This window comes from Melozone crissalis, unplaced genomic scaffold, assembly GCF_028551555.1.
Source record: "Melozone crissalis strain CALT ecotype California unplaced genomic scaffold, PUWL_Pcris_2 ptg000079l_1, whole genome shotgun sequence".
Classification (NCBI taxonomy): Eukaryota; Metazoa; Chordata; class Aves; order Passeriformes; family Passerellidae; genus Melozone; species Melozone crissalis.
The window spans coordinates 60318-203592 of record NW_026535856.1 but is presented as its reverse complement, the minus strand read 5'-3'; positions in this window follow the sequence as shown (position 1 = coordinate 203592).

The following is a 143275-nucleotide window of genomic DNA, read 5'->3' as shown; positions in this document are numbered from 1 at the left end:
GGACAGCAGGGCAGTATTCCCAAAAGACAGACAGTCATTGTAGTAACTAGGATTGACCTGGACATCTTTTGTAAATTTGGGAATTTTCTTGGCACTACTACTTCCAGTGTCCTTTGCAAAGACTCTGTTATCTTCAGAAGCACAATTCTCACTTAATTGCTTTACAGGGGGCAGAGTAGGGAGAGCATGGTGGGGGCTTACACTTAAATGTAAACCCATTTTCTCCTCTTTCCCTTTCCTCTTTGTGACCGATATTGAAAATATTCAAAACCCCACTTTTCCCTAATAATATCAGTTCCTTTGTGGTCTGCAGATGAACAGGCTGAGGATTAACAGCTCATTCCCAGGAGCAAAATGATTCAGCAGAACAGGAATGAGCTAAAGACAGATTGGGTATCTTTGATTTCATATTAGCAGAGGCAATACTTGCACAAAGGAGACATTTCTCCTGCCAAGCACTTACTTTCTTCTGAGTTCTTGTCAGAATATCTTCCAGGTCATGGGGGAAAAGAGATTGTTCCAAAAGCATTTTAAATTGTTGATGATTGAGCAACATCTTCACCATCTCCTGTCCATAATGCCTAAGGAAGGAAGGCAGGAAGGAAGGAAAGAAGCAAAACAAAAGTGAACAAACAAAGGAAGAGTGTTAACAGAAGAGGCTGATGCCTTAAACTCATCAGGTGCAATCCTTGCACGAGAAGGCATTACCTACTCACAAAGAGGGAGATTTACCTCACTTGACACTGCACAGTGCTGTCAGCTGAACACAAGAGGCAAGAGGAGAATATGGGGCAACAGAAAAATAGCATTTCACTCTGAAACTGGGAGTGTGCTTCTGTGGCATCAAAGGATCCCAGGGAACAAGCAAAACACATCTGCTTTGTTGTCAGAGCCTATTAGCAGTGTCTTGCTGCCATTGCACAGTAATTTGCCTTTCTTTAACTGGCAGGGAAGCCAGGACAAAACACCTCATGCATCCTCTTGATAATTCTATACTATGGGTATGCACAGGGACAGCTAGTTGCTCTGCTAGTTGCTCTTGGCAGCGATTCATGGGAATTGAATCACCAAAGGAAGGGGATTTTGGTGGTTGGGGTTGATTTTGCTACAAGGAAACCACAGTTTTCTTCAAGAAGAAACGTGGAGCTCACTGAGCCACAGATAACAGCATTCTAGAAATCTGCAGAACAGATTTAGAAAGACTGAATATGTTGGCTAAAGATGCCTGAAATATTTCTAGGATAGTCTGAAGCTAATGAGAAATGGATGTTTGGGATGCTTCAGTGATGAACATTAGCCAACATTTTGGCTTTGTGTTGTGCACCTGAGGCCAAACAAAAGTGTTGGACTGGCTGATCTGAGCTCTTTTGATCTCAGTAAAGAATCCTTCAAGCCACAGCAAAAAGGTGGCAATGCTCCTTTTTGCTGGCCAACCTCAGGTTTCCCAGTACAGCCATTTGCCCAGGCAACCCAGAGCAGTGGTCACAGTGCCAAGGCTGACAGAGCTCAAGAAGAGTTTGGACAATGCTCTCAAGCACATGGAGTGACTCTTGGAGTCACTGCACATGGCCAGGAGATGGACTCGATGACCCTGATGGGCCCCTTCCAACTCAGCATATTCCATGATTCTATGACCCTTATTCACACCGTGAGGTAACTTCATATTCTCTTTAGTTTCCACTCTTGTATGGTTTCACCTTTAGAGCCAGATACAAAGCGGTTTTCCTGTTTTGGGAGGTGAAATGAAGATCATTACCTTGTGTCCTTGTGACAGTCCCGAGCAAGCTTCCCTGCCACGTGTGGCCGCCTCTCAGCCCTGGGGGTGCCTGCGAGCTGGGTGACTCCAATTCTCTCCATCAGGGACAGGAGGAGTTGGGCCGCACACTCGCGCACCGGGGCGGGGCGGCTGCTGGGGAGGAGAGAGCAAACCCTGGGCACAGGGACAAGGAGCAGCAGCAGCGCCGGCCTTGGTCAGAGCTGCTCCCTGCCCTTGCTGGGGGAAGGAGCCTGGGCTCTCCCTGCACCTTCAGACACCTGCAGAAGGTTCTGGCCTCAGGGAAACACAAAGGTAGCATTGTACACAAGGCCTTCCTGCACGGAAGAGGGAGAATTCAGTCTCCCTGCACTGTCGGATACTCAATTTCTTTCACAGTATTTACTCTGAGAGAGATTAAGGAAATAGATGACATATGAATAATTTAGAAATTAAGAACAATTGATGCTGACCCATCAGAGGGCACTCACTTTACAGAGCTGCAGCAGGATTGAGGCTCTTTCCAGCCATTTATCCCCAAATCTGCAGAACTTTGGAAAACAACAAATGCAGGGAAAACACGTTGTGGGCCATGAAGTTGCAGAATATCCAGCAATGCAGCCTGTTTCTTCTGTGAGGCTTGGCAATGGATCCATCTGAATGTTTTACCCTATTGCAAAGCTGAGGAAAGGGTGGCAGGCAGTTTAGCCGGGCTGTCCTGTTCTAGAGAGTGTCTCTTGGGAACTATCAGGCCCAGCACCAACATTTAAGGCAGCATTTGCTCCAACCGTCCCATGGCAGTCAGCCTGTGAAGGTGCCTGTAAAGTGATTCATCATCTCAAGGCTAACATGAAACATCAGTTGGAACAGAAAGTAGAGCTCTGAGGCCAGGACAGTCATACAAGACTCCTTTGGCAGGAGCTGCACCTGCAGTGCAGGCTGTGCCACACCCAGCAGATTGTCCCCCATGTGCTCCACGCCCCAGCAAGGACCCTCCTCATTTCTCAAGTTAATGGCATCATGAGGAGACATGGTTTTCTCAGGGCCTCTCTGGTTAGCACTGTGAAATACCAAACACTACTCACAGCTGCAATTGCAATTGTCCCTCTGCCCACAAAAGCACAAGGCTCTATCCTTGGCCTTTGCAGGCACTTTCCCTTCCCCATCAGTCACCACATCTAGGAAAATCTGACAGACTGGGAGAACTCCAGGAAGCAGCAGGAAGCTGAGTCAGAGGAGCTTTAGTTTGGATATCAGGAAAAAGGGTTTTTCACCCAGAGGGTGGCTGGGCACTGGAACAGGCTCCCCAGGGCAGTGGTCACAGCACCAAGCCTGACAGGGTTGAAGGAGCATTTGGACAACAATCTCAGGCACTTGGTGTGACCCTTGGGCTGTTCTGGGCAAGGCCAGGAGCTGGACTCGATGGTCCTGATGGGCCCATCCAACTCCCCATATTCTACACTTCTGTGATTCTGAGAAGTAATGGGCTGCAGGAGGGCAGAAATAGGTGACAAGAGGAAAGAAGTGAGGTTGGTTGGAGAATCAAGTCACTGAGTTCACAGGAGATGCAGGATACAGGATCCTTCCCTCCCACCATTCCCATTCTCTGTCTCATCCCTTCTCCCTCCCACACACACAAAGGTGAAGAACATCACTAAAAGAAGAAGAACCTACTTGACTCCCATGTCCATGGGAGCAGTCACTGCTCGTGCAGGAGTCGCATTCTCCACCATGATCCCCAGGCTCTGACTGGCTGCTTTCTGAACAAATTCTGGGGAGCTGGACACCATCTGGAGAAGGAGCCGAGCAACCTCATCCACCTCAGAGTCCATGTCCTTCTTCAAGGTCACAAAGAGCTCTCCCAGAGTGACAATGGCAGAGCAGGACACCTTGGAACCGAGGTTGGTCACCTGGGGAAGCCATGAGGGGAAACATAGGAATCACCTTGAAAAGAAAACCAGTTGCCTTCAACAGAAGTCCCAGAAAATGACAACACGTCCTACTGTGTCCAGAGGGACATAAAATTACAGGAAGAGCAGGAGAGCACAAGCACAGAAAGGCACTTACTCTGGCACCAATTTCTGGCCTCAGACCTGCTCACTGCAGGCCTAAAATAAAAATTTTCATTCAGTGTTCTACTTAACGCTTCTAAAATATCCACAGCTTTGATTTTAGGCCCTTTTACTAAAAATTAAATCAAGGGCTGCTTTCAAATCATAAATGCACAGGTGATAAAGATAAAAGAGTCAGGTGCTCCTGTTCAAAAAACCCACACCAGCAGCTGAAGCACTCAGCCAGGAAACAGAAAACACAGGCTCAGGTCTACAGAATAATTTGCAGTGTTGAATTACAGCTTGGGCAGAGACTGGGACTCTGGCAACTAATGTCATTAGTGTCTCATTTTCTGCATTTGCACATTGCATTATAAAGGCTCCACACTCAAAGATGAGTGTCAGATACCCAACCTGCCAGTAGTTACAGCTGCATGTGCCCACAGATCCTACAGATAGCTGACAGACATAAGAAATCTCAGGTCTAAAACCAGAAATGAAGGCAGACCCTGAGCACACATGGAGATGAACAAGCACATACCTACTCTACACACTGTGTATGAAGTATGGGGGACAATTCAGAACAATGTTCTCACCTCGCTGGTAACTGCCAAGCAAACCTCACCAAGTCTACAAAGCAGGAGCTCTGAATGGGACCCAGCCAGGTGTCTGATGGGGAAGAGTCCCTTCTCCTTCAGCTCCCTGAAAGGCAGAAGATTGATTTTTCTCTCCACCAAGGAAGCACCCTCTGAAATGACCAGGCTGGCAGCTCAGTTGAACAATGGGAGGTGCTTTACAAGGAGTGCTTAATGAAATCGTGGAATGCATTGCCCCAGGATGCTGTGGCTGTCAAAAGCATTCACAAACCCAAGAGGCAAAGAGAGGGGTTTCAGAGTGGCCATTTGAGAAGACAGCCTTTCTGAAATCTCTGGCACATGAGGCCCCTCTGTCACTGCTTCCTAGGAGCTGTGCGACCGGGCCATGCTGCTGTTTGTTGTCACCTCCCTGTACCTGTCCCTGAGACACAGTGCCACCGGGCTGTTATTGGGGCATTTTCCTTCTTTGCCAGCCCCAGCAGGCATTCAGCAGGGAGAGTCTGCACTGCCACTCTGGAGCTGAGTTTCCACTCTATGATCTCGGCCTCTCTGTCTCCCCCTGCACTCCCCCTCACACATTCCCCAAAAAAGCAGCAGGATGTCTGCTGGGACCCCCTCAGCCTGCAGGAAGGCCAGGTGGGTCCTGGCCTCTCCTGACCCACAGCACAGCTTTCTTTCATCCCAGCATGGAAATATAAAAACTGTATTATCACATCACACAGAGGGCCAGGAGCTTTTTATTTTGGCTGCAAGTGTCCACAGGGCATTGGGGAAGAGGAGAAAAGGAGTGTTTTGCAGCAAGCAACCTGGCTGCTCAGGCAGGATGGTAGGAAAAGTGTCTGGAAGCTGCTTTTTAGGACTTTGGTTGTTCTGCTGAAGCTTCTGACAGAGCTGATGGGCAGATCCCAGAGCTGTGGAGAGTTCCAGGGAAATTTGTCCTTGGATCTGTCTACGAATGCTCTCCCAGCCATGAACTGCCATCTGTGTCCTGTTCATATGTTACTGCCTTGACTGTTGAGTGTCTGAGGTGCCTCTTGAGGCTGCTATGGACCTCCTTCCCCAAGGAATGGATTGTGATACAACATCCCTTTCTGCTTCTATTTGGGCACTGACAGAGCCTGGACCACTCTGGCTCGAGCTTGGGCTCTGGCCAAGCAAGATAGCAAATGAGAGCAGCTCATGGTCCTCAGCTCTTCCCTGCTGCTGGGACAAACAGACATGCCCATGGGGACAGAACGGAGCTGCCCCATCTGCCAGGGCACTAAGAAGGATGTGAATTTTTCTCTGCCCTGTCACCACCAGTTCTGCCTGGGCTGCACCCTGCAGTGGGCAAAGAGAAATCCAGCATGCCAATTCTGCAGAAGAATGATAGAAGCTGTCAGGTTTTCTGAGTAGGATGAACAGGACTACATACAATGTGCCATCAGCTCCCCTAAACAATTGCTAGAGTCCAGCAGGGAGAGAGCCTGGCCACCTTGCTGAAAACAGCCCCCCAGACCCTGTGATAGCTGCTCCATCTTCCCCACAGGGAACACTGTCCCCAGCTGAGCAGGGGCTGCAGGACCAGAGCCTGTGGATAGCCTCCTGCCCAAGGTGTGGGCCGAATTTTTCAAATAACAATGTCATCTGCTGGACCAAAGGTGGCCCTGGCTGCACCAGAAGCTGGAGGGAATATGCCAGCACCAGAGATGGCTGGTTAAGGAATTCATAGAGCAGCATCCTGCACGCCCTCTGTGCCTATGGTCAAGTTGCCAAAATCTTGGTGCCAGTACTGCAGCTTCTCCTCTGGAGCAGTCTGAATTGCTGCTAGCATAGCCCAGGGTAAAGCAAAAAGGACCTTTGCATAATCTCCACAGATGTTTTATTCAGCCGTGCAGGGAGATGTTCAGGTCCCAGCACCCACACACAGAGGGTCTCACTTTGTCTCCACAGGGGCCCGGGGGCTGACCCTGATCTCGGGGCAGTACAAAGATAAGGGAGGCAATCAGGGAATAGGGAAGGTGTGGCTCAGGAGCATAGGAACAGACACAGGAACAGGGGAAGGAGCCAATGGGGTCTAACAGCTTTTTGAGGGAAGCTTCTTGTGTCTCCTTAGACCAGGGAATTCCCCCCAGGGTCTCCACAATTCCCCATGTTTTATATTATTAGGAAAGCTTCTCTGAAGGATCAACTGAATCAACAAAAAATGACAAAAACAATCAAAAGCACTCATAAGACAATTGTTCAAAATGCAAACAATTCTGAGTTCCCAATGTGCCAACAGATTTCTTGGAGTGTCTTAGATCTGTCAGGAGGGATGCAGGGTTTTCTCAGCACAGTTTATGAGGAAACTGAGTCACACATACTGAACCTCTGGTCCATGGCCTCCTCACTGCCATCGTGCAGCAAGGAGGCCCAGAGGCTGCTGTGCTCTGGTCCTGTCAGGGATGAACACAGCGGCTCTGTGGCCAGTGCCAGCTCCAGCTCCAGCAGCTCACAAGAGGAGACTCCTTCCAGAAGCTCTGCTGGCTCCAGTGTGGCAGACCAACAGAGCCCACTGGAAGCCCCCCTCCATTGCAGCCACCCCCAGCTGCGCCCATCATCACTGCAGAGCAGGAGCTGCCCCAGAGGAGCCGCGGCAGGAGCTCATGGCAGTGGCAGGTCCCTGTGCCCGGGGCAGAGCCACAGAACCTCTGCTCCTGGCTGGGACAGGGGCTGCTCATCCTGGTGTCCCACCGAGAGGAGGGATCCTGGGCCCCAAACTCTGCCCAGCCCTGCAAAAGGCCACCCCGCCAGCAGTGCCAGCAAGGTTCCTGCAGCCATTCAGCCAAATCAGAGGAAACAAATGTCTCTTCAGCTGACACAGTCTCTGCACACAGCTTTCTCCCCCTTCTCCTGGTGCCTTTCCCTGACTCCAGGAAGAGCTGCAGGAAATGCTGTGTGAGCCATGATGATGGAAGAGCTACTGATAAAAACACTGGGGTGATGCTTTCAGAGGAGTCATGAATGGAAGACTGACCAACCTTCCAGCCAATGGTGTGCCAAAAGTTTCCATTCTTTAAATAATAGACTGCAATAAATTAGTAAAAAGAAAGATATGGAAACAAATTAAATCTCCCACAGCTGCTGGCTTTCCTCAGGCTCCATGGTCTATGTATTGCTAGACTTACTTCATTTAGGCAGAATATTAACTGCCCTGACTTGCTGGAGACTGACCACAAGGTCTCATCTGTGGTGAGCAGTCACTAAAATGAGCTCAGCAGAGGCATCTTCAGCTGTCCAAGTGTAGCAGAAATACATATTCTCTGCTTCATGGCTGTGTGGCAGCAGCTGCTGGTGTGGGTTTGTCAGCGTTACTTCATGGATTACTCCTGGGAAGGAATTGTGTGCACAGGCACAGTGTGATGGCTTCGATCTCCTCTAATTACTCCAATCGGATGATGGCCAGAACTTTTAGGCAAAAAGCATCATGACAGAATAATTTACAATATTCTCCAAACTACTCCTGTGGTTTTGATTTTCTTACTGATTAGGTTCAGTGTCTGGCCTCAAGAAATCAGTCCAGAAAGAACAGGCAAACCTCAGCTTGCAAGTAAGAGTGCAAGTCTTTAATCTGCCATTTTTGCAGCATTTATAAACTGCTTTTCAACATATTTGCAAAAAAATCTCTTAGTTCTTGCTATACCTGTCCAGAACCTGACTCTCTCCTTGTTTTATTTTGATTTGAGATCTCAGCATGATTTTTGTCTGGACAGGGAAGTAAGAACCAGCTGCAAATACAGACTACAAGTGTGAATCTGTACTGCAGGAACTGAGCTGTAGCTTGGAATTAAAGACAAGAAGTGATGCCATGGTAAATGTGAATGTTTAGTGCTGGCATAGGAGCCTTCTGCAGTGCTCCACCAACCCATGGTTCACATTGCTACAAACTCTCTTTCTGATGTTACAAAGAGTGTTGAAGAGCTGACTGTAAGTAAACAAAATAGCCAGAGTGTCAATTTTTGTTAATATGGCAAACAATGACTATCTAATAATTCAGAGCTCATAGAAGTGAGTATTCAGATTTCCACTTAGTACGTGCTGGCAGTTTTAATTTGAAATCAACAGGTTTATCCAAATCAAGTTATCCATAGGAATTAATTTGCTCTATGATCTGACTAAAAATGCCTCATTGTCTGATAAGTTTAGTATAAATTTGCAAAGTCAACAGTCCACAGATTTTCATTTCTTGTTTAGTGGCTATTCTGCAGGAAAGCTTTTACAGACAGATCAGTTTGGATGCAATTAAAATGCCAGTACATTTCATCTAGCCATTTTGGTATTAGAACAAAACCATATGACTGCACGGCCTTTAAAAAAATATTTTAAAATCAATTTTCAAATCAAGAGTCTGAGTAGGACTCAGAATAAAAACTCTACCAAGCTTCAACTCCATTGGAAGATTCCCTTGTCACCCTGTGAATCAACTCTACATTCAGAAGATTAAAAGTCCCCATTATGGTGGTTTTAGTATGGTTAGGAATTGGGGAAGGGTCTTCTTCCTTCTCAACTCCATGCTGCAGTGCCTTTGGGATGTGGCCTGCTGGCCGTTGTTTGTGCAGCCCTGGCATTTCTCCATGAGGCAGAAAGTGCAATTGCATTTCCAGCCCAGAGCCCATGAGGAGTGGGGCGTGCAGAGCTGTGCCAGACCCAGGCCAGCAGCTGTGCCGCCAGAGGGTTTTGGTTCCTGCCCAGTGCAGCTGGTGCATCTCTGCCGTGCCTCCCCTTCCAGGTGCCCATGGACAGCAGGTGCAGGGTTCTGCAAGGGGTATGGAACAGGGTGGGGATGTCTGCTGGCAACAGAGTGCAGCGGAGAGCAAACAGTCCAGGATGGTCCTGGAGTGTGTGACAGAGAACTCCTGACACAGCTGGTGACTGAGCCAGTGAGGGAAGGCACTGCTGGCCCTGCTGTTTGTGAGGAGAGAAGGGCTGCTGGGTGACAGGAGGGTTGGAGGCGGCCTTGGGCTCAGGGATCACAAAATGCTGGTGTTTGATTCCCAGAGAAGGAATGAGAGACGTTGGGGAAGTGTTGACCTGCAACAAATTGTGAATTTGTTAAGCTTTATCAGGAAGTGCTTAGTTGTACCTTCCCTCACAGCAGTGGTTAATGTGTGCAAGTGAATGTCTTAGCCTTGAGAATAAAGACAGTGGGCCTACTGAGGAGGTAGCTGCAATGCATTCAAGGAGAAGAAGGCTCTTAACCATGGAAGGAGAATTTGAGGAACGGGATGTTCACCACATGGCCACCAGAGACCCTCAGGAGACCCCTACTCTAAATGTCAGTAATTTTGGGGAAGTGATTTAAACATGTCAAATACTTTGTGAGAATGTTTAGCCTGTGAGTTTGAGCAAAGTAATGAATAAAAGTAATGAAAGTAATGTCTTAGTTCCATGGATACTAACACGTGGGTGTGCATGTTTCAGGGAAGTGATTCCTCATGCACCCAGCACTGAAATAAAGTAAAGCCTCTTTTCTCACACTGAGCTGGCAGTGTGGATCGGGCCCTGCTCGATAACGTACATTTTGGTCATTTCTATTGAAGCATAAAGAATGGTTGAAATGAAATCTTTTCCAGCTGTTTCCCTTTGGTTCACCTGTTTGAGGGTTAAAATTCTGTGCTGCAGGTGTCCTGGATGTGTGCAGAGCAGTGCAGCCCCAGAAACCCTTTGGCTTGCCCACAAGTTGCCATGCCTTGTTGCCAGGTGTGCCCAGCTGTGGCAGGAGAAGGAGCCCGCAGCACAGTGGGCACCGTGCCCTGCCCAGCCGGGGCTCTCTGGCACAGAGCAGCAGCAGCGCCAGCACCGTTCAACCCGCTCCTGCCTTGGCTTCCCCTGGCACACAGAACCCTCTAGAAATCAGCACCGCCAGTGGCATTCCCAGCTTGGAGCAGCTGCTGCTGGCGGGCAGATGCTGCCAGTTCAACTGCTGCCAAAGGGGAAGAGAGGCAGAGATGTACACGCACCAGAGCCCTGGGCATGTCCAATAAAGGTGCAAATATTTGGGGAGATTTGTTAGGAAACATTTGAGCTGTGATACCAACAGTGGTTTCTCTCCTGGTTCTGTGTGTTCTGGACGAGTAATGCAATGGTTGGCTCTGACAATTAAGAAGCAGATGTTATGTGGATGTTCAAATGTGTAGTGATGGTATTGTTATATATCCTCCCATAGTCCTCTTTCCCGTCCCCCTTGTAATAGCCTTGGTAGTCAGGGCATTTGGGGAGGGCTGGCTTGTGACCAGCAGGCAGGGTGTAACAACACCTGACCTCCAGTCAGGATGCAAGAAAGTAATCTCCACCAATGGACAGAAGAGAAAGAGTTGACTGACAAAACTTTTAGAGGGGCTAAGGATATAAAAGGCAGAGCATCCTTTTTGTAGATGAGCACATGGCTGCTAGTCACAGATGCTGCTAATGCTGCAATTTTTCCTTATTAATTCCTTTGTCAAGGGTTACTAAACCTTTAAAATGTTAAAAGTGAGAGTCATTTCTCACATGTGCAATGCTGTGGGCCATTGTCTTGGTCTGGTTTCCTTTGCTTGTGTCCCATCTGAGTGCTCAGCTGGGGTACAGGCTGTAGGTGCTTGGGGCACCCTTGGAGTTCCTCTTGGATCCCTGAACAACAGGGTTTGGCCCATGAGGGGAATTTTTGCTGCTTTGTGACAGAGAAGAACTTCCCGGGCTCTTTTGTGTTTACTTTAGGGAAGGTTGGTTATTGCTTTCCATAACTTCACAGACCAACATGGAGCGTTTGCTTTGTGATGTCAGGGCACGGTTGCCACATTGTCATATTGACATCAGAAGGTTGCCTTGGTGCACGGAAGGTCTGAGTGTCACAGCAGCCCTAGTGCTTGCTCAGATCAGGAGAACTTTCCTGGCTGGGGAATTTGTCAGTGGGTAGCTGCCCACTGACAAGAGCCTTGTTTCTTCTATTATTTACCTAACTTTCAAAAATGATAATGTTTCACCATCTGGCCACAGCAGCTTTTGCTGCTTATGGCATTTCTTTTTCCGTGTATTACGTGACACACTTCACCCGTAAGTAGAGGTTTCCCTTATGCTTAAGTTAGGGTGTAACCTAACCTGGCTTTTGTATGTCTTCCTGCTCTTTCTTGGTGGCTGAGTTTCTGATTTTGAAAGAGAAAGAGCATTAGGATGCCACTGGTTTGATAAAGCTCCTGTCAAGAGGTTCAGCTAAAAAGGGGGTGTCTGTAGCCACAGGGGCAGCATTTGCAGGGGAACCTGCAGGGCTTCCGTTCCCTCCACAGGAGAGTCTGTGGCAGCAGAGTCTGTCATTTCCTCAGTTTGCTGGGTCAAGCAGGAGAACTTCCAAAATGCAGACTGGGAGGCTTTCTCAGAAGGCCTTCTAAAGAGTTTGTAGTTCTCCCCAGAACTCAGGGAAAGCTTCTTTTATTCCAAATTTTGTAATGAAAGAATTTGACTGTCTATTTTGACCCTTGACTGAGTGCTAACAGAGTGATTCCCTTTGCAGTGAAGTGCAAACTCCAAAGCAGTGAGTGTCTGCTCCTGAGCCCTGGAGCTGCTGCTGTGCTGTTGCACAATAGAACTGCCACCGCTCAGGGGGATTTGGGGCAAGCTTTTCTGGATGACTGTTTTCAGCAACTTAATGGAAATTAGTGCATGCAACTTCTTTTTTTAAAAAAAGTACCTGAAAGACAAGAGAACAAAAGCTGCTTTGTGTGCTAGACAGAACAGAACAGAAGCATTGAGTGTTAAAGAACAATTTGAATTTTCTTGATCATGTTTGTATTCATTTACTCCCTGAACATGCCGAAGTGTAGGCACAACCAAGATTATTGTCCTGATCTCTTGCTGGCTGTGTGAAAGAACTATGTCATGTGGAGGGATTTTGATAAAGAAAAATACTCTCTGTTTGAGTTGACTTCTTCTCTTCTGTGGGATTCAGCAGCCCAGGCAGTTTTCTCACACCACTTGTTCATTTTCCCTTGCCCACTACAGGTCACCTGAAGCGTGTATTCAGAGGTGCTGATCCTGAGGTGAGTGAGAAAGGAACATTTCATGTTCCTGGTGCTTAGGAATTGTAGAGCAAGCTGAGAGCTTGGCCTGTGGCAGTAGAGTGTAGAGGGCCAGCTGGGTAGGCTGAAAGAAAATCCATTTCCATATCTGCAGCAGCAACAACAAAGGCATCTCTGGCTATTTCCTAATTTTGCATTTCAGAACTTTCAAGGAATGAAAAGCTCATGTTGCAGAGAGAATGTTGCTTCTTGATAGTAGCCAGGGTGTAATGTCTAATTCAGAACTATTAGCAATTCTGTTGAATTAGTCCATTTAAATTTAGTCACAGTGACTTAGAATCTCATTGTTATCCAAGTTTCTGATTTGTCCTTAGTAGAGCTGGTTGTAGATATAGAGCTGAATAGAATAAAGTGCTGAATAGAAATAAGGTTATAAATCATAGGTAACTTTCTGTCCCTCACACTGCTGTCTGTCCACAGATCACAGAACCAACAGCAGTCTCTCCTCTGGCTCCCTCTGCTCATGGAGAGGAGGCCGAAGAGGAGGCAAATGAGGTGGATGAGTGCCAGCCTCCATTAGTGCTCACACCACGGCCTGAACATTCTGAGCCAGTAAGTGCCAGCTATGTGTGCTGCTGTCTTTAGTGCAGGGCAGAGCTGCAAGTTTCTGACCAGCCAGCACTTTACTGTTGCTGGCTGAGGATGCTGAGTGCTGGAGTCCTGCCAGGACCTAGTGATTGCCCCCAGCCTGTGACAGCTGGTCAATGGGCTTTGGTCTGTCATGTTTAGGCACCAGCTTCTTGGCATTTTGATATGGGCCAGCCTGAAGCACAAAGGCTCCCTGATGCCAGAGCAGGGAGCTTGTCAAAGACACTGTGCTCAGCCTTGTTGGATACACAGGGGACACTGTGGCATTGAAATAAACAGGGCAGGAGACTTTTTCTCCTTTTAATGCTTTTATTAAAAGTGATCAGCTCAGGATTGGGTAGCTCGTACGGGTCTGCAGCTTCCTGTCGTTTCTCTCCAGGCGAGGAGGAGGAGGAGGAGGAGGAGGAGGAGGAGGAGGATATGCGCAGCTTTGTTCACTAGGGGCAGAGCTGGGGGTCTGGTCCTCGTGGGAGCCTTTAGGGCGCGGTGACCCCTTCCGATGTTACTCCTGCCGCCTCTCTTGGCCCACTTCCAGTCGTTGGGACGACTCCCGTGCTCAGGGTGAGAGGGACTACAAAGGTGTTCTGCATCTCTGTAGGCTCAGCACTCCGTTCCTCACTTCCAGGCATCACTCCAATCTCTCAACTCTTAGTTGGCTCGTTGTTTTGGGGTCTTCTTTAGCAAGCTAGAAGCAGTAGCTTCTCATGGCATGCTGGTCCTGGAGTTATTTTGCATATCCCCCCCTCCCCAAGTCTCTTCCCCTCACTGTTTGGGGAGGTCCCCACCCTTCACTGTCTCAGAGAAGGGCCATTAACTCGGCCCAGCCAGGGCTTTTACTGATACAAAAACTATTAACAACGACCCGTAATTACTATAACTCAAGCCGCACCCCAGCAGCAATCATGGTAACCTTTTTCTCACAAAAAAATTGGCAGAATTTTTGTTCATAACAGTCCCCCCTCTTTTGCTTTGATCAAGCTTAAATTTTAAGCTCACATCAACTTACAATTTTTAACTCATGAGCTTTATATTTAATTTTTTTGTATTGCCTATAAATTTCTTGAGCACTTTGGTAATCATGGTTACTTAACCTTGTTACTTTCTTTGGTTTCTTTAGGTTGGTCTGCACGGCAAACACTATTTTAATGAAACAGATAAATAAGCATAGTAAAAAGAGCAATCCTCCAAGTATATGCACAGTGAGAAAAATTACTTTTTCCCATACATGCTTTTTGAAAATCTCCAGGTTCTCCCACCAACAAGTGTAGGAGTCTGTTCTTGATTATTCACACATGCTTATTTTTTTTATTTCATTTGAAATGTTTGTAATAATTGCATTCTTTATTTTTAATACTGCCTGGAGCTTGATGACTTTGTTTAACATAGATATTGGGGTCTGAACTTGGCTTTTACAATTTTGGATTTTCTCCATTTCTATTTCACTTCGCCTGTTTTGTTTAATTTCTCCACAAACATTATATATAGGAACTCCTTAACTTGATCCAGTTTCTTTGGGCAACAAGAAGAAAATTGGTTTTGTCATTCTAGCGGTGCAGCTGCCAGACCAGTCTCCTGACAATTTGGTGTGTGCTGTGGTATCAGAGATCAAACCTAGGGTTTTAGAGCTCCCCTGAAATGTGTTCTAAGAGGGGTTTATCTCTTTTTCAGTACACTCATAACATTCATAAACTTCATGGTGATCACACTTGTCTCTTTTTTCTTTTTATTTCAACAGACTCTAATTTGTTTGGATCTCTTGGGATCCACTGGGTGGCTGAATGCTCCACTGCTAAATACTTGTTACAAACAATTTTTCTTACCATTTTCACCATTTCTTTTCTTTTTACCCCATCTATTGAGCTTGTTTCAGCAGCATCACAACCTGGCTTCCCCTATAGGGCACTCTCCTAGGAGTGGCTGCCTAAAATGGCAATATTGTATGCTATCCAATACACTCTCTTATTTTTCTGATAAAGGACCAACTGGGAGAGGTTAACACAGTTAGGGTTAGAATTGATGTGGACTCTAGACCAGGAGCTCACTTCTTCCTCCTCATAGAGGGGTTAGTAGCACTCACTGCACGGCTCTCCTGGGCTCCCCAGAGCACCACCAGCAATCAGAGCCATCATTACTACCCTTCCCAAGAGTCTGGTATGGGTCCTCTTGCACAGCCTGCCCACCCGGCCTTGCCTCTTGGCGAATTTTACTGAGAAGAAGCTTCCAAGCTCTTTAGAGCCCCTTCCACCCGCTTCTCTGGTTAAACCTCTCTTGGTCCGTCCTTACTAATTTTGGTTTCTCCTAGGGGAGTGCTCTGTAGAGGATTAGCCTGGAGTCTTTAGAACTAAATTGGGGAACTTAACCAGAATTACTTATTTACAGTCTTAAACTTTTTGCCAACATAGTTTACGCAGAACAGTCTTGAAACATTTTAAGCAATGTTACAACTCTGATACCAATTTTCCCACACAGTTCAGTCTTTTTGACTCTTCCTTCTAAGAGTCAACTTTAAATCACAATATACTTAGGTGAATTTGAATCCTTATCCAGTGCCCGGAGGTGAGAATGGTGTGGACTCTGGCCCAATGCCAGAAGGAGAATGGGGTGGAGTCCGGTCCAATGCCGGAGGGAGAATGGGGTGGAGTCCGGTCCAGTGCCAGAATGCCAGAGGGAAAAAAACCTGATGTTGAATCCTGGTCCAATGCCAGGGGGTGAGAGTGATGTGGGTCCAACCTTTTTCTTTTGGTCTGCACAGTCGAATTAGTAATGAAGAGTACCTGAAATGGGCTTTCAAACACAGGCATTAATGGTCTGCAATGTTATGATTCTATCAAAACTCAGTTTCTCTGTTTAATGTTATTGGTTAATTTCTCTTTTTCCATAGCTTGTATGTTTCTCTCATCAATTTCTACATACTCTGTATTTTGCAAGGAGTTGTATTTCTGTTCTATTTTTCTGTGTATTTAATTCACTGGTTTTCTGTTCTATTTTCAAGATCTTATCTATTTATCTCTTGTTTCTCTTTCTTACTTTCACTTACAGCTTAAATCCTACTTTCAACTCCTTACACTTAAATTTTATTTTTTTTCTCTTACACCATTCTTCTACACATTACACTTCTCCCTAAGGAGATGTGGTAAAACTTGTAATGCACAATCTACATTACCTCTATTCTAATTCGTCTATATTCACTCTCTTATTTCTCATTCACTTTCACACATTCCTTCACACCCTCAAGACACAAACTGGATCATTATTGCTAAAAAATCACTGTGGCTCCCCTCACCTTGGGGTTGGCCCACAGGTCTCAGTTACTCTGGGCCTCTTCGAAGGGCCCTGACTCAGGTTGCCTCTGGTGCACATTCACCTGTGAGGCTGTCTGCGTGTCACTCACACTCTTACAGCTACGGCTCCCTCACACATCTGGGGAGCACTAGTCTGGTTTGCAGGTCACTCACACACTTCGGCCACAGCCCTCACCCGCCCAGGGGACACAAGCCTGGCTTGCAGGTCACACACACACTTCCACTGCCCCCTTCCCACCTGCCTGGGAAGTTGAGGCTGACTTTGCTTGTGGCTCACTCTCACACACAGAACAAGACAACAATAAGGTACCTTTTACTTTCACATCACTTATTACAAGTTTAGTATTACTGGCCAGTTTTGGTGCTATTGGATATCCTTTCTACTGAGCTGGTTTTGTCTAACTTCAGATGTTACCTTGTTGAGACAGGACTTATCTGCTCCTGTATCTAGTCAAAAAATTCTAATTCTTCATTTAGGGGTCCCACCGCAAAGTTTACCAAGGGTTGTTCTAGATGTTGCATTGGGTCCCCTAAAGTGTAAAGCCCCTGACCCTCTAATTGTCACCTCTAAGGATCTTCCCTAAATCATCTTGTTCCCTGGCTGTTGCTGCATCGAGACTGAGCTTTCTACAAAACCTCCTGACGTGTCCTGCCTCTCCACAGTAATAGCAATGTCGTTCTCTCAAAGGGACTTGATGTCTCTCCATCCCTCTTGCACCTGACAATATTGGCCTGTCCTTGCCTCCTCCTGGTGGTGGACCCGCCCACCCTGCACTTTCTCTAGCTACAGCAACCATGATCTTAGCCTTGGCCCTTGTTTTTTCTTCCTCCCTCCTTAAATACACCTTCAATGCCTCTCTTAATAACTCATTTATGTCCTTCTCTTGCCAATCTTCCATCTTTTCCAATTTTCTCCTTATTTCAGGCCAAGATTTGGTAACAAATTGAACTTTTAGTAGCATTTGACCTTCTAGGGTGTCTGGGTCTATTCTAGAGTACAACTGGAAGTTCCGCTTTAGGCGGTTAAGCCAGGCAGCAGGAGCTTCATCCCTCTCTTGTGTACCCTCAAATGCCAATTGGGTGTTAGTTCCTTTGGGGACTGACTCTTTAATCCCCCGTGTTATCAAAGATCTATATTCCTTTATGGCCTTCCTCCCCTCCCCCTGGTTAGGGTTCCAGCTGGGATCCGTTAGTGGCAATTTCTGTTCACCTGTTGGCACCTGGGGTCCTGGACTGTTATCTTTCTCCCATATTCTTATGCCAGCCGCCCTAATCATCTTGACCTCTTCTGGGGAAAATAATATACTCAGGATGGAATTCATCTCCCCCCAAGTGTAGATATTTGGACCTAGAAATTGATCCACTTGGTTGGCTATGCCCACTGGGTCCTCAACTAAATGCCCCAACTCTTTCTTGAATCCTCTCACCTCAGAAGCAGTTAGGGGAGCATTCACAAAGCCAACACCTCCCGCTATTCCTCCCATAGGAACCTCTCTGAGGGGAAAGAGTCTCCCTGCCTTGGAGGTCTTGGATCTGGTACTACAGTACAGCCCATCTTCAGATGCCAAACTACAAGTTTGAGGGATATCTGGGTTACCCTGAATGTTCTGCCCATCAGCAGGTGTATTTGCTGATAGCTGTTTACTGGGCAAGGAGATATTTGTGTCCCAACTAGGAGGAGGTAAAGGGGCAGCAATAGGAGGGGGAGAAGAGCCCGAGTGAATATTAAGTGGAGCTGGAGAAGGGGTGGAGAATGCAGCAGGTGGAGTAGGCACTTGTGGTGATGCAGAAGGAACTGGAGGAGGTGAAGGTGGTGAGGGAGTCGTTACTGGAGGAGATACTGGGTTTATCATAGGGGAAGCTGAAGAGGTAGAAGGAGGAATTTGAGCAGGTGGTAATGAAATGGCAGCCGGGGGAAGAACCGGACCTGCCGTTTGAGGTGCTTGAAGAAGAGGATTATAAGGTGGAGGGACAGAAGGAGGCAAATAATCCAGGGGGTCCCATCTTTTACTAGTCCTAATCATCCCCTCCTTCATTCCCCTCTTTCTTCCTCTGTACCTTACAAATTCGCACCCCTTCATCCTCAACAACGCTCTTTACCCAGCAAGATACATACAGTAATACTCAGGATCAGTATCGCCTCGAGCTGTCAGATAATTATTTAGTTGTTGGCACATCCACTTATCCTTTGTCCCACACCAAGGCCATCCTCCTTGCACCTCTAATTCTGGCCAGACTTCTACACAGTAGTGGATCATTTTCACTTTATCTAATCCCTCCGTGGCCTCTATAGAATCCCATTTTACTAACAGTTCTCCTAAGGGACTATTGGGATGTATATACCTCAGTCTCTTGCAGGTCTTTTTACTACTACACCCTCCCATTTTTCAGGTCTCAATAGTAACAAAAAATCCCAAAGGTGCCTCTACTGACAGGTAATTTCAAAACAAAACTCCTTTGAGGAGCTACAGCCTCCTACACTGAACTTCAAATTTCTGCCTGATGCTCAGGACTTTATACTGGAACAACTGCCCGATCTCTTGATTGCCCAACTTTCCCAACGTCAGGTCTTCCATCTATCAGGACTTGAACACACGAAACGTCGGCCTAAGAATCCGCATCATGCCTGACTCCCTCAGTCAGGAAAAACAACTGTCTGATTTTTAGTTTGCCTAACCTGCCAATTCTTAGGCCTCACCATATCAGGACTTAAAAGCAAACCGCAGCCTCCTTCGCTGGGGTTTGTGCCTGACCCCTTTCTCAGGACTTACTTTGCCTGCAAGGCTTGTGAGCTTACTCGAATCCTTCTCGGGACTTACAAATGCTACCCGAATCCTTCTCGGGACTTACAAATCTTACTCGAATCCTCCTCGAGACTTAAAAATCCTACCCGAATCCTTCTCGGGACTTACAAATCTGCTTGGCTTCCCTTTGGCGTGCCACTCATACAACTATTCCCTCTGCACGCCCGGAGTGGGGGGCGCCTTTTTTCCCCTTAGGAGATGACTCACTCACACTAATTCCACTCGCTTTCCCCTGTTCCCAGCCGGCTTTCTCTTGAAAGCTCAGAAACACGGTACTAAGGGGTCCACTCTTAGGTCGAGGGTCCGGCTGCCGGCCCTCATCTCACTCACACGAACATGTGCACGTCTCCCACTCCCGCCCCTGGATTTCTCACCAGTCCGGTGCTCCGGTGCTCCTCTGCATCGCTGCTTCTGAGCGGATCCCTCTGGTCCTGGTAGCCAGCTGTCCTGGAGGTCCAAGATGGCCAGTCCTGGTGTCCTCTTTTGGCGTGGCTATCCTGGATGAACGCCCCAGCTGAAATAAACAGGGCCAGGAGACTTCTTCTCCTTTTTAATGCCTTTATTAAAAGTGATCAACTCAGGATTGGGCAGCTCGGTGGGGCTGCAGTCTCCCGTCGTCTCTCCTAGGGCGACTCAGAGGAGGAGGATATGCGCTACTTTGTCCACTAGGGGCAGAGCTGGGGATCAGGTCCTCATGGGAGCCTTTTAGGGCGTGATGATCCCTTTGTTGTTACTTTTCCTGGCCCCTTCCCACCGGCTCTCGGTGTCGGGACGACTCCCATGGTCAGGGCGAGAGGGACTCCGAAGGTGTTCTGCATCTCTGCAGGCTCAGCACTCGGCTCCTCACGTCCAGACATCACTCCAGTCTCTCAGCTCTTAGGTGGCTCGTTGTTTTTGGGGTTTTCTCTGTGCATTTGGAATAGGGGTCCCACACAGCCTGCTGGTCCTTGAAGTCACTTTCCATAGCCCCCCCCCCCCCCCACCACCCTCTTAGGTCTCTTCACCATTCTGGGAAAAGTACAACTTAACCTCGGGCAAGGCTCTGCTAATACAAAAGGAGCAATTAGCCACAACGACCCGTGATTGCAATAACAAAACACACAGAACTTCAGCAGAGACAGTGATCTGGCTGCCTTTTTGTAAACTTTTCTCACAAAAAAAATTAACAGAATTTTTGTTCATAACACCTCCCATCTGAGACTCAGCTTCCACTTCACTGACCTCGGTGTCTTCATGTTGCTCCTCTATGTGCCTGCACTTCGTCCTTTTCTCTCACTCGAGGGAGGATGGAAGCACTGAAAGAGTTCATATCTCACCCGGGGCCTGCAGATGGTTCTGTGACCCCGACCGGGCTCAGTGCTTGCGGCCAGAGCTGTTTTACGATGGAGATTTCTGCAGCGGCTGCGCTGGGGCTGTGTCAGGATGGGCCGCACTGGGGCAGGGCCAGGATCTCAGCAGCCAGGCCAGAACACAGCAGCAGCACGGCTGGGGGCCGATGGCTTCTCCTCCCCCTTCCCGGGGCTTGTGGCGGAACCCCAACGGTGGCAGAATTTTGGCCGAGCCGGCCTGGCCCGGGGCTGCTCCTGGAGCCCGGCGGATCCTTGCTGGGCCCGGGCTGGTGGCGGAGCAGGACTCAGCAGTGCCCGGATGGTCACAACTGCAGCCATGGCCCCGCCCGGCCTTGGCCCCGCAGCCTCCCCTGCCCTGCCCGGCAGCCGGTGGGGCCTGGCGGGGTCCCTGGGAAGGGGCCCAGCCCCACGGCAGGAGCCGCCCAGACCAGCCTGGCTGAGATGGGGGCTGGGTCAGCCTTGTTACCTCTTTGCCAGCCAGAAGGGAAAGAGACCCTCCCAGGCTTTCTTGTCTTTAACATGTGTCTTCACAGAGGCGTGTACAGTTTCCTTAGTGGTTTAACAGATTGTCAATTATCAAAGCTAATTACTGATTGCATTTTTTGTCAGAAATGGAGGAAACTGCTAGCAGCTTCTCTTAGAACATCACTTCCATGGTGCATAACAACCACAACAGCACAGAGCACAAAGCTCCTTTGTCCAAATGTAGTGGTCATGTGCCTGAGGCCTCAAAACCCCACCTTTGGAGATCTCTGGGCCCTCTCCAAGGTATTTTCAATTGAAAACATTCAGCTTATATTCTAAGAAAATCACCAGAGGACGGTGCCAGCCTCACCTCTCTGTCCTGGTTACTTTTTTCTGGGAGCAATCCTTGAAAATATGGAATTTGGGAGGCCAAATTCTAATTTTGGCCATGGTCCATGGACATGAATGCTGGTTCTTTTCCTTAGGAATGAAGGAACAGAGTCACAGTGTTTCAGGACAGATGACAGGTAACTAGCAGAGGCCAAGGCCAGCCAGAGTCTGCAGGTTTTGTTCTGAAAGACACCCTGGCATATAGGAAACTTTTACGGATTCTACCAATTTTGGCAATGTGCATCTGAAAAGACAGACGGTTCTTTTCCATAGCAAGGAAAGTACAGAGCCCCAGTGCTCCAGGAGCTGATGAGAGGCAGCCCTTGAAATCCCAAGGTCAGCCAGATCTCTCAGGTGGCCCCTGGGAGTCCAAGACATTCAGATCTGTTCCATGTTCCCTCGGCTCCATGGGTCCCCATAGTGTCCCAATGATACCTTGCTTCCATGAGGCCCTGAGGTGTCATAATACCCCCTTGGTGACACAAGGCCCTGAAGGGTCACAATGGTCTCCATGGTTCCATCAGGCCTCACAGAGTCATCATGGCCTCTGGGTTCCATGAAGCCCTGCTGTGTCACCATGGCCCCTTGGTTCCATGGGCTCCAGTGGTGCCACAATGATCCTCTTGGTTCCATGAGGTCCCCACAGTGCCCCAGTGATCTCCATGGGAAGGAAAGAACCCAGCCCCAGTGTTGCAGGGGCAGCCACCAGAGGCCAAGGCCAGGCAGACTTGACGGTACTGGCAGATTTTGCCTGGAAGCAACCCTTGGACATAGAGAATTTTAGAGATGGAATCCCAATTCAGACATGGACACCCACAGGGGAAGGACACGGTTCCTCTCCATAGGAAGGAAAGCATGGAACACTGGTGTTTGAAAGGCCGATAAAAGGCAGCCATCAGAGGCCTAGGCCAGCCAGACTTTCTGTCCCGGTAAAATTGTCTGAAAGCAACCCTTGGATATAGGGAATTTTGGGAGGTGGAGCCCAAATTTTGGCCATTTCTGTGTAGATAAGAAGGATGGTTCTTCTCCAAAGGAAGGAAAGCAGCAAGCCCAAGTGTTTCAAAGGCAGATGAGGAGAGAGGTGGCTCCTGGGAGGCCAAGCCAGCCAGATCCAATTGTCCTGGCAACTTTTGTCTTGGAGGAATTCTTGGATATATAGAATTTGGAAGGAAAAATCTCAATTTTGACCATGGACCCCTTGAGAAGAAGGACAGTTCTTTTCCATTGGAAGGAAAGCACCGAGCCCTAGTGTTTGGAAAGCAGATGAGATGCAGCCCCTAAGAGGCCAAGACCTCTCCAAGAGGACAGACCTGTCTGTCCTGGCAGCTTTCACTTGGGAGCAATCCTTGGATGTATGGACTTTTGGAGGTGGAATACCAATTGTGGCCATGGGCACATGGTCAAGATGGATGGTTTTTTCCTTCAGGAAAGAAAAGTGTGAAGTCCAAGTCTTCTGGAAGAAGATGAGAGGTGGCTACCCTTAGGCCAAGCCAGCCAGACCTGTCTCTCCTGGCACCTTTCGTCTAGGGGCTACCCTTGCACATAGGGCGTTTTTGGAAGTGGAATCTCCATTTTGGCCATGGGTGCCTAGACAGGAAGAAGAGTTCTTTTCATTAGGAAGGAAAGCCCAGAGCCCCAGTGTTTCAGAGGCAGATGAGAAGCAGCCGTCGACATGCCAAGGTCAGCTGGACCTGACAGGTGGTCCCCAGAAGGCCCAGCCAGCCAGACCTGTTCCATGTTCCCTTGGTTTCATGGGACCCCACAGTGTCACAATGGTCTCCTTGGTTCCATGAGGCCCTGAAGTGTCACAATGTTCCCCTTGCTTCTGTAGTGTCACAATGGTCCCGTGCTTCCATGAGACCTTGCAATGTCACAATGGCTTCCTGGTTCCACAAAGCCCTGATGTGTCACCATGGCCCCTCAGCTCCATGCGCCCTCGCTGTGTCACAGTGGCTCCTCTATGACACTACAGGCTCCACAAGGTCACCATGGACCCTTGGTTCCTTGGGCCCCCAAGTTTCACAATGGTCTCCTTGATTCCATGAGGCACCACAGTGTCACCATGGCCCCTTGGTTCCATGAGGTTCTGTAGTGTCACCGTGGTGTCCTTCGACCCTCATTGTCACAACTGACCCATGGTTCCATGAGTTTCCATAGAGTAAGAGCCAGAATGAGAGATGCGGGACTCCAGGTGGCTCTTCAAAATGCAATTTATTGTATCCAAGACATTACAGCAGTCCAGGGTCACGGGTGATAGAGCCTCTGCCAACAGCTGGCAGCTCCATCTTCAGACAAGCCTGAAGACCCTTTAGCTTTGGTTACAATGTATTATATACTTTCCTTACTGAGCATCCTAATACAGAAGAACAAATCTATACCATAACTTTTACCTATAGCCTATCACAGCTTATGTAATTACCATATTCATGTTACTATTCTCCAATCCCTAAACGTTAGTACATTACAGTTTAAGCTAGAAGTTGTTTTCCAGTTTTCTTGCAGTGGAAAATTCTGAGATCTTTTTTCTACTTGCAACATTTGCTGACTTGTTTGCCTGTGCTATCTTTCTGCTTGGTAAAAACATCTTCTTGTTTGAGGTGGGCTTATCCTTTGCATTAAGTCATAAAAACCCCTTCTAACTAACACACACTTTGCCTTCTTAGCTATCCAAAAAGATTGGCTCATCAATTCTTTTCTTTTATATCAAAACTTGCTTTAATTTCTATTCCTTCTTCAGATTCTACATTCAAAGTTCTTTCTGCCAAGCGCACATATCTGTGAGACTTTCTTGTCAAACTTTCATCCTTCCCAACATCCCTATAGAGTGGTCAAGTGCTTGAGGCCAAGAGCGCCTGGACAGGAGGGACAGTTCTTTTCTATAGGAGGGAAACCACAGAGCCGCAGGGTTTGAAGGCAGATTAGAAGCAGCCACCAGAAGCCAAGGCAAGCCAGACCTGTCTGTCCTTGCAGCTTTTGTCTGAAAGCAACCCTTGGATATATGGGGAGTTTTGGGGGTGGAATTCCATTTCAGCCATGGGTTCCTGGACTTGAATGACAGTTCTCCATTAGTAGGAAAGTGTGCAGCCCCAGTGTTTCAAAGGCTGATTAGAGGCAGCCCCAAGGAGGCCAAGGCAGCCAGACCTGTTGTCAGGGAAGAATCCTTGGACAGACAGAATTTGGGAGGCCAAACCCCACTTTTGTCTATGGGCATCAGGACAAGAAGGACAGTTCTTTTCTATAGGAAGGAAAGTACAGAGCCCCAGCATTTCAAAGGCAGATGAGAGCTGGCCCTCAGGAAATCAAGGGAACATAAACAGTCCTAGCAGCTTTTGTCTGGGAGCTGTCTTTGGATATAAGGAATTTTGGAGGTGCATTCCCAATTTTGGCCATGGAGGCCTGGACTTGAAAGATGTTTTTTTTTCCATGGGAAGAAAAGCACAGCCCCCGGTGTTTTGAAGGCAGATGAGAGGTGGCCCCCAAGAGGCCAAGGCCAGCCAGAGCTGTCTGTACTGGCAGGTAACATGCGGGAATAATCCTTGGATATAATCAGATTTGGAGGAGGAATCCCAATTTTGGCCATGAACTCCTGGAGGAGAAGGACAGTTCTTTCCCACAGGAAGGAAAGCACAGAACTCCAGGGTTTCAGGGGCTGATTAGAAGCAACCCTTAACATGCCAAGGTCAGCAGGACCAGTCAGGCAGCCCCCAGGAGGCCCAGCTAGCCAGACCTGTTCAATGTTCTTGGATCCTTGGGGCCCTGCAGCATCACAATGGCACGTTGGTTCCATGAGGCCCTGTAGGATCACAACAGATCGTTGTTTCCATGAGGCCCAGTGATGTCACAATGGTCTCCTTGGTTCCACAGTGGCACAATGGCTCCTTGCTTCCATGAGGCCTTGCAGTGTCAAAATGGTTCCCTTGTTTCCATGGGGCTGCGCAATGCCACAATGGCCCATTGGTTCCATGAGGTCACAGAGTCTCAAAATGGCCCCTTGGTTCTACTGGGTTCCTCAGGGTCACAATGGCTCCTTGGTTCCACCACGTCTGGATGTGTTACACTGGTCCCTTGGTTCCATGTGTCAACTGCAGTGTCACAGTTTTTGCCTTGGTTCTATGAGGCCCTGTGATGTCACAATGGCCCCTTGGTTCCATGGGGACTCAGAGTGCCAGAATGGTCTCATTGGTTCCATGAAGCCTCCCAGTGTCACAACTGCCACTTGCTCCCATGAGACCTTGCAGTGTCAGAGTGGTTGCCTTGGTTATACAAGGCCCTGCAGTGTCACAATGACCCCTTGGTTCCAGTGGGTCCCCAAGTGTCATAATGGTCTCCATGGTTCTATGCGGCCCCACAATGTCACAATGGACTTTTGGTTCCATGAGCTTTTGTACTGCCAACAGCAGTCTCCTTGGTTCGATGGTGCCACAAAATGTGACAACTGCCCCTTGGCCTTCCAAGACTCCATAGTGTCACAATGGTTCCTCGCTTCCATGAGGCCTTGTAGGGTCACAATGGCCCCTTGGTTCAGTGAGGTCGTTGGTGTCACATTGGGCTCCATGATTCCATAAGGCCTTGCAGTGTCACAACAGACCATTGGTTTCACTGAGCCCCACAGTGTCACTCTGGTCCCCTTGGCTCCACAAGGCTCTCAAGTGCCACAGTGGCCCTTTGGTTTCACAAGGCCTCAAAGTGTAAAAATGGCCTCCATGGTTCCATGAGGCCCTGCTGCGTCACAATGGACCTTTGCTTCCATGATGCCCCAGAGTGTCACAATGGTATCCTTGGTTCCATGGACTCTTCATCTCATGGAGGCCCACAGTTTTCACTGCAGTCCCCTTGATTCCATGTGGCCACACTGTGTCACAATGGCTCATGGTTCCATGAGGCCACACAGTTTAACAACAGACCCTTGGTTCCACGAGGCCTTGCTGTGTCACAATGGATTTCTGGTTCCATGAATGTTCATACTGCCCACAGCAGTCTCCTTGGTTCTGCAGTGTAACCATGGTCTCTTTGTTCCATGAGGTTCCGCCATTGAACACGGTCACCTTGGTTCCGTGAGGTTCCATAGTGTCAATCTGGACTCATGGTTCCACCAGGCCTTGCTGTGTCAGAACGGGCCCTTGGTTCCAAGAGGTTTCCCAGGGTCACAATGGTCTCCTTGGATCCACAGTATCACAATGGGCCATTGATTCAATGTGGTCCCAATGTGCCAAAATGGATTTTGGTTCCATGGGGTTCTGCTGTGTCACCATGGACCCTTTGTTCCATAAGTTTGCTCAGTGTCACAGCTGACTCCTTGGTTCTGTGAGTCCCCGCCATCACCAAATCTCCAAAATATCAGAATAAGACTCCTTAACACAAATTTACTATTTCAGTGGGTATCATTTATTCAGGCCTGAGGTCTAGAGAGGGATAACTCCTAACCTTATGTGGACATGTAATTCTATCAGTGTCATTAAATGTGTATTACAATTTATCCATTACCATAAAATCCACCCCAAGTTCCCAGTTTCAGTCCTTCTTTTTTCTATCACTGCATTCTTAAGCCAAAAGCCTTCTTCTTGCCTCCCAACAATCTGTGCTGGGAAGACAGCCCCTGCATGCCTTATTCCTGTGCCTAAAGTTCATAGGCACAGTAAAAATTGAATTGCTTTTCTGAATTAAGCTTTTGGTATTGAATTGAATTAAGTGTTTGGTATCAAGGCTAAGGGTTTGTGTGGGCAGGCAGAGGCAGACAGGAGGCAGAGCTGTCAGCAAAGAAGGGGACAGCCAGGTGGAGCAGCCGGGGGATGCCTGCAGGGACAGAGGCAAGGGGCAGGGACACCATAGGAGAGCCTGGGCTGCACAGGGCACAGGCATGTGCAGCAGCTGCAAGACAGCCCTGCCAGAGCCAACTTGGGCAGCACTTTGGCCATGGCTGCTGGCCCTGGGCCTGAGGCAGGAGCAGGAGACAAGTGACCCTTGCAGGGCTGGGGCCTCATTGCCTCCTTGTCCCTGCTCAGCAGCCTGGCAGGGGCCGCCCCATGCTCCTGCCCTTGCCATTGCACATCCCCACATGCCAGTGCCCATCCCGGCAAGAGCCCTGAGCAAGGAGGGAGGGACAGGATCTGCCTGGCCACGGGCTTGTTGAGGGATGGGTAGATATAAGTCCAATTGTGTCAGGAACCCATGTCTTAAAAAGGAACCCACTAGGCCGTGGCAAAATATCCAAATATGGATAACATTGTAAACAGACCAGTGAAGAGATTTTTGCTTTTATTTTCAGCACATCAGCCTCCGAATACAAAAAGGAGACATGACAGCTCACTGATCCACCCCAAAAATGTCTCCTCCAAAATGTCTCTCCCAGGAGGGCTCATACAGCAATACATAAAATCATCTCAGTCTACATTTTTCAGCCAATCACACACAGAAAACACATATTGACAAGCATTCTATCCAATCTTATAAAACATACGTAATGGTAGCTAAAACAAAGACTAGTTCATAAGACACAAAGAACAGAGTTCTATTCATACTAATCTTCTGAAGATATACATTAAATAACCTTGTTGCCATCCTAAAGCCAATTCTACAGAGGCTTATTGTTATTTGTCACGTCTACTGCTTGGGAAACTTTTCTGCTTGCATGGGAAACTTTTCTGCAATGCTAACAAAACTCCAATCTAAGGCTTACATACCTTTTTTTTAACATTTCTTAAAAATCCTCTGACCTTATGGATTCCAACATTTCCTCCTCTCTGTTTGACTCAGAAGCTCTCATTTTCTTGTCGCTTGCTACTTGCGTTTCATAGCTCTATTGCAAAATTTCTGCTTATTATCTGTTGAAGACCTATTTTCGCTAAACTGAAGTATTGATATATTACGGCACAGCAACTTAATACTATGAAAACCTAATTCTTGAAAGAGATATGATTCACGTTCAGCAACAGTCACAAGTTATCGTTCAAAAAACTCTGGTCGATTCCAAGGCCTTAATTCAAAACCTTCATTCATGTCAATACCTTCATCTACTGCTTTCGTGAGATTTCGTACACTCTCCGTGCTTCTACTTCCTAATTCTCCTGCTTGAATGACAAAAACTTCTCAGACTGTTTTGTTCATCATTCGCCGAACACAACAGAGTATACAAGGCACCACTATCAATATCAGTATTAGAACACCTAATACGTAAAGACCTATCTTGCAAAGTTGCCTTAGCCAAGGTGCAAAACTCCAATTTTGAAACAAATCATCCAACCAGGAACCTCATTCTTCTTTAATTTGGGCTGTCAGATCCTTTAATTTTTGAATGCTTTTATGAATGGATTCAGAATGATCAGACAAATTCATACAACACAATCCTTCAAATTCCTCACAACCATGTCCTTGTGCCAGTAAAAGAAAATCAATGGCTGCTCTGTTTTGAAGAGTAGCATGTCTAATACTATCAACATCGGTCAACATATCACTGATTGCGGAGGATGTGGCATTAGCTTGTTTGCTCAGCCAACATCCAACCCAATCTAATTGTCTCAATGCCACTGCTGAAGCCAATTGGGGTAAGAATACACCTGCTGAAACCCTTCTGGCGGCATTCCAAGGCATAAAATCACTCTGACAGTTCTCATCATAATGAGGAACAGCTCTCGTTCTCCTTTGTTTCTTTTTCATCACTGCTTTGGCAGTGGGAGCAATTATGGTGAGCATACCAATGCTACAAGGGCCACCTTCAAGGTGAGCTGGAATGCCTTGCCAAGCTCTGTCTCCGCAAATGAACCAATACCATTTCGGCAATTGCCGTGGATATTGATCCGTTTCTGGAACCACACCCCAACTGTTTGAAACATTACACCAAAAACTCAAATTTTTATATGCAAAATAATGAGGAGTAACACTGAACTTTGGGGGATCACCTTTTCGCCAGGCACGAGTCATGAAAGTAAAACAAAAATCCATGGTCAAAAACCAAGTATTTCCAATTCTTGAGATTCAGATGCTGCCCTAAGAAGTTTTTTGGACCAAATGTTCCAACTGAAGGAAGGACGGTTTCCATTGTCAATTCCACCTGGTTTACCATTAGATTGTTTTTTGACCAAAGGCAACTCTTTCACTGGCACACCAACCAGACAGGTTGAAAAAGGCTTTTCTGGTTTCGAATGAGACAAACATATAGTATCCGATCCGGCAGCCTTGGCTAAGGTCACCCAAACATTCGTTTTCGGTTGATCCACAGGTAAATCTGCACGACAAAAACCAATTAAAATCAAACAAAACAAGTATACCATTTGATTTTGCCCCATCTCTTTCAAGATTTAAGTTTTGGCGGAATTCTTTCTAAACAAAAACAATAATCTAAGTTTTCAGTCAAAAATTAGTTTTGTTAAACAAACATTCAGCATTCAGTTAGCATACTCATAAATAACATTGGCACAAAATCAGAGTTCATGGGTTCCACCGATGCACAAAGAACGTCAGGCACAAGAGGCGTCAGGCGAGACCCGGGATCCTTCGATTCGGTTCACGTCTGCGTACTTGCTTCCTCGGTTCTGGGCTCGACAACAGGTTCTGAAGTGCGATATGGTTTGACGTTTTTGGCAGGAACCCACTTGATTCCAGCACCTGTGGAGACAAAAGCATACCCTTTCCCCAAATTATTAATCAAAATGGACCTTCACTTGAAAAACGTACAGAGCCTTATTCAGTCTCATCTGTGGGGTGATCTCCGTTCCCCCTCTCTGTTGATCTAATATGCATTTTAGGGTTTGATGTGTTCTTTCAATGATTGCTTGGCTTGTGGGAGAGTGGGGAATACCAAAAATATGTTGAACACCCCATTCATTTAAAAATGTGGCCAATTTTTGAGATATGTATGCGGGACCGTTGTCAGTTTTTACTTCTTGGGGTACACCCAAGGAAGCAAAAGCTTGCAGGAAATGATGACAGGCATGGCTGCCAGTTTCACCTGTGTGAAGGGAAGCAAAAATTGCACCAGAGAATGTGTCTATGGAAACATGAATATTTTTAAATTTACCAAAAGAAGGATATTTAGTAACATCTGATTGCCACAACTGTAGGCTTTGTAAGCCTCGGGGGTTGATTGCTCCTGTAGAAACAGGAGGTTGTACCAATTGACAGTCAGGGCAAGTATGAATGATAGCTTTAGTTTGACTTTTAGTGATTTGGAACATTTGCATGAGTGCTTGTGCATTTTGGTGGAAAAAGGCATGACTCAATTTTGCTTGTTCAAAAATGTTTGGTAATGTGTTAGAAATGACCATTGTCAACTTGTCTGCTCTTGCATTTCCTTCCACTAAAAATCCAGGAAGTGAAGAATGCGCCCTAATGTGAGAAACAAAATATGGATTACTTCTACATTGCAAAGTTATAAAAAGACAGGAAAGCCAACGATGTAAAGTCTCATTACTAACATGCTTTAAAATTGAACATTAACATTAGCAACATAAGCAAAATCTGTGACCAAATTAAGAGGTTGATGGAAAAGCTGAAAACTCAAACCACAGTCAAAGTCCAGTGATGAGGTTGTCTTCTTTGAAGAGTTGATAGTCTTCTTTGAAGAGATGATGTCTCAGCCTTGGATCTTTGTTGCATCCTTGAGGTTTAGTTGTAGAAATGTCAAGTCCAGCCTTTTGGATTTCAGTCCCAACATCAGCACAGGTTTGCTGCATCTCTTTCTGTGTCGAAGCTCTGATGAGCAGATCATCCATGTAGTAGTATAATCTTGAATCCTGGAAATTTCTGTGAACTGAGGACAAAACTTGTACAACAAGACATTAGCAGATCATATACATCATGACAATCACATCCTATGATAGGTAGAAAGTCACTTTGATTGGAATCTTTACATATGACAATCTTTTCGTGACATGACCAGCCCAGTGAGAGTATTCACCCATTGCCAGTGGGTACCACAATTTGTGTCTGAGCGCGGTGGAACGCGCTGTTTCTGAAGTTTAACGACAGTGGGTTGCCATTGATGTCAAATAGTGAATGACAGAATTTAGCAAGATGCCTTCCTTTTCGGCATCGAGGGCAAATAGAAATTTGATTTGATGTCCCACGACAATCCTTTTTAAGGTGCCCTGGTTTACCACAACCAAAGCAGACAGGCTTTTTATTAGGATCTACTTGTACAGCATTAACAGAATTTTCCCAACGTTTTTCTTGTTTTTCTAAAAGCTTTTCAATTTTATCCATTCGTTGTGTCAAATTATGTTCCAGTGTTTTTTCCAAAGCATTGACCTGTGAATTTGCAGCATTTTGTGAACCCATAAGTCTACTGCAAGCTGTTAGCATCTGTGTAATTGTTGGAGGCTGATCAGGCAAAGTTAAAATAATTTTTCTACATTCATTATTAGCATTTACAGAAGCAAGATTTTGAATGATATAAGAGCGGGCTTGTTCATCTGGACATTGTCTTTCAACTGCTTGAGTTAATCTATCCAAAAAAGAACCATAAGATTCAGTTTCACCTTGTCTGATAAGTGGATAAGAATTCAAATGTGAGCCAGGGGGCTCAAGTGAAAGCAAGGCCTTTCTAGCAGCATCCTTAATGTCTGTTAATACAGGCCAAGGCAGTTCAGCTGCTTGATTTCCAGGCCTATTGTAAGGTGAATCACCAGCTAATTGAGCAACATCTAGATTAGCATAATCAGTATTTGCATATCCTTCAACCAACTTGTTGAGTAGTTTTTTCCATTGTAATTCCCATAGTAGGTACTGTGAATTGGTAAAGATCAGAGAGGCCACATTCCTGCAATCAGCAGGAACTAAATCATAAGAGTTAAAAGTATTTTTCAACACACTGTTAAAATGGGGAGAAGAAAATCCACTCTCTTTCAAAGCCTGTCGCAACTCCTTTATATCATGATGATCAAGTCTTTCATATTTTGGATTTCTATCATTTCTTCCATATTTTACTGGTAAAGCAAGATATTGTTCCTTTAAATCCGAATCTTTTTCTAGTTTCCGATTAATGTATGACCAATCAGGTAAATTTAATGGAAAATCAAAATTGTCACTTCGATCAATGACAGGTTGACCTTTACTTCTAACCAATATATTTTCTGATTCTGAAAAATCACTAAATCCAAACCTTCCAGGCCCTCTGCCCAAATCCAAATTCCTGACAGGGACACTGTACTCTTGTCCAGGAGTTCTGCCAACTCCGGGAACTCGGCCAGTTCTGGGAACTCGGCCATAACAACACGCCTCCTCTGAAGCCCGACCCAAAGGGGCCGGGACAGAGGCGTGTTCCTTTCTTCTAGGAACAGTGCCATTTAACCTTGAGTTCGATACTTTACTACAAGTTTCACATTGTCTCCCTGCCAAGAAAAATTCAGCTGGGGAGTCCCCAAATCCAGGTTTTAAACTTACATGATTTTGTTTTAAAATACAAGAATTAGGATCCTGACATTTTAAAAACTCAACCCGTGTTTTTTCAGGGTTTTGAGAGTTTTCCATCCTTTCAAAGGATTCCACCCTTAAAGTCAATTTTTCTTTCTCTGTATCTATGGATTGACAAACACCAGAAAAACCATGTTTTTGCTTAACTGAAAAAGAGTTCCCCAGAACCACAATTTCCTGAGTGGAAGTGACAATCTCAGCTTCCATCTCAGGCATAGAAGACTTCAATGTCCCTGCACAAACAATTTTAGAAGGTACAAACACTTTTTCATTTGCATTTTCTACACATATTTTCCCATCCCCCTTACAAGAGTCACATATTTTTACATTAACAGAACAACACGAAGAAAAGTCCGAAAGAGTCTCATTTTTTCCCAGAGAGAGAGAAGGAGGATTTTTTTCAACAGAGTTCAAAGCAATAGTGTCACCATTTGAAACAACACTTGTTACATTCTCAGATACACACACAGTCTCCGGTTTACTGGAATTTACAGAGACAGAGCCAGAAGCTTTGTTTTCTGAGGCAAAGTTGATCTTAATATTATCAGTTTGTTTAAAACACTCCAACAGAGCTTTACAAATCGGCATAAGTTCTCTTAAGCTTTCATCTTTTTTGAGAGAGACTAGATTATAGATGTTCCAGTTTATCTGATCCCAGAAATGAAAAGTAAAAGCAGACTGAAAGTTTAAATCTCGCGTATTCGCCTTAACCCAGACAAGTAAATTTTTAAGCTCCGTTTTTGAAATTTCAGAGTGACCTTTCTCTTGTAACATTGTCTCTAATTGATGAAAAACATCCCATTCAACTTTTGATAAATTCGTTCCCATTTTTGTGTTCTTTTAATAATTTTCTTTTTCTCTATATTTACACCCAACGTCACCCAAGCGCCCTCCCGAGATAGTTACTTACAATTTCCTTGGCTTCAGCGGGAGAGATGATACAGTGTCCTCCTTGTTAACACTTGGGTCCCTGCGGCTGGTACATCCACGATTTTTGTTTTTTCTTCTATTCTACGTCCTCGGACGGGGCATTCCTCATACGGCAGGCACCATTTGTCGAGGGATGGGTAGATATCAGTCCAATTGTGTCAGGAACCCATATCGTTAAAAAGGAACACACTAGGCCGCGGCAAAATATCCAAATATGGATAACATTGTAAACAGACCAGTGAAGAGATTTTTGCTTTTATTTCCAGCACATCAGTCTCAGAATACAAAATGGAGACATGACAGCTCACTGATCCACCCCAAAATGTCTCCTCCAGGAGGGCTCATACAGCAATACATAAAATCATCTCAGTCTACATTTTCAGCCAATCACACACAGAAAACACATATTGACAAGCATTCTATCCAATCTTATAAAGCATACGTAATGGTAGCAAAAACAAAGACTAGTTCATAAGAGACAAAGAACAGAGTTCTATTCATGCTAATCTTCTGAAGATATACATTAAATAACCTTGTTGCCATCCTAAAGCCAATTCTACAGAGGCCTATTGTTATTTGTCACGTCTACTGCTTGGGAAACTTTTCTGCTTGCATGGGAAACTTTTCTGCAATGCTAAAAAAACTCCAATCTAAGGCCTCCATGCCTTTTTTTAACCATTTCTTAAAAATCATCTAACCATATGCATTCCAACACCAACGACTGGGAGTGGGCCAAGAGAGGCAGCAGGAGTAACATCGGAAGGGGTCAAAGCGCCCCAAAGGCTCCCACGACGACCAGACCGCCAGATCTCCCCGTAGTGAACAAAGATGCGCATATCATCATCCTCGTCGTCCTCATCCTCCTCATCCTCGTCCACGTCCTCGTCCTCCTGGTCGTCCTCCTCCTCCTCCTCCTCGTCCTCCTCCTCCTACTCATCCTCCTCCTCCTCCTCCTCGTCCTCGTCCTCGTCCTCCTTCTCCTCCTCCTCCTCCTACTCCTCCGCCTTGTCCTCCTCGTCCCCCTCCTCGTCCTCCTCCTCCTCGTCCTCCTCCTCCTCGTCCTCCTCCTCGTCCTTGTCCTCCTCATCCTCCTCGTACTCCTCGTCCTACTCCTCGTCATCCTCGTGCTCCTCCTCCTCCTCCTCCTCCTTGTCCTTCTCCTCCTTCTCCTCGTACTCGTCTTCCTCGTCCTCGTCTTCCTCGTCCTCCTACTACTCCTCATCCTCCTCCTATTCCTCCTCCTCCTCCTTGTCTTCCTTGTCCTCGTCCTCCTCCTCATCCTGGTCCTCCTCGTCATCCTCCTCCTCGGCCTCTTCCTCCTCCTCCTCCTCATCCTCCTCCACCTCCTCCTCCTCCTCCTTGTCCTCCTCCCCCTCCTCGTCCTCCTCGTCCTTCTCCGCCTCGTCCTCCTCGTCCTCTTCCTCATCCTCCTCCTCCTCCTCCTCGTAATCCTCGTCCGCCTCATCCTCCTCGTCCTCCTACTCCTCCTCCTCTTCCTCCTCGTCCTCGTCCGCATCGTACTCATCCTCCTCGTCCTCCTCGTCTTCCTCGTCCTCCTCGTACTTCTGCTCCTCGTCCTCCTCGTCCACCTCGTCCTCCTCCTCGTCCTTCTCGTCCTCCTCGTCCTCCTCATCCTCGTCCTCCTCCTCCTCGTCCTCCTCGTCCTCGTCCGCCTCGTCCTCGTCGTGCTCCTGCTCCACTTCGTCCGCCTCCACCTCGTCCTCCACCTCCTTCTCCTCCTCCTCGCCCTCCTCCTCCTCCTCCTCCTCCTCGTGCTCCTCGTCCTCCTTTTCCTCCTCCTCATCTTCCTCATCTTCCTCCTCGTCCTCGTCCTCCTCGTCCTCCTCCTCATCCTTCTCGTCCTCCTCGTCCTCCTCCTCCTCTTCCTCCTCCTCCTCCTCCTCCTCCTCCTCCTCCTCCTCCTCCTCCTCGTCCTCCTCGTCCTCCTCCTCACCCCTCTCCTCCTCCTGACCATCCTCGTCCTCCTCCTCCTCCTCGTCTTCCCCCTCCTCGTCCTCCTCCTCCTCCTCCTCCTCCTCGTCCTCCTCGTCCTCCTCCTCCTCCTCGGCCTCCTCGTCCTCCTCGTCCTCAAACTCCTCGTACTCCTCCTCCTAGGCCTCCACATCCTCGTACTCCTCCTCGTACTCCTCCTCCTCGTCCTCGTCCTCCACCTCCTCCTCCTCCTCGTCCTCATCCTCCTTCTCCTCCTCCTCCTTTTACTCCTCCTCGTCCCCCTCCTCTTCGTCCTCCTCGTCCTCCTTGTCCTCCTCCTCATCCCTCTCCTCCTCCTGGTCATCCTCGTCCTCCTCCTCCTCCTCGTCCTCTTCGTCCTCCTCCTCCTCCTCCTCCTGCTCCTCGTCCTCCTCCTCCTCCTCCTCCTCCTCCTTCTTATATTCCTCCTCGACCTCGTCGTCCTCCTCCTCCTCGTCCTCCTCCTCGTCCTCCTCCTCGTCCTCCTATCCCTCATCCTCCTCGTCTTCCTCCTCCTCTTCCTCCTTGTCCTCCTCCCACTCCTCCTCGTGCTCCTCCTCCTCGTTCCCCTACTCCTCCTCCTCCTCCTGCTCCTCCTCCCCATCCTCATTCTCCTCATCCTCCTCTTCGTCCTCCTCCTCCCACTCCTCCTCGTCCTCCTTGTCCTCCTCCCCCTCCTCCTCGTGCTCCTCCTCCTCGTTCTCCTCCTCCTCCTCCTCCTCCTCCCCCTCCTCATTCTCCTCCTCCTCCTCTTCGTCCTCCTCCTCCTCGTGCTCCTTGTCCTCCTTTTCCTCCTCCTCGTCCTCCTCGTCTTCGTCCTCCTCCTCGTCCTAATAATCCTCCTCCTCCTCCTACTCGTCCTCCTCGTCCTCGTCCTCCTTGTCTACCTCCTCCTCGTTCTCCTCCCCCGTCGTCCTCCTTCTCCTTCTCCTCCTCCTCGTCCTCCTCGTCCTCCTCGTCCTCCTCCTCCTCCTCATCCTCCTTGTCCTCCTCCTCATCCCTCTACTCCTCCTGGTCATCATCGTCCTCCTCCTCCTCCTCGTCCTTCTCGTCCTCTTCGTCCTCGTCCTTGTCCTCCTCCTCCTCGTCCTCCTCGTCTGCGTCCTCGTCCTCCTCCTCCTCCTCCTCCTACTCCTCCTCGTTCTCCTCGTCCTCCTCGTCGTCCTCCTCCTCCTCCTCCTCCTCCTCATCCTCCTCGTCTTTCTCGTCCTCCTCCTCGTCCCCCTCCTCGTCCTCCTTGTCTTCCTCGTCCTCCTCCTCGTCCCCCTCCTCGTCCTCCTCCTTCTCGTCCTCCTCCTCCTCGTTCTCCTCCTCCTCGTCCTCCTTCTCCTTCTCCTCCTCCTCGTCCTCCTCGTCCTCGTCCTCCTTGTCCTCCTCCTCCTCGTTCTCCTCCCCCGTCGTCCTCCTTCTCCTTCTCCTCCTCCTCGTCCTCCTCGTCCTCCTCGTCCTCCTCGTCCTCCTCCTCCTCCTCGTCCTCCTTGTCCTCCTCCTCATCCCTCTACTCCTCCTGGTCATCCTCGTCCTCCTCATCCTCCTCATCTTTCTCGTCCTCCTCCTCGTCCCCCTCCTCGTCCTCCTTGTCTTCCTCGTCCTCCTCCTCGTCCCCCTCCTCGTCCTCCTCCTTCTCGTCCTCCTCCTCGTCCTCGTCCTCCTCATCCTCCTCGTACTCCTCGTCCTCCTCGTCCTCATCCTCGTCCTCCTCGTCCTCCTCGTCCTCCTCCTCGTCATCCTCCTCCTCCTCCTCCTTGTCTTCGTCCTCCTCCTCCTCCTGGTCCTCCTCGTCATCCTCCTCCTCGGCCTTTTCCTCCTCCTCTTCCTCATCCTCCTCCGCCTCCTCCTCCTACTCCTCCTCCTCCACCTCCTCCTCCCCCTCCTCGTCCTCCTCCTCCTTCTCCGCCTCGTCCTCCTCGTCCTCTTCCTCATCCTCCTCCTCCTCCTCGTCCTTCTCCGCCTCGTCCTCCTCGTCCTCTTCCTCATCCTCCTCCTCCTCCTCGTAATCCTGGTCCGCCTCGTCCTCCTCGTCCTCCTAGTCCTCCTCCTCTTCCTCCTCGTACTCGTCCGCCTCGTACTCATCCTCCGCGTCCTCCTCATCCTCCTCGTCCTCCTTGTCCTCCTACTCCTCCTCGCCCTCCTCGTCCTCGTCCTCGTCCTCCTCGTACTCCTCCTCCTCGTCCTCCTCGTCCTCCTCCTCGTCCTTCTCGTCCTCATCGTCCTCCTCGTCCTTGTCCTCATCCTCCTCGTCCTCCTCGTCCTCGTCCGCCTCGTCCTTGTCGTGCTCCTCCTCCACTTCGTCCTCCTCCTCCTCCTCCTCCTCGTCCTCCTCCTCTCCGTCCACCTCCTCCTCCTCCTCCTCGTCCTCCTTGTGCTCCTCCTCCTCCTCCTCCTCGTCCGCCTCCTCCTCCGCGTATTCCTGCTCCTCCTCCTTGTGCTCCTTGTCCTCGTCCTCCTCATCCTCCTTGTCCTACTCCTTGTCCTCCTCCAGCTCGTCCTCGTCTTCCTCGTACTCGTCCTCCTCGTCTTCCTCCTCCTCGTCCTCCTCATCCTCCTCCTCCTTGTCCTCCTCCTCCTCGTCCTCCTCCTCCTCGTCATCCTCGTCGTCCTCGTCCTCGTCCTCCTCCTCGTCCTCCTCCTCCTCGTCTACTGGAGCGAAACAAGAGGAAGCAGCAGACCCGTCCGAGCTGCCCAATCCTGACCTGATCACTTTTAATAAAAGCATTAAAAGGAGAAAAAGTCTCCTGCCCTGTTTATTTCAATGCCACAGTGTCCCCTGTGCATCCGACAAGGCTGAGCACAGTGTCTTTGACAAGCTCCCTGCTCTGGCATCAGGGAGCCTTTGTGCTTCAGGCTGGCCCATATCAAAATGCCAAGAAGCTGGTGCCTAAACATGACAGACCAAAGCCCATTGACCAGCTGTCACAGGCTGGGGGCAATCACTAGGTCCTGGCAGGACTCCAGCACTCAGCATCCTCAGCCAGCAACAGTAAAGTGCTGGCTGGTCAGAAACTTGCAGCTCTGCCCTGCACTAAAGACAGCAGCACACATAGCTGGCACTTACTGGCTCAGAATGTTCAGGCCGTGGTGTGAGCACTAATGGAGGCTGGCACTCATCCACCTCATTTGCCTCCTCTTCGGCCTCCTCTCCATGAGCCGAGGGAGCCAGAGGAGAGACTGCTGTTGGTTCTGTGATCTGTGGACAGACAGCAGTGTGAGGGACAGAAAGTTACCTATGATTTATAACCTTATTTCTATTCAGCACTTTATTCTATTCAGCTCTATATCTACAACCAGCTCTACTAAGGACAAATCAGAAACTTGGATAACAATGAGATTCTAAGTCACTGTGACTAAATTTAAATGGACTAATTCAACAGAATTGCTAATAGTTTTGAATTAGACATTACACCCTGGCTACTATCAAGAAGCAACATTCTCTCTGCAACATGAGCTTTTCATTCCTTGAAAGTTCTGAAATGCAAAATTAGGAAATAGCCAGAGATGCCTTTGTTATTGCTGCTGCAGACATGGAAATGGATTTTCTTTCAGCCTACCCAGCTGGCCCTCTACACTCTACTGCCACAGGCCAAGCTCTCAGCTTGCTCTACAATTCCTAAGCACCAGGAACATGAAATGTTCCTTTCTCACTCACCTCAGGATCAGCACCTCTGAATACACGCTTCAGGTGACCTGTAGTGGGCAAGGGAAAATGAACAAGTGGTGTGAGAAAACTGCCTGGGCTGCTGAATCCCACAGAAGAGAAGAAGTCAACTCAAACAGAGAGTATTTTTCTTTATCAAAATCCCTCCACATGACATAGTTCTTTCACACAGCCAGCAAGAGATCAGGACAATAATCTTGGTTGTGCCTACACTTCGGCATGTTCAGGCAGTAAATGAATACAAACATGATCAAGAAAATTCAAATTGTTCTTTAACACTCAATGCTTCTGTTCTGTTCTGTCCAGCACATAAAGCAGCTTTTGTTCTCTTGTCTTTCAGGTACTTTTTCTAAAAAAAGAAGTTGCATGCACTAATTTCCATTAAGTTGCTGAAAACAGTCATCCAGAAAAGCTTGCCCCAAATCCCCCTGAGCTGTAGCAGTTCTATTGTGCAACAGCACAGCAGCAGTTCCAGGGCTCAGGAGCAGGCACTCACTGCTTTGGAGTTTGCACTTCACTGCAAAGGGAATCACTCTGTTAGCACTCAGTCAAGGGTCAAAATAGACAGTCAAATTCTTTCATTACAAAATTTGGAATAAAAGAAGCTTTCCCTGAGTTCTGGGGAGAACTACAAACTCTTTAGAAGGCCTTCTGAGAAAGCCTCCCAGTCTGCATTTTGGAAGTTCTCCTGCTTGACCCAGCAAACTGAGGAAATGACAGACTCTGCTGCCACAGACTCTCCTGTGGAGGGAACGGAAGCCCTGCAGGTTCCCCTGCAAATGCTGCCCCTGTGGATAAAGACACCCCCTTTTTAGCTGAACCTCTTGACAGGAGCTTTATCAAACCAGTGGCATCCTAATGCTCTTTCTCTTTCAAAATCAGAAACTCAGCCACCAAGAAAGAGCAGGAAGACATACAAAAGCCAGGTTAGGTTACACCCTAACTTAAGCATAAGGGAAACCTCTACTTACGGGTGAAGTGTGTCACGTAATACACGGAAAAAGAAATGCCATAAGCAGCAAAAGCTGCTGTGGCCAGATGGTGAAACATTATCATTTTTGAAAGTTAGGCAAATAATAGAAGAAACAAGGCTCTTGTCAATGGGCACCTACCCACTGACAAATTCCCCAGCCAGGAAATCTGAGCAAGCACTAGGGCTGCTCTGACACTCAGGCCTTCCGTGCACCAAGGCAACCTTCTGATGTCACTACGACAAGGTGGCAACCATGCCCTGACATCACAAAGCAAATGCTCCATGTTGGTCTGTGGATTTATGCCAAGCAATAACCAACCTTCCATACAGCAAACACAAAAGAGCCTGGGAAGTTCTTCTCTGTCACAAAGCAGCAAAAATTCCCCTCATGGGCCAAACCCTGTTGTTCAGGGATCCAAGAGGAACTCCAAGGGTGCCCCAAGCACCTACAGCCTGTACCCCAGCTGAGCACTCAGATGGGACACAAGCAAAGGAAACCAGACCAAGACAATGGCACACAGCATTGCACGTGTGAGAAATGACTCTCACTTTTAACATTTTAAAGGTTTAGTAAACCTTAACAAAGGACTGAATAAGGAAAAATTGCAGCATTGGGAGTCTCTGTGACTAGCAGACATGCGCTCATCTACAAAAAGGATGCTCTGCCTTTTATATCCTTAGCCTCTCTAAAAGTTTTGTCAGTCAACTCTTTCTCTTCTGTCCATTGGTGGAGATTACTTTTTTACATCCTGACTGGAGGTCAGGTGTTGTTACACCCTGCCTGCTGGTCACAAGCCAGCCCTCCCCAAATGCCCTGACTACCAAGGCTATTACAAGGGGGACGGGAAAGAGGACTATGGGAGGATATATAACAATACCATCACTACACATTTGAACATCCACATAACATCTGCTTCTTAATTGTCAGAGCCAACCACTGCATCACTTGTCCAGAACACACAGAACCAGGAGAGAAGCCACTGTTGGCATCACAGTTGAAATGCTTCCTAACAAATCTCCCCACATACTTGCACCTTTATTGGACATGCCCAGGGCTCTGGTGCGTGCACATCTCTGCCTCTCTTCCCCTTTGGCAGCAGTCGAACTGGCAGCATCTGCCCGCCAGCAGCAGCTGCTCCAAGCTGGGAACGCCACTGGCCGTGCTGATTTCCAGAGGCTTCTGTGTGCCAGGGGAAGCCATGGCAGGAGCAGGTTGAACGGTGCTGGCACTGCTGCTGCTCTGTGCCAGAGAGCCCCGGCTGGGCAGGGCACGGTGCCCACTGTGCTGCGGGCTCCTTCTCCTGCCACAGCTGGGCACACCTGGCAACAAGGCATGACAACTTGTGGGCAAGCCAAGGGGTTTCTGGGGCTGCACTGCTCTGCACACACCCAGCACACCTGCAGCACAGAATTTTAACCCTCAAACAGGTGAACCAAAGGGAAACAGCTGGAAAAGATTTCATTTCAACCATTCTTTATGCTTCAATAGAAATGACCAAAATGAACGTTACCGAGCAGGGCTGATCCACACTGCCAGCTCAGTGTGAGAAAAGAGGCATTACTTTATTTCAGTGCTGGGTGCATGGGAATCACTTCCCTGAAACATGCACAGCCACGTGTTAGTATCCATGGAACTAAGACATTACTTTCATTACTTTTATTCATTACTTTGCACAAACTCACAGGCTAAACATTCTCACAAAGTGTTTGACATGTTTAAATCACTTCCCCAAAATTACTGACATTTAGAGTAGGGGTCTCTTGAGGGTCTCTGGTGGTCATGTGGTGAACATCCCGTTCCTCAAATTCTCCTTCCATGGTTAAGAGCCTTCTTCTCCTTGAATGCATTGCAGCTACCTCCTCAGTAGGCCCACTGTCTTTATTCTCAAGACTAAGACATCCACTCACACACATTAACCACTGCTGTGAGGGAAGGTATGACTAAGCACTGCCTGTTAAAGCTTAACAAATTCACAATTTGTTGCAGGTCAACACTTCCCCAGCGTCTCTCATTCCTTCTCTGGGAATCAAACACAAGCATTTTGTGATCCCTGAGCCCAAGGCCGCCTCCAACCCTCCTGTCACCCAGCAGCCCTTCTCTCCTCACAAACAGCAGGCCCAGCAGTGCCTTCCCTCACTGGCTCAGTCACCAGCTGTGTCAGGAGTTCTCTGTCACACACTCCAGAACCATCCTGGACTGTTTGCTCTCCGCTGCACTCTGTTGCCAGCAGACATCCCCACCCTGTTCCACGCCCCTTGCAGAACCCTGCACCTGCTGTCCATGGGCACCTGGAAGGGGAGGCACTCACAGCAGAGATGCACCAGCTGCACTGGGCAGGAACCAAAACCCTCTGGCGGCACAGCTGCTGGCCTGCCTGGGTCTGGCACAGCTCTGCACGCCCCACTCCTCACGGGCTTTGGGCTGGAAATGCAATTGTACTTTCTGCCTCATGGAGAAATACCAGGGCTGCACAAACAACGACCAGTGGGACACATCCCAAAGGCACTGCAGCATGGAGTTGAGAAGGAAGAAGACCCTTCCCCAATTCCTAACCATACCAAAACCACCATCATTGGGACTGTTAAACTTCTGAATGTAAAGTCGATTCACAGGGTGACAAGGGAATCTTCCAATGGAGTTGAAGTTTGGTAGAGTTTTTATTCTGAGTCCTACTCAGACTGTTGATTTGAAAATTTATTTTAAAATATTTTTAAAAGGCTGTGAAGTCATATGGTTTTGTTCTAATACCAAAATGGCTAGATGAAATGTACTAGCATTTTAATTACATCCAAACTGATTAGTCTGTAAAAGCTTTCCTGCAGAATAGCCACTAAACAAGAAATGAAAATTTGTGGACTGTTGACTTTGCAGATTTCTACTAAACTTATCAGACAATGAGGCATTTTTAGGTAGATCATAGAGCAAATTAATTCCTATGGATAACTTGATTTGGATAAACCTGTTGATTTCAAATTAAAACTGCCAGCACATACTAAGTGGAAATCTGAATACTCACTTCTATGAGCTCTGAATTATTAGATAGTCATTGTCTGCCATATTAACAAAAATTATCATTCTGGCTATTTTTTTTACTTACAGCCAGCTCTTCAACACTCTTGGTAACATCAGAAAGAGAGATTGTAGCAAGGTGAACCATGGGTTGGTGGAGCATTGCAGAAGGCTCCTATGTCAGCACTAAACCTTCACATTTACCATGGTATCCCTTCTTGCCTTTAATTCCAAACTACAGCTCAGTTCCTGCAGTATAGATTCACACTTGTAGTCTGTATTTGCAGCTTGTTCTTACTTCCCTGTCCAGGAAAAAAAATCATGCTTGGATATCAAATCAAAATAAAATGAGGAGAGAGTCTGGTTCTGGATAGGTGTAGCAAGAACAAAGAGATTTTTTTGCAAATATGTTTAAAAGTTGTTTGCACATGCTGCAAAACCAGCAGATTAAAGACTGCACTCTAACTTGCAAGCTGAGCTTTGCCTGTTCTTTCTGGACTAATTTCTTGAGGCCAGACACTGAACCTAATCAGTAAAAAAATCCAAACCACAGGAGTAGTTTGGAGAATATTCTAAATTATTATGTCATGATGCTTTTTGCCTAAAAGTTCTGGCCATCACCCGATTGGAGTAATTAGAGGAGATCGAAGCCATCATACTGTGCCTGTGCACACAATTCCTTCCCAGGAGTAATCCATGAACCAACGCTGACAAATCCACACCAGCAGCTGTTGCCACACAGTCATGAAGCAGAGAATATGTACTTCTGCTACACTTGGACAGCTGAAGATGCCTCTGCTGAGCTCATTTTAGTGACTGCCCACCACAGATGAGAGCTTGTGGTCAGTCTCCAGCAAGTCAGGGCAGTTAATATTCTGCCTAAATGGAGTAAGTCTAGTAATACATAGACCATGGAGCCTGAGGAAAGCTAGCAGCTGTGGGAGATTGGTTTCCATATCTTTCTTTTTACTAATTTATTGCAACCTATTATTTAAAGCATGGAAACTTTTGGCATACCATTGGCTGGAAGGTTGGTCAATCTTCCATTCATGACTCCTCTGAAAGCATCACCCCAGTGTTTTTATCAGTAGCTCTTCCATCATCATGGCTCACACAGCATTTCCTGCAGCTCTTGCTGGAGTCAGGGAAAGGCACCAGGAGAAGGGGGAGAAAGCTGTGTGCAGAGGCTGTGTCAGCTGAAGAGACATTTCTTCCCTCTGATTTGGCTGAATGGCTGCAGGAACCTTGCTGGCACTGCTGGCGGGGTGGCCTTTTGCAGGGCTGGGCAGAGTTTGGAGCCCAGGATCCCTCCTCTCGTTGGGACACCAGGGTGAGCAGCCCCTGTCCCAGCCAGGAGCAGAGGTTCTGTGGCTCTGCCCTGGGCACAGGGACCTGCCACTGCCATGAGCTCCTGCCGCGGCTCCTCTGGGGCAGCTCCTGCTCTGCAGTGATGATGGGCGCAGCTGGGGGTGGCTGCAATGGAGGGGGGCTTCCAGTGGGCTCTGTTGGTCTGCCACACTGGAGCCAGCAGAGCTTCTGGAAGGAGTCTCCTCTTGTGAGCTGCTGGAGCTGGAGCTGGCACTGGCCACAGAGCCGCTGTGTTCATCCCTGACAGGACCAGAGCACAGCAGCCTCTGGGCCTCCTTGCTGCACGATGGCAGTGAGGAGGCCATGGACCAGAGGTTCAGTATGGATGACTCAGCTTCCTGATAAATTGTGCTAAGAAAACCCTGCATCCCTCCTGACAGATCTAAGACACTCCAAGAAATCTGTTGGCACGCTGGGAACTCAGAATTGTTTGCATTTTGAACAATTGTCCTATGAGCGCTTTTGATGGTTTTTGTCATTTTGTGTTGATTCAGTTGATCCTTCAGAGAAGCTTTCCTAATAATATAAAACACTGGGAATTGTGGAGACCCTGGGGGGGCATTCCCTGGTCCAGGGAGGCACAAGAAGCTTCCCTCAAAAAGCTGTTAGACCCCATTGGCTCCTTCCCCTGTTCCTGTGTCTGTTCCTGTGTTCCTCAGCCACACCTTCCCTATTCCCTGATTGGCCCCCTTATCTTTGTACTGCCCCGAGATCAGGGTCAGCCCCCAGGCCCCTGTGGAGACAAAGTGAGACCCTCTGTGTGTGGGTGCTGGGACCTGAACATCTCCCTGCACAGCTGAATAAAACATCTGTGGAGATTATGCAAAGGTCCTTTTTGCTTCTTTACCCTGGACTATGCTAGCAGCAATTCAGACTGCTACAGAGGAGAAGCTGCAGTACTGGCACCAAGGTTTTGGCAACTTGACCATAGGCACAGAGGGCATGCAGGATGCTGCTCCATGAATTCCTTAACCAGCCATCTCTGGTGCTGGCATATTCCCTCCAGCTTCTGCTGCAGCCAGGGCCACTTTTGGTCCAGTAGATGACATTGTTATTTGAAAAATTCGGCCCACACCTTGGGCAGGAGGCCATCCACAGGCTCTGGTCCTGCAGCCCCTGCTCAGCTGGGGACAGTGTTCCCTGTGGGGAAGATGGAGCAGCCATCACAGGGTCTGGGGGGCTGCTTTCAGCAAGGGGGTGTCAGGATCCGTCCTAGTGAACAGATGACCTGATGGTTCGTAGGAATGATCTTAGAGTGCAAAAACCAACACGGTACAAGGAGGTTTGCAGTGATAATCAAATAAAATGTGGTTTTATTGAAATAACTACAGCAAAAATGCGATAGAGGGATTAAGGTAGAGAAAAAGATAGAGAGAGAGAGAGAGAGAGAGAGAGAGGGAGAGGGGATATAGCTACCAACGCAGAGATGAAGTCCTTTGGTCCAGTCCAGCTGAAAATCCGCCTGCTACACTGGGGAGATCTCAAAGGCTCTAGCTAACTCAGAGGTTTTTATTACTGAAAATTGTGAGGGGTGTGGGGGGGGACAGATACAATAGGGAACAGATGTAACAGGTAGTCTATGTTCTCAGCAGTAAGCGAGAGCCATTGTTTTCTTGCTCCAGTGGTCACAGTCTGCAGGCAAATATCTCGCTTTGGTCAGCTTGCCTCCCCATACACCTCCCCCGGGCTGGGGGTTTCAGTCCCAGTCCTTGGAAGGAGAAGAGGGGCCTTTTAGGAGTTTCGTGTCTCAGTCCTTGGTGGGGAAGCGTCTTACATCTCAGTCTGTCTGTCATGGTGCTTGTAAAACAGGTGAGGGTCTGCTGTGGGAGACCACCTGAAACTCAGGAGAAGTCCAGCCAGGCCAAGGGATGGGACAGCTTCCAGAGCTGCTATTGTTGCAAACGGGGCATGGTGCCCTCTTCTTAGCATACAGCAAACACACTTGTGAAAACAATAGCTTAACACTGAGCTTTCAGGTCTCAGGGCCCGTGGCGTGTGACTTTTCTCCTTCAGAGCCAGATTCTAGACAGGGGGAGTCTTCTCTTCAGTGGTCTCCCAAGGACGATCGTGGGGCAGATGAGGGAAAATTCTGATAGACTCTCACAGGGGGGCCAGGCTCTCTCCCTGCTGGGCTCTAGCAATTGTTTGGGGGAGCTGATGGCAAATTGTATGTAGTCATGTTGATCCTACTCAGAAAACGTAACAGCTTCTATCATTCTTCTGCAGAGTGGGCTGGATTTCTCTTTGCCCACTGCAGGATGCAGCCCAGGCAGAACTGGTGGTGACAGGGCAGAGAAAAATTCACATCCTTCTTAGTGACCTGGCAGATGGGGCAGCTCCGTTCTGTCCCCATAGCCATGTCTGTCTGTCACAGCAGCAGGGAAGAGCTGAGGACCATGAGCTGCTCTCATCAGCAATCTTGCTTGGCCAGAGCCCAAGCTCAAGCCAGAGTGGTCCAGGCTCGGTCAGTGCCCAAATAGAAGCAGAAAGGGATGTTGTATCACAATCCATTCCTTGGTGAAGGAGGTCCATAGCAGCCTCAAGAGGCACCTCAGACACTCAACAGTCAAGGCAGTAACATATGGACAGGACACGGATGGCAGTTCATGGCTGAGAGAGCATTCGTAGGCATATCCAAGGACAAATTTCCCAGGAACTCTCCACAACTCTGGGATCTGCCCATCAGCTCTGTCAGAAGCTTCAGCAGAACAACCAAAGTCCTAAAAAGCAGCTTCCAGACACTTTTCCTACCATCCTGCCTGAGTAGCTGGGTTGCTTGCTGCAAAACACTCTTTTTCTCCTCTTCCCCAATGCCTTGTGGACACTTGCGGCCAAAATAAAAAGCTCCTGGCCCTCTGTGTGATGTGATAATACAGTTTTTATATTTCCATGCTGGGATGAAAGAAAGCTGTGCTGTGGGTCAGGAGAGGCCAGGACCCACTTGGCCTTCCTGCAGGCTGAGGTGGTCCCAGCAGACATCCTGCTGCTTTTTTGCGGAATGTGTGAGGGGGAGTGGAGGGGGAGACAGAGAGGCCGAGATCATAGAGTGGAAACTCAGCTCCAGAGAGGCAGTGCAGACTGTCCCTGCTGAATGCCTGCTGGGGCTGGCAAAGAAGGAAAATGCCACAATAACAGCCTGGTGGCACTGTGTCTCAGGGACAGGTACAGGGAGGTGACAACAAACAGCAGCATGGCCCGGTCTCACAGCTCCTAGGAAGCAGTGACAGAGGAGCCTCATGTGCAGGACATTTCAGAAAGGCTGTCTTCTCAAATGGCCACTCTAAAACCCCTCTCTTTGCCTCTTGGGTTTGTGAATGCTTTTGACAGCCACAGCATCCTGGGGCAATGCATTCCACGATTTCATTAAGCACTCCTTGAAAAGCACCTCCCATTGTTCAACTGAGCTGCCAGCCTGGTCATTTCAGAGGGTGCTGCCTTGGTGGAGAGAAAAATCAATCTTCTGCCTTTCAGGGAGCTGAAGGAGAAGGGACTCTTCAGCATCAGACACCTGGCTGGGTCCCATTCAGAGCTCCTGCTTTGTAGGCTTGGTGAGGTTTGCTTGGCAGTTACCAGCAAGGTGAGAACATTGTTCTGAATTGTCCCCCATACTTCATACACGGTGTGTAGAGTAGGTATGTGCTTGTTCATCTCCATGTGTGCTCAGGGTCTGCCTTCATTTCTGGTTTTAGACCTGATATTTCCAATGTCTGTCAGCTGTCTAGGATCTGTGGGCACATGCAGCTGTATTTATTGGCAGGTCGGGTATCTGACACTCAATCTTTGAGTGTGGAGCCTTTATAATGCAATGTGCAAATGCAGAAACTGAGACACTAATGACATTATTTGCCAGAGTCCCAATCTCTGCCCAAGCTATAATTCAACACTGCAAATTATTCTGTAGACCCGAGCCTGTGTTTTCTGTTTCCTGGCTGAGTGCTTCAACTGCTGGTGTTGCTTTTTTGAACAGGAGCACCTGACTCTTTTATCTTTATGACTTATTCCTTCATGATTTGAAAGCAGCGCTTGCTTTAATTTTCTAGTAAAAGGGCCTAAAATCAAAGCTCTGGACATTTTAGAAGTTTTAAGTAGAACACTTAAGTGAATATTTTTTTTAGGCCTGCAGTGAGCAGGTCTGAAGCCAGAAATTGGTGCCAGAGTAAGTGCCTTTCTGTGCTTGTGCTCTCCTGCTCTTCCTGTCCTTGTATGCTCCTCTGGACACAGTGGGATGTGTTGTCATTTTCTGGGACTTCTGTTGAAGGCAACTGGTTTTCTTTTCAAGGTGATTCTTATGCTTCCCCTCATGGCTTCCCCAGGTGACCAACCTCCGTTCCAAGGTGTCCTGCTCTGCCATTGTCACTCTGGGAGAGCTCTTTGTGACCTTGAAGAAGGACATGGTCTCTGAGGTGGATGAGGTTGCTCGGGTCCTTCTCCAGATGGTGTCCAGCTCCCCAGAATTTGTTCAGAAAGCAGCCAGTCAGAGCCTGGGGATCATGGTAGAGAATGTGACTCCTGCACGAGCAATGACTGCTCTCCTGGACATGGGAGCCAAGTAGGTTCTTCTTCTTTTAGTGATGTTCTTCACCTTTGTGTGTGTGGGAGGGAGAAGGGATGAGACAGAGAATGGGAATGGTGGGAGGGAAGGGTCCTGCATCTTGCATCTTCTGTGGACTCAGTGACTTGATTCTCCAACCAACCTCACCTCTTTCCTCTTGTCACCTATTTCTGCCCTCCTGCAGCCCATTACTTCTCAGAATCACAGAAGTGTAGAATATGGGGAGTTGGAAGGGGCCCATCAGGACCATCGAGTCCAACTCCTGGCCTTGCCCAGAACAGCCCAAGGGTCACACCAAGTGCCTGAGATTGTTGTCCAAATGCTCCTTCAATTCTGTCAGGCTTGGTGCTGTGACCACTGCCCTGGGGAGCCTGTTCCAGTGCCCAGCCACCCTCTGGGTGAAAACCCCTTTTTCCTGATATCCAAACTAAAGCTCCTCTGACTCAGCTTCCTGCTGCTTCCTGGAGTTCTCCCAGTCTGTCAGATTTTCTTAGATGTGGTGACTGATGGGGAAGGGAAAGTGCCTGCAAAGGCCAAGGATAGAGCCTTGTGCTTTTGTGGGAAGAGGGACAATTGCAATTGCAGCTGTGAGCAGTGTTTGGTATTTCACAGTGCTAACCACAGAGGCCCTGGGAAAACCACGTCTCCTCATGACGCCATTAACTTGAGAAATGAGGAGGGTCCTTGTAGGGGCGTGGAGCACATGGGGGACAATCTGCTGGGTGTGGCACAGCCTGCACAGCAGGTGCAGCTCCTGCCCAAGGAGTCCTGTATGACTGTCATGGCCTTAGAGCTCTACTTTCTATTCAACGTGATGTTTCATGTTAGCCTTGAGATGATGAATCACTTTACAGGCACCTTCACAGGCTGACTGCCATGGGACAGTTGAAGCAAATGCTGCCTTAAATGTTGGTGCTGGGCCTGATAGTTCCCAAGAGACACTCTCTAGAACAGGACAGCCTGGCTAAACTGCCTGCCACCCTTTCCTCAGCTTTGCAATAGGGTAAAACATTCAGATGTCTCTATTGCCAAGCCCCATAGAAGAAACAGGCTGCATTGCTGGATATTCCGCAACTTCATGGCCCACAACGTGTTTTCCCTGCATTTGTTGTTTTCCAAAGTTCTGCAGATTTGGGGATAAATGGGTGGAAAGAGCCTCAATCCTGCTGCAGCTCTGTGTACTGGGTGCCCTCTGATGTGTCAGCATCAATTGTCCTTAATTTCTAAATTATTCATATGTCATCTATTTCTTTAATCTTTCTCAGAATAAATACTGTGAAAGTAACTGAGTATCAGAAAGTGCAGCGAGACTGAATTCCTCCCTCTTCCGTGCAGGCAGGCCTTGTGTGCAATGCTACCTTTGTGTTTAGCTGAGGGCAGAACCTTCTGCAGGTGTCTGAGGGTGCAGGGAGAGCCCAGGCTCCTTCCCCCAGCAAGGACAGGGAGCAGGCTCTGGCCAAGGCCGGCGCTGCTGCTGCTCCTTGTCCCTGTGCCCAGGGTTTGCTCTCTCCTCCCCAGCAGCCGCCCCGCCCCGGTGCGCGAGTGTGCGGCCCAACTCCTCCTGTCCCTGATGGAGAGAATTGGAGTCACCCAGCTTGCAGGCACCCCCAGGGCTGAGAGGCTGCCACACGTGGCAGGGAAGCTTGCTCAGGACTGTCACAAGGACACAAGGTAATGATCTTCATTTCACCTCCCAAAACAGGAAAACCGTTTTGTGTCTGGCTAAAAGGTGAAACCACACAAGAGTGGAAACTAAAGGGAATATGAAGTTACCTCACGGTGTGAATAAGGGTCATAGAATCATGGAATATGCTGAGTTGGAAGGGGCCCATCAGGGTCATCAAGTCCATTCCCTGGCCATGTGCAGTGACCCCAAGAGTCACTCCATGTGCTTAAGAGCATTGTCCAAACTCTTCTTGAGCTCTGTCAGCCTTGGCACTGTGACCACTGCCCTGGGCTGCCTGGGCAAATGGCTATACTGGGAAACCTGAGGCTGGCCAGCAAAAAGGAGCATTGCCAACTTTTTGCTGTGGCTTGAAGGATTCTCTACTGAGATCAAAAGAGCTCAGATCAACCAGTCCAACACTTTTGTTTGGCCTTAGGTGCACAACACAAAGCCAAAGTGGTGGCTAATGTTCATCACTGAAGGATCCCAAACATCCATTTCTCATTAACTTCACACTATCCTAGAAATATTTCAGGGGTCTTTAGCCAATCTTTTCAGACTTTCTAAACTTGTTCTGAAGATTTCTAGAATGCTGTTATCTGTGGCTCAGTGAGCTCCACATTTCTTCTTGAAGAAAACTCTGGTTTCCTACAGGCAAAATCAACCCAAACCACCAAAATCCCCTTCCTTGATGATGAAATTGCCATTAATAGCTGCCAAGAACACCAGAGCAACTAGCTGCCCCTGTGCATACACATAGCATAGAATAATCAAGAGGATGCATGAGGTGTTTTGTCCTGGCTTCCCTGCCAGTTAAAGAAAGGCAAATTATTGTGCAATGGCAGCAGGACACTGCTAACAGGCTCTGAGAACAAAGCAACAAAGCAGATGTGTTTTGCTTGTTCCCTGGGATGCTTTGATGCCACAGAAGCACACCCCCAGTGTCAGAGTGAATTGGTATTTTTCGGTTGCCCCACATTGTCCTCTTGCCTCTTGTGTTCAGCTGACAGCACTGTGCAGTGTCAAGTGAGGTAAATCTCCCTCTTTGTGAGTAGGTAATGCCTTCTCTGCAAGGATTGCCCCTGATGAGTTTAAGGTATCTGTCTCTTCTGTTAACACTCTTCCTGTGTTTGTTCACTTTTGATTTCCTTCCTTCCCTCCTTCCTTCCTTCCTTCCTTCCTTCCTTCCTTCCTTCCTTCCTTCCTTCCTTCCTTCCTTCCTTCCTTCCTTCCGCATTATGGACAGGAGATGGTGAAGATGTTGCTCAATCATCAACAATTTAAAATGCTTTTGGAACAATCTCTTTCCACCCATGACCTGGAAGATATCCTGACAACAATTAAGAAGAAAGTAAGTGCTTGGCAGGAGAAATGTCTCCTTTGGGCAAGTATTGCCACTGCTAATATGAGATCAAACATACCCAATCTGTCTTGAGCTCATTCCTCTTCTGCTGAATCATTTTGCTCCTGGGAATGAGCTGTTAATCCTCAGCCTATTCATCTGTAGACCACAAAGGAACTGATGTTATTAGGGAAAAGTGGGGTTTTGAATATTTTCAATATCGGTCACAAAGAGGAAAGGGTAAGAGGAGAAAATGGGTTTACATTTAAGCGTAAGCCACCACCATGCTCTCCCTACTCTGCCCCCTGTAAAGCAATTAAGTGAGAATTGTGCTTCTGAAGATAACAGAGTCTTTGCAAAGGACACTGGAAGTAGTAGTGCCAAGAAAATTCCCAAATTTGCAAAAGATGTCCAAGTCAATCCTAGTTACTACAATTACTGTCTGTCTTTTGGGAATACTGCCCTGCTGTCCAGCCATGTGGAGCTGGAAGAAGCTTGGTGAATTCAGCAGCATCCAGTGGAAAATCCTTTGTTTGTTTGGGGGATGATTTTATTTTTCCAATCGACATTACAGAAGGGAGCCTGCCTTTGTGCAGGCACAGGGAGAATGAGTGTTGAACCAAATCAACTTCCAACACAATGGGCCAACCCCCAAAGAGTCCAGTTTCTTCTGCTGCTTCCTTCACAAACACTCGTTGCCTGCCAGTTTGCATTATTCACATTTATGCTCAAGACTAAGGAATTTGGGATTTTAGATTGCTGCTCATAACCTGTCTTGACTCAAGACCCATAACCTGTCTTGGGCTATTGAAAACAAAGAGTTGGCATCACTGAATCTCTGGTCTGTTTCCATATTTATAAATTAGGAAACGTTTCCCTAAGCCTTGGTAGCAGTGATCCTGGTTCTACCTTGTGTTTAAAACAGGGAATTTCCTGTTTTATACTCTAAAGATTGATGGGGTTTCTCTGTGTCTTTGTAGGGGATGGAAAACCAGAAGGCTGAAGGCCCATCTGTCAAGGATTCGGTGAAGGAGAGGAACGATGGCCCAAAGAAGCCCCAGGCCACATTGTCTGCTAGCAAACGGTGCTGAGCACTTTTGTCAGATGTGACAAAGCACATGGCAAGCTTTACATGCCTCTTCCTCAGGAAAAACTTTCTGGCAGAGATGACCAATGCCACAGATTGTTTCCTTTCCCTACAAATGCTCTAGGATAAAAAATGTCTACTTGTGCATTGTGCTGAACACAACTTCTCTGGAGGGGTTTCCACAAAAAAGGAGAGACAAACAGACACCCATTGGTTGCAGCTCAGACGATCCAGTGCAGTGGCAAGGGCAGGGTTGTGGAGGCTGGGAGAGGGCCAAGTTTCTGCTGCCTGACTTGGGACAAGTAAATTCAAACAGGGCTTTTTTTCATTTGAGTGGAGTCATTTTCAGATGGGTGTTTTGATGAAAAATCTCAGTCTGGAAGCAAGATGCCATTCCACAAAGATGCAGTTCTCATCCGTGTGGTTTGGCCTGGCTGAATCATGGTTTTCTTACCCTCAAACACTACCAAGTTGGAGTAGTAAGTAGCAAGGAAATTCCTGAAAAACTTCAGTCAACAGGTGTCTGAATGTGGACTTTTTGTCTTGATATTCCTGTCCTCCATGTAATTTGCTCGATGGACAGCATGTTTGGTTTATTGCCCCCTGGGCTGCAATCAGCATTCAAGACAGGAATTGCTCCTTGCTGTCTCTTCATGGCAGCTCTTCAGCTGCTTGTACCTGTTCTCTTCTGATAACAGAGGGGATTTATTTAGCTCTGTCCTGCTCAGCAGTGGCAGGAAAGTGACCACATGCCTCAGTAGCACAGCTGGCATCTTCCCGTGCTCATGGAAGAGACAGGTTGATCCAGGAGAATTGTTCCCAGTGAGTTTGTTAAGCTGTACATCTGGTCTCTAGGGAACCAAATGAAATGTGAGTGTAGTTCTGGGATGTCTGGCTTCTGTTTTTATCTCTCTTACTGATTTTCTGAATCCTTCAAATTTGGCCCTGTTCCTCTGTTCAGATGCATCTGAGCTACTTTTCCAGATTTTCATGCCTGGTTGCAGAGACACTTCTCCAGAGTGATGAGTTCCCTTATTCTAAGACACACACATCCCATATGAGGAGGCATTTAAACTTGGCAGTAGTGTCTCTCTTTCTCCACAAAGCAATGTGGCCTGTGTGCCCTGGCAGCCATCTGAAGATAGATCAGATGCATCTCATCCTTGGTTTTCCTGAGTGAGCACTGGCAAGATTGTTACCTGCAGATTGTCTCCTGTAATGATTGTCATGAAGTCCACGTTGTTCTTCAGACCCTCATGACTTTCCAGCTTGAAATCACATCATTAGGAAAACTGCTCAAGATGTTTTGCTCACAATTAACTGCAGGTATTGTCTGTGGCTGCAGCTCTCTCCACAGAGAACAGTAGGCACAACTTTCCCAGGCATTGTCCTGGGGAAGGTTGTGAGAAGATCAAAGAATGAGAAACAATTCTTATCTTCCCTTGCTGCACCTGTTGTTGTGAACATGTGGAATGTGTTATGCAGATTTGTTGACCAAAGGGTAATTTCTTAATTGGCCACTGGTGATGGTGTTTTGGATTCAATTGACCAATCTGGTCTGTCTGTATCATATAGTATAGTATAGTATAGTATAGTATAGTATAGTATAGTATAGTATAGTATAGTATAGTATAGTATAATAACGTGATTGTTCAGCCTTCTGGAATCATGGAGTCAATGTTAATTATTTCCACGATGGGGATGCCATGCTACAATAATTATCACCACCGGGTCCTCATTTGGTTTTATTTTCCAGGGTGAAATCTACCTCTGATGGACACCTCCTACCCCGTGCAAAAGCCCAGGTCACGTCACCTCCAGCTGTGGAAGAAACGGAGCTGCTCCAGAAGCTTTACCATCTCCTGGAAGCCAAGGGGTTTCAGATAAGGATGGAAGGAGTGGAACTCCTCCAAGACCTGTGCAAAACCAGCCCCCAGCTCATCTCCACTAACATTGCCCAAGTATGTAGAGTATCTTCGCTGCTCCTTTCCTTTAGCTCCTTTCCTAAGCCTGTAGCAGCAAAGTTAATTCAGTGTGTCTTGGCACTCTGTCCTGGCTGTTTGTGACACGCTGGTCCCTCTTAACCAGACAAATGTAATTCAGGTCCAGGCTTCAGGACAAGTTATTTCAGTCCAGCTGTATTTGTCTGGCAGGTGCCTATTGATGCTGTTCATCAGATGATGGCAGAATTTTCTGCTGGTGTAACTGCTGCTCTCTCCTACTCCCAGTTGGGTGAAGTGAAGGGAATCCAGCCCCTGAAAGCATGGCAATTGTTCTCTAGACCAAAAATGGGTTTGCATAGGGAAGAGAATTATCAGGCTGGGTTGGTTTAAACCCAGTTGTTTTTTTGAAAGAATACTTCTATATACTCCATTTTGCCTTACACAGGCACAGCTCTGGCTACTCATTCCCATCCTTGTTCCTATTCCTCTTGGTTAAGACAGTGCTCACCCTTCTTGGGGGTCTTTCTTTCTCTTTGGAAAAGGAGGAAAACAGCTAAGGACTCATCTCTGCCTTCTCCTCCCAGTAGCTGCTTTTTCCCTTTTTCCAGGAAAAGGTGCCTGATAATGTGGCTGTCAAGGGACTGAACCTGCTCTAATGAGAGCTGTACAGCACATTACATTTTAGAAGTCCACCTGTTACTTAGAGAAATGGTCTGGATCCTGGAAGAGTTGATCAGAGCCCTGCACTTCTCCAGACACTGGCTTAGAGACAACTCAAACAAAAGAAAACTTAGATCTCCTCCAGCCATAGTTTTGGCAAAATCATAATTGCCCTCAGTACTTGAGGCAACTGTATAGAAACCCAGGCATTGTAAACATCTGCTTCCACTCAAAGCAAAGGAACTCTTTAGCATTAATCAATGGAATTGATTCAATGATTTATAGATGGAGAGAAATACCATAGGAACTATTCTGTCCCCAGCCAAACCTCCTAAAACAGAAGAAAATCTTTCAACCAGCATGAGGTTGTGCCACCATTCCAGTGAGTGGCCCACAGGAAAACAGTGAAATTGTGCAAGCGAGTGCTGACCTGACAGAAAGGATCACTTTCATCTTTGACATTGCTGACTGCTACATCCACTCTTCAAACAAGGACATTTGAATCCAGCTTTCACGTTGCTTCTTCTCTTCACAGATTTTTGAATATTTTGTCCTGAGAATATCTGACAGCCACAAGAAAGTGAAGCAGAGGGCGCTGGACATGCTGGCTGAAACCCGGTGATCATTGGTTTGGTGGAAGGAATAACAACGAACCTGAACTCAAAGGATCCCAGGGTTTGTGGGGCAGCTGTGAAAGCACTGGAAGAATCCATTGCTCATTTGGGTAAGGCTGAGCCCTGGCAGGGACTCTCCTCAGCTTCGTCTCTGTCTCTCCTGCACAAGAGAGCGCTGAGTGCCTTGACAGCTGCTCTTGTCTGTGGAACACTCCAGCTGACACCCACCAGAGGCTGTGCAGGTGCAGTCCTTATGCACCATCCCCAACAGGCTGGAATGGGATCAGCATTTCCCAACAGTCCCAGGAGCCCTTGGCTCTGTGCTGCTTGTCTGAAGAGCAAGTCCTGGGCTACAGCTCTGCTACAGTTCAGAGGCAAAGGGGGTTTGGAGTTTGCTTGGGCCCTATCTGACTTCCCAAATGAACAGCTTTGCTGTTGGCATGAAGGGACACTGACCCATCAGAGCTTCTGCCGGGCAGCCACCTGCAAGGCTCTACATTACAGGCATTAGCTGCCTATTTTCCACTTTTCTTCTTTGTCTTCTGTTTTCAAAGGGGAACTTGTGATTCACCAAGTTCATTTCTTTAGAACAAACAGGTATAAACCCAGCTGTCAATGATGCCTTGTTCCACATGTTGTTTTGCATGGGGCAGGATGGCCACAGCAATTAACTACATAGGCAAGGGCTGCTGTAAATGCCTTTGCCACACAGATTTATGTCAGCTCTGAGAATGCTGCACTGGGGAAATATGCCTGAAAAAAGGAGTGTTGAAGAGGCAGGTCTTCAAGGGGAGTTTCCACTTTCTCCTCCCCAGCTGCTTTGTGAACTCAGGAACTGCCTGACTCAGTGCCTTTCTGTGTCCCAAGTATGAGGCTCTTCCTTTTTGCTCTGGGATGCAAAACCTTTTCACTGCTTCCATGTGACTGAAAAATTGAGGTCCCTGATGTGAAGTTTGGATTTAGAAGTATGAAAGGAGAGCTTTTCTTTTGGAATTTAAAACCCTGCCAAGCAGGCTAGAAAGAAAGAAGAAAAGGATTCAAATATCCACAGAAATGTACTTCATTTTATAAAATGGGGTTGGCCCTGCCCTTTCCCTCCCCACTGTCCTTTCTCCTATGACCTGAGAAAAGTGAGCAGAAACGTGTGTTTCCCTTGTAGATAAAGTGTCACTGCTGAAAGAGTTCAGCTACCAATGGAATCACCTGAGTGGCCAAGCCCTGCTGGATGTCACCGAGCGCATCACAGGTATGGCCTCCCCTTCTGAGCCAAGAGCTCTTCCCAGGGAGCATTTACAGGGAATGCCTGTGAGCAGACAGCAGAGCAGCTCCTCCAAACCAGGAGGTGCTGAGCGTGTCCCTGCTGCCCCATAGCCAAGGCAGGTGGGTTTGGCAGGTTTTCCCTGGCTGCTGCAGATCTGGGCAGCACCTGAGATGGGGGCAGCGCTCGGCCTGGGGCTGAGCTCTCACTGGGGCATCTCAGAACCACCTCCAGCAAAGGGAGGGCGAAAAATGCCCCAGCTGGCTCCTCTCTGGGAAGCTCGGGAACATCTGTGATCTTTGAGGGGAAATGGTGGCCAATGCTGTCTCAGGGCATCAGTTTGTTTTGTCCTCACAGAAGTCTTGTTTTTCTCTTGGAAAGTTTTGAGGCTGAACCGTGCAGGGCCTGGAGGTCACAGCTTAGGCCAGAACTCAACAGAGGTATCAGAGGCACAGGTTTAGTGCAAGGCAGCCTCTGGGGCACAGGGACAGAAGCAGAGTGCTGAGGCTCCCTGCCTGTGCTGTCAGAGTGGCCTTGGACTGAGCCTTTCCGGGTGTGCAAACAGTGTCTGCCTGTGTCAGCGCTGTGCAAAATGCTACAAATGCAACTGATAATTGGTTCCTCAGGGGAGCTTGCTATGTCAGCAAGAGCCAAGGAATGGAAAAAGGATAATCTCAATATATAGCAGAGAAGATGATTGATAGCCTTGCCTTAACTGGGGCTAAATCCACTGCTGATTATGCCAACATCTTTGAATGCAAGGTTTAATACACTTTGTGTCTTCATTAGGAATCTCAAAAGGGCATGTTCAGCAATTGGGAATGTCAAAGGTCCTTTAAAGAGCATTTGAATAAAGTAGATCTCCAGCAATAGGGCATTTAGTTTAGCAGTTCTTTTGATCTCTTTTTCAAATAAAGGAATTAACCATAAATTAGGACTACTTTAGAAAAAGTAGATGTTCTCTCTGAGATTTAGTAGGAACACACAGCTGTTCCTCACGTTCAGTAGTCACCGATGTCTTTAATTGCATTTAAATTCAAATGAATTCCCATTTTAAAATGGGTACCATAACTCTTTTCCTGCTTAGCAGAATTGGTTTTGGGTACTTGCAGGAGCTCTTTCAATGTTGATGACTGCTGGTGGATTAAAAGCATAGAGAAAATGAAGTCTCTTCCACCACAGAATATTAAATGCCTACTAGATAACATTTTGTCTGATCAGAAAATAAGAATGGTCTCCAGAGCATTTCAGGTTTTCATCTCTTAGCCAAATCTGCCAAGCAAGAAGCCTTTTGGTAGTAAATATTTGTTTGTGGTTGATACAGTTCAGTTCAGAAAATGGGCGGAGATATTTCAGGGACAATGTGAGAAAACACTCGTATTTTGGTTACATTTCAGTCTCCTGTGTAGCATTTTTCTTTCTCTATGCCCTATTTCTGTGAACATTATAAGAAAAAATGCCATTACCATTGGGAGGGGAAGTGGCATTAAAATGTGGAGATGCCCAAATGCCAAGGCAATGGGGTCTGGGTAATTCTCTAAGACACCCTGAGGTTTGAAACAGCTCTTTGTAGGAAGCCCCAAAAGCATTCTGCCAAAGACCTCAGCTGGTCACTGATGTTTCTCATCCAGCTGTCAGGCAGCAGCCATCTCTGGTGGGCTGGAGTTTTGAGGTGAGTTCTAATCCTGCCCTTTGCTGTGTGCCACTGAGCACAGGGAAGAGCCAGATTAGACATTTGGCACTTGGCATCAAAGTTACAAACATGGAATCATCCCTTTTATTAGAAATCTCTCTATTTCCTCTCTATGTGCATTTCCAAATCTTCAGTGTGGGTTTAGACAACTTCTTAATGGAAATCAAAGGCAATTGGACATTTCATTCATTGTTCATGCAGAGATTGTGAAATAATTTAGTAAAGGTAGGAAGTCTGCCACAGGGACAGGGGCTCTGGTTGGAGCAATTAGTGCTGAGAGGTTGGTGGTTCTGTTTCCAGGATGATCAGCTGCTTTGCGCGTTTCTGGACCAAGGGGCTCTGGGTGCTATTTTGCTGCTCTTGGCCAGAGAGGCTGGCAAGAATCAGAAGCAGAGGCAGATCCTTGTTTGCAGTGAGGCTGGTGGGTAAGGAGCTGTGTCTCTGTCCCGGCAGTGCTTGTGCAGGGGGTTCATGCCAGGAGCCCTGAAGTCGTCCAGCGCGACGCCCTGCCCATGCTCTGGTCCTGCCTGGGGAACAAGGCGCTGCCCGTGCGGAGCGCCAACGTCCGCACCGTGGCCACCAAGCTCGCCTCTGCCCTCTGCAAGGTGATGGGCACCCAGCTGAAGAAATGTGCTGCCAGCAAGCTTCCACATGTGCGGGAAAACCTCCCCAAACTGCTGGGCTGGTGAAGGCGAGATGTTCTCCAGAAAGCTGAGGAAGTGCTGAATTGGACACCTCTGGATTTGCCTTTTGAGCTGTGCCAAAAATGACAAAATCCTAAGGAAGGGTGTTCATCTGCCCCTGCTCTCTCCATCACATTTCCTAGTCATGGCATGGGGGGCCTGAAGCAGCTCCAGATTGAGGACAAGGTGAAGGCAATCATGGCTCAGCCTCACACAGAGGTGAGGGGGGAGCTGGGCCAATCTCTGCTGGGAGGAAGGGTCTTGTGGCAGCCCAGAGAGGCTGTGCACATTGCCAGGGAACAGCTGTGCCCTGCATGTGCCCCTGCAATGAGCTGTGCTGCTGCCAGTGGCCCTGGAGCTGTAGGGCTGCTGAGCTGTGGGGCAGCAGAGGAGCAGGAGGGTGCGTGTGCAGCTGAGCCATTCCTGGGGAGCACAGGGCTCTGGGCTCCCTGCTGTCCCAGGGCAGCCCAGAGGCCAGGCTGTGCCTGTGCCAGCTCTGGGCAAGTGGCTCAGGGTTTGCCCTGGCCTGCCTCAGTGTCTGCCAGCAGGAACATGTTTCCCTGTGCAGCTGTTTGGACATTTCCAGGAAATGTGTCCCAGGAAATATGGAGCTTCAGCTGCTTTAGGTTTGCATGGTGGCCTCTGTTAAACTTTGTGTCTCCACTTTGAAGATCTGACTGGTTACAGTCTTACTGAGAAGTTTTCTCGGACACTTCCAATGTTCCCTCACCCACAAAGTCCTTGCCTCCCATCCAGAAGAGCTCTCTTTCCTCCAAGCTCAGGAAGAAGCTGCCGCCTGTATGAAGAGTGTTTGAAGAATAGGATTGATGCGTTAGGCTTCATAGTTACAGCTGTACATAGATTCGGATCTTTAGATGTAGTTTTGAATTAATGTGGTTTGATTCTGTCTTTAAGTTTTGATGATGTATTTTTAATTCTAGATATTTTATTTTGATGATGAAAAAAAGTAAATAAATAAACAAAATTGAAAAAACCAAAAGGAGAATGTGAGACCAGGACCTGCCAGCCTAGAGATTATGGGAGTGCAGCTCACTCAATGTGCCAGTGTCTCACCACATCCTTTCCTCATTGGGCCTCTCCTCTTCCTCTTTGGCCATCTTTTCTTTGTGTCATTTGTGCTGCTCTTTGTTGCTTGGCATTACAACAGGGCCACACATTGACCTGTGTGGGGGACAGTGGATCCAAAAGATCCTGTCTAGTCAAAGGTTTTCTACCTAGGTGTGTTCTGTGCTCACCAAAGGCCTGAGCAAAGAAACCAAGAGAAGTGTGCCCAAATCCCAAAGCTTTGCTCCTTTGCAATCTCCCACACATCTGGCTCACAGGTGTCTTCAATCACAACTCCACAGGTAAGAAGAGTTCGTGTATTTCACTGGGAAAAGATGCACTGCTTTGGAAAAGCCACCTGTATGTATATTTACCCAGGACAGCAGTGCAGCTGTGTTGTTTGCACCTTGTTTGCAGAAGGATGAGTGCACTGGGAGGCCAATAACAAGTGACAAGGGTTCCTCAAATCTGCACTGCAGCCTGGGTGCCATTCAGCCCAGAGCTAGGGGATCATTGTTCCCATGGACCAGTGCTTGCCAGTGGAATTAATTCCTGCACAGCTGGAAGAAGCAATTCTGGATTCAGCTCCAGCTGTTGGTGGGCTGCATGATCATTGACAATGCTGCCCTTCCAGAAATTATTCTGCAGTTTCCTTTCATAGTCATTTGAAGCTTTGAAACTTCACATTTCAATTTGCTTTGCCTTAGGGAAAAACACTTCTGGGCCTGGTGCAAACTGTAACCTTTTGACAGCAAAGTGCTCATGGTTGCCAGCTTCTGATGTTACACAATGTCACCTGGCTGCATGTGCTTGCTTAGCTCTGGGCCTAGTCCCGGCCTAGTAAAGCCCAGGCAGCGTAGCACGTTGCAGAGAAAATTGGTACATGAGCTCATGGGGTTGCCATCAGCAGCAGAGTGAATGTGCCCTATAGGGATTTCTCTGGAGACAAATTTAGGGACCTGCTCCATGCCACAATATTCTCTTAGATCTTTGTGAAATATCCTAGAAAAGGCTGTGAAACTTCACATCTCCTTGCACAGCCACTGTTTGAAAAGGGGCATTTTTGTCCCTCCTCAAAGTCATTGCTCTTGCACACCAGAAGCATGAACATCCACCAACAGGAATGATGTGTGGTCCTGCTGCTGCTGCTGCAGAGAACTGGGCAGTGCAGACCTGGGTGTTACCAATATCAGCACTTAATTAGCATTTCATGCTCCTTCAAGCTGTCCAGATCCCAGGGCTCTTTTTTTCAAAGCAGCCACTGCACCATCTCTAGGGAAGAACAGGAAATGGGAAACAGCGACTGCCAGCCTTGCAAGGGTGTAGGGGAAAACCTGAGGTGTCTGCATCAAAAGATGAATGGGAAGAGTGTAATTGCCAAAGCAAATGCTCTGTAAGGACAGCAGCACCAGTTCTTTACTGCATGCTTGCATGAAGATCATTTGGGATGTCCTTTTTGTATCTCATGCAGAAAAGGAGCTCTTAATAATACCACGCTACTTAAACCAGATTGGGATGTAGCTCTGTAGTGGTTCACAATGAAGCAGACTGCCTGCTGTGTCACTGCCAGCCCTGCTGAGCCTGCGAGGGACCAGAGTGTATCCCATGCCTGTTTTGCCTCCAAGCAGAGCTTGGTTTTCCTCATTAGTGTGGAGTAAATACAAGAGTAATAAAATGGACAATTAGACTGGCCACTTTGGAGGATATGCTCATGCTTTCACATGTCAGTCCTGCACCTCATGCTCCCAAGGCTTGTTACTCATCAAGAAGTATTTTAACAAAAAAACCTCAGCTCTCATGTTATATCTGAATAAAATTGCACAAGATCATCAAGAATTCTGCTGACAGGAACAAGACAAGAGCCTTCCGACACTCACTTGCATCTGTCCTGGATTGCTGCAGCCCTTTGTGAAAAGCTGCAGCAGACAGAGTGTTTGGAGTCGGTTTGGGCCTTTATGAAAGATCAGTGGAGCAGTGTGCAGGGCTCTCCTGGCAGGAAACTGTTTGTCCAAGCCCAGGGATACGGTGCCGGCAGGAGCGGAGCGGCCCCGCTCCCAGCCCGAGAGTCTGTGAGCTGAGCCACGCCGGGGAGAAAAGGCAGCAAGGGGCTCCAGCCCAGCTGCTTCACTGCCCTGCCCGCTCCATGCAGCTCTGCCATGGGAGAAAGCCGACGCTGGACGAGCCCCCGAGCTTCCATCAGCTGCTGGAACTGCTCCGTGACAGCTCCTGTTCTTCCGAGAGAGACCCCGGCGCCTTCTTGTAACGCGTGTCATGGGGGGATTCTGTTTGTTAATAAACTGTTGGGGGTTTTCCACTTTCATCTATCAGTAATAATTTCCTATTGCTGGAAAGGGCTTGTTGGAACACTTTAGAGGAGACGACTTATTGCACAATATCCTGTTTGAAGTTGTCTGAAACTGTGTGAGACAGATGGCTTCACACAGGAGCATCCCCAAGGCTGCTGAGGAGAAGGCACAGAGGAGGACAAACCCAGTATTTCTGAGGGAAACTCCTTGACACCAAACCAACCTGAGCTGTCAAACAGCAGAGCTGATGTTTCGAGACATGGGCCAAAGGGGAAACCTTTCTGTGTGTTTGGTCCAGGCTGGGCTATGCTCGAGGCAAAGGTGTGTCAGTGTGTTGGATAATACTCTTCTCTTGACCTAGAGATGGGGACACTGAGAGGTGTTTTAAAAACTTGTATTCCATTTTGAGTCTCATGAGAAGGGTGAGAAAATACAGATGTTATCATTCACGCCATCACAAGCAGAAGCCAACTACTTCCTAATTATAATACATTATAAGCATTTCTTGGTCTATCAGCCTTTTTGCCATGCCATGTTGTAGATGCCTTAAAGCCAATGATTTGAAACTACTCCTCGTGGGTCCCACTACAATGCATCTTTCATAGCTCTGTTTTTCCAAAGTCTTATTTTCAAGGCCATCTTTAGAAACTTTTATCTAGCTCCATTTCTCTCTCAACAATATCTGTCCTATTCCATGGAAATTTTTAAGTTACCATTTCTTGTCTCAAGATTTATATACATATTCATACTGTGTGGGCCTTCTATTAGGCTCTAAAAACTTTCTACAAAACCATTTCCCACATCAGTGCACTTGGCTCCTTCTCTCCTCATTGTGCCTGGCAAGCACAGGAGCCCAGATCTCCTGCAGAATCCATCACAGCACTCAGTGGGAGCAACCTTGTGTCCAGTCCTCACCTGGAGCTGTGGTGCCCAGCATTCCACCACACTGGAATGAGGAACTGTTCCTGCTCTTTCAGAAGGAGCTAAGGAGCTTTGGCCTTCAGATCAATTGTCTGCAGGCTCCTGCAGTGCCTGGCGCTGCTCCCTTGCCTGAGGCACCCCAGGCCAGGAGGGCACATCTGGGCTGCTGTGTCTGGCTCTGGGGCTCCCTGTTCTGGGCAGCGAGGAGGAGCTGCAGAGGCTCTGCAGGACTGACAGGATGGGCTTTGGGGCTGGCAGGAGAAGCTGAGGGACCTGGGCTGCTGGAGCTTCTGAAGAGGAGGCCCAGGGCTCCTCCTGCAACTGCTCCAAGGGTGGTTTCAGAGAATCCCAGAATCAGCAAGGGTGGAAGAGGCCATGGAGATCATCAAGTCCACCCTGTGCCCTGACACCACCTTGTCTCCCCTGAGGCTCCTCTCCTCCAGGATAAACAACCCCAGCTCTCTCAGCCACTCCCCACAGCTCTTTTGCTCCAGACCCCTACCCAGCCTTGTTGCCCTTCTCTGGACACACTCCAGCCCCTCCATGTCCTTCCTAAATTGGGGGCACCAGAACTACAAACAGCACTGGAGGTGCTGCCCAAGCAGTGCCCAGCACAGGGGAAGAATCCCTGCCCTGCTCCTGCTGGCCACACCATTCCTGATCCAGGCCAAGAGCCATTGGCCTTCTTGGCCACCTGGGCACACTGCTGGCTCATGTCCAGCCTGCTGTCCATCAGTCCCTGCCGGTCCCTTTCTGCCTGGCTGCTGTCCAGCCCCTCTGGCACCTTGTTGAGGGAGGTGGGCCGGGAGGGAACGGGTCCAGATCCAGTCCTTCCTGAAATGTGGTGCTTGCTGGCACTGCCAGTTCCCAGATTTTGATATTTCCCTATTCTGGCACAGCCCAAATGCAGCAACTTGCTGGCAAAGAAAGTCAAAACCAAGCAAAGACCTGGTACCTACAGCAACCCGATCTTGGGTTTGCAGACACCGCCAGTACCCAGATCGGGAATGTTTCAGATGCCAGCACAGCCTAATTCCAGCAGTTTGCTGGCACAGAAAATTAGCATCTGGCAATTTATCAGTGCCAGCAAAACCTAGCTGCAAAAAATGCAGCAATTGTCTGGAAAGAAAGCCAGAACCCAGCAGCTTCCCGGCACTGCCACCAGCACTGCCCAGGTCTGGTGTTTGCTGGGCAAGTGCCCAGATCTGGAAATTTCCCAGTGCTGGCACAGCCCAAGTCCAGCAATTTGCTGGCACAGAAAGCCAAAATCTGGCAATTTCCTGATGCCAATACAGGTGCCCAGACCTGGTGTTTGCTGCCACTGCCAGTGCCCAGATCTGGAAATGTCCCTATTCTGACACAGCCCAAGTGCAGCAATTTGCTGGCACAGAAATCCAAAACCTGTGGCAGCTTCCTGCTACTGGGTCTGGCACCACCCCCACATCTTGTGTTTCATGCAACCAGAACCCAGATTTGGAAATTTCTTAGTGCCAGCAGAGCCCAAATCTGGCAGATTTCTGTCACTGGCAATGACACCACCCAGATCTGGTGTTGGCTGGCAGTGCCAGCGCCCGGATCTGAAATCTTCCTGGTGCCGGCACAGCCCAAGTCCAGTGATTTGCTGGCACAGAAAGCCAAAGTTTGGAATTTTGCAGGTTCTGGCTCCAGCACCATCCAGCTCTGGTGTTTGCTGGGACTGCCAGTGCCCAGATTTGGAAATTTTCCAATGCCTTCACAGCCCAGGTCTAGCAATTTGGTTTTAGCTAGCTCAGGAAGAGAAGTTCCTCGGACTGTGGCATTCCTTTTTCTTGGAACTGTTTACACCTGCTCTGGACTGAAAACCCAGAAAAACACCGGCAGCAGCTCACACCTGTGGCCCACCAAGCTCTGGGACGCTGCATTCCAGCACCAGAGGGACTCAGGAGAGACCGAGTGAGCCAACTACAACCCACAAAAAGGACTTTCTGAATTTGCCATCTCTTCACCACTGTCAGAGGTTTGATTTAATATTATTCATTTTTCATGCTTGTGAATACTTTACTTGTTAAATAAACTGAGGTTTTTTTCACTTTTCTCAAGGGAAGTCTTTTCCTGAACTGGTAGGGGGAGGGGCCATTTGAACTTGCTTTCTAGATGGATTCCTTTTGGAGATTTCCTCCCAAAATTTGCCCTAAGCCAGCACAAACAGTCATCATGAAAATTTCACCAGTGGCGTAATTTCCCGGTGGCAAATCTTGTGACAGAAGCTTGACCTTGTTCTCCATGAGAGATTCTTGGGAAGAGCAGACAGGAGAAGATTCCTGGAAAACTGAAACAGCTTTCCAGAAGTGAAATGAAAATGAAAGAAACAATCCAAGATCTTTTCCTCTATTTATTTCTATGCTCCCCTTTTCTATGTTGCATCCCAGTAATTCCAGATGCACCTCACCTCTAAGATTGGTGACTTAGTGGTTTTAAACACTAAAATACCATGAGCCACACACAGTTTTCCTTCCCCTGTTTTTACAGGAAAGCAACAATGGAGATGTAAGTGCAGTGCTGGGCTCAGGTAGGAATCCTACCCCAAGGGAAGGTGGCCGGACAGTGTTTGATGCTCAGCAAGGACAATGCACAGCAGCGAGCGAGGAGATCGCTGTGCCAGAGTGCAGGAGTCAGGGCTCTGCATCTGGGCTCAGGGCTGCAAAGTTCCCGTGTTTGGGCAGACGGAGGGGCTGTCCCCGGGTCGCGCGGGGCTCGAACGTGGGGCTCGTGGGGCGAGCGGGGAACGGATATGGGGACGAACGGCCCCGGTGCTTCAGTTGGCAGCGGCGGCAGCAGCAGCGGCGGCAGCAGCAGCGGCGGCAGCAGAAGCGGCGGCAGCAAAGAGATATTCTGAATACTCTCTTTCTTTCTCTTTCTCTTGCTCTTTCTCTCTCTCTCCCTTTCCCGCTGTCGGGCACCCTTCTCTCGGGGTCCCTTGCCCGGCATCCCTCTCCTCTCCCCGCCTCCCTCTCCCCTGCAGGGCTGGGCCATGCCCCCGGCCCGCCCCCGGCCCCGGGCGGGGCTGGCCCGTGCCCGGCCCCGGCCGTCCCGCCGCGGTCTCGCCTGCGCCCGGCTCGGGCTGTACTGGCGGTGGCGCTGCTGGGCGGGCATCAGTGCCTGGGGCGGGGGCGGCATCGCCGCCCTTCGGCTCCGCCTGGCCCGAGCCCGGCCCCAGACCCGACGCAGGGTCCAGTCCCGGCCCCGGCCCCGGCCCCGGCCCCGGCCCCGGCTCCTCCCGGGGCCCGCGGAGGACACACCGGGCGCCGCCGCGCCCGCCGCCTCCGCTGCGGCTTCCCCGGCCCGAGCTCCACCGCTCGGCAGCGCGGCCGCCGGCCCCGAGCTTCCTGTGCCGCGTTCCCGGGAGCGAACGCCTGGGCATGGCCGGCCCGGGGCGGGTGAGGGGCGCTCGGGGGCCGTTGCTGGCCCCGGGCCGAGCGCTGACAGCCGCGTCCCGCCCGCAGGGACGGCGCAGGAGGCCCTGCAGGAGCGGTACCGGCTGGGATCGCTGCTGGGGTGCGGCGGCTTCGGCAGAGTCTTCGCGGCCACGAGGCTCTCGGACGGCGCCCCGGTGAGCGGCGGGGCCGGCGGCGGGCGCAGGAGGAGGGGATGGAGGAGGAGGAGGGCGGAGGGCGGAGGATGGGGCTCACAGTGCGGGCGGCGAGCTGAGCCCGCTGCTGCCCTTGGCTTGCAGGTGGCCATCAAAAGGGTGCCATGGAACCGCGTCCGGCACTGGGGCGAGCTGGTGAGTGAGCGGGGCCAGCAGCCGGGGCTGCCGGCCGGGGATGAGCCGGGGCCCGGCACGGTGGGAGCCGCCAGGACGCCCCGAGGGAGAGCGGGCGTGGGGCCAGCGCAGGGCGCAGAGCATCCCGGCCTGGCTGAGGGCTTCCCCAGGCCTGGCAGGGCATCAGCCCCACTGACGGCATCGTGCTCCTCCCGCAGCCCGACGGCACCAGCGCACCCCTGGAGATCGTGCTGCTGGCCAAGGTGTCCACTGGCTTCCCCGGTGTGGTCCAGCTGCTGGAGTGGCTCGAGCTCCCCAACTGCATCGTGATGGTGCTGGAGCGGCCAGAGCAGTGTCAGGACCTGCAGCGTTTCATTCGGGCACGGCAGTTCCTGCCCGAGGAGGAGGCGCGGGAGCTGTTCCGCCAGGTGCTGGAGGCCGTGCGGCACTGCACCAGCTGCGGGGTCCTGCACCGCGACATCAAGCCAGAGAACATCCTGGTTGACCTGGACACCGGGCAGGCCAAATTGATTGACTTTGGCTGTGGCACCTACCTGCAGGACACAGTCTACACTCACTTTGCAGGTGAGCCCATGCAGGGCTGTGCTCCCGCTGCTGACATCTCATGGCCCAGCATCTCCCAGCCCAAGCTGGCTGTGGCAGCAGGAGTTCTCCCTTCTGCTGCAAGTCAGGGCACTGAATCTTCAGCTGAGTTGCTTTAGAGTGGGGCTGGGTGGGCAGCCATCTTCCAGCCCTGCTGGCAGCCTTTGCCAGCCCCTCTGCCCAGGACTAGGGCTGGGCTGGGGCAGCCAGCCCGACCAAAACCCTTGTGGGTGGGGTAGCAGAGAGGGAGGGCGGAACCTGTGCCCCAGCCACTTTGGTGTGCAGACGAGAGGAAGGGCTTGGACTGCTCCACTCGCCCTGTTTGCCTTGGCTTCATAATATTTTTGGGGCAATGCAGGCAGGGAGGATAAGGGCAGGATTTTTCCCCAGCATGGAGTGGGCTTTTCCTTTGCATGTCATGGTCGGGCCTAGCCAGGGCTGCCCTCTTCCAGCACCAGAGGCTTCTTTTCCAACCCTAACTTTGTGCACAAGTCCCTGATGCTGGCGAGAGGGCAGTGGTCACCCTGTGTGCCCCTGATGCAGCCCCCGCAGGCGCGGGGATGCTGGGACCAGGCTCTGGGACAGCAGCATCCCCCTGCTGAACTTCATCTGTATTCCATAGGAACACTGTCCTACAGCCCCCCGGAATGGAACGACTTTGGCTGGTACCATGGCGAGGCAGCAACGGTCTGGTCCCTGGGCATCCTGCTGCACCAGATGGTCTGCGGGGAGCACCCTTTCAGGAGGGGCCAGAACCTCAGCTGGGGCCAGCTCCCGCTGCCACAAAGGCTCTCTCAAGGTGGATCCTCTTCTCTGGGCACGGGGGGAATCCCAGTGCTGGGAGACAGCAGCGGGGTCGTGGGCATCCCACTCTGGCAGCTGCTGAGGAGGTGGCACATGTCCTGCTCTCCTCCAAAACAGGGAATTGATGGGAAAGTTTAGGCCCAGCTCTGAGCACATCCAGCATGGCCTGGGCATGGGAATAGTGGGACAAAGCAGACAGGAGCCTTCTCTGGCTGACCGTCAGTTTCTGCTTTCTCTCCCCAGAGTGCAAAGATCTGATCAGGTGGTGTTTATCCGTGAACTCCTTGGACAGACCCGCACTGGAAGACCTGTTCTGTCATCCTTGGATGTGGGATATTCCTCTGCCATAGAAGAAGGCAGAGAGCCACAGGCACACTTTGATCCAGAGCCCTGGTAAGTTCCTGCTCCACACATGCCTTGGCAATGAGAAGCAAAGGAACCCAGAGCTTTTTGTGCTGCCAGTGTCACTGCACCGGGGTCATGGGATGGGAACACACAGCCCTTGTGCTGAAGCTGAGCTGCTCTGCCCAGCACTGGTGGCCGCCATCCCAGCTGGTTTTGCTTGTCCTGGTTCCCTGACAGCTGGGGCCCTGGGCAGAGCCCTGAGAGCCTGGTCTGCCCCCAGGGAAGGAGAAGGAGCCCCAGGAGAAGCTGTACTGGGTAGGGATCCTGCTGCTGCTGCTGCTGCTGGAGACAGCGAGGTTGACATCAAGGATGACAAGCTCTTCCTCAGCCTGGCCATTGGAGGCGGCAGGTGATGCACTTTGATTCTGGCACCTTCTTCAAAGCCAAACTCCACAGGGAATTTGCAGATGAGTCCCCATCTGGGGAAATTCTGCCAGATTTGGGCATTGCCCAGCATGGCAGGGAATCAAAGGCTCCCCCTTTGCTGGGGCAGATGCAGCTCATTCTTCAGTCACTACCCAGCTGCTTTTGGCAGGGCTGGCAGGATGGGCTGGGGTGGATACGAAATGGGAGTGGGCTCCTGGGCCTGCCAACAGCCCCCAGCACCCACCGTGCCCCGGGCTGGGGCTGGGGCAGCCCGCCCGACACAAACCAACCCCCATGGTGGGAGCAGAGGTGGGACTCCAGAACCTGTGCACAGCTGCTTTGCTGTGCAGGCAAGGAAGGGCTGGGCTGCTCCACTGCCCTTGTTTGCTTTGGGGTCACTGTGATTTTGGGGGGCAGTGCAGGGGGGAAGAAAGAAAATATGGGCTTCCCTCCCCAGTGGGTGGGTTTTTCCTTGGCATGCAGGGGTTGGGCCTTCCTCAAGGCCCTGACAGAGATAAGAGTTTTTAGCGTTTTTATGGTTTTCCCTTTTTGCATCTAATCTTTTTTCAATAATGTGTTGTTTGTTATTCCAGAGGAAGCATTCGAGGTGGTCCAGTGTGGATGGGGAAGTGCTTGGGAGCAGCTGTGGATGGATGGGCCGTGCCCTTGGAGAAGGCTGAGGCCATGGTTTGGGAGCAGCTTTTCTTCCAGCCGTGGCTGGTGTGAGGTGGGTCCCTGTGTGCTTGGCAGGGTGGGATCAGAGCTTTTGGGAGCTGGCAGCGAGCACAGGAGCCTCCTGCTCTGGGCAGCTGCTGAGCACTGGATGTGCCATGGCTGGCTGCAGGCTGGGCACATGTCCTGCCCTCCTGCTCTGCTGCCAAAGGCAGCAGGGATGGGCAGCTCTGGGCACAGCTCTGGGCACAGCCAGCATGGCCTGGGCACCGCAGGCCTTGGCACAAGGGGACAGGAGCCCTCAGCTGACAGGCGGTTTCTGCTTTCTCTCCTTGCAGCCGGGCTCTGCGGGTGCTGAGGCTGCTCTGGGCTCTGCCAGGGCTCTGCTGGGCTCAGCCCTGGGCCCAGCTGGGCTGGCTCTGCCCTCACATTGCTCTGACAGCTCTGCATCAGACGAGCCCATTGCGAGCACAGCGCCTGAGCTTTCTGCTTTGGCAGGTGAGTGAGACTCTGCTGCAGGCCCAGAGATTGCAGCTGGGGACACACATCCAATTGGCAAGGACCCAAACTCTCCACAGTCCCGGCTGAGCACCTGGATCTGCACAGGGTGTTTTGTCTGTCCCATTCTTCCTTCTTGATTGGCTGGAATTGTGCAATTGCACTTTCTTCCTCCTCCAGAAGTGCCACGAGTGGGCCAAAGCTGATGAGTGGGCCATGTTCCTGAGGCAGTGCAGTCTGGAGCTGGTGGATGGAGAATTGCCCTTCTGCACTGCCAAACCAGAGCAAAAAGTTTTCAGTGGGACTTTGTATCTCTAAGAAATCCCTGACAGTTTCAAAGGGAATGTGCAGCTCATTCGCAGGCTGAGAAGGAAGGTCATCTTCTAAAGGATTTGGGTTTTGACAGAGTTTCCATTCCCAGTCCTGCTTGGAGCTGGAAGGGCACAGAGCAATTTCCTCTTCCTTCGAGCACAATTTCAAATACCGATGTTGGAAGCAAAGCCCAAAATCTTTTAAAAGGCGGGTGAGATCAGTAAGATGGATCCATGCCATCAGCACATTTACAATGTAAATGACTGAGTTCTCTTTTTAAAAAGATCATTTACCTGTTAATGCAAAGAATGTAACTTTGCATTTATGTTTTGGTTTTTTCACTGACATGTTATGTTTTTTCACTAACACTTGGATTTTATTCTTATCTTTTACAATTTACCTAGTTTTTTTTTTTCTTTTTCTTTTTTTTCCCTTTCAGTAGAAAACATGTCCTACAAAAGGAATGTCCTTTGCTCCTGGTTTCCATGTGGAGCAGCTCCCTTCCTGCTGGCTGAGCTGCTCAGGCACAGCCAGGCAGCTCCTGGCCAGGCAGGGCTGAGGCTTTTCCCCATTGCTGGGCACAGACTGATGGAGCAGCACTGCTGAACACGGGCACACAGAGGGACCAGCAGCAGCTGCCTTTGGCCACCTGAGGCTCCAAGGCCCAAACTCTGAGCAGCCAGGGCTGGAAGAGACTGGCAGGATCTGATCCCTGACTCTGGGCCAGGGCTGCACAAAAGACCCCACAGCAGCAGCAGCAGCAGCAGCAGCAGCAGCAGCAGCAGCAGCAGCAGCAGCAGATGGAGCTGATTTGAGGACAGCCCCTGCCCCTCTTTGCTCCCGTGTGCAGCGATGTCACAGCAGCCTGAGGCACCTGGGAGCCCCCAGTGCCAGCAGGGACTGGAGATGGCAGCCCTGAGCTCCTGGAGGCTGTGCAGGGAACGGAGCTGGGCACTCCCTGTCCATGGGGAGCTTCCAGATGGAAAAGGCTGCTGTGCCCAGGCAGCTGCAAGGGCACAGAAAGGAGGCTCTGGAGCACTGGATCTGTGCCAGTGCCACAGTCCTGGGCAGCAGCCAGCGAGCCCTGGGGGAACAGAGGCACAGCAAGAGGGACAGAACCAGGCAAGGGCAGAGACTGGGAAGAGCCAGGCCTGGGAGCAGGAACTGCTGCTCCATTGCACTCTTGGAGAAAGCTCTTGGCTGGTTCAAAGCAGTGAAAGGCGTGAAGGGCAGAGAGGAGGCCACAGCAAACAATGCTTCTGTTTGCACAGCCTCCCCTCTCTGTGTCCCAGAAGGAATTGCATGGACTGGGTTCTTGTCTCTGAGTCGTCTTGTTCAGCATGAACAGCTCAGCACCAGGAGCTGAAGGAGCTGAAGCCTCAGGCCACAGGAGCTGGGCAAGAGGGAACTTTTGGAGCAAAGGATTGCTGCTAAAATAGCCCCAGCTGAATGCAGTGGATAGAATCATGGAATCAGAGAATCCTTTCTGTTGGAAAAGCCCTCTGAGCTCAGCCAGTGCAGCCGCTCACCCAGCAGTGCCAAGCCCAGCAGTAAACCACGTCCCTGAAGTGCCAAGGCCTGGACATCAGCCCTGAGTGAGGCCTGGAAGCAGGCCCTGAGCCAAAGGTGGCCTCTGAATGAACCTTCCAAGCAAAGGTTGTCTTTGTATCTGCTCCCTGATGAAAGATGCATGGTCATTCGCAGTGTTTTAGATGTAGCCACTCATTAGTGAAACATGTATTGACCCTTGTGTATTTAGAAGCCAGACCAGGCCATGAAATCTGACATCTGGCCTTGTTTGGGGCTGTATGGTCAAACTCAGCTCCCTTGGTTCCTCCTTGAGCCCTGGCCAGGCTTTGGGAGGGACCCAAGGGGAGGATGAAAGCAGATGTTGCCACACTAGCAGTGCTGTCAGTTTGTTCATTCAGCACTGTCAGAGCTGGGCCCTCTCCCAGCGGGGTTGGAGCCTCACCTGGGGCTGGAGGCACCTGCAGGAATTCCCAGTGCCCAGGAGTGGCTCTGCAGCCCTTGGCTGTGACAGCTTCCCCAGCTGCTGTGTGGGTCTGGGGGATGGTAAAGGCTGAGGGTAAATGCTGCTGGATCTTTCTTAATCACTGCTGCAATCTTTGGTGGGGATGGTTGGGTGCATTGGTGAGCTGCTCCTTTTGTGATTCTTTGCTGCTCTGAACTGCAGGAAATGACACTGATTCCTTCAGTTGGAGTCTGTGGCTTTGGTGCTGACTTTGGCCACTGGTAAAACAAAACTGGCACAGTCTGGCCAGATCCCAACAAAATGTCACTTGTTCAGTGTCAGTGTGAGGAATCAGTCGTATCAGAAATTCCCAGGTGGGAGGCCCTTCCCTGGAGTTCCCTGGCTCTGGAGTGGGCTGAGGTTGGATCCCTGTGTGGGCAGTGGGGCAGTTGAGTAGAAGAAGCTGCACCCCTGGATGGCTTCAAATGCATCCAAAAATTGCACATGGAAAAGGAAAAGACCTTGTGGGTTTGGGCAGACAAAGATGAATTTGTTGTGAGTACATAGGAAACAGCACCTTCAGAAGGAGCAATTATTGTTGGAATGCTCCCACATGGAGCAAGAGAAGAAGGTTTTAATCTTGAGCTCAGATGCATTTTTACATGTGAAATATCAATATAATAAATAACAATATATGTATTTATAGAATAATAAGGCATTAATATATATGTCTTTTAATATATATTTATATATATATGTTTGTATCTATCTGTCTATATGTATATCGATATGTATATCTATATATAAAATAACAATAATGTGAAATAGTGCTGACAATACTAATTTGGTAGCTTTGGCTGCTCAGGGATGTAACACTAAATACCCTACAGAACAGGATTGGCCAGGACCCTCATGTCAGTGGTCAACTTTGTGAGATTGTATACAATGAAAAAGGGAGAAAGGGATGAAATTGGCTATTTTTGCAGAGTTTGCTGATACTGTGATGCAGAGTGCTTTGTCTGTTCCTGCGAAAAATACAGTGATTTTGCCTGCAGGGTTTTTCATGTACCAGACTATGCACAAGCTGCAGGATTGGTTAAAAGGGTGAAGGGGTTGTTAAAAGAGCAGTTGGAAAAATGAGGAGATGGGAACCTTTGTCCACGGAGAACCCATCTCCCAGATGTGCTCCATGCCCTTCACAATGGCCCACTGGGAAAATGAAACCCCCTGGCTGTGCACGGCTGCCCCCAGTTTGCAAATCCAGCCATGGGCAGTGAGACTTGGGCTGCCTGGGAAATTGTTCTGGCTGTGATGGCCCCTGACAGGGCCAGCCCAGAGGCTGCAGGGCTGGGCCTTCATGCATTGGAATTCATTAGGAAAAATTCAAAGCAAATGAGAGCTGTCAATTCTGAAACAGGAGTTCAGATTCCTCCAGGACACTTTGCTTTGGTAACTGCTCCCTTGGAGCTTGGCCTTGCCAAGTGTTCCTGTCATGGCAGGAGGAAATGATGCAGAATATCAAGGAGAAATTACAGTAATTCTGTTAAACAATAGTGACCAGGATTGGATTATTTAACCCTGTGACAGGGTAGTACAATTATTGATACTGCATTTTTAGGAATGATTGTGAAAAAAGGAGATCCACCTGCAATCACCACTGTTTGTGCAAATAAAGGGTTTGGGTGCAGCAGCCCTAATAATGGAGTCACAGTGTGGGTCCCGAGGCCAAATGGCCCTCCCAAGGCAGCTGAAGGAGCAGCTCCTAGGAAAGACAACTCTGAGTCCTGAAACCTGGGCAGGAACAATGGGAATGTGTCCCTGCAGCCAAGTATTGTGTGTGAGAACAAGTAGATCTTCCAGGAGATTGTTTTACACATCCTGCCAATCCAGATCTCCCTTTTTGCCCCAGGGGCCTCTCTGGAAAATGCTCTGATCCACGGGGCTCCATGTGAAGGCTGCTGTGACACTGAGGGACTTGCACAGGAATTCCATCCAGGAGCCTGGGTGCCCCTCAGGGACTGGCACCCGGCCCCTTCCAGCCAGAGGGGAAAGGGCCCCCCAGGCCCTGTTAGCCATACACAGCATGGTAAAGCTGAACAGCAAAGGGCCTCAGGGCATTATTCTGGAATTAAAAAGGTGCCAGCTCCCTGGACAACAGAATTCTTGTTCCTAACTCAAATGAGATTGAGAAAAAAGAATGAAGAACAGTGTCACTAAAGTACTGCTGATGTCTGTAAGGTGTACCTTGATAGTCAGCCAGAATCTTTGTCTGCCACAAACACCTCTAGTGTTTCACCAAGGGATTGGTCATCAAAATGTAATGATGGGTTATGATGGATTGCTGAGCTTCTTTTGTAATTCTTTGCTAATGATGATATGCTTTGCTGAGCTTATCCTTTTGTGAATCTTTGCAGCTGTGCATGATATAAATGACACAATTCCTTAAGCTGGTGTCTGTGTCTTTGGTAGTGATCCTGCCCACTGGTGAAACAGGGCCCCCTCTTGCCTAAGGGTTCCCTGGGAAGGCAAAAGCCCTCCCTCCAAAATTTCCCCCTTCCTCCCTGTTCCCCCCCTTCATACCCTGAGCATGATGTAGTCTGGTCTGAGGTATGCCCGGGGTCAGTTGGGGTCCCCTGTCCTGGCAGTGTCCCCTGCCCAGCTCCCCCGCAGCCCCAGCCCCTCCCCAGCATGGCTGGACGAGGGGCAGGACAGGCCTTGGCTGTGCTGCAGCTCAGCAAGAACAAAACCATCTCTGCGTGCCCAGCCCTGTGCTCAGCACCCAGCCCAGCAGTGTCTCAGTGCCAGGGGCTGTGCCCTCAGTGCCTGCCAGGGGTTTCCATGGCAACTGCCAAGCCAGGTGACGCAGGTGTCCCCACAGTGCCAGTTGCCATGGCAACAGTTCCCAGCCCTGCCCCTTTCTGTCTGGCTGGCCTGGCCTTTGGCCCTGGCAGTGCCAGTGGCTGCTGGTTCCTGGTGCCTGAGTGGCCAGCAGGGCACAGGGCAGGTGGCCATGGCACAGCCCCCAGCAAGGGATCCCCTCTGGCTCTGGGCACTGACACCAGCCCTGAGCAAGGGCCCAGGGCAGCTTGCCATGGCCACCAACCACCACAACAGCTCCGGGCATTGGTTGCCATGGCACCAAACCAAGGACCGGGTCCCCGTGGCCGTTGCCATGGCACCTGGTGGCACCAACAAGTGTGAGTGTTGCTGCAATTGTACCTGGAGCAGCCCTGGCACCGCTTTGTCCTGAGGGTTGCCATGGCAGCTGAGGAGAGCAACAGCTGGTGCTCTGCAAGGGCCCTGGGGCAGACGGGAAGGAGCAGCAGAGCAGGGGCTGATCCATCCCCAGTGCGCTGCACAGCCCAGGGCAGCGTCCCAGAGCATCCTCATGCAGCTGCCAACAACATCCCCCCTCTGCAGCCCTGGCCTCTCCCCCAGCTCACACAGGTGCCCCATCCTTGCAGGCACAGACACGGCAGCACTGGCTCAGCAGCCCCTGATTGCATTGCACACAGCAGGGGGAGCACCCCCATGCTGTTGCTGTGGGGATATGAACCTGAGGGGGCACAAATGCCATCAGCCCCTGGGGCCAGCAAGGGCTGGGGGACACCAGGGAAACCACTCAGCTTTGTCCTGGCCTCTGCAGTCAGCCAGAAAGTTTGTTCCCATCAGCTGGGAGTTTCCTGTGCCACTGCAGATGCTGTTGCTCAGAGCCAGGGCTGCCTGGCAGCCACCCCCAAACTGCCCTGAGCATTTCCTTTGCTTCACCTTGGCTTTCTTTACTCTTCCTGATACAAATTTCTTCTAATTCCCCACCCCAGGGGACCCAGAACTAGACACAGCACCCGAGGTGCTGCCCAACCAGTGCCCAGCACAGGGGAAGAATCACTGCCCTGCTCCTGCTGGCCACACCATTCCTGAGCCAGGCCAGGAGCCATTGGCCTTCTTGGCCACCTGGGCACTCTGCTGGCTCATGTCCAGCCTGCTGTCCATCAGTCCCTGCAGGTCCCTTTCTGCCTGGCTGCTCTCCAGCCACTCCGTCCCCAGCCTGTAGTGCTGCAGGTGTTGTTGTGGCCAAAGTGCAGGACCCGGCACTTGGACTTGTTAAACCTCACGTTGTTGGATATGGGCCCTGGATCCAGCCTGTCCAGGGCCCTGTGCAGAGCCCTCCCACCCTCCAGCACATCAACACTCCCAGACAACTTGGTGTCACCACGGTTCCATGAGGCCCCAGAGTGTCCCAATGGTCTCCATGATTCCATGAGGCCTCCCAGTGTCTCAATGTTCCTTTTGGTTCCCTGGCATCCCTTGGTGTCACAATCTCACCGTGTCCCCCAAGGCCCTGCAGTGTCACAATGGATCCTTGGTTCCACGAGGTCTGGCAGTGCAGCAATGCTCTCCTTGGTTCCACAGTGTCACAATGGCCTCTTGGTCAAAGGGCCACCACGGTGTCAAACGTGTTTCCTTCATTCCATGAGTCCCTGAGGAGAAGCACTGACCCCTTGGTTCCATGGGGCCCTGCAGTGTCACAATGGCCCCATCATGACACCATGTCCTGCTCTGTCACAATGCTCTGCATGGTTCCACAAGACCCTTCAGGATCACGGTGGCCTCTTGGTTTCATGAGGCCTCAGTGTGCCACCATGAATTCCTTGGTGCTGCAGTGTCGCAATGGAGCCCTGGTGACTCAAGATCCTGCAGTGTCACCAGAGACCCTTGGTTCCATGGGGCATCACAGTGTCACAATTGTTCCCTCAGTTCCCAGAGTCCTTGCAATGGAGCAATGTCCCCTCGAATCCATTGTTTCCAGGCTCTCCCAAGGGTCTCCTTGGTTCCTCAGTGTCACAATGGCCCTCAGGTTCCACAAGGCCCGGCAGGGTCACAGTGGCCTCTGTGGTTGCACCAGGACCCAGACTGTCACAATGGACTCCTTGCTTCCATTCAGCCCCACAGTGTCACAATGGCCCCTTGCTTCCCCAGGGCCCTGCAGTGCCACAATCATCAGAGAATCAATCAGGCTGCAAAAGGCCTTGGAGAGCTTCAAGTCCAACCTGGGACCCAACACCACCTTGTCACCCAGACCATGGCACTGAATGCCACATCCAGTCTTTCCTTATACACTTCTAGGGACAGTGACTCACTCATCTCCCTGGGCAGCCCATTCCAATGCCCAATCACCCTTTGTGTGAAGAATATTTCCTAATGTCCAGTCTAAAAGTCCCCTGGGGCAGCTGAAGGCTTTGTCCTCTTGTCTTGTCGCTGTTTTCTGGGAAAAAAGCCCAACCCCGACCTGGCTGCACCCTCCTGTCAGGGAGTTGTAGAGAGTGATGAGGTCTCCCCTTGGCCTCCTCTTCTCCAGGATAAACAACCCCATCTCCCTCAGCCGCTCCTCACAGGACTTGTGCTCCAGACCCCTCCCCAGCCTTGTTGCCCTTCTCTGGACACGCTCCAGCCCCTCCATGTCTTTCCTTAACTTGGAGACCCAGAACTGGACACAGCACTCGAGGTGCTACCAAACCAGCACTGAGGACAGGGGAAGAATCCCTGCCCTGGTCCTGCTGGCCCCACCATTCCTGATCCATAGGAGTGCCAGGTGTATGATGAGGGAAATGGTGGGGAGGGGGTGAAGGCAAAGTGTTCCTGATTGTCAGCCATGAAGGGTCTTGATTTTCATATCTATGCAGACTGCATTAGAAGGTGCTGGAGGACATTGCTGATATGGACATTGCTGATACCAAAGTATAAACAAGAAATGAAAACTTAACAGGAGAGACCAATTCTATCTGCATTGTTTTCAATATAGGATATTAACTTTGAATATACTTCTGAAATTGAATTAATCACAGAAGAACTGAGAATCTAAATGTTCCCAGAAGCTTTTTTTGTTCGGGTGTTTTGAACAAATATTTATGAGCTTTTCTCACTGAATTCCTGAACTGAAGAGTTCAAGAAAGATGAGGCTGCTGGAGGAATAAAATTCATGAGCAACCTCCAAGTGGCTGAGGATCCATCCCCATCAGAGCAGCAATGAACAGAAATGGGCACAGTTTCGTGGCTGCCACAGCTCTGGCATGGGCCCTGGGCCTGGAGCAGGAGCAGCTCTTGAGGGCTCCAAGGCCCGGGCTCTTATGCTGCCCTGGGCACATGGGATGGCAGCAGAGGCTGCAGAGCTCTCAGCACCTCAGCCCGAGGGGAGCAGGGCAGCCAGGGAGCCTCCTTTGGCCTTGGCCAAGCACCTTCCCCCATGGTGGGGCTCAGTCCTGTGGCAGCTGCAGCTGCTGCTGTGCCCTTGCCAGGGGCTGAGGCCGTGGGGCAGTGGCCAGAGCAGCCTGGCCTGAGCAGAGCTGTGGGGCCAGAGCCGGCTGGGCTGGGCTGGGGAGAGGCCCTTGGTACTGCCCAGAGCTCAGGGCAGCTGGCAGAGCTTGCAGGGAGCTGGGCTGGGCACAGAGAGCCTGGCCCAGAAACCATGAGTGTCCATCTCAGCCTGGCTGAGCGTGCAGGGGCAGGACTCAGGCCAGGCCTTGTGGGGCAGGGCCAGCGCCTGTGCAAGGCATTGAAAACAGGCAAGCGGCACAGAGAGGAGGCTGCTCTGTGCCCTTGGTGGCATGGACAGAGCAGGAAGGGGACCCAGGACATTTACCAGCACCCGCCTCTGTGCCCAGCCCTTGGCAGCCCTGGTTGCTGAGGCCAGCTTTGACCTGGGCTGAGTTTGGCTGTGGCCCAGCTCCATCCTCCTGCGTGGCTCAGGGCCGGTTCCTGGCCATGGCCAGCCCTGGCTGCCTCTCTGCATGCCCAGAGGCTGGCAGAGCCCGGGGCAGGGCTGTCTGTGCAGCCCCACAGGTGCCACGGGCTCTGCAGGAGCTGGCAGAGGCTGCCCAGCAGGGAGGCCATGGGGCACAGAGCCCCAAGGCTACTGTGGAAACCACGGCACACGGGCCGTTCCCATCCGCAATGCTCCTGGCCTGGGCTGGGCCTGCACAGGGGCTGGGCCACCATGGCTGGGCCAGCACAGGCCCAGCCGCTGCCAGGGCTGACAGCAAGGCCAGGCACACACAAGACATTGCTGAACCTGGCCTGCGCTGGCCAGACCTGACTGTGCCAAAGGCAGAGCTCAGCTGCCCTTGGGGGCTGCAGGAACAGTCCAGAGCCCAAAGAGTCTCCACGGCTGTGCTGGAGACCAAGGCTGCAGCAGGGAAATGCAGGGCAGCTGTGAGATGGGGAGGGCATTGAATTCCAGCACACATCTCAGCTCTCTGACGATCCCGGCACCATGCTGGGCCCTGTTTCAGACTGGAACAGAGCAGATGTTGATGGGACAGGAGCCCTGCGGTGCTGTCAGGGGTCTGCAGCTTGCAAGGTGGTCTGCTCTCCCTCAGGTGCTTTCGGAGAGATCCAATCCTAGCTGGGCACCTCAGGGCACAAGTGGCACTGCCTGTTCATGGGCACACAACTGATGTCTGCCTGGAAAGGGGCACAGGTGTTAATACATGTTTCTTTTTTTGTCTACAGGCAAATCTTAATTATCTGGGTCTTTTGAGTACTTCTTAGAATTGGCAAAGTATTCCTGCCAAGAGAAGGAATTTCCTGGATTTCCTGGATTCTTCTACTGATGGCAGGAGAAGGAATACTGATCTTCCCCTCTACTCTTGTCACCAACATTCAGTCTAATATGTCATGACCCTCTTCCTTTAGGTGTTTCCAGCTCTCCTGTTTAAATGGCCATGTTTAAGGACATGTCTTCGTTTAGAGCAGCTGATCTATGTCCTTCCCTTCTGTCCCAGTTTTCTTCCTGCAGCTGCTTTCTGACCATTCCAATGAGTCTCCCTTGACTGGCTTCATGCTTTGACCTTAAGGGAGTTTCCTACTCTTTCAGAGGTTTAAATAACTCCTTAGTCAGCATCTTAGTTGTAGTTTTATCTATTCTATCACCTCTTATTATGTCTTTCTCTAAAGTCATTCCTTTATGGCTATCCCTTGTGGATGATGGACACGTCAGATATTGCTGAGATGTCACAAGTAACTGAGGGAAGTGTTTTGATGTTTATTAAATTTTATCACGGTCACAATTTTTATGTTGGCCATGAAGATAAACCTTTCTGTGTCTCTGAGTCTCACCAGTTCCTGGTCCCTCAAAGGACAGAAACCTGATGAGTTGTGGTTTCCACTCTGGGGGCTGCACTTGGACCTCCCTCCATCCCTAGAGCAGAGCTCCCTTGTCCCACAAAGTCCCTCGCAATGCAGGGATGAAGGAAACCAGACAGGCTGTGAGGATCAGGGGGACGGCAGACTCAGGGAGAAGAATGTCTTTTGCATTTGACGGAGCTGTGCCTCCCCTTGGGTTTGTTGGATGACAATGAATGAACATCCCTCTGTGTCTCAGGCAGCTCCTTCTCCAAGGAAAGCAGGTGGGAGCTGGAACCAAGGAGCTGAAAGCTGCAGGTGCAGCCTGGGCTGGAGGGAGCTCAGATCTGCACGAGGCTGCTCTCAGTGCCAGGGCTTGGATGGGGGAAATGGTGGGGTGGGAGTAGGGACAGAGTCTGATTGATTGTCAGCCATGAAGGGTCTTGATTTTCATATCTACTCAAATTCATGAGGAGATACTTGGATTCAGTGTCAATTGGAGATTGCACATAGCAATAAAAAACCCCAGGAAAACAAAACTAAATAGGACCTAAAAAATCTTCTCGCTGTTGTTTTAAATATCATGCATTTACTTTGAATACGCTACTGAGATCTACCTAACCACAAAAGATTTAAAAATTAAAATCCAATTATTCCCAGAGGCTTGGCTAGTTAAGGTGTTCCGAATGTTAATGAGCCCTGGGACACTGAATTGCTGCACTGAAGAGCTGAAGGCTGAACAAGCCTCTGCAGCAGGAAAATTCAGCAGCAGCCTCCAAGTTGCTGAAGATGTCAGCAGCCCCCACTGAGGCCATCCCTGCCCAGAGACCGTGGGGGAATGGGCAGACAAGGAGAGCGTCCCTGGGGCTGGGGTAGCACAACTCAGAGGCCCCAGTGTCTCCAGCTGGGAAATGTTAAATGTGGTTGGGAAAGCCCTGCCTGGGCTGGGCCAAGCAGGACAGACAAGCCCTGACTCCCATCCCCCAAACAACTCTCTCAAGGAGACATTTTAAAGGAATTACAATTGTTCTATACTTTGGTTTTATGTACTAGAGAAATACCAACAAGAGATTCTCAGGAGCTCAAAACAACCTAACAGCCTTGACTGGCAAATCTAGAAAATCAGAGAAACTTTGGCAAAAGGATTAATATGACATTCAGTCAATAAAAAACGCTTCTCAAAGCATTGACTTGGCCCATTCAACTTCACAAACTCTAAACCTGTTCAATTTTAAGTTAATCAAAATTTGCAAGAGGACATATATAGAACAAGTAGACACAGAAAGAGAGAAAAATAAGATTTAGAGAAGTGCACACACAGCTACCAGCTCCTGGATTCCAGTGGTGTTCAGACAGAAATTTCAAGAGGAGGTAGTGCCAAGAGGTGTGCTTGCCTTTTGGTCAGCTCTCAATACCCCTGGATCTCCCTGGGCCCTTCCCCCAGGTGGGACTTGGGCTCATTTGGTCTCAGGAGCTGGGCTGGGGGCTGCAGAGGTGGCTGTGGAGCATTGCCTGTGCTGTGCCAGGGACTGGCAGACACTGCTGGGCTGGGATGGAGGCTCTGGGGGGATTGGGGTTCCAGGGCAGGGCTGGGTTTACAGGGCAGGGCAAGGAGGGACCTGCTTCTTCCTCCCCCACACACAAAATGTTTCCAGCCAACAATCTCCTCCAGTCTCTCACAACAGGGAATGCTGGAGGGGGAAATAGCAATTCAGGTCGTGTGCACTTGGCTGAGAAGGGCAGCTCTTTTCTATAGGAAAGAAAGCACACAGCCCCAGTATTTGGAAGGCAGGTGAGAGCCTCACTAGGGCAAGGCCAGCCAGACTTGTCAGGAATGGCAGATTCTGTCTGAGAGCAGTCTTTGGATTTAAGGAAATTTGGAGGTGGAATTCCAATCTCAGCCATGGGCACCTGGAGAAGCCGGACAGTTCTTTTCCATGGGAAGGAAAGCACAAAGGCTTTCCACAATGTCATATGACTCCTCTATTCCATGAGCCCTGCAATGTCACAATGGACCTTTGGACCCTGGAGTTTGCAGCGTCACAGTGGTCTCATTTGGCTCCACAGTGTCACAATGGACCATTGATGACAGGAGGTCCCTCTGGGTCACCTTGGAGCTTTGGTTTCACACAGCCCTGCAGTGTCACAATGAACCCTTGGTTCAATGGGGTTCCACAATATCACCATGGCCCTAAGATTCCATGCATCCCTGCAGCATCACAATGGTCCCCTTTGGTTGCCCAGTGTCACAATGGACCACTGATGACATGAGGCCCAGCAATGTCACAGTGCTCTCCATGATTCCATGAGGCTCCACAGTGTCACAATGGTCCCTTGGTTCCATGGGCTCTGTGCTGCTGCATTCCCCCCTCCCCTTCTCAGGCCGCCCTGCCAGCTGAGAAATGCTCCTTGGGCCTCGGCCTTGGCCAACAGCCCCTGGGCTCAGCTCCTCTGCAGCTCATCACAAACACTGTCTGCTCCAGGCACTGCTGCTGCCCAACCAGCTCCTGGTTCCTTTAGCAGCAGCCCTGGGAACTGTTTTTGTTCCCTCAGTGGCACAACATCCCTGTTCTCACACTGACAAAGAAAGCTGTTGATACCAAGTGCGGCCAGGATGAACCATTGCTGGGAATGAAGCCCCTCTCTTGGGGCCCTGCAAACAGTGCTCCAAAAGGAGCCCTTGGAGCTCTCCTGGGCCAGCGACTCCCTCTGAGTGGGGCCTCTCCCAGCCGGGAACTCTCCCGTTTGCTGCACTCGGGGATCCTGAACAATGACGGAGCCTGGGCCGATCCCCCCACTCCCCCAGGTTCAGCCCTTTGCCTGCTGGGGAGATGTCAAAGCATCTGCAGTGAGCATTTCCTGCCCTCAGGGGAATTTCTCACAGGTGCCTTGCACTGACTCTTTGTGTCTGTGTGCACACAGGAGTGCCTGTGCTGGGGAAATGTGTCAGAAATGCTGCTCTCTGAGGGGTCTGTGTGCCTTGGATAGCTGAGTCAGTCAGGCGTGTAGGTAAGGTTAAGTCACAAGGTCTAAGTGAAATTAAATGCTGCTAAGAGTTGTTCTTTAGCGAAGTTGTTAAGTTATTAGCTAAGTTAAATACTGCTAAATGTCTTTCCACTGTTAAATTTCAAACTCATAGGTTATAAGTCAGGTGAAATAGTGTTAAGTGATGTTCTTTTGTTAAATTGTCAAGTTTAAAGTATCAGTCAAGGTTATGTTAAGTCCTGTTAAGTTTGAGCTCTGTTAAGCTTTTAGGCCATATTCCTTTTATCCTTGCCCTCACTGTCCTTGTGTCACACACACACACAGGGACAGTTCTTGCTTAATTTCTGGTTTGATTGCCTGGATTTGGTTTGGTTTTGTTGATGCTTTGTTTTCTTGGTGTGCCTGAAGTGTCCAGTCAGGAGCAGAGTGACTCTTGCCAAGGAACTTGGTGCTGCTGTCCCTTAATATTAAATCTGGTTTTTGCTGCTCCCGTGCTGGGGATTTTTTCAGCGCTCTCAAGCCCTCGTTGGTAACCGGGTGAAGGAGCCCTGGCCCAGGCTCTGGCCCTGGGGGACATGGAGACGCTGCCGAGGGGTCCCTGTTCCCCTGTGCCATGCCCAGGGCCCCGGCCCCCTGTCCCCATGTCAGGCTCTGGGGTCGATCTCGTGGAACATCCTCTGGGGGAGGCTGCGGGGCCGGGGGAGAGGGGACCCAGGGGGAGAGGGGACCCCACTGTGCGCGAGCAGGGTTGGACTGCTCTGGGGGGAGCTGTGAGGGGGGCTGGTGCAGAGTGACCTCCCCTGTGATGTCACACTGCCTCCTGTGATGTCACACAGCCTCCTGTGATGTCACACAACCAACAGTATGATGTCACACAGTCCCCCTGTGACCTGCCACACAGCCCCAGTGATGTCCCAGAGCCAACTCTGAGATGTCACCCTGTGATGTGATACAGCTGCTCTGATTTGGTGGTGTTTACAGGGGTCCCAGGACAAGGGAAGAGATGAGAATCTTGACTCCACATTTCAACAGGCTGATTTATTATTTTATTATATATGTTACATTAAAAAATGATATAATAAAACTATACTTAAAGAATAGAAGAAAGTATTTCATCAGAAGGCTAGCAAGGAGTAGAAAGGAATAGAATGATTATAAAATCTTGTGACTGACCAGAGAGTCTGAGACAGTCCTGTGATTGGCCACTAATTAGAAACAACCACATGAGACCAATCAAAGATATACCTGTTGCATTCCACAGCAGCAGATAATTATTTTTTACCTTTTGTTTCTAGGGGCTCTCAACTTCTCAGGAGAAAAATCCTGGCAAAGGATTCTTCATAAAATATGTCCATGACACTCTGTGATGTCACAGAAGGCTCTGTGATATCACACAATCACACCATGACATCATAGTCTGTTTTATGATGTCACAGTCAGTTCTGTGATGTTACTTAGTCACCCAGTGATGTCACAACCCAGTCTCTGGTGTCACAGAGCCACCCTCTATGATGTCCAGAGTCTGGACTATGACGTCACATCCTACTCCATGACATCACAGCCAGCTGTGTGATGTAATAATCCCTTCAGTGATGTCACAAAACCCTCAATATGATGTCATACTGCCACTCTGTAATGTCACAGCACACACTTTGACATCACAGCCTGCTCCATGATGCCCTACAGCCATGCCATGATGTCACAAGTTGCTGTGATGTCACACAATCCCCTCCATGTTGCTGTACCTGCTCAATGACCTCACACAGCCAACTCTGTGCTGTCACACAGCCCCTTGCTGACATCACAATTGCTCTGTGCCTTTATGACACAGCCACAGAGGTGCTGCTGTGACACAGCCCCCTCTGGGACATGCCACAGCCCCTGCCAGTGCTGAGCCCCTGTGAGCTCTGTCTGTGCCCTGCTGGTGTCCCTGAGGGGCCCTGGCAGTGCCCCAGCCCTGCTGGGCTGTGCACAGGAGCTGCTCCTGGCCAGAGCTGTCTCTCTGCAGCGCTGCCCTTGCCAGGAGCTGCCTCTGGGCCAGGAGCCCGGCCCAGCTCAGCAGCACAGACACAGCACAGGGACTTTAATGACCCTCTGGGGCTTTGGTGCTCTTTGCATCAGACTCAGTCCCTCAAAGAGGGCTCAAAAATTTTCTCAAGAACACAATGTAAGATTGAAACACTGAAGTTTCTTGTAGTTTCAGTAGATCCCTGTGAGGCACAAGATTGACAAAGGGTCCCCAGGTCCAGGTAGAGGAGAGAACTGGTAGCAGTGATGACAATTTGGGGCAAGCAGGGGAAAGGTGTTTCTGATGCTGAGAAAACCTGCGCCTCTGTCCCTCCAGGCTGTCATCATCCCCCGGCTGCCCCACCTGGCTGGGCCCTTCCTTTGCTGACAGCTCCGCCTCCTGCCTGCCCCTGCCTGCCCACGCAAAGCCTTGGGCTGCTCCAGGTTCCTTCTGGGCTATGTGCTGCACCACAGCCTGTCCTGGCAGGGAAATTCCTTTTCTCCTGCTGTCCAGTCTGGGTCTTCCCAGCTGCTCTTGGAATTATTTCTTTCTTTCTCTGGCTGTTCTCTACTATGTGAAAAGGATCCAACCTCTCTAAATCCGCCCTCCAGTCCCTGCCAGGGCTCTCCTCTGCTGTCCTCAGTCTCCACCCCACTGTGCACAGAGCTCCTTTGTCCCTATAGAGTGGTCAAGTGCTTGAGGCCAAGAATGGCTGGACAAGAGGGACAGTTTTTATTTTTATAGGAAGGAAACCACAGAACCCCCGAGTTTGAAGGCAGATGATGTCACAGTGGTCACAAGGGTTGCAGGATGAAGAGAGAGGCGAGAATGTTGATTCCATGTTCAGAAGGCTTGATTTATTATTTTATGATATATATATTACATTATGACTATACTAATAGGAATAGAAGGAAAAGTTCTCAGAAGGCTAAGCTAAGAATAGAAAAGGAATGAATAACAAAGATCTGTGTCTCAGCAGAGAAGGAGACCCAGCTCTGCCGTGACTGGTCAGTAAATCCAAACATTCACTGGAGACCAATCACGGATCCACCTGTTACATTCCACAGCAGCAGATAACCATTTTTTACACTTTGTTGCTGAGGCCACAGCTTCTCAGAAGGGAGAAAAATCCTAAAGAAAGGATTTTTATGAAAAGATGTCTGTGATAAGATGAGAAGCAATCACCAGAGGCCCAGGCCAGTCAGACCCTACTGTCCTTGCAGCTTTTGTCTGAAAGCAGCCTTTGGATATATATGGGGAGTTTTGGGGGTGGAATTCCATTTCATTCATGGGTTCCTGGACTGGAATGGCAGTTCTCCATAGGAAGGACAGGGCAGAGCCCCAGTGCTCCAAAGGCTTATTAGAGGCAGCCCCAAGGAGGCCAAGGCCAGCCAGACCTGTTGTCAGGGGAAGAATCCTTGGAGTGACAGAATTTAGAAGGCCAAACCCACTTTTGTCTATGGGCATGTGGACAAGAGGGACAGTTCTTTTCCATAGGAAGGAAAGTACAGAGCCCCAGTTTTTCAAAGCGAGAGGAGAGCTGGCCCTCAGGAAGGCAAGGGAACCTGGACAGGCCAGGCAGCTTTTGTATGGGAGCTATCCTTGGATATAGAGAATTTCAGAGGCTGATTCTCAATCTAGGCCATGGTTGCCTGGAGTTGAAAGACGATTTTTTCCATGAGAAGAGACTCACAGGACCCCAGTGTTTTGAAAGCAGATGAGAGGATGGCCCCCAGGAGGCCAAGGCCAGCACAGAGTGGGTTGTGTGAGGTCACAGGTAGGGCTATGGCATCACAGAGTTTGTTGTGTGAGGTCATCAAGCAGCTAGACAATCATAGAGGGGATTCTGTGACATCACAGAGCAGGCTGTGACATCATGGCATGTCTGTATGACATCATAGAGCTGTCTGTGAGGTCAAACTGTGTGCTGTGCCATTACACAGTAGCAGTATGACATCACAGAGAGGTTTTTCAGACATCACTGAGGGGGTTGTGACATCACACAGCTTTCTGTGACATCATAGGGTAGGATGAGGGGCCACAGAGCAGATGCTGCCATCATGGAGGGTGGCTCTGTGACATCAGTGAGTGGGTTGTGACATCACTGGGTGGCTGTGTAACATCATAGGACAGGCTGTGGCATCACATAGTGACTTTGTGACACCACAGAGTCTTCTGTGGTGTCACAGTGCAGGTGCATGACATTCCAGAGTGACATCCCAGAGCTGGCTCTGTGATATAACAAGGGTGCTGCATGATGTCCCAGAGTGGGCTGTGACATCACAGATGACTGTGTGACACTGCAAAAGGGCTGTGTGGCATCATAGGGGACTGTGTGACATCACAGGGGCTGTGTGAGTTCACTGGGGGACTGTGTGAGGTCACTGGGGGACTGTTGGTTGTGTGACATCACAGGAGGCTGTGTGACATCACAGGAGGCAGTGTGACATCACAGGGGAGGTCACTCTGCACCAGCCCCCCTCACAGTTCCCCCCAGAGCAGTCCAACCCTGCTCGCGCACAGCAGGGTCCCCTGTCCCCCTGGGTCCTCCCGCCCCCGGTCCCGCAGCCTCCCCCAGAGGATGTTCCCCGAGATCGACCCCAGAGCCTGACACGGGGATGGGGGGCCAGGGCCCTGGGGGTGGCACAGGGGGACAGGGACCCCCCGGCAGCGTCCCCATGTCCCCCAGGGCCAGAGCCTGGGCCAGGGCTCCTTCACCCGGTTATTAATGAGGACTTAAGAGAGCTGAAAAAATCCCCAGCACGGGAGCAGCAAAAACCAGATTTAATATTAAGGGACAGCAGCACAAAGTTCCTTGGCAAGAGTCAATCTGCTCCTGTCTGGACACTTCAGGTACAACAAGGAAATAACGCAACAACAAAACCAAACAGAATCCAGACAATCAAACCAGATATAAACTGAGAACTGGGGTTTTCATTCCTAAGGAAAAGAATTGTCCTTCTTATCTAGGTGCCCATCGGCAGAATTTGGATTTCACCTCCAGTATTCCCTATTGTGACAGACCGGAGGAGTTTCTTGGCTCAAGACATTTCATGTGTGAGGGAGGAAGGGGCAGGTCCAGCCTTGCCCTGCCCAGCAAAACCAGCCCTGCCCTGCCCTGGAACCCCAATGCCCCCAGAGCCTCCATCCCAGCCCAGCAGTGGCTGCCAGTCCCTGGCACAGCACAGGCAATGCTCCACAGCCACCTCTGCAGCCCCCAGCCCAGCTCCTGAGGGACCAAATGAGCCCAAGGCCCACCTGGGGGAAGGGCCCAGGAAGACCAAGGGGTATTGAAGGCTGACCAGAAGGCAAGCACACATCTTGACCCTACCTCCTCTTGAAACTCCCATCTGAACATTGCTGGAATCCAGGAGTTGCTAACTTTGTGTAAGCTTCTTTAAATCTTATTTTTTTTCTCTGTTTATTTCTCTTATTTGTGTTCTCTTGCAAATTTTAAGTATGTTAAAACTGAGCAGGCTTAGAGTTTGTGAAGTTGAATGGTCCAATTTAAATCTTTGATAAGTGGTTTTTTTTTTTTAATTGAATATAATATTAAACCATTTGCCAAGGTTCCCTAATTTTCTAAAATTACCAGTAAAGACTGTTGTGTTCTTTTGAGCTCTGAGTATCTCTTGTCAGTATTTCTCCAGTGCTCCAAGTCAGAGTACACAAACAATTGTAATTCCTTTTAAATGTCTCATTGAGAGAGTTGTTTGGGGAATGGGGGATCAGGGCTTGTCTGTCCTGCTTGGCCCAGCCCAGGCAGGGCTTTCCCAGCCACATTCCACACTCCATTTCCCAGCTGGAGCCCCTGGTGCCTCTGAGTTGTGCTGCCCCAGCCCCAGGGACGCTCTCCTTGTCTGCCCATTCCCCCACGGTCTCTGGGCAGGAATGGCCTCAGTGGGGGCTGCTGACATCCTCAGCAACTTGGAGGCTGCTGCTGAATTTCACTGCTGCAGAGGCTTGTTCAGCCTTCAGCTCTTCAGTGCAGGAATTCAGTGGCCCAGGGCTCATTAACATTCAGAACACCTTAACAAGCCAAGCCTCTGGGAATATTTTGATTTAAGTGTTCAAAACTTTTGAGATTAATTTGACAGATTTCAGTAGTTTGTTCAAAGTGAATGCATAATATTTAAAAAGACAGCCAGAAAACATTTTTTAGGTCCTGTTTTGGATTTTTTCCTGTTCATAAATCAATATGTGCAGTCCCCAACTGACATTGAATCCAAGTACCTCCTCATGCAGTTTGAATGGATATGAAAATCAAGACACTTCATGGATGACAATCAATCAGACTCTGTCCCTACTCCCACCCCACCATTTCCCCCGTCCAAGCCCTGGCACTCAGAGCAGCCTTGTGCAAATCTGAGCTCCCTCCAGCCCGGGCTGCACCTGCAGCTTTCAGCTCCTTGGCTCCAGCTCCCACCTGCCTTTCCTTGGAGAAGGAGCTGCCCGAGACACAGAGAGATGTTCATTTCTTGTCAGCCAGCAAAGCCAAGGGGAGGCACAGCTCCATCAAATGCAAAAGTCATTCCTCTGCTGGATATTAAATCACTTTCCACAGAAGACAGCCTCAGATCAATGGAAAACACCTTCTGTGCCCAGCACAGATCCCAAGGTCCCCCTAAACCCTCCCTGCCCCAGTTCTGCCCAGATTTGCTCTTTGAACATGAGTCACATGCTGAAGTCAGGAATCCCTCCATGGCCAGAGGGATGAAAAGAGAGAAAGGGGATGAAGAGCTCTCCTGTGCAGAGCCAAGGCCCAAGTGCAGCCCCTGCAGTGGGAACCACAACTCATCAGGTTTGTGTCCTTTGTGCTCGGGGACTGGTGACACTCAGAGGCACAGAAAGGTTTCTTGCCCACAAACGCAAGAAGAACATTTGAACACTTGAATAGCCATCACAGCTCTTCCCTCAGATCTCTGTGATGTCCCTGCAGAATCTGTCATGTCCCCCATCTGCAAGGGATTTCCAAACCGGAACAGTTCTAGACAAAGTTATAAGAAAACGCAATTCTGTGATTAATACAAACACAATTAAGATGTTGACTAATGTGGTATTTATTTTAACATCAGAAAGATTGGGCAACTTCCTGGAGCTCAAAGCATGAAACTTGAGAGGAACTGAAATGATCAGAGCAGTAACTTGAGAGGAACTGAAATGATCAGAGAGCATCTGGAGGAGGAAATCTGGGAGCAATGGAAAGGACATAGATCCAGCTAGTCAAGTGAAGAAATGTCCTTAGATATGGCCATTCAAACAGGAGAGCTGGAAACATCTGATGGAAAAGGGAGAGAAAATAATAGACTGAATATTGGTGGCACAAGTAGATGGGAAGATCAGTATTTCTTCTCCTCCCATCAGTACACTTTGAGGAAATCCCCGTTCCTGGTGGGAAAACATTGCCATTTCTGAAAAGTACTCAAATGATACAGATAATATAGATTTGCTGGTATATTATGAAACTAACAGGTATTAAAACCAGTGGCCTTTTCCAGGCAGACATCAGTTGTGTGCCCATGAACAGGCAGTGCCACTTGTGCCCTGAGGTGCCCAGCTGGGATTGGATCTCTCCGAAAGCACCTGAGGGAGAGCAGACCACCTTGCAAGCTGCAGACCCCTGACAGCACCGCAGGGCTCCTGTCCCATCAACATCTACTCTGCTCCAGTCTGAAACAGGGCCCAGCATGGTGCTGGGATCATCATGGAGCTGAGGTGTGTGCTGGAATTCAATGCCCTCCCCATCCCACAGCAGCCCTGCATTTCCCTCCTGCAGCCTTGGTCTCCAGCACAGCCATGGAGGCTCTTTGGGCTCTGGACTGTTCCTGCAGACCCCAAGGGCAGCTGAGCTCTGCCTTTGGCACAGTCAGGCCTGGCCAGCGCAGGCCATGCTCAGCATTTGCTTGTGTGTGCCTGGCCTTGCTGTCAGCCCCGGCAGCGGCTGCGTGGCCCCTTTGTGGCCCTGTGCCGGCCCAGCCATGGTGGCCCAGCCCCTGTGCAGGCCCAGCCCAGGCCAGGAGCATTGCGGATGGGAACGGCCCGTGTGCCGTGGTTTCCACAGTAGCCTTGGGGCTCTATGCCGCATGGCCTCCCTGCTGGGCAGCCTCTGCCAGCTCCTGCAGAGCCCGTGGCACCTGTGGGGCTGCACAGACAGCCCTGCCTGGGTTCTGCCGGCCTCTGGGCCAGCAGAGAGGCAGCCAGGGCTGGCCATGGCCAGGAACAGGCCCTGAGCCACGCAGGAGGATGGAGCTGGGCCACAGTCAAACTCAGCCCAGGCCAAAGCTGGGCTCAGCAGCCAGGGCTGCCAACACACGGGCACAGAGGCTGGTGCTGACAAATGTTCTGGACCCCCTCCCTGCTCTGTCCATGCCACCAAGGGCACAGAGCAGCCTCCTCTCTGGGCCACTTGCCTGTTTTCAATGCCTTGCACAGGCGCTGGCCCTGCCCCACAAGGCCTGGCCTGAGTTCTGCCCCTGCTCGCTCAGCCAGGCTGAGATGGACACTGATGGTTTCTGGGCCAGGCTCTCTGTGCCCAGCCCAGCTCTCTGCAAGCTCTGCCAGCTGCCCTGAGCTCTGGGCAGCACCAAGGGTCTCTCCCCAGCCCAGCCCAGCCGGCTCTGGCCCCACAGCTCTGCTCAGGCCAGGCTGCTCTGGCCACTGCCCCACGGCCTCAGCCCCTGGCAAGTGCACAGCAGCAGCTGCAGCTGCCACAGGACTCAGCCCCACCATGGGGGAACGTGCCTGGCCAAGGGAAAGGAGGCTCCCTGGGTGCCCTGCTCTCCTCTGCAGGAGATGGTAAGAGCTCTGCAGCCCCTGCTGCCATCCCATCTGCCCAGGGCAGCACAAGAGCCGTGGCCTTGGGGCCCTCAAGAGCTGCTCCTGCTCCAGGCCCAGGGCCCATCCCAGAGCTGGGGCAGCCACAAAGCTGTGCCCACTTCTGTTCATTGTTGCTCTGATGGGGATGGATCTGCTGGCACTTGGAGGTTGCTGATGAATTTTACTACTCCAGAGGCCTCTTCTGTCTTGAGCTCTTCAGTTCAGGAATTCACTGGAAAAGGCTGTTAAACATTTCTTCAAATCACCCAAACAAGACAAGCCCTTGGGAATAATATAAGTTTTCAGTTCTTCTGTGATTAATTACACACATTTCAGAAATGTATTCAAAGTGAATATACTGTACTGAAAAAAATGCAGAGAGAACTGTTTTGTCCTAGTTTTTCCCTGTTTATAGATTGATATCAGCAATGCAGTGTCCAGTTGATATTGACCCCCAGCACCTCCTAATGCAGCATGAATACGTACGAAAATCAAGACCCTTTATGGCTGACAATCAATCAATCAATCACAATTTCTCCCCACCATTTCCCTTATCCAACCCCTGGCACTCCTATGGATCAGGAATTGTGTGCCCAGCAGGAGCAGGGCAGTGATTCTTCCCCTGTGCTCAGTACTGGTTGGGCAGCACACTGTTAGGTCACAGGAACTGGCTGCCCAGGGCAGTGGGTGAGTCACTGTCCCTGGAAGTGTTTATGGAAAGACTGGATGTGGCACTCAGTGCATGGTCTGGGTGACAAGGTGGTGTTGGGTCCCAGGTTGGACCCGATGCTCTCCAAGGTCTTTTCCAGCCTGGCTGATTCTCTCATGATTGTGACCCTGCAGGTGCCTGGGGAAGCAAGGGGCCATAGTGACACTGCGGGGCCTGGTGGCACTAAGAGGACCATGGTGACATTGTGTACAATATGGTAGCACAGAGCCAAGGGGCCATTGTGACACTGTGGGGGTCAGGGGAAGCAAGGAGTCCATTGTGACAGTCTGGGTCCTGCTGGAACCACAGAGGTCACTGTGACATTGCAGGACCTTGTGGAACCAAGGGGCCATTGTGCCACTGCAGAACCAAGGAGACCCTTGGGGGAGCCTGGGGACAATGGAATCAAGGGGCCATTGCTCCATTGCAAGGACTCTGGGAACTGAGGGAACAATTGTGACCCTGTGGTGCCCCATGGAACCAAGGGTCCCTGGTGACACTGCAGGATCTTGTGTCACCAGGCTCCATTGTGACACTGCAGCACCAAGGAATTCATGGTGGCCCTCTGAGGCCTCAGGGAACCAAGAGGCCACTGTGACCCTGCAGGGCCTTGTGGAACCATGCAGGGCATTGTGACAGAACAGGACCTGGTGTCATGATGGGGCCATTGTGACACTGCAGGGCCCCATGGAACCAAGGGGTCAGTGCTGCTCCTTAGTGTCACATATTTTATGTGGACATATTTTATGAAAAATCCTTTTGCTAGGTATTTTTCTCCTGAGAAGCAGAGAGGCCTCAGAAACTAAATGTAAGCAATAATTATCTGCTACTTTGGAATGCAAAGGTGGATCTTTGATTGGTCTCATGTGGTGGTTTTTAATGTCCAGTCACAGTTTGGCTTTCTCGGACTCTCTGGTCAGTCACAAGATTTTATTATCATTCCATTCTTTTCTATTGCTTGCTAGCCTTCTGATGAAATCCCTTCTTCTTTTACGATAGTTTTAGTATATGATTTTATTTTAATATAATATATATCATAAATTTATAAATCAGCTTTCTGAAACATGGATTCAAGTTTCTTGTCTCTTCGTTTGTTCTGTGACCCCTGTGAAAACCACCACACCTCAGGGACTCCTGGAATAAAGGAAACATGTTTGACAAGGTGGTGGCCCTTGGGACCAAGAGACCATTGTGACACTGTGGAACCAAGGAGAGCATTGCTGCACTGCCAGACCTCATGGAACCAAGGATACACTGTGACACGGAAGGCCTTGGGGGCCAAGGATCCATTGTGACATGGCAGGGTGCAAGGATCCAAGTGACTTTGTGACATCAAGGGGTCCCTTGAAACCAAAGGGACATTGTGACACTGGGAGGCCTCATGGAATCATGGAGAGCATTGGGACACTCGGGGGCCTCATGGAACTGTGGTGACACCAAGTTGTCTGGGAGTGTTGATCTGCTGCAGGGTAGGAGGGCTCTGCACAGGGCCCTGGACAGGCTGGATCCAGGGCCCAGATCCAACAAGGTGACGTTTCACAAGTCCAAGTACCGGGTCCTGCACTTTGGCCACAACAACCCCTGCAGAACTACAAGCTGGGGACAGAGTGGCTGGAGAGCAGTCAGGCAGAAAGGGACCTGCAGGGACTGATGGACAGCAGGCTGGGCATGAGCCAGCAGTGGTGCCCAGGTGGCCAAGAAGGCCAATGGCTCCTGGCCTGGCTCAGGAATGGTGTGGCCAGCAGGAGCAGGGCAGGGATTCTTCCCCTGTGCTCAGCACTGCTTGGGCAGCACCTCAAGTGCTGTTTGCAGTTCTGGGGCCCCCAATTTAGGAAGGACGCTGGGGGGCTGGAGCGTGTCCAGAGAAGGGTAGCAAGGCTGGGGAGGGAGCACAAGTCCTGTGAGGAGCAGCTGAAGGAGATGGGGTTGTTTATCCTGGAGAAGTGGAGGCTCAGGGGAGACAAGGCAGTGTCAGGGCACAGGCTGGACTTGATGATCTCCATGGACTGTTCCACCCTTGCTGATTCTGGGATTCTCTGGAACCACCCTTGGAGCAGTTGCAGGAGGAGCCCTGGGCCTCCTCTTCAGAAGCTCCAGCAGCCCAGGTCCCTCAGCTTCTCCTGCCAGCCCCAAAACCCATCCTGTCAGTCCTGCAGAGCCTCTGCAGCTCTTTCTCATTGCCCAGAACAGGGAGCCCCAGAGCCAGACACAGCAGCCCAGATGTGCCCCCCTGGCCTGGGGTGCCTCTGCAAGGGAGCAGCACCAGGCACTGCAGGAGCCTGCAGACAATTCCTGCAGCACTTGTAGGATGATCCTGCTGCCCAAGGGATCTTCCCATGGGGCCAAGTCAGGAACTGCAATGGGGAGTGGGGCCAGAGAGAAAAGGGCAAAAGGGATGGGCTGTTTGCAGTGGAGGGAAGAGGGGTGGGCAATAGGAAGAAAATTGCAGTAGGAAGAGGAAAGAAAGCAAAGGTGAAGCCAAGGAAATGCTCAGGGCAGTTTGGGGGTGGCTGCCAGGCAGCCCTGGCTCTGAGCAACAGCGTCTGCAGTGTGACAGGAAACTCCCAGCTGATGGGAACAAACTTTCTGGCTGACTGCAGAGGCCAGGACAAAGCTGAGTGGTTTCCCTGGTGTCCCCCAGCCCTTGCTGGCCCCAGGGGCTGATGGCATTTGTGCTCCCTCAGGTTCATGTCCCCACAGCAACAGCATGGGGGTGCTCCCCCTGCTGTGTGCAATGCAAACAGGGGCTGCTGAGCCAGTGCTGCCGTGTCTGTGCCTGCAAGGATGGGGCACCTGTGTGAGCTGGGGGAGAGGCCAGGGCTGCAGAGGGGGGATGTTGTTGGCAGCTGCATGAGGATGCTCTGGGACGCTGCCCTGGGCTGTGCAGCGCACTGGGGATGGATCAGCCCCTGCTCTACTGCTCCTTTCCATCCTCCCCAGGGCCCTTGCAGAGCCCCAGCTGCTGCTGTCCTCAGCTGCCGTGGCAACCCTCAGGAACAGCCAGGGCTGTTCCAGGTACAATTCCAGTGACACTCCTTGGTGCCACCAGGTGCCATGGCAACGGCCACGGGGACCCGTTCTTTGGTTTGGTGCCATGGCAACCAGTGCCCGGCCCAGTTGTGATGGTTGGTGGCCATGGAAAGCTGCCCTGGCCCCTTGCTCAGGGCTGGTGTCAGTGCCCAGAGCCAGAGGGGATCCCTTGCTGGGGGCTGTGCCATGGCCACCTGCCCTGTGCCGCGCTGGCCGCTCAGGCACCAGGAACCAGCAGCCACCGGCACTGCCAGGGCCAAAGGCCAGGTCAGCCAGACAGAAAGGGGCAGGGCTGGGAACTGTTGCCATGGCAACCGGCACTGGGGGGACACCTGGGTCACCTGGCCTGGCAGTTGCCATGGAAACCCCTGGCAGGAACTGATGGCACAGCCCCTGGCACTGAGACACTGCTGGGCCGGGTGCTGAGCACAGGGCTGAGCACCCAGAGATGGTTTTGTTCTTGCTGAGCTGCAGCACAGCCAAGGCCTGTCCTGCCCCTCGTCCAGCCACGCTGGGGAGGGGCTGGGGCTGCGGGGGAGCTGGGCAGGGGACACAGCCAGGACAGGGGACCCCAACTGACCTGGGCATAGCCCAGACCAGACTACATCATGCTCAGGGTGTAAAGGGGGGAACAGGGAGGAAGGGGGGAATTTTGGAGGGAGGGTTTTTGCCTTCCCAGGTAACGCTTAGGCAAGAGGGGGCCCTGTTTCACCAGTGGGCAGGGTCACTACCAAAAATACAGACACCAACTTAAGGAACTGTGTCATTTATATCATGCACAGCTGCCAAGATTTACAAAAGGATAAGCTCAACAAAGCACATCATCATTAGCAAAGAATTACAAAAGAAGCTCAGCAATCCATCATAACCCATCATTACATTTTGATGACCAATCCCTTGGTGAAACACTAGAGGTGTTTGTGGCAGACAAAGATTCTGCCTGACTATCAAGGTACACCTTAAAGACATCAGTAATACTTTAGGGACACCGTTCTTCATTCTTTTTTCTCAATCTCATTCCAATTAGGAACAAGAATTCTGTTGCCCATGGAGCTGGCACCTTTTTAATTCCAGAATAATGCCCTGAGGCCCTTTGCTGTTCAGCTTTACCATGCTGTCTGTGACTAACAATGTTAGGGGGGCCCTTTCCCCTCTGGCTGGAAGGGGCCGGGTCCCAGTCCCTGAGGGGCACCCAGCCTCCTGGATGGAATTCCTATGCAAGTCCCTCAGTGTCACAGCAGCCTTCACATTGAGCCCTGTGGATCAGAGCATTTTCCAAAGGGGCCCTTGGGGCAAACAGGGAGATCTGGTCTGGCAGGATGTGTAAAACAATATCCTGGCAGATCTACTTGTTCTCACACACAATACTTCGCTGCAGAGACACATTCCCATTGTTCCTGCCCAGGGTTCAGGACTCAGAGTTGTCTTTCCTAGGAGCTGTTCCTTCAGCTGCCTTGGGAGAGCCTTTTGGCCTCGGGACCCACACTCTGGCTCCATTATTAGGGCTGCTGGATCCAAACCCTTTATCTCCACAAACGGTGGTGATTGGAGCTGGATCTCCTTTTTTCACAATCGTTCTTAAAATTGCAAGATCAATAATTGTGCTACCCTGTCATGGGGTTGAATAATGCAATCTTGTTCATTATTGTTTAACAGAATTACTGTAATTTCTCCTGGACATTCTGCATCAATTCCTCCTGCCATGACAGGACCACTTTGTAAGGCCAAGCTCCAAGGGAGCAGTTACCAAAGCAAAGTGTCCTGGAGGAATCTGAATTCCTGTTTCAGAATTGACAGCTCTCATTTGCTTTGAATTTTTCCTAATGAATTCCAATGCATGAAGGCCCAGCCTTGCAGCCTCTGGGCTGGCCCTGCCAGGGGCCATCACAGCCAGAACAATTTCCCAGGCAGCCCAAGTCTCACTGCCCATGGTTGGATTTGCAAACTGGGGGCAGCCGTGCACAGCCAGGGGGTTTCATTTCCCCAGTGGGCCATTGTGAAGGGCATGGAGCACATCTGGGAGATGGGTTCTCCATGGGCAAAGGTTCCCATCTCCTCATCTTTCCAACAGCTCTTTTAACAACCCCTTCACCCTTTCAACCAATCCTGCAGCTTGTGCATAGTCTGGTACATGAAAAACCCTGCAGACAAAATCGCTGTATTTTTCACAGGAACAGACAAAACACTCTGCATCACAGTATCAGCAAACCCTGTAAAAATCACCAATTTCCTCCCTTCCTCCTTTTTCCATTGTATACAATCTCACAAAGTTGACCACTGACATTAGGGTCCTGGCCAATCCTGTTCTGTAGGGTATTTAGTGTTACATCCCTGAGCAGCCAAAAATACCAAATTAGCATTGTCAGAACTATTTCACATTATTATTATATGTACATATTTATATATAAATACAGATATAGACATGTAGATATAGACATATATACATAAAAATCTATAAATATAAACATGAAGGTCTTATTATACTATAAATATGTATATAGTTATTTGTTATATTGATATTTCACTTGCACAAGGGCATCTGAGCTCAAGATGAAAACCTTCTTCTGTTGCTCCATGGGGGAGCATTCCAACAATGATTGTTCCTTCTGAAGGTGCTGTTTCCTATGTACTCACAACAAATTCGTCTTTGTCTGCCCAAATCCACAAGGTCTTTTCCTTTTCCATGTGCAATTTTTGGATGCATTTGAAGCCATCCAGGGGTGCAGCTTCTTTTACCCGACTGCCCCACTGCCCACACAGGGATCCAACCTCAGCCCACTCCAGAGCCAGGGAACTCCAGGGAAGGGCTTCCCAGCTGGGAATTTCTAATGGGACTAATTCCTCACATTTACACTGAACAAATGACATTTTGTTGGGATCTGGCCAGACTGTGCCAGTTTTTTTTTACCAGTGGGCAGGGTGAGCACCAAAGACACAGACACCAACTGAAGGAATCAGTGTCATTTCCTGCAGTTCAGAGCAGCAAAGAATCACAAAAGGAGCAGCTCAGCAATGCACCCAACCATCCCCACCAAAGATTGCAGCAGTGATTAAGAAAGATCCAGCAGCATTTACCCTCAGCCTTTACCATCCCCCAGACCCACACAGCAGCTGGGGAAGCTGTCACAGCCAAGGGCTGCAGAGCCACTCCTGGGCACTGGGAATTCCTGCAGGTGCCTCCAGCCCCAGGTGAGGCTCCAACCCCGCTGGGAGAGGGCCCAGCTCTGACAGTGCTGAATGAACAAACTGACAGCACTGCTAGTGTGGCAACATCTGCTTTCATCCTCCTCTTGGGTCCCTCCCAAAGCCTGGCCAGGGCTCAAGGAGGAACCAAGGGAGCTGAGTTTGACCATACAGCCTCAAACAAGGCCAGATGTCAGATTTCATGGCCTGGTCTGGCTTCTAAATACACAAAGGTCAAGACATGCTTCACTAAGGAGTGGCTACATCTATCTCAGTGCTAATGACCATGCATATTTCATCAGGGAGCAGATACAAAGATAACCTTTGCTTGGAAGTTTCATCCAGAGGCCACCTTTGGCTCAGGGCCTGCTGTCCAGGCCTCACTCAGGGCTGGTGTCCAGGCCTTGGCACTTCAGGGACGTGGTTTAGTGCTGGGCTTGGCACTGCTGGGTGAGTGGCTGCACTAGGTGAGCTCAGAGGGCTTTTCCAACAGAAAGGATTCTGTGATTCCATGATTATATCCACTGCATCCAGCTGGGGCTATTTTAGCAGCATTACTTGGCTCCAGAAGTTCCCTCCCTTCCAGCTCCTGTGGCCTGAGGCTTCAGCTCCTTCAACTCCTGGTGCTGAGCTGCTCATTCTGAACAAGACGATTCAGAGACAAGAACACAGTCCATGCAATTCCTTCTGGGACACGGAGAGGGAAGGCTGTGCAAACAGGAGCATTGTTTGCTGTGGCCTCCTCTCTGCCCTTCACGCCTTACAGCGCTTTGAACCAGCCAAGAGCTTTCTCCAAGAGTGCAATGGAGCAGCTGTTCCTGCTCCTGGGCCTGGCTCTCTCCAGTCTCTGCCCTTGCCTGGTTCTGTCCCTCGTGCTGTGCCCTCTGTTCCCCCAGGGCTCGCTGGCTGCTGCCGAGGACTGTGGCACTGGCACAGATCCAGTGCTCCAGACCTTCCTTTCTGTGCCCTTGGAGCTGCCTGGGCACAGCAGCCTTTTCCATCTGGAAGCTCCCCATGGACAGGGAGTGCCCAGCTCCGTTCCCTGCACAGCCTCCAGGAGCCCAGGGCTGCCATCTCCAGTCCCTGCTGGCACTGGGGGCTCCCAGGTGCCTCAGGCTGCTGTGACACCGCTGCACACGGGAGGGAAGAGGGGCAGGGGCTGTGCTCAAATCAGCTCCATCTGCTGCTGCTGCTGCTGTGGGGTCATTTGTGCAGCCCTGTCTGCCCAGAGTCAGGGATCAGATCCTGCCAGTCTCTTCCAGCCCTGGCTGCTCAGAGTTTGGGCCTTGGAGCCTCAGGTGGCCAAAGGCAGCTGCTGCTGGTCCCTCTGTGTGCCCGTGTTCAGCAGTGCTGCTCCATCAGTCTGTGCCCAGCAACGGGGAAAAGCCTCAGCCCTGCAGGGCCAGGAGCTGCTGGGCTCTGCCTGAGCAGCTCACCCAGCAGGAAGGGAGCTGCTCCACACGGGAACCAGGAGCAAAGGACATCCTTTCATAGGACATGTTTTCTATTTAAAGGAAAAAAAAGGAAAAAGGAAAAAAAATGATAAATTGTAAAAGATAAGAATAAAATCCAAGTGTTAGAGAAAAAAAAAAAAAAACAGTTAATGAAAAAAACTAAACATAAATGCCAAATTACATTCTTTGCATTAAGCGGTAAATGATCTTTTTAAAAAGAGATCTCAGTCATTTACATTGTAAATGTGCTGATGGCATGGATCCATCTTTGTGACCTCAAAAGCCTCTTAAAAGAGTTTGGGCTTTGTTTCCAATATTGGTATTTGAAACTGTGGTCGAAGCAAGAGGAAATTGCTTTGTGCCCTTCCAGCTCCAAGCAGGACTGGGAATGGAAACTCTGTCAAAGCCCAAATCCTTTAGAAGATCACCTTCCTTCTCAGCCTGGAAATGAGCTGCACATTCCTTTTGAAACTGTCAGGGATTTCTTAGAGACATAAAGTCTCACTTACGGCTTTTTGCTCGGGTTTGGAAGTGCAGAAGGGCAATTCTCCATCCACCAGCTCCAGACTGCACTGCCTCAGGAGCACGGCCCACTCGCCAGCTTTGGCCCACTCGTGGCACTTCTGGAGGAGGAAGAAAGTGCAATTGCACAATTCCAGCCAATCAAGAAGGAAGAATGGGACAGACAAAACACCCTGTACAGATCCAGGCATTCAGCCGGGACTGTGGAGAGTTCGGGTCCTTGCCATTTGGATGTGTGTCCCCAGCTGCAATCTCTGGGCCTGCAGCAGAGTCTCACTCACCTGCCAAAGCAGAAAGCTCAGGCGCTGTGCTCACAACGGGTTCATCTGATGCAGAGCTGTCAGAGCAATGTGAGGGCAGAGCCAGCCCAGCTGGGCACAGGGCTGAGCCCAGCAGAGCCCTGGCAGAGCCCAGAGCAGCCTCAGCACCCGCAGAGCCTGGCTGCAAGGAGAGAAAGCAGAAAGTGCCCGTCAGCTGAGGGCTCCTGTGCCCTTGTGCCAAGGCCTGCGGTGCCCAGGCCATGCTGGCTGTGCCCAGAGCTGTGCCCAGAGCTGCCCATCCCTGCTGCCTTTGGCAGCAGAGCAGGAGGGCAGCACATGTGCCCAGCCTGCAGCCAGCCACGGCACATCCAGCCCTCAGCAGCTGCCCAGAGCAGGATGCTCCTGTGCTCGCTGCCAGCTCCCAAAAGCTCTGATCCCACCCTGCCAAGCACACAGGGACCCACCTCACACCAGCCATGGCTGGAAGAAAAGCTGCTCCCAAACCATGGCCTCAGCCTTCTCCAAGGGCACGGCCCATCCATCCACAGCTGCTCCCAAGCACTTCCCCATCCACACTGGACCACCTGGAATGCTTCCTCTGGAAAAACAAACAACACATTCTTGAAAAGAGATGAGATGCAAAAAGGGAAAACAAGAAAAACGGTAAAAACTCCCATCTCTGTCAGGGCCGTGCGGAAGGCCAAACCCCCACATGCCAGGGAAAAAACCAGCGATGGGTGAGGGAAGCCCACACTTTCTCTCTTCCCCTCTGCACTGCCGCCAAAAATCACGGTGATCCAAAAGCAAACAAGGGCAGTGGAGCAGCTCAAGCCTTTCCTTGCCTGCACAGCAAAACAGCTGTGCACAGGTTCTGGAGTCCCACCTCTGCTCCCACCATGGGGCTTTGTTTGTGTCTGGCTGGCTGCCCCAGCCCCAGCCCCAGCCCGGGGCACGGTGGGTGCTGGGGGCTGTTGGCAGGGCCAGGAGCCCACTCCCATTTCGTACCCACCCCAGCCCATGCCCCAGCCCTGCCAAAAGCAGCTGGGTAGCGACTGAAGAATGAGCTGCATCTGCCCCAGCAAAGGGGGAGCCTTTGGTTCCCTGCTAGGCTGGGCAATGCCAAAATCTGGAAGAATTTCCCCAGATGGGGACTCATCTGCAAATTCCCTGTGGAGTTTGGCTTTGAAGAAAATGCCAGAATCAAAGTCCATCACCTTCAGCCTCCCGTGGCCAGGCTGAGGAAGAGCTTGTCATCCTTGATGTCACCCTCGCTGTCTCCAGCAGCAGCAGCAGCAGCAGCAGCAGCAGCATCCCCACCTGGTACAGCTTCTCCAGGGGCTCCTTCTCCTTCCCTGGGGGCAGACCAGGCTCTCAGGGCTCTGCCCAGGGCCCCAGCTGTCAGGGAACCAGGACAAGCAAAACCAGCTTGGATGGCAGCCACCAGTGCTGGGCAGAGCAGCTCAGCTCAAGCACAAGGGCTGCATGTTCCCATCCCATGACCCCGGGCAGTGACACTGGCAGCACAAAAAGGGCTGGGTTCCTTCGTTTCTGACTGCCAAGGCATGTGTGGAGCAGGAACTTACCAGGGCCCTGGATCAAGGTGTGCCTGTGGCTCTCTCCCTTCGTCTATGGCAGAGGAATATCCTGCATCCAAGGATCACAGAACAGGTCTTCTAATGAGGGTCTGTCCAAGGAGTTCACGGATAAACACCACCTGATCAGATCTTTGCACTCTGGGGAGAGAAAGCAGAAACTGACGGTCAGCCAGAGAAGGCTCCTGTCTGCTTTGCCCCACTATTCCCATGCCCAGGCCATGCCGGATGCGCTCTGAGCTGGGCCTAAACTTTCCCATCAATTCCCTGTTTTGGAGGAGAGCAGGACATGTGCCACCTCCTCAGCAGCTGCCAGAGCGGGATGACCATGACCCCGCTGCTGGCTCCCAGCACTGGGATTCCCCCCGTGCCCAGAGAAGAGGATCCACCTTGAGAGAGCCTTTGTGGCAGCGGGAGCTGGCCCCAGCTGAGGTTCTGGCCCCTCCTGAAAGGGTGCTCCCCGCAGACCATCTGGTGCAGCAGGATGCCCAGGGACCAGACCGTTGCTGCCTCGCCATGGTACCAGCCAAAGTCGTTCCATTCCGGGGGGCTGTAGGACAGTGTTCCTATGGAATACAGATGGAGTTCAGCAGGGGGATGCTGCTGCTCCCAGAGCCTGGCCCCAGCATCCCTGGGCCTGCAGGGGCTGCATCAGGGGCACACAGGGTGACCACTGCCCTCTCGCCAGCACCTGGACTTGTGCATAAACTAAGGGCTGGAAAAGAAGCCTCTGGTGTTGGAAGAGGGCAGCCCTGGCTAGGCCCGACCATGACATGCAAAGGAAAAACCCCCTCTGTGCTGGGGAAAAAACATGCCCTTATCCTCCCTGCCTGCATTGCCCCAAAAATATTATGAAGCCAAGGCAAACAGGGTGAGTGGATCAGTCCAAGCCCTTCCTCTCGTCTGCACACCAAAGTGGCTGGGGCACAGGTTCCACCCTCCCTCTCTGCTACCCCCACTCACAGGGGGTTTTGGTCGGGCTGGTTGCCCAAGCCCAGCCCTAGTCCTGGGCAGAGTGGCTGGCAAAGGCTGCCAGCAGGGCTGGAAGATGGCTGCCCACCCAGCCCCGCTCTAAAGCAACTCAGCTGAAGACTCAGTGCCCTGACTGGCAGCAAAAGGGAGAACTCCCGCTGCCACAGCCAGCTTGGGCTGTGATATGTTGGGCCATGAGATGCCAGCAGCGGGAGCACAGCCCTGCATGGGCTCACCTGAAAAGTGAGTGTAGACTGTGTCTTGCAGGTAGGTGCCACAGCCAAAGTCAATCAGTTTGGCCTGCCCGGTGTCCAGGTCAACCAGGATGTTCTGTGGTTTGATGTCCCAGTGCAGGACCCCGCAGCTGGTGCAGTGCCGCACGGCCTCCAGCACCCTGCGGAACAGCTCCCGTGCCTCCTTCTCGGGCAGGAACCGCCGTGCCCAAATGAAACGCTGCAGGTCCTGACACTGCTCTGGCCGCTCCAGCACCATCAAGATGTCCTTCGGGAGCTCAAGCCACTCCAGCAGCTGGACCACACCGGGGAAGCCAGTGGACACCTTGGCCAGCAGCACGATCTCCAGGGGTGCGCTGGTGCCGTCGGGCTGCGGGAGGAGCACGACGCCGTCAGTGGGGCTGATGCCGTGCCGGGCCTGGGGAAGCCCTCAGCCAGGCCGGGATGCTCTGCGCCCTGCGCTGGCCCCATGCCCGCTCTCCCTCGGGGCGTCCTGGCGGCTCCCACCGTGCCGGGCCCCGGCTCATTCCCGCCCGGCACGGCCCGGCTGCTGCCGCTGGCCCCGCTCACTCACCAGCTCGCCCCAGTACCGGACACGGTTCCGTGGCACCCTTTTGATGGCCACCTGCAAGTCAAGGGGAGCAGCGGGCTCAGCTCGCCGCCTTCCCTGCCCAGCCCCATTCTCTGCCCTCCTCCTCCTCCTCCTCCGCCCCCTCCTCCTCGTCCGCCGCTCACCGGGGCGCCGTCCGAGAGCCGCGTGGCCGCGAAGACGCTGCCGAAGCCGCCGCGCCCCAGCAGCGAACCCAGCCTGTACTCCTCCTTCAGGCCCTGCTGAGTCTGCCTTGCGGGCGGGACGCGGCGGTCAGCGCTCGGCCTGGGGCCAGCAACGGCCCCCGAGCGCCCCTCACCCGCCCCGGGCCGGCCATGCCCAGGCGTTCGCTCCCGGCAACGCGGCACGGGAGGCTCGGGGCCGGCGGCCGCGCTGCCGAGAGGCGGAGCTCGGGCCGGGGAAGCCGCAGCGGAAGGGGCGGGAGCGGCCGCGCCGCCTGTGTCCTCCGCGGGCCCCGGGAGGAGCTGGGGCCGCAGTCGCGACTGGACCCTTCCTCGGGTCCGGGGCCGGGCTCGGGCCAGGCGGAGCCGAAGGGCGGCGATGCCGCCCCGGCCCCAGGTACTGATGCCCGCCCAGCAGCGCCACCGCCAGTACGGCCAGAGCCAGGCGGAGGCGAGACCGCGGCGGGACGGCCGGGGCCGGGCACGGGGCAGCCCCGCCCAGGGCCGGGGGCGGGCCGGGGGCATGGCCCGGCCCGGCAGGGGAGAGGGAGCTGAGGAGAGGAGAGGGACGCCGGGCAAGGGACCCCGAGAGAGGGGTACCCGACAGCAGAAAAGGGAGAGAGAAGAGTGAGAGTGAGAGTGAGAGTGAGAGTGAGAGTGAGAGTGAGAGTGAGAGTGAGAGTGAGAATGAGAATGAGAATGAGAATGAGAATGAGAATGAGAATGAGAATGAGTGTGTGTGGCTTATGGTATTTTAGAGCACCTAAAAATCCCTAAGTCACTGATCTTAGAGGTGAGGTGCATCTGGAATTACTGGGATGCAACATGGAAAAGGGGAGCATAGAAATAAATAGAGGAAAACATCTTGGATTGTTTCTTTCATTTTCATTTCACTTCTGGAAAGCTGTTTCAGTTTTCCAGAAATATTCTCCTGTCTGCTCTTCCCAAAAATCTCTCATGGAGAATAAGGTCAAGCTTCTGTCACAAGATTTGCCACCAGGAAAAATTGTGCCACTGGTGCAATTTTCATTGTGACAGTTTTTGCTGGTTTAGGGCAAATTTTGGGAGGAAATCTCCAAAAGGAATCCATCTAGAAAGCAAGTTCAAGCAGCCCCTACCCCTACTAGTTCAGGAAAAGACTTCCCTCGAGAAAAGTAAAAAAAAAAACCAGTTTATTAAACAAGTAAAGTATTCACAAGCATGTAAAATGAATAATATTAAATAAAACCTCTGACAGTGCTGAAGAGATGGCAAATTCAGAAAGTCCTTTTTGTGGGTTGTAGTTGATTCACTTGGTCTCTCCTGAGTCCCTCTGGTGCTGGAATGCAGCGTCCCAGAGCTCGGTGGGCCACAGGTGTGTGCTGATGGTGTTTTTCTGGGTTTTCAGTCCAGAGCAGGTCTAAACCAGGCCTGGCAGTGACACAGCAGGCAGTGTGCTTCATTGTGAACCACTACAGAGCTACATCCCAATCTGGTTTAAGTAGCGTGGTATTATTAAGAGCTCCTTTTCTGCATGAGATAGAAAAAGGAGATCCCAAATGATCTCAATGCAAGCATGCAGTAAAGAACTGGTCCTGCTATCCTAATGAAGCATTTGCTTTGGCAATTACACTCTTCCCATTCATCTTTTGATGCAGACACTTCAGGTTTTCCCCCATACCCCTGCAAGGCTGGCAGTCGCTGTTTCCCATTTCCTGTTCTTCCCTAGAGATGGTGCAGTGGCTGCGTTGAAACAAAAAGCCCTGAGATCTGGACAGCTTGAAGGAGCATGAAATGCTAATTAAGTGCTCATGTTGGTAATACCCAGGTCTGACCTTCCCAGAGCTCTGAAGCAGCAGCAGCAGGACCATGCATAATTCCTGTTGGTGGATGTTCATGCTTCTGGTGTGCAAGAGCAATGACTCTGAGGAGGGACAAAAATGCCCCTATTCAAACAGTGGCTGCGCAAGGAGATGTGAAGTTTCACTGCCTTTTCTAGGATATTTTAGAAAGATCTAAGAGAATATTGTGGCATGGAGCAGGTCCCTAATTTTGTCTTCAGAGGAATCCCCAAAGGGCACATTCACTCTGCTGCTGATGGCAACACCATAAGCTCATGGACCAGTTTTCCCTGAAACGTGCCACCCAGCCTGGGCTTTACTGGGCTGGGACTAGACCCAGAGCTAAGCAAGCACATGCAGCCAGGTGACATTGTGTAACATCAGAAGCTGGCAATCATGAGCACTTTGCTGTCAAAAGGTTACAGTTTGCACTGGGCCCAGAAGGGTTTTTCCCTAAGGCAAAGCAAATTGAAATGTGAAGTTCAAAAGCTTCAAATGACTATGAAAGGAAACTGCAGAATAATTTCTGGAAGGGCAGCATTGTCAATGATCATACAGCCCACCAACAGCTGGAGCTGAATCCAGAATTGCTTCTTCCAGCTGTGCAGGAATTCATTCCACTGGCAAGCACTGGTCCATGGGAACAAATGATCCCCTAGCTCTGGGCTGAATGGCGCCCAGGCTGCAGTGCAGATTTGAGGAGACCTTGTCACTTGTTATTGGCCTCCCAGTGCACTCATCCTTCTGCAAACAAGGTGCAAACAACACAGCTGCACTGCTGTCCCGGGTAAATGTACATATAGGTGACTTTGCCAAAGCAGTGCATCTTTTCCCAGTGAAATACATGAACTCTTCTTACCTGTGGAGTTGTGATTGAAGACACCTGTGAGCCAGATCTGTGGGAGATTGCAAAGGAGCAAAGCTTTGGGATTTGGGCACACTTCTCTTTGTTTCTTTGCTCAGGCCTTTGGTGGGCACAGACCACACCTAGGTAGAAAACCTTTGCCTAGACAGGATCTTTTGGATCCATTGTCCCCCAAACAGGTCAATGTATGGCCCTGTTCCAATGACAAGTTGAAAACAGCAGCACAAATGACACAAAGAAACCATGGCCAAAGAGGAAGAGGAGAGGCCCAATGAGGAAAGGATGTGGTGAGACACTGGCACATTGAGTGAGCTGCACTCCCACAATCTCTAGGCTAGCAGGTCCTGGTCTCACATTCTCCTCTTGGTTTATTTAAATGTTATTTATTTTTTACTTTTTTTTCATCATCAAAATAAAATATATACAATTAAAAGTATGTCATCAAATTTTAAAGATACAATCAAAACACAGTAATTCAATCTACATCTAAAGATCAGAACATATGTACAGCTGTAACTATTCAGCCTAACGCATCAATTCTATTCTTCAAACACTCTTCACACAGGCAGCAGCTTCTTCCTGAGCTTGGAGGAAAGAGAGCTCTTCTGGACGGGAGGCAAGGACTTTGTGGGTGAGGGAACATCGGAAGTGTCCAGAGAAAACTTCTCAGTAAGACTGTAACCAGTCAGATCTGCAAAATGGAGACACAAAGTTTAACGGAGGCCACCATGCAAACCTAAAGCATCTGAAGCTCCATATTTCATGGGACACATTTCCTGGAAATGTCCAAACAGCTGCACAGGGAAACATGCTCCTGCTGGCAGACACTGAGGCAGGCCAGGGCAAACCCTGAGCCACTTGCCCAGAGCTGGCACAGGCACAGCCTGGCCTCTGGGCTGCCCTGGGACAGCAGGGAGCCCAGAGCCCTGTGCTCCCCAGGAATGGCTCAGCTGCACACGCACCCTCCTGCTCCTCTGCCTGCCCCACAGCTCAGCAGCCCTACAGCTCCAGGGGCACGGGCAGCAGCACAGCTCATTGCAGGGGCACATGCAGGGCACAGCTGTTCCCTGGCAATGTGCACAGCCTCTCTGGGCTGCCACAAGACCCTTCCTGCCAGCAGGGATTGGCCCAGCTCCCCCCTCACCTCTGTGTGAGGCTGAGCCATGATTGCCTTCACCCTGTCCTCAATCTGGAGCTGCTTCAGGCCACCATGCCATGACTAGGAAATGTGATGGAGAGAGTAGGGGCAGATGCACACCCTTCCTTAGGATTTTGTCATTTTTGGCACAGCTCAAAAGGCAAACCCAGAGGCATCCAACTCAGCGCTTCCTCAGCCTTCTGGAGAACATCTTGCCTTCACCAGCCCAGCATTTTGGAGAGGTTTTCCCGCACATGTGGAGGCTTGCTGGCAGCACATTTCTTCAGCTGGGTGCCCGTCACCTTGCAGAGGGCAGAGGCGAGCTTGGTGGCCATGGTGCGGACGTTGGCGCTCCGCACAGGAAGCGCCTTGTTCTCCAGGCAGGACCAGAGCACGGGCAGGGCGTCGCGCTGGACGACTTCAGGGCTCCTGGCATGAACCCCCTGCACAAGCACTGCCGGGACAGAGACACAGCTCCTTACCCACCAGCCTCACTGCAAACAAGGATCTGCCTCTGCTTCTGCTTCTTGCCAGCCTCTCTGGCCAAGAGCAGCAAAATAGCGCCCAGAGCCCCTTGATCCAGAAACGGGCAAAGCAGCTGAGCATCCTGGAAACAGAACCACCAACCCTTCAGCACTAATTGCTCCAACCAGAGCCTTGTCCCTGTGGCAGACTTCCTACCTTTCCTAAATTATTTCACAATCTCCGCATGAACAATGAATGAAATGTCCAATTGCCTTTGATTTCCATTAAGAAGTTGTCTAAACCCACACTGAAGATTTGGAAATGTACCATAGAGAGGAAATGGAGAGATTTCTATTAAAAGGGATGATTCCATTTTTGTAACTTTGATGTCAAGTGCCAAATGTCTAATCTGGCTCTTCCCTGTGCTCAGTGGCACACAGCAAAGGGCAGGGTTAGAACACACCTCAAAACTCCAGCCCACCAGAGATGGCTGCTGCCTGACAGCTGGATGAGAAACATCAGTGACCAGCTGGTGTCTTTGGCAGAATGCTTTTGGGGCTTCCTACAAAGAGCTGTTTCAAACCTCAGGGCATCTCTAGAGAATTACCCATACCCCCATTGCCTTGGCATTTGGGCATCTCCACATTTTAATGCCACTTCCTCTCCCAATGTTAATGGCATTTTTTCGTATATGTCCACTGAAATAGGGGCATAGAGAAAGAAAAATGCTACACAGGGGACTGAAATGTAACCAAAACACGAGTGTTTTCTCACTTTCAGAGATTTCCCCTGAAATCTCTCTGCCCATTTTCTGAACTGAACTGTATCAAACACGGACAAATGTTTACTAGCAACAGGCTCCTTGCAACAGTCAGATTTGGCTAAGAGATGAAAACCTGAAATGCTCTGGAGACCATTCTTATTTTCTGATCAGACAAAATGTTATTTAGCAGCAATTTAATATTCTGTGGCGGAAGAGACTTCATTTTCTCTATGCTGTTAATCCACCAGCAGTCATCAACATTGAAAGAGCTCCTGCAAGTACCCAAAACCAATTCTGCTAAGCAGGAAAGGGTTATGGTACCCATTTTAAAATGGGAATTCATTTGAATTTAAATGCAATTAAAGACATCAGTGACTACTGAATGTGAGGAACAGCTGTCCGGTCCTGCTAAATCTCAGAGAGAACATCTGCTTTTTCTAAAGTAGTCCTAATTTATGGGTAATTCCTTTATTTGAAAAAGAGATCAAAGAAGTGCTAAACTAAATGCCCTATTGCTGGAGATCTACTTTATTCAAATGCTCTTTAAAGGGCCTTTGACATTCCCAATCGCTGAACATGCCCTTTTCAGATTCCTAATGAAGACACAAAGTGTATTAAACCTTGCATTTAAAGATGTTGGCATAATTAGCAGTGGATTTAGCCCCAGTTGAAGCATGGCTATCAGTCATCTTCTCTACTATATATTGAGATTATCCTTTTTCCATTCCTTGGCTATTGCTGACATAGCAAGCTCCTCTGAGGAATCAATTATCAGCTGCATTTGTAGCATTTTGGACAGCGCTGACACAGGCAGACACTGTTTGCACACCCGGAAAGGCTCAGTCCAAGGCCACTCTGACAGCACAGGCAGGGAGCCTCAGCACTCTGCTTCTGTCCCTGTGCCCCAGAGGCTGCCTTGCACTAAACCTGTGCCTCTGATACCTCTGTTGAGTTCTGGCCTAAGCTGTGACCCCCAGGCTCTGCACGGTTCACCCTCAAAACTTTCCAAGAGAAAAACAAGACTTCTGTGAGGACAAAACAAACTAATGCCCTGAAACAGCATTGGCCACCATTTCCCCTCAAAGATCACAGACGTCCCTGGGCTCCCCAGAGAGGAGCCAGCTGGGGCATTTTTAGCCCTCCCTTTGCTGGAGGTGGTTCTGAGATGCCCCAGTGAGAGCTCAGCCCCAGGCCGAGCGCTGCCCCCATCTCAGGTGCTGCCCAGCTCTGCAGCAGCCAGGGAAAACCTGCCAAACCCACCTGCCTTGGCTATGGGGCAGCAGGGACACGCTCAGCACCTCCTGGTTTGGAGGAGCTGCTCTGCTGTCTGCTCACAGGCATTCCCTGTAAATGCTCCCTGGGAGGATCTCTTGGCTCAGAAGGGGAGGCCATACCTGTGATACGCTCGGTGACATCCAGCAGGGCTTGGCCACTCAGGTGATTCCATTGGTGGCTGGACTCTTTCAGCAGTGACACTTTAACTACAGGGGAAACACACGTTTCTGCTCACTTTCCTCAGGTCATAGGAGAAAGGGCAGGGCCAACCCCATTTAATAAAATCAAGCACATTTCTGCAGATGTTTGAATCCTATTCTTCTTTCCTTCCAGCATACTTGGCAGGGTTTTAAATTCCAAAAGAAAAGCTCTCCTTTCACATTTGTAAATCCAAACTTGTCTGCTGTAGCAGGAGCTGTGTTAAAACATTTCACATCAGGGACCTCAAGAGTTCAGTCACATGGAAGCAGTGGAAAGGTTTTGCATCCCAGAGCAAAAAGGAAGAGCCCCATACTTGGGTCACAGAAAGGCACTGAGTCAGGCAGTTCCTGAGATCACAAAGCAGCTGGGGAGGAGAAAGTGGAAACTCCTCTTGAAGACCTGCCTCTTCAACACTCCTTTGTTCAGGCATATTCCACCAGTACGGAATTTTCAGAGCTGACATAAATGTGTGTGGCAAAGGAATTTGGACCAGCCCTTGCCTATGCAGTTAATTGCTGTGGCCACCTTGCCCCATGCAAAACAACATGTGGAACAAGGCATCATTGACAGCTGGGTTTATACCTCTTTGTTCTAAAGAAATGAACTTGGTGAATCACAAGTTCCCCTTTGAAAATAGAAGACAAAGAAGAAAAGTGGGAAATAGGCAGCTAATGCCTCTAATGTAGAGCCTCCCAGGTGGCTGCTCTGCAGAAGCTCTGATGGGTCAGTGTCCCTTCATGCCAACAGCAAAGCTGTTCACTTGGGAAGTCAGACGGGGCCCAAGCAAACTCCAAATCCCGTTTGTCACTGAACTGTAGCAGAGCTGCAGTCCAGGACTTGCCCTTCAGACAAGCAGCACAGAGCCAAGGGCTCCTTGGACTGTTGGGAAATGCTGATCCCATTCCAGCCTGTTGGGGATGGTGCATAAGGGCTGCACCTGCACAGCCTCTGGTGGGTGTCAGCTGGAGGGTTCCACAGACAAGAGCAGCTGTCAAGGCACTCAGCGCTCTCTTGTGTAGGAGAGACAGAGACGAAGCTGAGGAGAGTCCCTGCCAGGGCTCAGCCTTACCCAAATGAGCAATGGATTCTTCCAGTGCTTTCACAGCTGCCCCACAAACCCTGGGATCCTTTGAGTTCAGGTTCTTTGTTATTCCTTCCCCCAAACCAACGATCACCGGGTTCAAGGCGTCTTTCAGGGCTCCTGTGATTTCAGCCAGCATGTCCAGCGCCCTCTGCTTCACTTTCTTGTGGCTGTCAGATATTCTCAGGACAAAATAGTCAAAAATCTGTGAAGAGAACAAGCAACGTGAAAGCTGCATTCAAATGTCCTTGTTTGAAGAGTGGCTGTAGCAGTCAACAATGTCACAGATGAAAGTGATTCTTTCTGTCAGGTCAGCACTCGCTTGCACAATTTCACTGTTTTCCTGTGGGCCACTCACTGGAATGGTGGCACAACCTCATGCTGGTTGAAAGATTTTCTTCTGTTTTTAGGAGGTTTGGCTGGGGACAGAATAGTTCCTACGGTGTTTCTCTCCATCTATAAATCATTAAATTAATTCCATTTATTAATGCTAAAGAGTACCTTTGCTTTGAATGGAAGCAGATGTTTACAATGCCCGGTTTTCTATACAGTTGCCTCAAGTACTGAGGGCAGTTATGATTTTGCCAAAACTATGGCTGGAAGAGATCTAAGTTTTCTTTTGTTTGTCTCAGAGGGAGTGTCTGGAGAAGTGCAGGGCTATGATCAACTCTTCCAGGATCCAGACCATTTCTCTAAGTAACAAGTGGACTTCTGAAATGTAATGTGCTGTACAGCTCTCATTAGAGCAGGTGCAGTCCCTTAACAGCCTCATTATCAGGCACCTTTTCCTGGAAAAAGGGAAAAAGCAGCTACTGGGAGGAGAAGGCAGAGATGAGTCCTTAGCTGTTTTCCTCCTTTTCCAAAGAGAAAAACAGACCCCCAAGAAGGAAGAGCACTGTCTTTACCAAGAGGAATAGGAACAAGGAGGGAAATGAGTAGCCAGAGCTGTGCCTGTGTAAGACAAGATGGAGTATATAGAAGTGTTCTTAAAAAAAGCAACTGGGTTTAAACCAACCCAGCCTGATACTTCTCTTCCCTATGCAAACCCATTTTTGGTCTAGAGAACAATTGCCACGCTTTCAGGGGCTGGATTCCCTTCACTTCACCCAACTGGGAGTAGGAGAGAGCAGCAGTTACACCAGCAGAAAATTCTGCCATCATCTGATGAACAGCATCAATAGGCACCTGCCAGACAAATACAGCTGGACTGAAATAACTTGCCCTGAAGCCTGGACCTGAATTAAATTTTTTCTGGGTAAGAGGGACCAGAGTGTCCCAGACAGCCAGGACGGAGTGCCAAGACACACTGAATTAACTTTGCTGTTACAGGCTCAGGAAAGGAGCTAAAGGAAAGGAGCAGTGAAGATACTCTACATACTTGGGCAATGTTAGTGGAGATGAGCTGGGGGCTGGTTTTACACAGGTCTAGGAGGAGTTCCACTCCTTCCATCCTTGTCTGAAACCCCTTGGCTTCCAGGAGATGGTAAAGCTTCTGGAGCAGCTCTGTTTCTTCCAAGCTGGAGGTGACGTGACCTGGGCTTTTGCACAGTGTAGGAGGTGTCCATCAGAGGGAGATTTCACTCTGGGAAATAAAACCAAATGAGGACCTGGTGGTGATAATTATCGTAGCATGGCATCCCCATAGTGGAAATAATTAGCATTGACTCCATGATTCCAGAAGGCTGATCAATCACTTTATTATACTATGCTATGCTATGCTATGCTGTGCTGAAACTCATTGCCCTTAGAGACAGTCTCATAGAGACAGACCAGATTGGTCAATTGAATCCAAACACCATCACCAGTGGCCAATTAAGAAATTACCCTTTGGTAAACAAATCTCCATATCACATTCCACATGTTCCCAACAACGGGTGCAGCAAGTGAAGATAAGAATTGTTTCTCACTCTTTTCTCTGATCTTCTAAAATCCTTCCCCAGGACAATGCCTGGCAAAGTTGTGCCTGCTGCTCTCTATGGAGAGAGCTGCAGCCACAGACAATACCTTCAAATAATTGTGAGCAAAACATCTTGAGCAGCTTTCCTAATCCTGTGATTTCAAGCTGGAAAATCATGAGGCTCTGAAGAACAACGTGGACTTCATGTTAATCGTTATGGCAGACAATCTGCAAGTGACATTCTCCCCAGTGCTCACTCAGGAAAACCAAGGATGAGGTGCATCTGATCTATCTTCAGATGGCTGCCAGGGCACACAGGTCACATTGCTTTGTGGAGAAAGAGAGACACTACTGCCAAGTTTAAATGCCTCCTCATATGGGATGTGTGTTTCTTAGAATAAGGGAACTCATCACTCTGGAGAAGTGTCTCTACAACCAGGCATGACAATCTGCAGAAGTAGCTCAGATGCATCTGAACAGATAAACAGGGCCATATTTGAAGGATTCAGAAGATCAGTAAGAGAGATAAAAACAAAAGCCAGACATCCCAGAACTACGCTCACATTTCATTTGCTTCCCTGGAGACCAGATGCACAGCTTCACAACCCCACTGGGAACAATTCTCCTGATCAACCTGCCTCTTCCATGAGCACAGGAAGATGGTAGCTATGCTACTGAGGCATGTGGTCACTTTCCTGCCACTGCTGAGCAGGACAGAGCTAAAAAATCCCCTCTGCTGTCAGAGGAGAACAGGTACAAGCAGCTCTGCAACTCTCATGAAGAGACAGCAAGGAGCAAATTCCTGTCTTAAATGCTGATTGCAGCACAGGGGGAAATAAACCAAACATGCTGTCCATCAAGCAAATTACATGAAGGACAGGCATATCAAGGCAAAAAGTCCACATTCAGACACCCGTTGACTGAAGTTGTTCAGGAATTGCCTTGCTACTTACTACTCAAACTTGGTACTGTTTGAGGGAAAGAAATCCATGATTCAGCCAGGCCAAACCTCACAGATGAGAACTGCATCTTTATGGAATGGCATCTTGCTTCCAGACTGAGATTTCTCATCAAAACATCCATCTGAAAACGACTCCACTCAGATTAAAAAAAAGCCCTATTTTATAGGAACCTGAGTAAATATATGTATGGCAGTAAAAGATCTCTGTATTGTATAAGTGACTCTGCCCTGATTCTAGTTATTGTAAATGGGCTGCAGCTGTGATGCCCTTAATTGGGCAGCAGCTGTAGCCCGTGGAGGTAGCTGGGATAAAAGGGGGTGAGGCATTCAGGGAGGGCTGCAGAGGAACCCTGGCTGAGCAGCAACAACAACACTGCTGTGAGAAAACCCCCCAGAAGGTATGAGACTCTGGAAATATGATACACAGCAATATGATTACAACACTGTTTGAATTTACTTGTCCCAAGTCAGGCAGCAGAAACTTGGCCCTCTCCCAGCCTCCACAACCCTGCCCTTGCCACTGCACTGGATCGTCTGAGCTGCAACCAATGGGTGTCTGTTTGTCTCTCCATTTTTGTGGAAACCCCTCCAGAGAAGTTGTGTTCAGCACAATGCAGAAGTAGACATTTTTTATCCTAGAGCATATCCTAGAGTAGGGAAAGGAAACAATCTGTGGCATTGGTCATCTCTGCCAGAAAGTTTTTCCTGAGGAAGAGGCATGTAAAGCTTGTCATGTGCTTTGTCACATCTGACAAAAGTGCTCAGTACCGTTTGCTAGCAGACAATGTGGCCTGGGGCTCCTCTGAGCCATCGTTCCTCTCCGTCACCGGCTCCTTGAGAGATGGGCCTTCAGCCTTCTGGTTTTCTATCCCCTACAAAGACACAGAGAAACCCCATCAATCTTTAGAATATAAAACAGGAAATTCCCTGTTTAAAACACGAGTTAGAACCAGGATCACTGCTACCGAGGCTTAGGGAAACATTTCCTAACTTACAGATGGAAACAGACCAGAGATTCAGTGATGCCAAGTCTTTGTTTTCCATAGCCCAAGGCAGGTTATGGGTGCTGCCAGACTGAGCAGCAGTCTAAAATCCCAAATTTCTTAGTCTTGAGCATAAATGGGAATAATGCAAATAGGTAGGCAACAAGTGTTTGTAAAGGAATCAACGGAAAAAACTGGACTCTTTTGGGGGTTGGCCCATTGTGTTAGAAGTTGATTTGGTTCAACACTCACTCTCCTTGCTCCTGCACAAAGGCAGGCTCCCTTCTGTAATGTCGATAACAAAATATAAAATCCTGCCCCAAACAAACAAAGAATTTTTCGCTCGATGCTGCTGAATTCACCAAGCTTCTTCCAGCTCCACAGGGCTGGACAGCAGGGCAGTATTCCCAAAAGACAGACAGTCAGTCATTGTAGTAACTAGGATTGACTTGGACATCTTTTGTAAATTTGGAAATTTTCTTGGCACTACTACTTCCAGTGTCCTTTGCAAAGACTCTGTTGTCTTCAGAAGCACAATTCTCACTTAATTGCTTTACAGGGGGCAGAGTAGGGAGAGCATGGTGGGGGCTTACACTTAAATGTAAATCCATTTTCTCCTCTTTCCCTTTCCTCTTTGTGACCAATATTGAAAATATTCAAAACCCCACTTTTCCCTAATAATATCAGTTCCTTTGTGGTCTGCAGATGAACAGGCTCAGGATTAACAGCTCATTCCCAGGAGCAAAATGATTCAGCAGAACAGGAATGAGCTAAAGACAGATTTGGTATCTTTGATTTCATATTAGCAGAGGCAATACTTGCCCAAAGGAGACATTTCTCCTGCCAAGCACTTACTTTCTTCTGAGTTCTTGTCAGGATATCTTCCAGGTCACGGGGGGAAAAGAGATTGTTCCAAAAGCATTTTAAATTGTTGATGATTGAGCAACATCTTCACCATCTCCTGTCCATAATGCCTAAGGAAGGAAGGCAGGAAGGAAGGAAACAAAAGAAAAGTGAACAAACAAAGGAAGAGTGTTAACAGAAGAGGCTGATCCCTTAAACTCATCAGGTGCAATCCCTGCACGAGAAGGCATTACCTACTCAGCAAAGAGGGAGATTTACCTCACTTGACACTGCACAGTGCTGTCAGCTGAACACAAGAGGCAAGAGGAGAATATGGGGCAACAGAAAAATAGCATTTCACTCTGAAACTGGGACTGTGCTTCTGTGGCATCAAAGGATCCCAGGGAACAAGCAAAACACATCTGCTTTGTTGTCAGAGCCTATTAGCAGTGTCTTGCTGCCATTGCACAATAATTTGCCTTTCTTTAACTGGCAGGGAAGCCAGGACAAAGCACCTCATGCATCCTATTGATTATTCTATACTATGGGTATGCACAGGGACAGCTAGTTGTTCTGGTGTTCTTGGCAGCTATTCATGGGAATTGAATCACCAAAGGAAGCTTTTGGTGGTTTGGGTTGATTTTGCCACTAGGAAACCTCTGTTTTCTTCAAGAAGAAATGTGGAGTTCACTGAGCCGCAGATAACAGCATTGTAGAAATCTGCAGAATAGGTTTAGAAAGACTGAATATGTTGGTTAAAGACCCCTGAAATATTTCTAGGATAGTCTGAAGCTAATGAGAAATGGATGTTTGGGATCCTTCAGTGATGAGCATTAGCCACCACTTTGGCTTTGTGTTGTGCACCTGAGGCTAAACAAAACTGTTGGACTGGCTGATCTGAGATCTTTTGATCTCAGTAAAGAATCCTTCAAGCCACAGGAAAAAGGTGGCTATGCTTCTTTTTTCTGGCCAACCTCAGGTTTCCCAGTACAGCCATTTGCCCAGGCAGCCCAGAGCAGTGGTCACAGTGCCAAGGCTGACAGAGCTCAAGAAGAGTTTGGACAATGCTCTCAAGCACATAGAGTGACTCTTGGGGTGTCCTGCACATGGCCAGGAGATGGACTTGATGATCCTGATGGGCCCTTCCAACTCAGCATATTCCATGATTCTATGACCTTTATTCACACGATGAGGTAACTTCATATTCCCTTTAGTTTCCACTCTTGTATGGTTTCACCTTTATAGCCAGACACAAAGCGGTTTTCCTGTTTTGGGAGGTGAAATGAAGATCATTACCTTGTGTCCTTGTGGCAGTCCCGAGCAAGCTTCCCTGCCACGTGTGGCAGCCTCTCAGCCCTGGCTGTGCCTGCGAGCTGGGTGACTCCAATTCTCTCCATCAGGGACAGGAGGAGTTGGGCCGCACACTCGCGCACCGGGGCGTGGCGGCTGCTGGGGAGGAGAGAGCAAACCCTGGGCACAGGGACAAGGAGCAGCAGCAGCGCCGGCCTTGGCCAGAGCCTGCTCCCTGCCCTTGCTGGGGGAAGGAGCCTGGGCTCTCCCTGCACCTTCAGGCACCTGCAGAAGGTTCTGCCCTCAGCGAAACAAAAAGGTAGCATTGCACACAAGGCCTGCCTGCACGGAAGAGGGAGAATTCAGTCTCCCTGCACTGTCTGATACTCAGTTTCTTTCACAGTATTTACTCTGAGAAAGATTAAAGAAATAGATGACACATGAATAATTTAGAAATTAAGGACAATTGATGCTGACCCATCAGAGGTCACTCACTACACAGAGCTGCAGCCGGACTGAGGCTCTTTCCAGCCATTTATCCCCAAATCTGCAGACCTTTGGAAAACAACAAATGCAGGGAAAACACGTTGTGGGCCGTGAAGTTGCAGAATATCCAGCAATGCAGCCTGTTTCTTCTGTGAGGCTTGGCAATGGATCCATCTGAATGTTTTACTCTATTGCAAAGCTGAGGAAAGGGTGGCAGGCAGTTTAGCCGGGCTGTCCTGTTCTAGAGAGTGTCTCTTGGGAACTAGCAGGCCCAGCACCAACATTTAAGGCAGCATTTGCTTCAACTGTCCCACGGCAGTCAGCCTGTGAAGGTGCCTGTAAAGTGATTCATCATCTCCAGGCTAACATGAAACATCAGTTGGAATAGAAAGTAGAGCTCTAAGGCCATGACAGTCATACAAGACTCCTTTGGCAGGAGCTGCAGCTGCTGTGCAGGCTGTGCCACACCCAGCAGATTGTCCCCCACGTGCTCCACGCCCCAGCAAGGACCCTCCTCATTTCTCAAGTTAATGGCATCATGAGGAGACGTGGTTTTCCCAGGGCCTCTGTGGTTAGCACTGTGAAATACCAAACACTGCTCACAGCTGCAATTGCAATTGTCCCTCTGCCCACAAAAGCACAAGGCTCTATCCTAGGCCTTTGCAGGCACTTTCCCTTCCCCACTGATCACCACATCTAGGAAAATCTGACAGACTGGGAGAACTCCAGGAAGCAGCAGGAAGCTGAGTCAGAGGAGCTTTAGTTTGGATATCAGGAAAAAGGGTTTTTCACCCAGAGGGTGGTTGGGCACTGGAACAGGCTCCCCAGGGCAGTGGTCACAGCACCAAGCCCGACAGGGTTGAAGGAGCATTTGGACAACAATCTCAGGCACTTGGTGTGACCCTTGGGCTGTTCTGGGCAAGGCCAGGAGCTGGACTTGATGGTCCTGATGGGCCCATCCAACTCCCCATATTCTACACTTCTGTGATTCTGAGAAGTAATGGGCTGCAGGAGGGCAGAAATAGGTGACAAGAGGAAAGAAGTGAGGTAGGTTGGAGAATCAAGTCACTGAGTCCACAGAAGATGCAGGATACAGGACCCTTCCCTCCCACCATTCCCATTCTCTGTCTCATCCCTTCTCCTTCACACACACACAAAGGTGAAGAATATCACTAAAAGAAAAGGAACCTACTTGGCTCCCATGTCCATGAGAGCAGTCATTGCTCGTGCAGGAGTCACATTCTCCACCAGGATCCCCAGGGTCTGACTGGCTGCTTTCTGAACAAATTCTGGAGAGCTGGACACCATCTGGAGAAGGAGCCGAGCAACCTCATCCACCTCAGAGTCCATGTCCTTCTTCAAGGTCACAGAGAGCTCTCCCAGAGTGACAATGGCAGAGCAGGACACCTTGGAACGGAGGTTGGTCACCTGGGGAAGCCATGAGGGGAAACATAGGAATCACCTTGAAAAGAAAACCAGTTGCCTTCAACAGAAGTCCCAGGAAATGACAACACATCCCACTGTTTCCAGAGGAACATACAAGTACAAGAAGAGCAGGAGAGCACAAGCACAGAAAGGCACTTACTCTGGCACCAATTTCTGGCCTGAGACCTTCTCACTGCAGGCCTAAAATAAAAATTTCATTCAGTGTTCTACTTAACCCTTCTAAAATGTCCACAGCTTTGATTTTAGGCCCTTTTACTAAAAAATTAAAGCAAGGGCTGCTTTCAAATCATAAAGGCACAAGTGATAAAGATAAAAGAGTCAGGTGCTCCTGTTCAAAAAACCAACACCAGCAGCTGAAGCACTCAGCCAGGAAACAGAAAACACAGGCTCAGGTCTACAGAATAATTTGCAGTGTTGAATTACAGCTTGGACAGAGACTGGGACTCTGGCAAATAACATCATTAGTGTCTCAGTTTTTCATTTGCACATTGCATTATAAAGGCACCACACTCAAAGATGAGTGTCAGATACCCGACCTGCCAGTAAATACAGCTGCATGTGCCCACAGATCCTACAGATAGCTGACAGACATTGGAAATCTCAGGTCTAAAACCAGAAATGAAGGCAGACCCTGAGCACACATGGAGATGAACAAGCACATACCTACTCTACACACCGTGTATGAAGTATGTGGGACAATTCAGAACAATGTTCTCACCTCGCTGGTGTTATGTTTGCCCAATTATCCCATCATTAAAAAGACCTAAACAATATTTAAAGTAGTAACAATTTTAATGAAATAATTAAGATGAAAAATATAAAATTGGATACAATATAATTTGATTAAAATAAGGGATAATTTGGTTCCAATAATAGCGCATAAGCAAGAGATATCGCGGGGTACAGAGTGCAGGGTTCAATGACCCTTGCCACTTCACATACAAGCTTGCCAAGTGAAAATCACCCCTTATATGCCATGTGTCAATGCCATCTCCTCCTATTTTCGGTTCGTCACTTTTCTTTCTCCGCCTTCATTATCACCTTTACCACGCATGCACCACCACTTGGTTTGGTGGTCGCACAAGTCTTTGGGGGTCGTCACTGATGAAGGCTCTGTAGTCTTCTTCCTTGTCCTTTAATTCACCTTTGGGTTACACATGCGCACCAAGCCAGTACAATGTAAGCCAAGACTAACGTATCACTACATCTACATATCAAAGCAATAAGTCCCTTATAATTAACATTTTCTTGGACCCAACCAGGTTCTTGGTCATTTTTAGCAACTGTATCTTCAGTTTCTTTCCTGTGGTCCTTGAGAACATCTGCTGGGAAAAGGGGGGTGGAGCCCCTCCTTTCCCTCTCTTCTTTGGCATTACTATTTTTAACTTATTTTATAATTTCCAGATATTAGTTACTGTATCAATATTGATTGCTGTTTCAATTTTTATCAGCACGAATCATACCTATTTACCACACTGGTAACTGCCAAGCAAACCTCACCAAGTCTACAAAGCAGGACCTCTGAATGGGACCCAGCCAGGTGTTGGATGGTGAAGAGTCCCTTCTCCTTCAGCTCCCTGAAAGGCAGACGATTGATTTTTCTCTCCACCAAGGCAGCACCCTCTGAAATGACCAGGCTGGCAGCTCAGTTGAACAATGGGAGGTGCTTTTCAAGGAGTGCTTAATGAAATCGTGGAATGCATTGCCCCAGGATGCTGTGGCTGTCAAAAGCATTCACAAACCCAAGAGGCACAGAGAGGGGTTTCAGAGTGGCCATTTGAGAAGACAGCCTTTCTGAAATCTCTGGCACATGAGGCTCCTCTGTCACTGCTTCCTAGGAGCTGTGAGACCGGGCCATGCTGCTGTTTGTTGTCACCTCCCTGTACCTGTCCCTGAGACACAGTGCCACCGGGCTGTTATTGGGGCATTTTCCTTCTTTGCCAGCCCCAGCAGGCATTCAGCAGGGAGAGTCTGCACTGCCACTCTGGGGCTGAGTTTCCACTCTATGACGTCGGCCTCTCTGTCACCCCCTCCACTCCCCTTCACACATTCCCCAAAAAAGCAGCAGGATGTCTGCTGGGACCCCCTCAGCCTGCAGGAAGGCCAGGTGGGTCCTGGCCTCTCCTGACCCACAGCACAGCTTTCTTTCATCCCAGCATGGAAATATAAAAACTGTATTATCACATCACACAGAGGGCCAGGAGCTTTTTATTTTGGCTGCAAGTGTCCACAGGGCATTGGGGAAGAGGAGAAAAGGAGTGTTTTGCAGCAAGCAACCTGGCTGCTCAGGCAGGATGGTAGGAAAAGTGTCTGGAAGCTGCTTTTTAGGACTTTGGTTGTTCTGCTGAAGCTTCTGACAGAGCTGATGGGCAGATCCCAGAGCTGTGGAGAGTTCCAGGGAAATTTGTCCTTGGATCTGTCTACGAATGCTCTCCCAGCCATGAACTGCCATCTGTGTCCTGTCCATATGTTACTGCCTTGACTGTTGAGTGTCTGAGGTGCCTCTTGAGGCTGCTATGGACCTCCTTCACCAAGGAATGGATTGTGATACAACATCCCTTCCTGCTTCTATTTGGGCACTGACAGAGCCTGGACCACTGTGGCTCGAGCTTGGGCTCTGGCCAAGCAAGATAGCAAATGAGAGCAGCTCATGGTCCTCAGCTCTTCCCTGCTGCTGGGACAAACAGACATGCCCATGGGGACAGAACGGAGCTGCCCCATCTGCCAGGGCACTAAGAAGGATGTGAATTTTTCTCTGCCCTGTCACCACCAGTTCTGCCTGGGCTGCACCCTGCAGTGGGCAAAGAGAAATCCAGCATGCCAATTCTGCAGAAGAATGATAGAAGCTGTCAGGTTTTCTGAGTAGGATGAACAGGACTACATAGAATTTGCCATCAGCTCCTCCAAAAAATTGCTAGAGTCCAGCAGGGAGAGAGCCTGGCCACCTTGCTGAAAGCAGCCCCCCAGACCCTGTGATGGCTGCTCCATCTTCCCCACAGGGAACACTGTCCCCAGCTGAGCAGGGGGCTGCAGGACCAGAGCCTGTGGATGGCCTCCTGCCCAAGGTGTGGGCCGAATTTTTCAAATAACAATGTCATCTACTGGACCAAAGGTGGCCCTGGCTGCAGCAGAAGCTGGAGTGAATATGCCAGCACCAGAGATGGCTGGTTAAGGAATTCATAGAGCAGCATCCTGCACGCCCTCTGTGCCTATGGTCAAGTTGCCAAAACCTTGGTGCCAGTACTGCAGCTTCTCCTCTGTAGCGGTCTGAATTGCTGCTAGCATAGCCCAGGGTAAAGAAGCAAAAAGGACCTTTGCATAATCTCCACAGATGTTTTATTCAGCTGTGCAGGGAGATGTTCAGGTCCCAGCACCCACACACAGAGGGTCTCACTTTGTCTCCACAGGGGCCTGGGGGCTGACCCTGATCTCGGGGCAGTACAAAGATAAGGGGGCCAATCAGGGAATAGGGAAGGTGTGGCTGAGGAACACAGGAACAGACACAGGAACAGGGGAAGGAGCCAATGGGGTCTAACAGCTTTTTGAGGGAAGCTTCTTGTGTCTCCCTAGACCAGGGAATGCCCCCCCCCCCACCATGGTCTCCACAATTCCTCATGTTTTATATTATTAGGAAGGCTTCTCTGAAGGATCAACTGAATCAACACAAAATGACAAAAACCATCAAAAGCGCTCATAGGACAATTGTTCAAAATGCAAACAATTCTGAGTTCCCAGCGTGCCAACAGATTTCTTGGAGTGTCTTAGATCTGGCAGGAGGGATGCAGGGTTTTCTTAGCACAGTTTATCAGGAAGCTGAGTCATCCATACTGAACCTCTGGTCCATGGCCTCCTCACTGCCATCGTGCAGCGAGGAGGCCCAGAGGCTGCTGTGCTCTGGTCCTGTCAGGGATGAACACAGCGGCTCTGTGGCCAGTGCCAGCTCCAGCTCCAGCAGCTCACAAGAGGAGACTCCTTCCAGAAGCTCTGCTGGCTCCAGTGTGGCAGACCAGCAGAGCCCACTGGAAGCCACCCTCCATTGCAGCCACCCCCAGCTGCGCCCATCATCACTGCAGAGCAGGAGCTGCCCCAGAGGAGCCGCGGCAGGAGCTCATGGCAGTGGCAGGTCCCTGTGCCCGGGGCAGAGCCACAGAACCTCTGCTCCTGGCTGGGACAGGGGCTGCTCACCCTGGTGTCCCAACGAGAGGAGGGATCCTGGGCTCCAAACTCTGCCCAGCCCTGCAAAAGGCCACCCCGCCAGCAGTGCCAGCAAGGTTCCTGCAGCCATTCAGCCAAATCAGAGGAAACAAATGTCTCTTCAGCTGACACAGCCTCTGCACACAGCTTTCTCCCCCTTCTCCTGGTGCCTCTCCCAGACTCCAGGAAGAGCTGCAGGAAATGCTGTGTGAGCCATGATGATGGAAGAGCTACTGATAAAAACACTGTGGTGATGCTTTCAGAGGGGTCATGAATGGAAGACTGACCAACCTTCCAGCCAATGGTATGCAAAAAGATTCCATTCTTTAAATAATTGACAGTAATAAATTAGTAAAAAGAAAGATACGGAAACAAATTAAATCTCCCACAGCTGCTGGCTTTCCTCAGGCTCCATGGTCTATGTATTGCTAGACTTACTTCATTTAGGCAGAATATTAACTGCCCTGACTTGTTGGAGTCTGACCACAAGGTCTCATCTGTGGTGGGCAGTCACTAAAATGAGCTCAGCAGAGGCATCTTCAGCTGTCCAAGTGTAGCAGAAATACATATTCTCTGCTTCATGGCTGTGTGGCAGCAGCTGCTGGTGTGGATTTGTCAGCGTTGCTTCATGGATTACTCCTGGGAAGGAATTGTGTGCACAGGCACAGTATGATGGCTTCGATCTCCTCTAATTACTCCAATCGGATGATGGCCAGAACTTTTAGGCAAAAGGCATCATGACAGAGTATTTTAAAATATTCTCCAAACTACTCCTGTGGTTTGGATTTTCTTACTGATTAGGTTCAGTGTCTGGCCTCAAGAAATCAGTCCAGAAAGAACAGGCAAAGCTCAGCTTGCAAGTTAGAGTGCAAGTCTTTAATCTGCTGGTTTTGCAGCATGTACAAACAACTTTTAAACATATTTGCAAAAAAATCTCTTTGTTCTTGCTACACCTATCCAGAACCTGACTCTCTCCTCGTTTTATTTTTATTTGAGATCCAAGCATGATTTTTTTCTGGACAGGGAAGTAAGAACCAGCTGCAAATACAGACTGCAAGTGTGAATCTGTACTGCAGGAACTGAGCTGTAGCTTGGAATTAAAGGCAAGAAGTGATGCCATGGTAAATGTGAACGTTTAGTGCTGGCATAGGAGCCTTCTGCAATGCTCCACCAACCCATGGTTCACATTGCTACAAACTCTACAAACTCTCTTTCTGGTGTTACAAAGAGTGTTGAAGAGCTGGCTGTAAGTAAAAAAAAATAGCCAGAATGATAATTTTTGTTAATATGGCAGACAATGACTATCTAATAATTCAGAGCTCATAGAAGTGAGTATTCAGATTTCCACTTAGTATGTGCTGGCAGTTTTAATTTGAAATCAACAGGTTTATCCAAATCAAGTTATCCATAGGAATTAATTTGCTCTATGATCTACCTAAAAATGCCTCATTGTCTGATAAGTTTAGTAGAAATCTGCAAAGTCAGCAGTCCACAGATTTTCATTTCTTGTTTAGTGGCTATTCTGCAGGAAAGCTTTTACAGACTAATCAGTTTGGATGTAATTAAAATGCCAGTACATTTTATCTAGCCATTTTGGTATTAGAACAAAACCATATGACTGCACAGTCTTTTAAGAAATATTTTAAAATAAATTTTCAAATCAACAGTCTGAGTAGGACTCAGAATAAAAACTCTACCAAACTTCAACTCCATTGGAAGATTCCCTTGTCACCCTGTGAATCAACTCTACATTCACAAGATTAAAAGTCCCAATGATGGTGGTTTTGGTACGGTTAGGAATTGGGGAAGGGTGTTCTTCCTTCTCAACTCCATGCTGCATTGCCTTTGGGATGTGGCCTGCTGGCCATTGTTTGTGCAGCCCTGGTATTTCTCCATGAGGCAGAAAGTGCAATTGCATTTCCAGCCCAAAGCCCGTGAGGAGTGGGGCGTGCAGAGCTCTGCCAGACCCAGGCCAGCAGCTGTGCCGCCAGAGGGTTTTGGTTCCTGCCCAGTGCAGCTGGTGCATCTCTCCCGTGAGTGCCTCCCCTTCCAGGTGCCCATGGACAGCAGGTGCAGGGTTCTGCAAGGGGCATGGAACAGGGTGGGGATGTCTGCTGGCAACAGAGTGCAGTGGAGAGCAAACAGTCCAGGATGGTTCTGGAGTGTGTGACAGAGAACTCCTGACACAGCTGGTGACTGAGCCAGTGAGGGAAGGCACTGCTGGGCCTGCTGTTTGTGAGGAGAGAAGGGCTGCTGGGTGACAGGAGGGTTGGAGGTGGCCTTGGGCTCAGGGATCACAAAATGCTTGTGTTTGATTCCCAGAGAAGGAACGAGAGACGTTGGGGAAGTGTTGACGTGCAACAAATTGTGAATTTGTTAAGCTTTAACAGGCAGTGCTTAGTCATACCTTCCCTCACACCAGTGGTTAATGTGTGCAAGTGGATGTCTTAGCCTTGAGAATAAAGACAGTGGGCCTACTGAGGAAGTAGCTGCAATGCATTCAAGGAGAAGAAGGCTCTTAACCATGGAAGGAGAATTTGAGGAACGGGATTTTCACCACATGACCACCAGAGACCCTCAAGAGACCCCTACTCTAAATGTCAGTAATTTTGAGGAAGTGATTCAAATATGTCAAATACTTTGTGAGAATGTTTAGCCTGTGAGTTTGAGCAAAGGAATGAATAAAAGTAATGAAAGTAATGTCTTAGTTCCATGGATACTAACACGTGGGTGTGCATGTTTCAGGGAAGTGATTCCTCATGCACCCAACACTGAAATAAAGTAATGCCTCTTTTCTCACACTGAGCTGGCAGTGTGGATAGGGCCCTGCTCAGTAACATTCATTTTGGTCATTTCTATTGAAGCATAAAGAATGGTTGAAATGAAATCTTTTCTAGCTGTTTCCCTTTGGTTTACCTGTTTGAGGGTTAAAATTCTGTGCTGCAGGTGTGCTGGGTGTGTGCAGAGCAGTGCAGCCCCAGAAACCCCTTGGCTTGCCCACAAGTTGTCATGCCTTGTTGCCAGGTGTGCCCAGCTGTGGCAGGAGAAGGAGCCCGCAGTGCAGTGGGCACCGTGCCCTGCCCAGCCGGGACTCTCTGGCACAGAGCAGCAGCAGCGCCAGCACCGTTCAACCCGCTCCTGCCTTGGCTTCCCCTGGCACACAGAAGCCTCTGGAAATCAGCACGGCCAGTGGCGTTCCCAGCTTGGAGCAGCTGCTGCTGGCGGGCAGATGCTGCCGGTTCAACTGCTGCCAAAGGGGAACAAAGGCAGAGATGTACATGCACCGGAGCCCTGGGCATGTCCAATAAAGGTGCAAATATGTGGGGAGATTTGTTAGGAAGCATTTCAGCTGTGATGCCAACAGTGGCCTCTCTCCTGGTTCTGTGTGTTCTGGACGAGTAATGCAATGGTTGGCTCTGACAATTACGAAGCAGATGTTATGTGGATGTTCAAATGTGTAGTGATGGTACTGTAATATATCCTCCCATAGTCCTCTTTCCCATCCCCCTTGTAATAGCCTTGGTAGTCAGGGCATTTGGGGAGGGCTGGCTTGTGACCAGCAGGCAGGGTGTAACAACACCTGACCTCCAGTCAGGATGCAAGAAAGTAATCTCCACCAATGGACAGCAGAGAAAGAGTTGACTGACAAAACTTTTAGAGGGGCTAAGGGTATAAAAGGCAGAGCATCCTTTTTGAAGATGAGCACATGGCTGCTAGTCACAGAGACTCCCAATGCTGCAATTTTTTCCTTATTCAGTCCTTTGTTAAGGTTTACTAAACCTTTGAAATTTTAAAAGTGAGAGTCATTTCTCACATGTGCAATGCTGTGGGCCATTGTCTTGGTCTGGTTTCCTTTGCTTGGGTCCCATCTGAGTGCTCAGCTGGGGTACAGGCTGTAGGTGCTTGGGGCACCTTTGGAGTTCCTCTTGGATCCCTGAACAACAGGGTTTGGCCCATGAAGGGAATTTGAGCTGCTTTGTGACAGAGAAGAAGTATCCAGGCTCTTTTGTGTTTGCTGTAGGGAAGATTGGTTATTGCTTGGCATAAATTCACAGACCAACGTGGAGCGTTTGCTTTGTGATGTCAGGGCATGGTTGCCACCTTGTCATAGTGACATCAGAAGGTTGCTTTGGTGCACGGAAGGCCTGAGTGTCAGAGCAGCCCTAGGCCTTGCTCACATCAGGAGAACTTTCCTGGTTGGGGAATTTGTCAGTGGGTAGCTGCCCATTGACAAGAGCCTTGTTTTTTCTATTATTTACCTAACCTTCAAAAATGACAATGTTTCACCATGTGGCCACAGCAGCTTTTGCTGCCTATGGCATTTCTTTTTCCGTGTATTACCTTACATATTTTGCACGTAAGTAGAGTTTTCCCTTCTGCTTAGGTTAGGGTGTATACTAACGTGGCTTTTGTATGTCTTCCTGCTCTTTCTTGGTGGCTGAGTTTCTGATTTTGAAACAGAAAGAGCATTAGGATGCCAGTGGTTTGGTAAAGCTCCTGTCAAGAGGTCCAGCTAAAAAGGGGGTGTCTGTAGCCACAGGGGCAGCATTTGCAGGGGAACCTGCAGGGCTTCTGTTCCCTCCACAGGACAGTCTGTGGCAGCAGAGTCTGCCATTTCCTCAGTTTGCTGGGACAAGCAAGACAGCTTTGAAAATGGAGACTGGCAGAGCTTCTTGGAAGGGCTTCTAAAAACTCTGCAGTTGTTCCCAGAATTCAGAGAAAGCTTATTTCTTTTTAAATTTTGTCATGAAAGGATTTTACTGTCTAACTTGACCTCTTACTCAATGCTTAAATAGTGATTCCCTTTGCAAGGAAATGCAAACTCTAAAGCAGTGAGTGTCTGCCACAGCTCAGGGGGATTTGGGGGAAGCTTTTTCGGGCAACTGTTTCAAGCAAGTTGATGAGAACTGGTGCATGCAAGTGATTTAAAAAAAAAAAAAGTCCTACGCAGATTCAGTCCAGGGCTGGTTCAGGATCTCCAGGGACAACGGGCAGAGCTCGGTGACGCTGACCATGAACAACCTCAAGGACGAGGATTCCGGATCCTATTTCTGTGCCAAAGCTGCTGCTGATGGTTGGGCTGCTCCTGATCGTTTTGACCCCACCCTTATCGCTGTGTCCCCCCTGTCCCCGTTCCGCAGGCCCTTCCCCCAATCCCCAGCCCCTGACCCCATTCCTGTCCCTGTGCCCCAAGCCTGCCCTGCCTCTACCCCACATTCTCAGCTCCTGGCCACAAACCTCAGCTCGTGGCCCATTCGGGGCCATTTTGGCCCCGGAGCTCTCCTTGGCCATTCTGACCCTGCCCTTCACCGATGGAACGTTCCAGGTGATTCCACCCTTGGACTCATCTGCTTCTCTCAGCATGGAGCCCTTGGCTCGAGATCAATTTAAACAGTTTCATCTCCCCGAAATTTCATGTGGTTATGGTTAAAAAAGGGGGTTTATTCTCCAGAGCTCCCAGAGAGGATTCCAGCCCCAGCCCCAAGGAGCAGCCCCAGACACCGAGGCCGCTGAGGGAGAAGTGAAGCCCCAGAAAGGACAAAGGGAGGGAGGAGAAGACGCCGCGATTTTGGGGCTCCGCAGCCTCCCCCCCACTTCCTCTCCGGCAGCTGCCGGGGCTGGGCCGGGGCAGGGAAGGAAACAGAAAGTTCCTGGTTTTGGTCATGGTGAACATCTGTGTTTGGCAGAGGGCAGCTCATCCTCTGGGCGCTGCGGCAGAGCGCCGGCTGCACAAAAAGCTTTGTGTGCAAAGGGCCCTGGAGCAATCCCCGTTCCGCACTGGGAAGGAGGGGAAGGGCCAGACTGGGGAGGAATGGGCAAAATTGGGGGGAAACTGGGAATTGGGGAAGTGATGGTGGAGTTTGGGGGAAAATATCTGAGATGTGAGAAAAAGAGCCAGGATTTTGGGGAAGGATCAGAGAATTCTGAGCGATTTGGGAAGAGAGAGGAGAGGGCTTGGGACCACAACCACCATCAACACCATGAGCAGCAGCACCACCACCACAACCACTGGTGTAACATTTGGCACAGAAATAAACGGCGGAATCCTCGTCCTTGAGGTTGTTCATGGTCAGCGTCACCGAGCTCTGCCCGTTGTCCCTGGAGATCGTGAACCGGCCCTTGACTGATGGTGTGTAGGCGGTATAACCACCATTACCGTAGATCCCCTCGACCCACTCCAGCGCATTCCCGGGTCTCTGACGCATCCAGAACATTCCATAACTCCCGAAATCAAACCCGGACCCTTGGCAGAGGAGGCGCAGGGACCCCCTGGGGGCTGGAGGTGCCCCCCGCACTCCAGCAGGGTCACGGTCACCCAGAGCCCTGCGGGACAAAGGGTTGGCAAACCTTATTGGTCAAGGGTTTCAAAGCAGGTGTGGCCAGCTGGAAAAAGGGATGGGACCCACCTGGGAGGAGGATGATGAACTCCAAGGGTCCCAGTTTGGGGCCCAGAGTCAGGTTTTGAGTCAAGGGTTGAGCTTTGGCCTCATCCCTATCTCCCCTTTGTCCTGCAGGGCTCCGGGCAGCCGTGACCCTGCTGGAGTGCGGGGGGGACCTCCAGCCCCCCGGGGGGTCCCTGCGCTTCCTCTGCCTGGGGTCTGGGTTCGATTTTGACAAATTTGACCTGTTCTGGATCCGGCAGAGACCCGGGCAGGGGCTGGAATTCATCGCCAGCATCTACTACGGCAGTGGGGCTTACATCTTCTACGCACCATCAGTCCAGGGCCAGGTCAGGATCTCCAGGGACAACGGGCAGAGCTCCATGTCCCTGACCATGACCAACCTCAAGGACGAGGATTCCGGATCCTATTTTTGCGCCAGATCTGCTAATGATTACTATAATTATGGTGCTGGTTATACTGACAGTGAAGGTCACCCCATCCCCAACCAGCATTAGGAGCAGCACCATAACCATCAGCATCCTTGGCACAGAAATAGGATCCGGAATCCTCGTCCTTGAGGTTGTTCATGGTCAGCGTCACCGAGCTCTGCCCGTTGTCCCTGGAGATCGTGACTGGGCCCTTGACAGATGGTGCGTAGTAGGTGGCACCACTGCTCCAGATCACAGCGATCCATTCCAGCCCCTGCACGGGTCTCTGTCCATACCAGCTCATCCGAAATTGTCCGAAACTGAACCCAGACCCTCAGCAGAGGAGGCGCAGGGACCCCCCAAGGGGCTGGAGGTCCCCCCCGCACTCCAGCAGGGTCACGGCCGCCCAGAGCCCATCCCCAAACCTTCACCAATTTCTCTCATAACTCCCCTGGTTTAGCCCCAAACCCCCACCAGAGTTTTCCGTATCTCGACATGCCTGAAAACAGCAATTAACCCCAATCAATTCTTTAATTAATTAGACACTTCATCCTGAGCATACTGCATTGATTACACAGTTAATACACTGTTAAAAAACCCCCCCGGGACCGCAACCCCGGCACATCCCAGCCACGGCCTTGAGCTCCCTCTGGCTCTTGGCCTTGCTGATCCTGCTGCCCCTCCCATGTTGGCCCCACCCCTTTTTTCCACAAGCCACGCCCCTTCTCCCCTGCTTGCTCAATCCGGTTTCCCATCCCCATCTCCCCTTTGTCCCGCAGGGCTCCGGGCGGCCGTGACCCTGCTGGAGTGCGGGGGGCACCTCCAGCCCCCTGGGGGGTCACTGCGCCCACTCTGCCGAGGGTCCGGGTTCAGTTTCAGCAGTTTTGCCCTGAACTGGGTCCGACAGAGACCCGGGCAGGCGCTGGAATTCGTCGCGTGGATCAGGAGCGATGGTTCCAGCACCAGGTACGCGCCGTTGTTCAAGGGCTGGGTCACGATCTCCAGGGACAACGGGCAGAGCTCGGTGACGCTGACCATGAACAACTTCTAGGTCGAGGATTCCAGATCCTATTTCTGTGCCAAAGCTGCTGGTGATCCTTGGGCAGCTGATGCTACTTACATTGGCCATGCCGGTGGTGGCAGCACCTTGCCTGAGCCCCTCTTGTCCCCAAATCTCAGAACCTTTACCCAAGTCTCAGCCCTTGACCTCATTCTTGACCCCGTTGCCCAGGTCTCCCCCATTTCCACCAATGGAGACCAAAGACTCCAAACCCCCAAACTGACTCTGCCCCAAACCCTCCTGCTTTGGCCTCAAAACTCGCCCGATTCTGCCCCAAATCCCCACTCTGGGCTCCCAGCCGCAGCCGCTGACCCAAACCTCACCCGCCATCCCCAAATCTCGGCCCTTTGGGCACTTTTGGGGCACGAGGGGGAGATTTGGGGACGAGAGTTGAGTTTGGGGCGAGACCCAGGGCAGGGTTTGGGGCCAATGGGCAGCGTTGGGGCAAAGGGGGCGGGGCTGGGACAAAGGGTCAGGGGTGGGACAGGGGGGTTTGGGGGAGGGTCTGGGGACAGCTGGGGACAGCTTGGGGCTCAGAGATGGAGCTGGCACCACCAATGCCATCGTCAACAAATGCAGAACTTGGATTATATTCATTAAAATATCTGGCACAGAAATAGATGCCGGAATCCTCGTCCTTGAGGTTGTTCATGGTCAGCATCACCGAGCTCTGCCCGTTGTCCCTGGAGATCCTGAACTGGCCCTTGACTGATTCCGCGTAGTTGATCCTACCACTCCTCCAGATCTCAGCAAGGAATTCCAGCCCCTGCCCGCGTCTCTGTCAAGACCAGCCAATCCCAAAACTCCCAAAACTGAACCCGGACCCTCAGCAGAGGAGGATCAGGGACCCCCCGAGGGGCTGGAGGTCCCCTCCGCACTCCAGCAGGATCACAGCCGCCCGGAGCCCTGCGGGACAAAGGGGAGATGGGGATGAGGCCAAAGCTCAACCCTTGACCCAAATCCTGACTTGTGGCCCCAAATTGGGACCCTTGGAGTTCATCATCCTCTTCCCAGAAGCGTTCCATCCCTTTTTCCAGTTTGCCACACCCACTTTTCGGCACTGAACCAATCAGGTTTCTCATCCCCATCTCCCCTTTGTCCCGCAGGGCTCCCGGCGGCCGTGACCCTGCTGGAGTGTGGGGGGGACCTCCAGCCCCCCGGGGGGTCCCTGCGCCTCCTCTGCCGAGGGTCCGGGTTCGATTTTGGCAGTTTCAACATGGGCTGGATGCATCAAAAACCTGGGAAGGGGCTGGAATTCGTGGCAGGAATCAGCAACAACGGTGGCAACATTGGCTACGCTCCATCGGTCAAGGGCCGGTTCACGATCTCCAAGGACAACGGGCAGAGCTCGGTGACGCTGACCATGAACAACCTCAAGGACAAGGATTCCGCCACCTATTTCTGTGCCAAATGTTACAGCGTTGGTTATGCTTACCCTGGTTATGCTTCTGGTATTCATGGTGGTTTTGGTCCCAAACCCTCTCCTCTCTATTTTAAAATATCACAGAATTCTCTGATCCTTCCCCCAAACCTCTGCCCTTTTTATCAAATCTCCACCAGTCTTCCCCAAACTCTGCTCCTGCTGCCCCAACTCTCGACGTTCCCCCAATTTTGCCCATTTCACACAAATCTCCTCCAGCTCCTGGGGTCCTCACTGGGAGGACACCAATTGGAAGTCGTGGGCGAAGTTTTGGGCCCAATGATTGAGTTTTGGGGCAGAACCAGTTAGGGTTGGGGTAAGTGCTGACCATGGGTGAACATGGAGGAGATTTGGGACAAAGGGTCAAGGGCTGAGGTTTGGGAGTAAGGGTCTGGGGTTTGGGACGGGGGGGGCACTCAAAGATGGGGACTCAGAACAAACCACCATGGCCAATATCACCACAATCAATATCGTCACCAGCAGCAGCGGCAGAACAATCATCCCCATCCTTGGCACAGAAATAAATGGCGGAATCCTCGTCCTTGAGGTTGATCATGGTCACCGTCATCAGACTCTGCCCGTTGTCCCTGGCGATCATGAACCGGCCCTAGACCGAATCCGCGTACCAGGTGCTGCCACCGCTGCGGATGTAGGTGACGAATTCCAGCCCCTGCCCGGGTCTCTGTCGGACCCAGCTCATGGCAATACCCCCGAAACTGAACCTGGACCCGCGGCACAGAAACGTCAGGGACCCCCCGGGGGGCTGGAGGTGCCCCCCGCACTCCAGAAGGGTCACGGCCACCCGGAGCCCTGCGGAACAAAGGGGAGATGGGGATGGGAAACCGGATTGAGCAAGCAGGGGAGAAGGGGCGTGGCTTGTGGAAAAAAGGGGCGGGGCCAACATGGGAGGGGCAGCAGGATCAGCAGGGCCAGGAGCCAGAGGGAGCTCGAGGCCGTGGCCGGGATGTGCCCGGATTGGGATTCCGGGGGGAATTGGGGGTCGTTAACAGTGTATTAACTGTGTAATCAATGCAGAATGCTCAGGATGAGGTGTCTAAGTAATTAAAGAATGGATTGGGGTTATTTGCAGGGTTTGAGGCATGTTGAGATATGGAAAACTCTGGTGGGGTTTTGGGGCTAAACCAGGGGAGTTATGAGAGAAATTGGTGAAGGTTTGGGGATGGGCTCTGGGCGGCCGTGACCCTGCTGGAGTGTGGGGGGGGCCCTGCCCCCCGGGGGGTCCCTGCGCCTCCTCTGCCGAAGCTCTGGGTTTGATTTCGAAAAATTTGCAATGCTGTGGATCCACAAGAGACCCGAGCAGGGGCTGGAAATGGTGGCAGGGATCAGCAGAAGAAGTGGCAGCATCTTTTACGCGGACTCAGTCAAGGGCCGGTTCACATTGACGAGCGACAACGGGCAGAGCTCGCTGACGCTGACCATGAACAACCTCAAGGTCGAGAATTCTGGATCCTATTTCTGTGCCAAAACCAGTACTGATGGTTGTTGTAATGCTGCTGCTCGTCTTGATCAAACTGAACTAATCACTGCGTCCCTGTCTGCATCCCCGTTCCCAGACCCTTCCCCCAAACCCCATTCCTGTCCCTCTGTCCCAGCCCTGCTCTGGCTCTGCCCAAAATGTCCCCTCTGGGCCACACTCAGTGCCCTCGTTCCTCAAATGTAACCGAAATGTCAGGATTTGGGCCCAAAGTTAAGATCAGGGATCAAGAATTCAAATGTGGCCTAAAATTCCCGATCTGAGGCCAATGGCGCAGATTTGGGTCAGTGGCTGTGACTTTGTGTCTGCAGGGGAGATTTGGGGTAAAACTGGACAAGTCTGGGGGCAGTGGTTGGGATTGGAGGGACGAGGCCGAGCTCAGGGTGAAACCAGCCCTGATTTGGGGCCAGGAGCTGAGGTTTTGGGCCAGGAGCTGAGATTTGGGGCCAAGAGCTGAGATTTGGGGCCAGGAGCTGAGATTTGGGGCCAGAGCAGGGCAGGGTTGGGACACGGGGACAGGAGTGGGGTCAGGGGCTGGGGTTTTGGGGAAGAGTCTGGGGTACGGGGACGGGAGGGGACAGAGGGATGGGGCTGAATGGTCAAACATCAGCAGCATAAGGAGAAGCACCAGCACCAGTGTGTTTGGCACAGAAATAGGATCCCGAATCCTCGTCCTTGAGGTTGTTCATGGTCAGCGTCAGCGAGCTCTGCCCGTTGTCCCTGGAGATCCTGAACCGACCCTTGAACGATGGCGCGTACCCGGTCCAACCACCATTGTAGCTGATACTCGCAACCCACTCCAGCCCCTGCACGGGTCTCTGGCAGATTCAGTACATGTCGAAGCTTCCAAAACTGAACCCGGACCCTCGGCAGAGGAGGCGCAGGGATCCCCCGGGGGGCTGGAGGTCCCCCCCACACTCCAGCAGGGTCACGGCCGCCCGGAGCCCTGCGGGACAAAGGGGAGATGGGGATGAGGCCAAAGCTCAACCCTTGACCCAAATCCTGAACCTTGGCCCCGAATTGGGACACTTGGACCTCCTCTGCCACAGCGACCAGAGGCTGAGCTGCCCTCTGCCAAACACAGATGTTCACAATGACCAAAACCAGGAACTTTCTGTTTCCTTTCCTGCCCCGGCCCGGCCCTGGCACCTGCCGGGGAGGAAGTGGGGGGAGGCTGCGGAGCCCCAAAATCGTGGAGTATTCTCCTCCCTCCCTCCCTCGCTCCCACCTGGGGTTTCACTTCTCCCTCAGCAGCCTCGGTGTCTGGGGCTGCTCCTTGGGGCTGGGCTGGAATCTTCTCTGGGAGCTCTGGAGAAAAAACCCCCTTTTTTAACCAAAAACACATGAAATTTTGTGGAGATGAAACTGTTTAAATTGATCTCGAGCGAAGGGCTCCTTGCAGAGAGAAGCAGATGGGTCCAAGGGTGGAGTCACCTGGGACGTTCCATCGGTCAAGGGCTGAGTCAGGACGGCCAGGGACAGCGGGCTGAGCTCGGTGACGCTGGCCATGTGTGACCACAGGGGAAAGGTCTGGGGACAGCTGAGGGCACAGCAATGGGGACAGGGCCAAAAGCACCGGCAATATCAGCATTGCCACCAGAAATACGCTTGGCACAGAAATAAGATCCGGAATCCTTGTCCTTGAGGTTGTTCATGGTCAGCGTCACCGAGCTCTGCCTGTTGTCCCTGGAGATCCTGAACCGGCCCTGGACCGATGGCACGTAGCCGATGTTTCCACCAGTGTTGGTGTTCCCCGCGAGCCATTCCAGCCCCTGCCCGGGTCTCTGGCAGATCCAGCCCACCCCAAATTGGCCAAAATCGAACCCGGAACCTCGGCAGAGGAGGCGCAGAGACCCCCCTGGGGGGCTGGAGGTCCCCCCCGCACTCCAGCAGGGTCACGGCCGCCCGGAGCCCTGCGGGACAAAGGGGAGATGGGGATCAGGCGATGCAAAAGTCAGGCAGAGGTGTCCAATTATTTAATGGGTGGATTGGAACTAATTGCACGGTTTAAGGCACTTTACCATTCAGGATACCTCTGTTGGAGATTTGGGCACAAACAAAGGGAACTGGGGGAAAAACCAGTGAAGATTTGTGGATGGGAGAGCGGCCGTGACCCTGCTGGAGTGCGGGGGGGACCTCCAGCGCCCCGGAGGCCCCTGCACCTCCTCTGCCGAGGGTCCGGGTTCAATTTTTTGAGTTTTGGATTGTTCTGGATCCATCAGAGACCTGGGCAGGGGCTGGAGTGGCTCGCGGGGATCAGCAGTGGTGGTTACACCGAGTACACGGGTTCAGTCAAGGGCCGGTTCAGGATCTCCAGGGACAATGGGTAGAGCTCGGTGACGCTGACCATGAACAACCTCAAGGACGAGGATTCCGGATCCTATTTCTGCGCCAAGGCTGCTGGTGCCAGTTGGGGTAATGATGTCTCTGCTCTTGGCCTCTTCCCCTTGACTGCGTACCCTCCTGTCCCCAGTCCTCAGACCCTTCCCCCAAATCTCAGTCCTTGACCGCATTCTTGACCCTTGGCCCCAGATCTCCCCCAGTTCCAACACCACCAACAAGGAAGCAAAAATCCCCAATTGAGTTCTGCCCCAAATCTCCATTTTGTGCTCCCTGCAGCAGCAGCTGCTGACACGAATCCTCAACCTTTGTCCCCAAATCAGAACCCTGGGCCTCAAACCTCGAACTTCAGAGCAAAGTTTTGGGGCAGAAAGAGGAGATTTGGGGTCCGGAGTTGTGGTTTGGGGTCAGCGGGTGAGAACTGGGGACGAGGCAGAGCAAGGTTGGGATCGATGGTCAAGGGCTGGGTGTGGGCTGGGGTTTTGGGGGAAGGGTCTGGGCAATGGGGACAGGGGGGGGGACACGGGGATGGGGATGGGGTCAAAACGTTCAGCACCAGCAGCACCATCATAGCAACCAGCATCAAAACATTTGGCACAGAAATAGGATCCGGAATCCTCGTCCTTGAGATTGTTCATGGTCAGCGTCACCGAGCTCTGCCCATTGTCCCTGGAGATCCTTAACTGGCCCTTGACTGATGAGGCGTACATGGTGTCACCATCGCTCCAGACCGCTGCCACCCATTCCAGCCTCTTCCCGGGTCTCTGGCCCATCCAGAACATGGTGAAACTCCCGAAACTGAACCTGGAACCTCGGCAGTGGAGGCGCAGGGACCCCCCAGGGGGCTGCAGATCCCCCCCACACTCCAGCAGGGTCACGGCCACCCGGAGCCCTGCGGGACAAAGGGGAGATGGGGATGGGAATCCTGATTAGTCAAGAGTCCCCAAGTCATCCAGGCCAGTTTGAAAAAAGAATGGGATCCATTCTGGAGGGTGACCAGGATCAGGAGGAGAAGGATGAAGTGTTCACAATTTGGGGCCAAGGGTCAGGATTTGGGTCAGTGGTTGAGCTTTGGCCTCATCCCCATCTCCCCTTTGTCCCACAGGGCTCCGGGCAGACGTGACCCTCCTGGAGTGCGGGGGGGTCCTCCAGCCCCCCGGGGGGTCCCTGCGCCTCCCCTGTCGAGGGTCCAGGATCAGTTTTGGGAGTTTTGAGATGGCCTGGATCCACCAGAGGCCCAGGCAGGGGCTGGAATTTGTCGCAAGGATCAGCAGCCCTGCTGGTTCCAGCACCGACTATGCACCATCGGTCAAGGGCCGGTTCAGGATCTCCAGGGACAACGGGCAGAGCTTGGTGACGCTGACCATGAACAACCTCAAGGACGAGGATTCCGGATCCTATTTCTGCGCCAAATGTGTGGATGGTGGTTGCTATGATGGTGCTACTGGTGTTGAACATTTTGATCCCATCCCCATCCCCGTGTCCCACCCCCATCCCCATTGCCCAGACCCTTCCCCCAAACCCCCAGCGCACCCCCAGCCCTTTACCATTGATCCCAACCTTGCTCTGCCCCGGCCCCAATTCATACCCGCTGACCCCAAACCACAACTCCTGACCTCAAATCTCCCCTTTGTGCCCCAAACCTTTGCTCTGAAGTTCGGGGTTTGAGGCCCGGGGTTCCGATTTGGGGACAAAGGTTGAGGATTCGTGTCAGCAGCTCTGGCTGGGAGCGCTAAGTGGGGATTTGGGGCAGAATCAGGCGATTTTGGTGCAAACTTAGTTGGATTTGGGGCAGAACCAGTTTGGGGGTATTGGCTCCATGGTTGGTGTTGTGGAACTGGGGGAGATCTGGGACAAAGGTGCAAGAATGCGGTGAAGGGCTGAGACCTAGGGGAAGGGTCTGGGGATTGGGGACAGGAGAGGACACTGAGATGGGGGCTTGGATCCACCATGGGTGTCATCTAAATTAGCACCAAGACCCACATAACCAGCATAAGCACGTTTGGCACAGAAATAAGATCCGGAATCCTCGTCCTTCAGGCTGTTCATGGTCAGCGTCACTGAGCTCTGCCCGTTGTCCCTGGAGATTGTGAACCGGCCCTTGAACGATGGCGCGTAGAAGGTGCTAGAACCATCCCAGCTGATCCCTGCGAGCCACTCCAGGCCCTGCCCGGGTCTCTGGCAGATCCAGTTCATGTCGTATCTCCCGAAACTGAACCCGGACCCTCGGCAGAGGAGGCGCAGGGACCCCCCGGGGGGCTGGAGGCCCCCCCCGCACTCCAGCAGGGTCATGGCCGGCCGGAACCCATCCCCAAATCATCACCAATTTCACTCGCAACTCCACTGGTTAGGTCCGAAATCTCCACCAGATTTTTCGGGTATCCTGAGGTTCCTCAAACCCTGCAAGTTAACTCAATATTCGCATTAATTAATTGGACACCTTTTCCTGAGTGTTCCACATTGATTTCAAAAGTAATAGCTTATTGACAACCCCCAAACCTCTGGGACCCCGACCCCCAAAGCCCCTGGGCACAACCCGGCCTTGGCCTCGAGCTCCCTCCAGCTCCTGTCCCCGCTGCTCCTGCTGGCCCTCCCAGGTGGGTCCCGCCCCTTTTTCCTGGAAGTCACGCCCCTTTTCCCCTTCTGGAAAAATCAGGTTTCTCATCCCCATCTCCCATTTTACCCGCAGGGCTCCAGGCAGCCGTGGCCCTGCTGGAGTGCAGGGGGGGACCTCCAGCCCCCCCGGGGGTCCCTGCATCTCCTCTGCCGAGGGTCCGGATTCAGTTTCGGGAGTTTTGGGATGGGTTGGGTGCGCCAGAGAACCGGGCAGGGGCTGGAGTTCGTAGCACAGATCAACACTGCTGGCACCACCCACTATGGAGATTCAGTCCAGGGCCGGTTCAGGATCTCCAGGGACAACGGGCAGAGCTCAGTGACGCTGACCATGAACAACCTCAAGGACGAGGATTCCAGATCCTATTTCTTTGCCAAGGATTCCTATGGTGGCTGGAATGCCGCCCATGCCATTGGTTTCACTCCCGGTGGTTGGGTTGGTGTTTGGGGTTTCAGCCCCGCCCCTGTCCCCAGCTGTCCCCAGACTCTTCCTCACCCCCCTGTCCCACCCCTGACCCTTTGTCCCAACCCCGCCCCATTTGCCCCAACGTTGCCCATTGGCCCCAAACCCTGCCCTGTGTCTGGCCCCAAACTAAACTCTTGGCCCCAAATCTCCCCCTCGTGCCCCAAAAGTTCCCCAAGGGCCGAGATTTGGGGACAGCGGGTGAGGTTTGGGTCAGCGGCAGCGGCTGGGAGCCCAGAGTGGGGATTTGGGGCAGAATCGGGCAAGTTTTGGGGCCAAAGCAGGAGGGTTTGGGACAGAACCAGTTTGGGGGTTTGAAGTCTTTGGTCACCATTGGTGGGAATGTGGCAGATCTGGGCAAAGGGTCAAGAATCAGGTCAAGGGCTGAGATTTGGGTAAAGGTTCTGAGATTTGGGGACAAGAAGGGCTCAGGAAAGGGCGCTGCCACCACCGGCATGGTCAATATAAGCATCAGCAGCCCAAGGATCACCAGCAGCTTTGGCACAGAAATAGGATCTGGAATCCTCGTCCTTGAGGTTCTTCATGGTCAGCATCACTGAGCTCTGCCCATTGTCCCTGGAGATCATGAACCGGCCCTTGAAGGATGGCGTGTAGATGGTGCTGGAACCATCGCTCCTGATCCACGTGACAAATTCCAGCCCCTGCCCGGGTCTCTGGCGCACCAAGTACATGGTGAAACTGCTGAAATTGAACCCGGACCCTCAGCAGTGGAGGCACAGGGATCCCCCGGGGGGCTGGAGGTCCCCCCTGCACTCCAGCAGGGTCACGGCCGCCGGGAGCCCATCCCCAAATCTTCACCAATCTCACTCATTACTCCCCTGGTTAGGTCCCAAACCTCCAT